This window comes from Dipodomys merriami, unplaced genomic scaffold (assembly GCF_024711535.1).
Source record: "Dipodomys merriami isolate MVZ:Mamm:240054 unplaced genomic scaffold, mDipMer1.0.p SCAF_220, whole genome shotgun sequence".
Classification (NCBI taxonomy): domain Eukaryota; kingdom Metazoa; phylum Chordata; class Mammalia; order Rodentia; family Heteromyidae; genus Dipodomys; species Dipodomys merriami.
In genome coordinates, this window is record NW_027203605.1 from 608,882 (window position 1) to 753,060 (window position 144,179).

General features: G+C 43.5%; 2 pseudogenes; both read left to right on the plus strand.

Moving 5' to 3' along the window:
- Positions 1-16,630: 16,630 nt before the first annotated feature.
- On the plus strand, positions 16,631-62,037 carry LOC138834981 (tubulin beta-2 chain-like; annotated as a pseudogene).
- A 2,771-nt stretch (positions 62,038-64,808) lies between these two features.
- On the plus strand, positions 64,809-79,905 carry LOC138834982 (chromodomain Y-like protein; annotated as a pseudogene).
- Positions 79,906-144,179: the final 64,274 nt, after the last annotated feature.

Below are 144,179 nucleotides of genomic sequence, written 5' to 3' on the forward strand. Positions count from 1 at the left end.
AATACACAATACTTCCATGAATTAGACACAAGTTAAGGAGAAGTACACCGAATGCAAGATGCTGTCCACACATGTATATCAATAGAAATCCCATGTATAAATTATGAATTTATGACTATCCTGGCCCTCCCTGGTGCTTAATGTCAGGTTCTGGGAATGGTCTAGCTCCTCAGTTGCTCACAGGCCAGTGTCTTCACCTTGACCCTTACACCAATTTGCCCTGTTAGGATCTGAGTTCAAATCACAACACTGTCAAAACATCAATCCTGATGTGAGCAGTACATCAGTCCACCTGTTTTCCTGTCCTGTGAAAATCCTGGGTCTCATCTAGGATGGACAAGGCATAGGAAACTCTATAGACATGGGAATAGGTTGTCATCCATGTTAGCAAAGTTAAATCTGTTATCATACTCAATAAAATACAAATGCTTTCTTGACTAAGACAGAATAAAATGAATAACTACACAGAAATCATCATTCATTCCACACATGTATGTAAATAGAGATCCTATGTGTAAAGTAAGTGGGCATATGATTTTTGCCAGTGTTGGGGCTTCAAATTCTGGCACTGGGAGCAGGCCTGACCTTGTAGTCTTCAAGGATGGTGAGCTGCCCCCTCTTTCACAGCGCAACAGAGTTACTCAGACCTGAATTCAAAACCCAGCTCTGGCAGTAAAATGGTGCAAATTCTGAGCGAGGGTGCTTCATTCATAATTTTTTAATTTTTAATTTTTTTCCATACCCAGGGCTTGAACTCAAGTTTTGGCAATTCTGTCTCAGCTCTGATCATCCTAGGATGCAGCCTCTGGACCCACAGCCCATCCTTGGATCCTAGGACCCCAGGGCTTGCAGGAAACAAACAAACAAACAAACAAAATGGACATGAGAAGAAAAAAGTGGCAGGAAGTTCCACCTGATGCTTTTTTGTTTATTTTCCTTTGCATGGTGACCTTGCTGGGTCTGAACCTGGTGGCCTGCAGATTGAAGGTGACTTGGCATGGCTGAAGGCCTGCTGGATATCAGAGGAGCCCCAGGCTGACCAGGCAACAGACACCCCAATTTCAAATCCTGGACAGCCCCCCTACATTGAGGGAATGGCGGGAGATCCTGAAATACTTGTTTCCGGACCTAGAAAGAGTCATGGAATGTGGTTGAATGAGTAGTTCCTGCAGGATGCGAATAGGAAATGGTAGGCAAGACTCATGGGGTATCGATTATTGTTCATGAAGAGTTGATGAAGCATGAACATAATCATCACAGTCATGAAATAGAGGCATAGTGGAAGATCCAACCATTGGTAGTCACAGGGTAGATTGGATTTCATCACAGTTCGCCATCTTTCCTACTCTGTACAAATATGTACTTATTTGCATAATATCTTGAGCTTATAAATGGATGACTATTGTGCTCCCCAGGACCTCCGCCCTGGGGCTGGCCTAGCTCCTTAGTGGCTCACAGGCTGGTGTGCTTACGTGGACCCAAACACCTATTGGGCCTACTAGGCCCTAATTTCTGATCCTAGCAGTGCCAAAAGATTCATCCTAATGTGACAAGCCAGTGTTTACACCTATTTTCTTTTCTTGTGGGAGTCCTTGGTCTCAGCTAGGATGGAGAATGCATGGGCCACCCTGTAGCCATAGGAATAGGTTGTCATCGATGTCAGCCCAGTTATACCTGTCATCATATACTCAAGAACATACTAAATACATCCATGCATAGCACACAAAATAGAGAGAATAACTACACTCATTGCATGAGGCAGTCCACACATGGATATGAATAGACATCCCATGTTTCAATGATGCATTGACGATTATTGTGGCCTCCCTAGGGCTAGATCTCAGTTCCTGGGAAAGGCCCAGCTCCTTAGTTGTTCACAGGCTGGTGTGCTCACATGGACCCATTGGGCACTTGGGCCTCCTAGACCCCAAGTTCGAATCCCAGCACTGCCAAAAATTCACCCTGTTGTGAGAAACCAGTCATTGCACCTGTTCTTATGTGCTGTGCAAGTTCTGGGTCTCAGCTAGGATGGAGAATGCATAGGCAACTCTAGACTCATGGGAATAGGTTGTCATTCAGGTCACCACAGTTGTATCTGTCATCCTATACTCAGTAAAATACAGAATACGTCATGAATAAGACACCATGTAAAGACAATGACTACACCGAACCCAAGATGCTGCCCACCCATGTATGGAAATAGAGATCCTTTGTTTTAATTATGATTTGATGACTATTAAGGCCCCCACTGGGGCTCAATCTCAGGTCCCAGGAAGGGCATATCAACTTAGTGGCTCACAGGCTGGTGTGCTCATCTTGACCCATCCACCACTTGGGCCTGCTAGGCCTTGAGTACAAATCCCAACCCTACCAAAAGATTCATCCTGATGTGAGAAGCCTATTGTTTCCTGTTTTCCTGTGCTGTGAATGTCCTGGGTCTCAGCTAGGATGGAGAATGCTATATAGGCAACTCTCTACTCATGGGAATCGGTTGGCATCCAGGGCAGCACAGATATCCCTGTTACCAAACTCAATAAAATACACAATACATCCATGAATAAGACTCAAAATAAAAAAAAAAATCTACAATGAATGCAAGATGCATACCACCCCAGTATGGAAGTAGAGATATGTTTGAAAGAGTTGGGCTTGTTATTTTGTCCAGTTCTGGGGCTTCAAATCAGGTCTTGGACCAGGTCTGACGTTCTAGTCTTCAAGCATGGTGAGCTTCCCCTTGCCCCACATTGCAATGGGGTTACCCAGATTTGAGTTCAAATCCCAGCACTGACAAAAGTTTCATCCTGTTGTCAGAAGCCAGTCGTTGCATCTGTTTTCCTCTCGTGTGGAAGTCCTGGGTCTCAGCTAGGATGGAGAATGAATGTATAGGCAACTCTATAACCATGAGAACAGGTTGCCATCCATGTCAGTACATTATATCTGTCACCATACTCAGTAAAATACACAATACCTCCATGAATTTGACACAAGTTAAGGAGAAGTGCACCGAATGCAAGATGCTGTCTATACAAATATATCAATACAGATCCTGTTTCAATTATGAATTTATGCCTATCTTGGCCCTCCCTAGGGCTCGATGTCAGGTCCTGGGAACGGCCTAGCTCCTCAGTTGCTCACAGGCCAGTGTCCTTCCCTTAACATTTTCACCAATTGGGCCTGCTAGGCTTTGAGTTCAAATCCCAACTCTGCCAAAACATGAATGCTTCTTTCAGAAGCCCATTGTTGCACCTGTTTTCCTGTGCTGTGAAGTCCTGGGTCTCAGGTAGGACACAGTATGCTATATAGGCAATGTTATACTCATTGGAATACATTGCTATCCATGTCAGCACAGTTATATCTGTCATCATATGCAATAAAATACAAAATGCATCCCTGATTAAGACACAAAATAAAAAGAATAACTACACTGAATGCATGATGCATTCCCCACATGTATATCAATAGAGGTCCTATGTTTAAATTATGAATTTATGCCTATACTGGCTCTCCCTGGTGCTCAATGTCAGGTTCTGGGAATAGTCTAAGCTCCTCAGTTGCTCACAGGCCAGTGTCCTCACCTTGACCCTTTCGCCAATTGGGCCTGCTAGGTTCTGAGTTCAAATTACAACACTGCCAAAACATGAATCCTGATGTGAGCAGTATAACAGTTCACTTGCTTTCCTGTCCTGTGAAAGTCCTGGGTCTCATCTAGGAGGGACAAGGCACAGGCAACTCTATAGACATGGGAATAGGTTGTCATGCATGTCAGCACCTTTATATCTGTCATCATACTCAATAAAATACAAAATGCATCTCTGACTAAGACACACAATAAAATAAATAACTACACTGAAAGCATGACTCATTCCACACATGTATGTAAATAGAGACCCTATGTGTAAAATAGGTGGGCATATGATTTTTGCCAGTGTTGGGGCTTCAATTCAGGCACTGGGAGCAGGCCTGAACTTGTAGTCTTCAAGGATGGTGATCTTCCCCTTCCCCCACAGTGCAACAGAGTTACCCAGACTTGAGTTCAAATCCGAGCTCTGGCAGTAAAATGTGGCGAATTCAGAGCTAGGGTGCTTCCTTCATAATATTTTTTAACAGACTCAGATCTTGAACTCAAGTCGTGGCAACTCTACTTCAGTTCCAATCATCCTAGGCTGCAGCCTCTGGATCTACAACCCATCATCAGATTCTAGGACCCCAGGGCTTGCAGGAAAAAGAAAAAGCCGTTAGGGGGAAAAAAAAGTGGCAGGAAGTTCCACCTGGCCCTTTTATGTTCATTTTCCTTTGCATGGTGACCATGCTGGGTCCGAACTCAGCGGCCTGCAGAGTGAAGTTGACCTGGAGTGACTGAAGGTCTGCTGGCTCTCGGGGAAGCCTAAGGGCAACGGGGTATCGGAGACCTCAAGGTCGAATCCAGGTCAGTCCCCCTCCATTGAGGGAATGGCAGAAGATCCTGATATACTCGTTTCCGGCACTTGGAAGGGTCGTTGAATTCTCATCTTTGAATGAGTACTTTCTGCAGGATGCACTTAGGAAATTGCCACGGACCAGCTCTGTCGGGACAACTGAGGACACCAAGTGGAGATAACTGGAATAGGTGGGGAGATGGCAAACAGACAACTCACACACAAGAGGAGTGAGTGCTGAGTGGGATTTATTGCAGAGGATAACAAGCTTTTATAGCAAAAGTCTCCATGAGAAAGGGCAAAAGGTTACACAATCTTGTTGTAAGGCTTCATTCTTGGGTGATTGGTCACCAGCTGGTCACCTGATCTTGTTTTTTGGATGACGAACTATGACGATAGGCACTTGTTTTTGGCTTTACCTCTATTTTTAAGAAATACAATTGGTTTCAATGTTTATCACCTATTAACCATTAACCAGAGCATATGGGCAAGGGCTGAAGAGAAAGGCATGAACTCTAGTACTTCATAGTTAGTTTTGTTTAGTTTTGTACTTTATATGTTTCAAATCTTTTTTAAGCAATTTTGCTTCTTTGCCATTCTTTAGAGGGTCCCCAATTTGTGGCCCAAATCATGATATTTAGAATACTTAGTTAAATCTGGCCAGATATCAAATTTAAGCTCACAGTGTCTTTTCTGTAACCCGTTCACATAATCATTTACTCTTCTCCATAGAGGCCTTAACTGGCTCATAAGATCTTTCTTATTCCTTCTTTGATAGTAAGCACCAAAGAGGCCTAGATCTAGCAAGTCTCTCAGTAAATGGAAGAGAGTAATAGGAAGTTCTTTCTCCTAAGTCGTTCTCCCAATGATTGCCATCCTTATCATACACACCTGTAAAAGGCTATGGATCTGGGGGAAGTCTCTGGGGTCCTCTAGATAATGGAGGATCCCATCATTTTCCTTTGATAAGCCATTGCTACCTTCCATCTACCGACTTTTTAGGAATCTTATTTAGCTTTTGGTCTACATATCCCTCTACATCTTTCTTATCCACAGGATATCTATATGAGTCTATTGTATATGCTTCAGGATTAAAGGGAAGTCTCCAACAGCCATACACTCTTTCTGCTCTAGCCGTGCCTACAGCTTCTTGTAAATTTCTTACAATTCCTTCTGCTGAAGTGACATCATGAAAACCCCAATACTTTTATATTTACTTATGACTTGTCTACTAGCCTCCATAAGAGGGGCTTTCAGGGTAGCACTTAACTCTGGTGAGTTAGTCATATTCTCAAGACACTCATCGGATGTTGGAGTCGTCAACAAAAGAGCCTTGAATAAGGGAACGTAGAACATGAGTAAGTAGAACAAGCAGCAGGAACAGTAAAAGATTAATAGGCGCTCCTATACAGCGAGGAAAAGGAAAACAGGAACACATCTTTCCCAGGGGCTTGCCAGCCTTTCCAGGAGGTAGGCCTCTTTAAAGCCCCATTCTCTGATCTAAAAGCAGGTTTCCCATGCTAAGCAGACTCCACCAGAGTAGGCGTGGCAGGAAATGATAGGCAAGATTCATTGTGTATCGATTATTTTCAATGAAGAGTTGATAAAGCTTGACCATAATCATCACAGTCATGAAATGGAGGCATCTGGAAAGATCCAAGAATCGGTAGTCATGGAGTATATTGGATTCCATCACAGGTCACCATCTCTCCTACTGTATACAAATATGCTGACTACCTTCAGCTTATGAATGGATGAGTATTGTGCTTTCCCTCTCCCACTCCTGGGGCTCGATCTCAGGTCCTGGGAAGAGCTTAGTTCCTTATTAGCTCTCAGCATGGTGTCCTCACCTTGACCCTTTCTCCTATTGGGTTTGCTAAGCTCTAAGTTCCAACCCCAACACTGCCAAAAGAGGAATGCAGATGTGAGAATCCAATATGTCCACTTGTTTTCCTGCCCTGTGAAAATTCTGGGTCTCAGCTAGGATGGAGAAGGCTTAAGCAATGCTATAGACATGGGAATTAGTTCTCATCCCTGCCAGCACAGTTATAACTGTCATAATAATCAATAAAATACAAAATGCATCCCTTACTAAGACATAAATAAAAAGAATAACTACATTGAATGCATGATGCATTCCACACATGTATGTAAATAGAGATCCTATGTTTGAATTAGGTGGGCATATGATTTTTGCCAGTGTGGGAGTTTCAATTCAGGCCCTGGAAGCAGACCTGACCTTGTAGTCTTCAAGGAGGGTGAGCTTCCCCTTCACCCATCGTGCTATAGTGTTATCCAGGTCTGAGTTGGAATCCCAGCTGTGGCAGAGAAAATGATGTGAATTCTGAGCTCGGATGGTTTATTATTTTTTTTATTTTATTTTTTTGCCACCCAAGCGATTTGAACTCAGTTCATGGCAACTCTGCCTCAGCTTCGATCACTTTAGGCTGGTGGGCTGCCATGGGCACATAGCCAACCCTGTGATCCTAGGCCCTGAAGCCTTGCAGGAGAAAATAAAAACACTCACTGAAAAATAGCCGCAGAATGGATTTTTTACATTTTATTCCTTTGCATGGTGACCAATCTGGGCCTGAATGACAAGGCTACAAGTTTACTTCACTTTGCATTGGCCAAGACTAGCGGGCTATTACGGAAGCCACAGGCCCATATGTTAGCGAAGGCCCTGATATTGAATCCTGGTCCTGACACCTACCAGTGGGGAGACTTCCCAAGAGACTTGTTCCTATGCACAGGAATAACGATGGAATATTTGGAAACTCATGATTGAATAAGTTTCTGCGGGCATCATCTAATCTAAAATGGGATTCAATGATCCTAGGATGCTGATTGATCTTAATGAATGGGTTATTAAGCTTGAAAACAATACTATTCCTTCAATGGCAGCATAATAAATACCTAAGAGTTGGTAGGAATGTAGTTGATGTCATTGAATCTTAAGTAGATGTCTCTGGAATTCTATACAAATATATATTTATTGGTATACTGCCACCTGCCTATCCATGTATGGCTATTTTGTCCACCCCTGTGGTTCAATCTCAGGGTCTGGGAACTGCCTGGAAGCTTCCTTGGCTAGAGTATGCTGTGTTGAATTGGGTCTGCTAGGTCTTGAGTTCAGATCCCAGCACTGCAAACAACTGGATTGTGGAATAATAAGCCAAGTGTGACACCTGTTTTCCTTTTCTCTGAAAGTCCTGGGTGTCAGACATGATGGAGAACACATCTACAAATTGACATACTATGTGATGGGATGTCATCAGTATAATAAATGGAATGCATATCTTCACAATCAATAAACGGTAAATAGTTGAATAAAACAAAAATACAATCAATAACCACAACAAAAAGTATATGGACTGAACATCTATAGGTAAATACAAATTCTATCTTTATTTTTTTTAATATTATTTTATTTTATTTGAGAACATACTGTACAGAGGGGCTACAATTACATGGGCAGGATAATGCATACATTTCTTACCAAGCATTGCAGCCTCCTCCTTTGTTTACCCTTCACCTCCCTTCCCAGCCTCCCCCCTCCCCCCACCCAATTATACCCCCCCCACCGACATTGTAAAGCTGGATTTGACATGACATTTTGTACTTCTCATTGTTGCAACAGGTCCACCTGAATCCTTAAACGACTTGTTTGCCCCCATCTCCTCCACATGTTATACTGACATCAAATATAGTGAAAGCGGGGGTTACACTGTGGGGGAGGGACATACAAAGCAACAAAAAAATAATCTTATAAATGCGTTAGAAACATATGCATGAAAGAAACGAAAACATTAAAATACATATTTAAGGGTTCATTTTCCTAACATCACATTATCTGACCTTTTCTGCTTGACTCATACCTATACTAGATATTGCAAATAAGGGAAACCATGGGACCTATGCTTCTTTGGGCCTGGCTTACTTCACTTAATATAATTTTTTCCAAGCCTTTCCATTTCCTAACAAATGGGGAAATGTCATTCTGTCTGATGGAGGCATAGAATTCCATTGTGTATATATACCACATTTTCTTGATCCATTCATCTACTGAGGGGCATCTGGGTTGGTTCCATATCTTAGCTATGGTAAATAATGCTGCAATAAACATAGTTGTGCTGGTAGCTTTAGTGTGGTCTTGTTTGTAAACATTTGGGTAAATGCCCAAAAGTGGGATTGCTGGATCATAGGGGAGATCTATGTGAAGTCTTTTGAGGAATCTCCATACTGCTTTCCAAAGTGGTTGAACAAGTTTACATTCCCACCAACAATGAAGTAAGGTTCCTTTCTGTCCACATCCCCTCCAGCATCTGTTGTTGTTAGAGTTCTTGATTTTTGCTGTTCTAACTGGAGTGAGGTGATATCTCAATGTTGTTTTGATTTGCATTTCTTTTATGGCTAGGGATGTTGAACATTTCTTCATGTGTCTATTGGCCATCCTTCTTTCTTCTTCAGAGAAGCTTCTCTTTAAGTCTTTCGCCCACTTATTTATTGGGCAGTTGTTTCTTTGAGGATTTGTTGTTGGGTGGTTTAATTTTTTGAGTTCCAAGTATATTTTAGATATGAGACCATTGTTCGTTGTATGGCTAGTAAAGATCTTCTCCCAATCGGTGGGCTTTCTATTGATCTTTCTATGTCATTTGCCCTGCAGAAGCTCTGCAACCTTATGCAATCCCATTTGTCCAACCTTTCTTTGATTTGTTGTGCTTCCGGGTCTCTATTCAGAAAATTTCGGCCTGAGACCTAAGGTTTATCCTATTCCATCCTGTAATGTTTTCAGAGTGTCTGCTTTGAGTTCAAGGTCTTTGATCCATTTGGAGTTGATTCTGGTGCAGGGTGATATATAAGGATCTAGCTTTAGTTTTCTACATGTAGTTAATCAATTTTGCCAGCACCATTTACTGAAGAGGCTGTCTTTCTTCCATTCTATTGTTTTAGCTTCCTTATCGAAGATTAGATGGCTATAGGTCTGTAGGTTCATTTCTGGGTTTTCAATTCTATTCCATTGGTCCTGAGGTCACAAATTCTATCTTTATAATGAATATAAATAGTATGTTTTCCAGGGCTGGGGCTTGAATTCAGGCCTAGGGACCAGGCCCGACTTTCTTGTCTTCAAGCATGGTGAACTTCCACAGTGCTACAGAGTTACTCAGACCCTGAGTTCAAATCCAAATCCTGGTAGAAAAAAACAGCGTGAATTGCAAGCCAGGGAGCTATTTTTTTTATTTATTTATTTTGAGAAACAAGGTCTTAAACTCAGGTCATGGCAACTCTGCCTCAGCTTCCATCATCCTACGCTGGCGTGCAGCAACTGGAGCCAGAGCAGATACTAGGATCCTAGATCTCCAAACCTTGCAAGTGGGAAAAATATGTACAGAGTAAAAGTGACATAGGCGGGCGCCGGTGGCTCACAACTGTAATCCAAGCTACACAAGAGGCTGAGATCTGAGGATCGCAGTTCAAAGCCAGCCCTGGCGGGAAAGTCCATGAGAATCTTATCTCCAGTAAACCACTAGAAACCCGGAAGTAGCGCTGTGACTCAAGCGGTAGAGTGCTCGCCTTGAGCTGAAGAGCACAGGGACAATACCCATGCCCAGAATTCAAACCCTATGACCGACCAAAAAAAAAAAAATGTTGCATGAATGCATTTTTACATTTTCTTCCTTTGCACCATGAACATCTGGGTCTGAATGACAGAGATCCAAAGGGTACTTCATCTTGCATTGCTGAAGGCTGGCGTGCTATTGGGGAAGCCATAGTCCCACAAAGGAACATAGGTCTAGAGTTCGAATCCCAGTCATGCCACTTTCAGATAGTGGAAGATCCTAAGAGACTCTTTCCCATCCATCGGAATAACGATGGAATGTTATGAATGTACAGTTGAATGAGCTAATCGTGAATGCTACTCGTATAAAATTAGACATCATAATTTCAGTAGACTGATTTTATTTAATATGAAACATTAAAAGAATACTATTTCTTACAGGGATACAATAATTTCAGGACCTTGATTTACTTAATAGTTTATTAAGGATTAAAACAATAACATTAATTACATGGAGGCATAATAAATACCCAAGAATTGGTAGAAATGTAGTCTATATAACTGAATAATGTATCAACATCTCTGGCACTTTGTAAAGATATATATTTATTAGCATAATACCATCTACATGTCAATCTGTTCTTATTTTGTCAACCCTAGGGGCTCGATCTCAGATGCTGGGAATTGCCTGTAAGCTCAATTTGTCCCGGATGGCGTGCTGACACTCACCCATTCATAAATTTGGCCTTGTAGGCTTTGAGTTCAGACACCAGCACTCCCAAACAATGAATCATGGAGTAAGAAGCTGATGGTGACATGTTTTCTTTTTCTGTGAAAGTCCTGGGTGTCAGGTATGAAGTGGAATACATATGCAGACCTATATCCTATGTAATCAATGTAATCAATGCTCTATGTGCCATAATACTCAATAAAATAAATGGCCAATACATGAATAAAACAAAAAATAAAATGAATAACTACACTGAACGCAATAAAGAGTCAACATATGTATGTAAATATAAATAATGTATATAAAATATACATGAAAAATATGTTTTCTAGTGCTGGGGATCGATTTCAGGCCTAAGGAACAGACTTGAATTTCTTGACTTCTCAGAGGTGAGCTTCTCCTTCCCACACAGTGCAACAGAGTTACCCAGACCATGAGTTCCAATCCCAGTCCTGGCAGAAAAAATGGCACCTTCATTCTATGTGACACCCAATTCTTAGATATTTCATTATGCCTCCATTTAATGTATATGATTGTTTAAATGCTTCATGAAGTGTTACTTAAAATCGATCAGAGTCCTAGGATATAATTGTGTATAATTTTATCCTAGAATCGTTCAAGAACTGCCCATTCATTCATGACATATATCACATTCCATTGGTATTCATATGGATAGGAATGAGTTTCTTAGGATCTCCTGCCATTTGGAGGTGGCAGGAACAGGATTCAAACTGTGGGCTCCAGCTCCCACCATTCAATCTGCAGGATAGGGAACTCACAGGTCTGTCCAAGAACATCAGCAAGACCAATGATTAGGCAGGCACCAATGGCTCTCAGCAGTCCTCCTTAATACTTACAAGTCTGTGATAGGAGGATGATGGTCAAAGTCACCCTAGGCAGGAAAGTCCTTGAGACCCCTGTCCAACATCAGTGCCAACAAAGCCAGAAGTAGAGCCATGTGGCTCCAGAGGTTGAGGGCTAGGCTTGAGCAAAAGAAGCTCACAGACTGTGCCCAGATCCTGAGTTTAAGGTCCAGGACTGGCAACAAGCAGACATACAGAACAATCTGTGCAGCCATCCAGCTAAAGCAGGTCACCTTCTTGTCCCCAATTGGATTAGACAGACTTTCCTGGGAAAGCGGCTGCTCTCATCTTGACTCCGCCCATTTTGCCTGCATCACAGTATTCTGGTCACACCCCCATTCTTTTTTTTTATTTTTTATCTTATTTTATTTTATTTTTTTGTGAACACACTGTACAGAGGGGTTACAATTACATGGGCAGGATAATGCATACATTTCTTATCAAGCATTGCAGCCTCCTCCTTTGTTTACCCTTCACATCCCTTCCCAGCCTCCCCCACAACCCCTCCACCCAATCACCCCGCCTTCCCCCCCACCCCACCCCACCCCCCGCACCAACATTGTAAAGCTCGTTTTCGACATGACAACTTGTACTTCTCATTGTTGCAACAGGTCCGCCTGTATCCTTAAACGACTTGCTTTTCCCCATCTCCTCTACAAGTTATACTGACATCAAATATAGTGAAAGCAGGGGTTATACTGTGGGGGAGGGACATACAAAGCAACAAAGAGATAATCTTATAAATGAGTTAGAAACAAATGCATGAAAGAAAAAAATTAAAATACATATCTAAGGGTTCATTTTCCTAACTTCACTTTATCTGACCTTTTCCGCTTGACTCATACATATACTAGATATTGCAAATATAAGGGAAACCATGGGACCTACGTTTCTTTGGGCCTGGCTTACTTCACTTAATATAATTTTTTCCAAGTCTTTCCATTTCCGAACAAATGGGGCAATGTCATTCTTTCTGATGGAGACATAGAATTCCATTGTGTATATATACCACATTTTCTTGATCCATTCATCTACTGAGGGGCATCTGGGCTGGTTCCATATCTTAGCTATGGTAAATAATGCTGCAATAAACATAGTTGTGTTGGTAGCTTTAGTGTGGTCTTGTTTGTAAACATTTGACACCCCCATTCTTTCATGGTTCTTTCTGACCAATGGGATACAAGAGTGGCGGCCACACCCACATTCCATGCTGCCTGGAAGCACCAGGATTCCCTCTGTTGGTTCACACCATTACCAGCAGTTGAAGAAGGTAGAGGTGGCTAAGTGGTGAGCAAGAGACTCCAGGCGACCTTGGAGTAGAGTACGAAATTGACATCCTAATCAGTGAGTGGGAGAATAGAGGATTTCCCAGAGCCTGGGAACATGTCCAGCCCATCTTTCCCATCCCAGCGCTCAGATGTCTGAAGCAGTAAAACTCCATGAGAAAGCTGTGGGCATGAAACTGCCGCCAGAACACCGGTAGAAGAATCCTCCTGACAGACCTGCCACATTCAAGAAAACAAAGAACATGAAAAAGGGAAGGATCAACAAGACAAACACCACTAGGGAGAGTGATTCAATGGAGGGTCTGGCCAAAGGTGATGCCCACCACGGGCCTCCCGTGCCTTTGGACACAGTCACAACCACGAGGTTCCAGAGTGTCAATGGTCCTGATACCACCAAGGATCTGTAGAGGTGCTACCGACACGTGGTGCCCACCCTGGACCCCAGCAAAAGAAGAAACCAGGCACTGTATGCCAAGATCCAACCACTGAAGCAGGAAAAGACTGACCTGCAGGATCAACGGGAGAAAGAGAGGGAGAAGATAGCCTAGGTGCAGGTAGCACCTAAAATGGAGCTAGAGACCCACAAGGCACCCATACAGAGGTTGGTTTCCGTCGCTACCGCCTCGACCAGCAAGGAAGACGCGACACTGGACTCTTCTCTCTGCAGTTTATTCAGGACCCTTTTGTAATCTTCTGACCCCAACCCCGGGGAGAATTCCCCACAGCCTTAAGTACCCGCTGGGTAGCCAACCCTGATACGCCACGTGGGAACCGCCAATAGGTTCAGGTGCGCAGAAGCAAGCCAGATTCTTTGCCTTAGCCATATAAGGAATTGTTTACCACAGAGAGCACTCGCCATCGGGAAGGCGGAGGGCGGAAGCCGGCACCATCTTCCAGGTGCGGCCTCTTGCAGCTCTCTACAGTTCCCCCTTTTTTGTTTAAAGAACACAGATGAGAACAGAGGTCTGATCCCTGTTGTGCAACGCAAGGACTGCATACAAGCCTTCTCCCAGAGGGTACCTTCTCTAGGGATGACTCAGCCTGTCCATTGATTCGTTTTTCACAAGGACGGGAAAAGGCGAATCGAACCCGTGTGCAATCAAACATGCTCTCCTCGAGGGCAAAACTCATGCCTCTCGACTGCAGTACTTTGGCTTTGCAATCTGTGTTCATTGTTTTAGGGTGGCAAGCCACGCTTGGGGGGACTGACCTGCTCCAATGACTGTAAAGGCTTGGATAATCATGGCTGCACTACGACGCTGAGAACCTCTAATTTGGCAGGCAAATGCACCACAGACATACCAAGGAGGCTAACACCAGGAGGCCTGTCAGGGCTCCCAATCCCGCCCCCTCCGTAAGATGATTCATAGCAGCGGAGATCCATGAAGATAACCCCTCCGCCAATCCGGCATCCACTCAGGTCGAGTTCACCATGACGATGGCAACCGTGAGCTGTTCCATCAGGCTGTCGAACTCCCCAGTTCAATTACCTAAAAGATAACTAGACAACTGTTTAGACAAATTTGCAGCATTTTTTGAATAGGTTTTTTTCCTGGGCCTGAACTCTGGGCCTGGGCACTGTCCCTCAGCTCTTCAGCTCAAGGCCAGCACTCTACTACTTGAGTCACAGCGTCACTTCCGGCTTTTTTCATTTTGCTTATATGGTGCTGAGGAATTGAACCCAGGGCCTCATGCATGCAAGGCAAATGCTCTACCACTGAGCCACCTTCCCAGCCCCTTTCTTCTGGGTTATTTGCACCACAGCAGCAGCTACTCCAGCATTAGTTAGTGGTCCGCCCAGCTCTCTGCAAACTTTCATCCATGTTTCTAGTCCCCTATTCTTATATGGGGTTATGGCGGCTCTGCATTCCTTAGTGCACTGCTCGTAAACAAGCTGTTTAATTAATGGCATGGCTGTGTCTGGGTCACCAAAAATTCTGCCAGCAGCCTCGACCATATGAGCAACAAAGTCCGAAAACGGCTCCATAGAGCCCTGCAGGATTTTGGTGAGATTGCCACTCACCTCGCCTTTATTTGGTAAGGCCTTCCATGCCTTTATGCCAGTTTTATTGATTTGTTCATAAACTTGAACCGGGTAGCCTATCTGCTGATTGGCGAATCTCCCCTGTCCAAGCAGCATATCTCTGTCCCAAGCTGGGTTCCCCGCAGCCTGATTGGCTGCAGCCTCTTCACTAGCAAATTCAATCAAAAAGGCCTTCCAATCTAAATACTGACCTGGGCTCAAACAAGCTCGTGCGAGCCCACTCCAATCACCGGGTGTCATGCAGTGTCTGTTTAGGGCCTCCACCTGGGCTACAGTAAAGGAGGCTGTGATTCCGTATGTCCGCACAGACTCAGCTAAAGGTTTTATAGCCTTAAAATCTAAGGGTTCATGATACCGCTGTCCCTGTGGATCCTGAAATATTGGACAGGCTAGATGTAACTCGGTTCTGACCGCTTTCCTCACGCCTGGGCTGAAAGAACAGCCGGGGCTGCCACTTCCGGGGTCCTCCGCATAAAGCAGAGGGGCCAAGGGTGTGGCGCGGCACATGGAAGGCATGCATTCGTCTTTATCTGGGTCCTCTCTCTCCTTTCCTTTCCTCTGCTTTCTTATCTTTGTTTTTTCTATTTGTTCTATGAGTGATTGTAGTTCCTCTGAGTCTGTAGACACAGAGGTCTCTAGTTCGGCAAAATCAGGGTATAACCCCCCCCCTGCTCTCCTCCTTTTCGCTGTCTGCCCTTTCCGATCTTTCTTCCTGCAGCATTTCTAAGGCGGCCTGACCATTCTCTACCACCTCACTGCAACGCTGGTCCTCGAGACAGCCACTTATCAGTTTCCATATTGGTCTCACTCCGCTCTTAAGCGTTCCTTGTTCAGAGGCAAAATCTAGGCCCCTCCCTAGTTTCTCCCAAGAGCCCACTGTGAGGCTTCCGGAGACAGCGAACCATGGGGCAACGATGTCACATTCATTCAAAAATCTCTCTAAAGTACTCTTTTTTATTTTTAACTTTTTTGAGTGCAGTAGCTCATTGAGAGCCAAAAAAATTGGGTGCGAAGAAGAAGCGCCCATGTTTTAAACATTTAAAGCTGGTAAACAAACTTTTTACTTTCACTTTTGGCTACTCTATTGACTAGCCCTGGGTTCTCACTCTCTCTTTATCTACCGAGAAGAGCAAAAATCCCCCCCGCTCTTGTGGCGGATTCCCCTTTTACCTGGGAACTTACTCCCTGCTCTTGTGGCGGATTCCCCTTTTACCTGGGAACTTACTCCCCGCTCTTGTGGCGGATTCCCCTTTTACCTGGGGACTTACCCCCGCTTTTGTCGCGGATTCCCCTTTTACCTGGGGACTTACCGGTGCACCACCCTGACCGCAGAGAGTTCTGAGTCCTCATTGGGGTTATGGCTGAGTCCCCGTACGGGCCACCACGTGTCGCCTCGACCAGCAAGGAAGACGCGACACCGGACTCTTCTCTCTGCAGTTTATTCAGGACCCTTTTGTAATCTTCTGACCCCAACCCCGGGGAGAATTCCCCACAGACTTAGGTACCTGCTGGGTAGCCAACCCTGATACGCCACGTGGGAACCGCCAATAGGTTCAGGTGCGCGGAAGCAAGCCAGATTCTTTGCCTTAGCCATATAAGGAGTTGTTTACCACAGAGAGCACTCGCCATCGGGAAGGCGGACGGCGGAAGCCGGCACCATCTTCCAGGTGCGGCCTCTCGCAGCTCTCTACAGGTTTCGGCAGAGAGCAATTTACAATGTGCACTCGCTTGCATGCAGCAGGCGGCTGATGACACAGAAAGGGAGCATGAAGCTCTCACCAGCTGCCTGCAGGCCACAGATCAGTGCATGGCAGAGCTGGAGATGTCGGCTTCTGTGGTCACTGATCACAGAATGAGACTGAAATGTTCTTTGAACAGCTGCATGATGTGACCCTTCTGCTCAAGTAAAATGCCAGAAGCTTCGATGACCTGGAGCAAGTGAACTCAAAGTTACAGGAGAAGCTGGAAGTGCTCTGGACAACAGGAAGAAAGCAATCTGCAAGGTCCAACAAGCACTGGTAGGGCATGAGTTACTGAAGAGACTACTGGACAACGTGAGCTGACTGGTGAGCACAGCCAATCTCGAGAAAGACACCTTCACAGAAGACCTGAGCATTGAGAGGTCTACGTGGAAGGAGGAGGCCCAGCAGCTGACCCAGCGGGTGAACCAACTGACTGAGGAGAGGGAGCGAGGGGCGAGGCAGGTGTTTGGCCTAGAGAACAGGCTAGAGGAACCATGGCCCAGCTCAGGCCGAGTGGCAGTTGCAGGCCCAGGCCTACTGCACGCAGATGGAGTTGAAAAACCTGGAGGAATAACTTCACATCCCGGACCAGGAAAACCAGAGTCTCCATCTCCAGAATGTGGAGCAGCAGGAGCAATTGTGGAGACTGGAGGAGAAGGCCAAGGATTGGCAGGAGATCCCTGAGACACCATGATGTGCATATGTGTGTGATGGACAGCTGGAGGAACAGCTGGTCCTGCTGAGGGACGCTCTCCAGAGGGTGAGCGGTGAGAAGGAGGAGCTCACCAGCATCCTGGACACAGAGCAGCAGGTGAAGAAACACTAGCGGGAACATCTGGTCCACACAGAGGAGAAGATAGAGGAATGGAAAGAAGTGGCTGAGAAAGAAAGAAAGCCAAGAATCTCAGGACCAGCAGGTGCAGTCCCTGGCCCAGCTGCAGGAGCTCAGAGCCACCTGTGAGTGTCACATCACCTCCAATTAGCGGCTGAGCACCAAGAAGGAGGCCCTGCAGCAGCACCTAGAGAGGCAGACCCAACTCTTGGAGCAGCTGAAGCAAGTGCATGGCCTGACCAACTGGGGAGACCAGGTGGTGTCCCCAAAGTGGCAGGACACTCTCAAGTGCCTGAAAGCAATCAGACCACAGGAGGAGCGGCTGCAGGTCCAGCTGAGTTTCCTGGCTTTCCTTGGGGAAGGTGAAGTTGAAAACCCTGGAGAAGCACAAGGTGAGGAGTCAACTCCCCCCCACCCCACATGACCATTGCAGAGGATGGAGACATTCCCCAAACTGAGAGGGATGTGGATTTGTGAGCACTCTTAGTGGCTGAAATCCACAGGGGGAAACTCCTGCAGCAGGAGTGGCAGGCCCACTGTGGGTAACTGGTGCATCTGGCAGCTCAGTGCCAGAGAAAGCTCGAGCCACAGGCCCTCCATCCCATGAGCTGGCACCACAGCCTGTGTGAGGATGGGAAGCGGGACACGTGGGTGTCCGAGAAGAAAATCTACTTTGTCTATGACCTGCCTGATAAGATGGACTTCCATAGTCCAGCGGGTGATCTTCAACATAGATGCAGCCAGCTGTTGGCACACATCACACTGTTGAGGAGTCCCTCATGGCATGTAAAGAGCAGATGTTCATTCTGGCTGAGCTGTGACAGAAGAAACGTGAGCGTGTGTACCAGCTGTCCTAGGAAAAGATGGAGAAGAGGAGAGAGCTGCGGGAGCCACTGTCACTCCTCACAGGGGAAGACATGGACAACGGGCTCCAGATGCCAGCACAGGCTGCGCCTTCTGTCACTGCCACCTCTTTGAATGCCTCCAGGCTCCAGGGCAGGTGAAATGAGGGAGGAGCAGAAAGGTTTTGAAGAATTGCCACTTCAACACAGTGTGGAAACTGCCAGAGGAGAGATCGAGGTTCACAACCCCATAGAGGACTCCCCTACAAAGCACATCCTGCTGCAGCTACCCCACATCCAGATCCACCCACAGCTCATGGGCTCAGGTGAGGAGTGCTCCCTCCCTTTCTTCTTTAGACTGATGCAGATGATGACTATGTGACCTAATGACTCTCCAAAGCCTCAGCAGCAACCATAAGTAGGTGGCCAGTGGCCTTTCTCTCAGGCCTCCATCTTCTGGGTCTTGGGAAGGGTTAACTGTGGGTTGGGTAGGGCAAAGTCTGCTGGGAGGTGGTCCATATTCAAGGGGCATCTAATGGCCTATTGGTGGCCAGGGAAGAGGCCCATGTTATGCTTATCACAAAGAAAAAATCGTTTTCAAAGGGAAAACAAGCCTCCAATAAAGATTTGTTCTTCCAGTTCTGGGGCTTCAACTCTTTTCCTGGTCACTGTCCCGGAGCTCTTTCTCTCACGGCTAGCACTCTACTACTTGAGCCACAGGGCCCCTTCTTGTTTTCTGATGGTTCATCGATGATAAGAGTCTAACACACTTTCCTGCCCAGGCTGGCTTTGAACCGTGATCCTCCAGATCTCAGCTTCCAGAGTAGCTAGGATGACAGGCATGAGCCACCAGTGCCCAGCATTTGATACCTTTTGAAGGCATCTTGGCGAGTCTGTAAAAGGAGATCCAAAGGGCCTGGATAGACCTTGACCCAATCAAGGAGCTGAGATGGGGGAAGGCTGACCTTCTAGCCATTCTGTTCCCCAAAATTAAAGATGCCAGGTGGTGTTGGATGCATCAAACACCTAGGCCAATAGCCACCAGACTCAGTGGGGAAAAAGTAGAGAATACCCAAAGATTGCAGTGTAGAAATCTTTGATTTTGCATGCATGTGGAGTGTGTGTGTGTGTGTGTGTGTGTGTGTGTGTGTGTGTGTGTGTGTGTGTGTGTGTGTGTGTGTGTGTGTGTGTGTGTGTGTGAACTCAGGGCCTAGGCTCTATCCCTGAGTTTTCTTGCTCAAAGCTAGTGCTCTGCCACTTGAGCCACAGCCCCACTTGCTTTTCGATGGTTAATTGTAGGTAAGTCTCAAGGACTTTCCTGTCCAGGGTGGCTTCAAAGCATGATGCGGTCCCCAGGGAAACAAGAGAAAACACAACTCGATAAAATCCCTATGGTGGACAACTCCTGCCTCCTGGTGGCCAGACGTGGAACATATGTCCCTGTGCCATCGTGGGGGACTATTGTCCTCTAGAGTTCAATTTGGGGAAGAGACAGGGGCCAACCTGACTTTTGCTCACCCTGAGTGCTGATTCCAGAGCCGATCTGTTCCACCCTAGGCCAAGAGAGCTCCAGGAGGCCTTGCTTCCACGGGCACAAGAAGTGAGAAGTCAGCTCCAGGCCCAGCTAAGAGCCTTTGCCCATGGACACACCAACTTGGCCTTCCTGATCACCATAAGGCCTGTCAAAGAACAACCCAAAAAAACAAACCAAAATTGGAGCTGTGAATCAAAGTGGTAGAGCTCTAGCATTGAACCAAAGAGCTCAGAGACAGGGGCCCAAGCTTTGAATTCAAGACCCCCAGCTCACCTTCCCCCATAAAACACACATTAGCTAAATGTGAACTAGTAGGATTTGTGAAGTGTTTCTGAAGAATGATGATACTGAAGAAAGCACTCTAACTCTAATGACAGCTGAACTTGTGACATACAGGTATGTGCTGAGTGTTTCACAGGATGCTGTTTTCTGGTTTCTTCCCACATAGGGTGTTTTTTCTGAGTCTTCATAAACCATGCTGTTGTGCTGAGTCATCCCAAAGGGTGCTATGTTCTGAGTCCTTGAGAAGAGTGGGCTGTGCTGGGTTTTTCAAAGGGTGCTGTGTGCTGAGTCCATTACACAATGTACTTTATGCTGAGTCCTTCAAAAGTGCGGTGTGCTAATTCATCCCAAATGGTGCTATGTGATGACCCCTTGAGAAGGGAGGGACAGATGAGTTTTTCAATGGGTGCTGTGGGCCCAGTCCTTTACACAGGTACTTTTCCTGAGTGCTTCAAAGATGGCTATGTACTGAGTTATCCCAATGGGTGCAATGTGCTGCATCCTTGAGAAGAGAGGGATGAGGTGAGTGCTGTGTGCCGATTCCTGTAGACAGTGTGCTCTGTACTGTCTTTCAAATGGTGCTGTGCTGAGTTCTTCCACAAGGTGGTATGTGCTGAGTCCTTCAAAACTGTGCTATGTGCTGAGATTTTCAAAGGGTGCTGTGCACTGAGTGTTTTACCAAGGGTGGTATATACTCAGCCCTTCAAAGGATAGTGTGTATGGAGTCTTATCAGAGGGTGCTATGTGCTGAGTCCTGGGAAAGTGTGCTACGTGCTGAGTTTTTCAAAGTGTGCCATGCACTGAGTCCTATTCACTGCGTACTATGGACTCACTCCTTCAAAGGGTGCTGTGTGCTGAGTCATCCCAAAGGCTACTATATGCTAAGTCCTTCAAAGGGCACATTGTGCTGAGTCTTTTACTCAGGGTGCTTTGTGCTGGTTTTTGAAGTATGCTGTGTGCTGAGTCAGCCCAAAGGGTGCTATATTCTGAGTCCTTGAGAGGTAGTTTTCCCCAACAATCTTTCTAAATCTCTGTCTCTCAGTCTCTCAGTCTCTCAGTCTCTCTCTCTCTCTCTCAGTCTCTCAGTCTCTCTCTCTCTCTCTCTCTCTCTCTCTCTCTCTCTCTCTCTCTCTCTCTCTCTCTCTCTCTCTCTCTCTCTCTCACTGGGTCACTGTGCACATCCTTGATATGTAGAGTGGAGAGGCTTGGAGGAGAGTCTCCTCTAGTGGTGGGGCTGAGGGGAGATTCGATCCCCTGAGCAAGTGCTAGGATTGGCGGGGAGTGCTGAGCTGAGGTGAGGCTGTAATTCCCATGGCCTGGAAGCCTTAGGGCTCAGTTAGGGCTGCTCTTGTGGGCAAGGGTAGGGGTCGGAACCAAGGGGAAAAGGGGACTGGGCTGAGGGGAGGAGGAGGCAGGGCCCAGGGGCCTCACTGTGGAGGCAGCAGTGGCCAGGGTCTCGCAGGGGCAGGTGTGCATGCGCAGAGGGTGTGAGGCGGCCTGCGAGAGGAGTGGAGGTAGAGAGAGCAGAGAGGAGCGAGTTCAGGCACAAGGGGAAGTGGCTTCACATGCTCTGTTCGTGGATCAATAGAAAAATAGCCAAAACAAGAATAAAGGCAACAAATGTACAGCCAAGAAGAATATAGTTAGAATAAAGGTAGAGGCAATAAAGGTGCAGCCAAGTGTATAGGAAGTCTTGAACCAACACCCGCTTCCTGCAGGCATGCTTCCATGAGGCTTATGCTTTGTCTGGCATGATCTCTCACGCAGATTCAGCAGGAGGTATCATGGCATTTCTTCCTATTTTTTTTTAATTGAAGCTCATGAATGTCTTGGTGCACAGAAGAGACAAATCCAAAGATCATCCTGAAAATGACTCAAAATATAAGAATAAGAATTGAGAGAATTGATCTGACAATGGCAATTATAATTATTACATGAATCCAATCCAGAGGATTGAGGGCCTCCAAGTTATGCTTAAATAACTTTGCCAAAGATTGTAAATTTTTTACATCTAAATGAGCTTTACTAATTGATGTAATTTTGTCTTGTAAAGCCTCCATAACATGAGAGATATCTTTATCTCTCCAAATTCCTAACAAATGATTTTTGGTAGCATTCCAATTAAAAGAAAAGTTATATTTTAGAGCAGTAACACCGATATATTTAAAATTAGCATGACATTTAACAGAGTTGTGTTTTTAAATTTTGAACTTCCTGACCTATAGCCAGAACCACTTCCTCCAGAGCATTTATTTTCATTTCTAACTTTTTATCTATAATTTGTTGTTCTGCTAGGTCTAATGAAACATTTTTGCTTAAATCAGTAACAAAATGAGCATTGTTTACTTCATTTACTAAGGCTGCTGTAGAAATCGCTAAAGAGCTAATTATTGTTATTAAAGAACTTATTCCTAAAATCAAGGCCGTAACAAAGCGTTTTGGCTGCAACATAATATCCACAGTTTTCAGCATTCGTAAAGCAGAATTTTTAAACCAAGGGTCATTTTAAAGATCTACATGTAACATTACATATGAAGGTCTTTTTAAAATAAAAATTACAGAATATGTTTTATCCAGAGAAGAAGTAAGACAATTAGTAAAAATACAACCCTTACAGCTAATATAATAAGATTTTCCTTGATTAATAATGATTAAATTATCTAATTTTCCAGCTAAAATTTCCATAGGATAACTCACACATGCTCTTACCCCAATTGCAGTACTCTTAGTTTCTTTGGGCTTTTTCAGTAAAATCATGTTTGTTGCTGCAAAAAGTCTGAACAAATCCAGCTGAATGCTAGTTTTATTGTGAAAGGGAGAGTGACTCACCAAAATGGAAGCCACCCACCCTGGATGAGCCATCTTTTCAGGGGTTCCCCAGGCGTATCAGGAGCATAGCCATTAAACTTTCATGAATTATGTTTTAAGTAGGTGGCATAATCATAATCGGGGTTAGCAATGGAAAAATCAAAAATACTATCTGGTGCCCCATCAGGTTGTAAAAAAGAGGCCTTTTGAAATCCATGGCAGCTTTCAGAAAAATTGAGGTAGCAATAAATAAGTCCTCCTATTCCATTTTGTTACATTAATGACTCATGAGCTATGGGACCCTTACATTAGCAACCCCTTGCCATCTGTGTAGGTGTATTTAGTATCAGGAAAGACTGTGATTTTTAGAAAGCAAAAGAGATCAAGTATGGAAAAACAGCATAAGAGGAGATACATTTATCACACAGAGATTAAGAACTAGCCTAAGAGATTTAGAATGCTAAAGGCAATGAACAATAAGCCTGGTTGATAACTAGTTCTTCAATAACCAAAAATGGTTCCCTAAAATGATTTCTGGTATGAATTAGTTACTATCATTTGTTCCTTCCATCTAGAGTTATTCCTTCTCTTGTCCCAACTGATAATTTGCCTCTGCCTTTTTGGTGCCATGACTGACCAAAAAGATTTCCAAATCTCACTTAGACTATCCTCATTGTGATTAGCAGTGACCACTCAAAAGCCTGGAATCTTTGAATTTCCAGAAATAATCTTCACCTGACATCTAAGCACATTCCTAGCATTAATTGTTGTGACCTAATGAACAAAACTTTTTTTTTAACACAGTATCCTAATATAGGTAAAGTACATGAATTAGGGAGTATTGTCAGGTATTAGTATGGAAGGAGCAACATATATTCCAAGTATGGATTATTTATTTTGCATTTACTAACTAAATGTTTTTTTATGTTTTTTGGGTTTTTTTTTTGCCAGTCCTATAGTCCTGGGGATTAAACTCAGGGCTAGGGAATTATTCCTGGGCTTTTTCTTTCTCTCATGGCTAGCACTCTACCACTTGAGGCACAGCACCACTTCCAGTGTTTCTTTTTCTGTTTATGTGGTACTGAGGAATTGAACTCAGGTTTTCATGCATGGTAGGCAATCACCGTACCATGAAGCCACATTCCCAGAGTTCTAAATGACTTTCTTGAGATGGTATTATATTTTCATTCCATAACTATGTATCATAATTTTGGCCAGTTGCTAGAAAAGGACATAGAAAACAATACTAAGTCCAATAAGGCTGGATGGACAATAAGGCTGGATGGTCTAGCCAGGGCACAGAGGGGTTTACCTCATGGGGCTGGTTCAACAGGCTGAGTGAGACAGTTCCTGACCCACAGCCCACTTCCAGAATGAGAGGGCCACCTTAGGTTCCAGCCACATGGGGACACTGGGCCACCTCTTCAGCACCCATTCAACCAGTTCCTGTGAGAGAAAGAGAGAGAGAGAAAGAAAGCCAGAATTACAATTAAGCCGGGTGCCGGTGGTTCAGGACTATAATCCTAACTAAGAGGCTGAGATATGATGAACATGGTTCATAGCCAGCCCAGGCGGGAACGTCCATAAGACTCTTATATCCAAAGAACCACCAGAAAACTGGAAGTGGCACTGTGGCTCAAGTGGTAGAGTGCTAGTCTTGAGCTGAGGAGCTCAAAGACAGCACCCAGGCCCAGAGTTCAAGCCCCACGACTGACAAGAAGTGGACTTCCCACCACAAGAAGTGTACTGAATACCACTCATTCTCCTAGGGACCATGGCAGAGAAGTCAGGCTGAGCTTTCTGTCAACTGGAGGTCATGAGTTGGTCACCTATCTTCTCCGTGCCTCATTTTCCCCAGCTACAAAACTGAACACAGTGAAGGATCTCCTTCCTCATGGGAATAGGATAAGGATGAAAGAGAACCATGTTTTGTTTCATAATCCCGTACATGTCACACGACTAATAACAGGCCCCATCTGAGCCCTTTCCCAGTTATCTTCCTGTCATATGCTCCCAGAATTGCCAAGAACCATATCTGACAGCCGCTCCCTCTGTGCCAGGCCCTGCTCCAGAGATCCCCCTATATTGATCCCTTGTTTCCTCACAACTGTCCCAGGAGGAGACTGAGGTACAATGGTGGAGGCCCAACCCAGAGCTTTACGGCTGCTGTAAACTAAGTTTAGGACAATCATCTAAATGGATGACTGAGCATGGCGCTATATGTCTACCATCCCAACTAAGGAGGACTAGGCCTCGTGGCTCATGCCTGTCACAGATTGGAGGACCACGATCCAGCCCAGCCTGAGCACATATTGAGTGAGTCTCTATCTCGGAAATGCCCAAGACAGAAAGGCTTGGCTACCGTGGTAGAAGACCTGACTGGCAAGCCTAAGGCCTTGAGTTCAACCCTAATACACCAAAAAGAACGAGAGTCCTGGTGCCAGAGGATCATGCATATAATCCTAGCTACTCAGGAGGCTGAGATATGAAGATCACAGCAAAAGATTTAAAATAGGTTTGGCCTCACCCATCAGAAGTCAAGATGAGAAAACCCGGAATCTGATATATGCTGGTGCACTCCATACCAGCAGGGCTCACCTCCTTACTAAGTGCTGGCCATGCTCTCTGTCCCCCTTGGAAGCCAACCCCTGTGGGCCCCATACCCAGGTCCTCCCAAGCTCCAGCTGCCACCAACCAGGCCCAAAGGAGTAGAGAGCACGAAGGCACACAGTTCCCTTGGTCTTATAATTTAATGTTGCTGAGTCCCCTTCAAGCGTCTCACACTTCCAGGCCCCCAGACCTCAGCCACAAAGCCCATGCATCCCCAAAATGTATCAGGCACAAGTTACCAAAGGACCCAGCCACCTTATTACAACCCACTTCTACACACACACACACAAATCCAGACCAGTGACAGAAGACTCGTCCATGCAGCACCTGCAATTTTCCAAATGATCACTCACCTGAGCACAGTCAGGTTATACAAGGAGGAAGATGATATCTCTCTCTCCCTCTCTCTCTCATGCACACACACAGACACAGACACACACACACACACACACACACACACACATACACACGCACAAACAGACTCAGAGTAGTGCCTCTCCAGAGTTTGTTGGTTCCTCATCTGGGACAATGTACAAGCTAGTGCACGGAGCTTCCCTTGGAGGAATCAGGAGCTCCAACCCAAGGGGAGCACCACTCTAATGATGCAGCACCACCCTACCTATCCCTTTCTCCAGGGCCAGACCCTTGACTCCCCATTCACCAAAACCCTAGTCCAGGACGCTGGGTGAGGGAGTCCCGAGACAAGCGGCTCCTCAGAGCCAGGAGAGGAAACAAGCAGGGGGTCATGGTGACCCCAGAGGGGTGTCTGACCCCAGGTGGGGGTGGTGTTGGGGAAATGGATGGGGTCCTAAAGGCTACATACATGGACTTACTCCCTACTTCCAGCCTACATGCTTCTGGGCCACATGGCAGATTCTTGGGAAGGACAAGGAGACCAGATAGACTGGGAGCACCAGCAGAAGCTGGCAGAGCTGGGAAATGTGATCACTCTGTGAGAACTGTTGACAGTTGGGGGGAAGGGACAGGCTGGGTGTATGTGTATGTGAGTTTGGGGGGGTGTTCCTCCCAGATATTCACATTCTGCTCTGACCCCCAGCACTGTCACTTCCCTACTGGGCTCTTCTGGGACCCTCTCTTCAGGTGAAAGGGTGACTGAGCACAGAGGACAAGGGCTCACACAGCAAGAGAGACCTATTTTCTGCATCCAACACCCCCAGCCCTCAGAAAAAAGGAAAAGACCCAAGAAGGCAGGTGTGGAGGTGCTGCTCCCCACCTCTGACTAAAGCCACGAGGTTCCCACCAGGAAGAGGAAGGGTGTAGATACGTGGCTGTGTGGTTCCCACTGCTCCAAGCCAGGGTCTCTGTGGTGCCCCCTCCTCACCCATCCCTGCATTTCCCTGTTTCCTGGGACACTGGCAGCTAGGGATGGGCGTGGGATCCCCTGGTCAACACCCACTCCCACCCCCACCCCTGGGGCACATTTGTTGCAGCGCCCTGGTCAGACTGTAGGGCATAAGGGAGCCGGAGGTCCAGTCGGGAAGGGGGGGGGGAAATCGTATGGTGTGGGGGTCATAGGGTATGGGCCCAGGAGGAGGCCACTCACATGTGCTGCTGGGAGAAGCTGTTGGAGGCAGCTCCTGGTGGGTTCAAGCAGCGAAGGCAGTAGCATGGCAAATACTCAGGCCTGGAGCAGAGACAGGGGGGCCTTGACCAGGTCAGGGCCACAAGCCTGCCTGTGGTGTGTCATCACCTGAGGACTCCAAGAGGTACCATGGGTCCAAGCAAGCAGTGCTAGGTTTGAAATGCAGTGCCGCGGAATGCTGAAGGGGACCGGGGCATGGGCAGGTGTGTGGCAGGGCTGAGCAAGGCCTCTCCTCTTACAGCTTGAGTCTTGATGACCACTCAGCCACCTCTACCTTCCTCAACTGTTGGTAGTGGTGTCAACCAACAGAGTAATCCCAGTGCTATCAGGCAGCATGGAATGGGGTGTGACCACCATTCTTATATCCCATTGGTCAGAAAGAACCATGAAAGAATGGGAGTATGGCCGGAATCCAGTGATGTAGGCAGAATGGGCAGAGTGAAGATGACAGTGGCTCCCCAGCCCCTTTCCCAGGGAACTGTGTCTAATTCAGTTGGGGACAAGAGGGTGACCGGCTTTAGATCGTTGTGTATGTCTGTTTGTTGCCAGTCCTGGACCTTAAACTCAGGATCTGGGCATAGTCTGTAAGCTGCTTTTGCTCGAGACTAGCCCTCAACCTCTGGAGACACACAGCTCTACTTCTGACTTTGTTGGCATTGAAATTGGACAGGGGTCTCAAGGACTTTCCTGCCTACGGTGACTTTGACCATTGTCCTCCTATCACAGCCTTGTAAGTATCAAGGAGGACTGCTGAGAGCCACTGGTGCCTGCCTAATCATTGGTCTTGCTGATGTTCTGGCACAGACCTGTGAGTTCCCTCTCCTGGGGTTGAAGTGGTGGGAGCTGGAGCTCACAGTTGGAATCCTGGTCCTGCCACCTCCAAATGGCAGGGGAACCTAAGAAACTCATTCTTTTTTTTTTCTTTTTTTATTTATTTATTTTATTTTATTTTATTTGAGAACATACTGTACAGAGGGACTACAATTACATGGGCAGGATAATGCATACATTTCTTACCAAGCATTGCAGCCTCCTCCTTTGTTTACCCTTCACCTCCCTTCCCAGCCTCCCCCCTCCCCCTCCCAATTATACCCCCCTCCCCACCCCACACCAACATTGTAAAGTTGGTTTTGACATGACATTTTGTACTTCTCATTGTTGCAACAGGTCCACCTGAATCCTTAAATGACTTGTTTGCCCCCATCTCCTCCACATGTTATACTGACATCAAATATAGTGAAAGCGGGGGTTACACTGTGGGGGAGGGACATACAAAGCAACAAAGAAATAATCTTATAAATGCATTAGAAACACATGCATGAAAGAAACGAAAACATTAAAATACATATTTAAGGGTTCATTTTCCTAACATCACATTATCTGACCTTTTCCGTTTGACTCATACCTATACTAGATATTGCAAATAAGGGAAACCATGGGACCTATGCTTCTTTGGGCCTGGCTTACTTCACTTAATATAATTTTTTCCAAACCTTTCCATTTCCTAACAAATGGGGAAATGTCATTCTTTCTGATGGAGGCATAGAATTCCATTGTGTATATATACCACATTTTCTTGATCCATTCATCTACTGAGGGGCATCTGGGTTGGTTCCATATCTTAGCTATGGTAAATAATGCTGCAATAAACATAGTTGTGCTGGTAGCTTTAGTGTGGTCTTGTTTGTAAACATTTGGGTAAATGCCCAAAAGTGGGATTGCTGGATCATAAGGGAGATCTATGTGAAGTCTTTTGAGGAACCTCCATACTGCTTTCCAAAGTGGTTGAACAAGTTTACATTCCCACCAACAATGAAGTAAGGTTCCTTTCTGTCCACATCCCCTCCAGCATCTGTAAGAAACTCATTCTTATCCATAAGATTACCAATGGAATGTGATCAATGTCAAGACTGAATGAGTAGTTCTTGAATGATTCTAGGATCAAATTATACACAATTATAACCTAGGACACCGATCAATTTTAGTTAATACTTCATTAAACATTTAAATAATCACATTCATTAAATGGAGGCAGAACGAAATACCTAAGAATTGGACCTCACATAGGTGTATTTTTTTCTGCCAGGATTGGGATTTGAACTCATTGTCTGGATAACTCTGTTGCACTGTGTGGAAGGGGAAGCTTGCCTCCTTGAAGTCAGGAAATTCAAGTCTGTTCCTTAGGCCTGAAATTGATCCCCAGCACTAAAAAACATCCTATTAATGTACATTTTAAATATATGATTTATATTCATATACAAATGTTCACTCCATATTACACTCAGTATAGTTATTCATTTTTGTTTTTCTTGTATTGACCATTTATTTTATTGACTATTATGACACATAGAACATTGATTACATAGGATTATAGGTCTGCATATGTATTTCACTTTATACCTGACACCCAGGACTTTCACAGAAAAGGAAAAAAAAATGTGTCACCATCAGCTTCTTACTCCACAATTAATTGTTTGGGAGTGCTGACATCTGAACTCATGGCCTACAAGACCAAATTCATGAATGAGTGAGTGTCAACAAGCCATCCTGGAGAAAATTGAGCTGACAGGCAGTTTCCAGGACCTGAGATCGAGCCCCAGGGGTTGACAAAATATGAACAGATTGACATGCGGATGACAGTACACTAATAAATATATATGTTTATAGAGTGCCAGAGATGTCTATACATTATTCAGTTATATAGACTCATTCCTACAAATTCTGGGGTATTTATTATGCCTCCATGTAATTAATGTTATTGTTTTCATCCTTAATAAACTATTAATTAAATCAGTGTCCTGAAATAATTGCATTCCTGTAAATAATAGTATTCTTTTAATGTTTCATAAATATTAAATAAAATCAATCAGCTTCCTGAAATCATCTTGTCTAATTTTATAGAAGAATCATTCACGATCAACTCATTCAACCGTGACATTGATAACATTCCTATGGATGGGAACGAGACTCTTAGTATCTCCTGCCATTGGTAGGTGTCAGGACGGGGATTTGAAATCAGGGCCTATGTTGCCACGTAGTCCTATGGCTTCCCCGATAGTCCACCAGCCTTCAGCAATGGAAGGTAAAATACCCTGTGCAACAGTGTCATTCGGACCCAGGAGGGTCACCTCACAAAGGAAGAAAACATAAAAAGGCCATCTTGCCACATTTTTCCTGTGATTTTTTTTTCTCCTTCAAGGCCTAGGGATCTAGGATCCCAGGATCAGCTGTGGGTCCAGTGGCTGCACTTCAGCCTAGGGTGATCGAAGCTGAAGCAGAGTTGCCACGACCCGAGTTCAAGCCCCACTCTGGGAAAAAATAAAATAAAATAAATTTAGCTCCCTGGCTTGCAATTCCCACCATTTATTCTGCCAGGTTTTGGATTTGAACTCAGGGTCTGGGTAAATCTGCAGTGGATTTGAAGATAAGAACTTCAGGCTTGTTGACTAGGCCTGAATTCAAGCCCCAGCCTTTGAAAACATACTATTTATATAAAGATAGGCTTTGTACTTACCTATAGATGTTCAGTCCATACAAGTTTGGTGTGGTTTTTCCTTGTATTTATTGTTGTATTCATTTATTTACCATTGATTTTACTGTCTATGATGACACCCATTCCGTTTATTACATTAATTCTATCACATAGCATCTAGATTTGTAGACGTGTTCTCCATCATACCTGACACCCAGGACTCTCAGAGAAAAGGAAAACAAGTTTTACACTCAGCTTCTTACTCCATGATCCAATTGTTGGTAGTGCTGGAATCTGAACTCAGGCCCTAGCACGACTAATTGGCAAATAGGTCAATGTGAACACACCATCCTGTGAGCAACTAAGGAGGAAAGCCATTCCCAGGATATGACATTGATCCCCAGGGTGGGCCACAATAGTTATAAATTCATTGTTTAAACATAGGATCTATATTTACATATATGTGTGGACAGCATCTCGTGTTCGGTCTACTCCTTATCCATGGAGGTATTGTGTATTTTACTGCGTATGGTTACAGATATAACAGTGTTTACATGGATGACAACATATTGCCATGTCTATAGGGTTTCTTATGCATTCTCCATCCTAGTTGAGACCCAGGACATTCGCAAGACAGGAAAATATGTGAATTGATTGGCTTCTCACATCAGGATTCATATTTTGGCTGTGTTGGGGTTTGAACTCAGAGCCTAGCAGGCCCAATTGAGGAAAGGGTCAATGTGAGGACACAGGTCTGTGAGCAATGAAGGAGATAGGCCATTCCCAGGACCTGACATCGAGTGCCAGAGAGGGCCAGATAGTCATAAATTCATAATTTAAACATAGGATCTATATTTACATACATGTGTAGGCAGCATCTTGCATTCAGTGCACTTCTCCTTATTTTGTTCCTAATTCATGGAGGTACTGTGTATTTTATTGCTTATAGGTATAACTGTGCTGACATGGATGACAAGCTGTTCCCATGGTTATAGGGTTGCCTATGAATTCATTCTCCATCCTAGTTGAGACCCAGGACTTTCACAGGAGAGGAAAATATTTGCAATGACTGGATTCTGACATCAGGATGAAACTTTTGTCAGTACTGGGATGTGAATTCAGGTCTGGGTAGCTCTGTTGAATTGTGGTGGAAAGGGAAGCTCACCATCCTTCAAGACTAGAATGTCAGGCCAGGTCCCAGGCCTGATTTGAAGCCCCAGCAATGGACAAAATAATAAGCCCACCTTTTTTAAACATAAGATCTCTCTTTACCTACAGGTGTGTTATGCAACTTGCATTCGGTGTAGTTATTCTTTTTATTTTGTGTCTTATTCATGATTATTGAGTATGATGACAGATATAACTGTGATGACATGGATGACAACCTATCCCCATGTCTATAGAGCTGACTATATAGTATTCTCCATCTGTGCTGAGACCCATGACTTTCACAGGACAGGAAAACAGATGGATCAATTGGCTTCTCACATCAGGGTGAAGCTTTTGGCAGTACTGGGATTTGAACTCAAGGCTTAGCAGGCCCAATTGGTGAATGGGACATGGTGAGCACACCAGCCTGTGAGCTACTAAGGAGCTTTGCCGTTCCCAGGACCTGAGATCAAGCCCCCCAGGGTAGGGGCCAATATAGTCATAAATTCCCAATTTAAACAGAGGACCTCTATTTCCATACATGGGTGGGCAGTACCTTGCGTTCTGTATAGTCATTCTCATTATTTTACCTTATTCATTGATGTGGTGTGTATTTTCTTGAGTATAGAATGACAAATATAACTGTGTTGACCTGGATGACAACCTATTCACATAAGTAGAGAGTTGCCTACGCATTCTCCATCCTAGCTGAGACCTAGAACATGCACAGCACAGAAAAAAAAGGTGCAAAGACTGGCTTCTCACATCAGGGTGAATTTTTGGCAGTGCTGGGATTTGAACTTGGGGCCTAGGAGGCCCAACTGTCCAATGGGTCCACATGTGCACTCCAGCCTGTGATCCATGAAGGAACTAGGCAGTTCCCAGGAACTGAAATCGAGCCCCAGGGATGCCACAATAGACATCAATGCATCATTGAAACATGGGATGTACATTCACATCTGTGTGTGGACTGCATCGTTCATTTAGTGTAGTTATTCTCTCTATTTTGTATGCTATTCATGGATGTAGTGTGTATTTTCTTGTGTATATGATGACAGGTATAACTGTGCTGACATGGATGACAACCAATTTCCATGGCCACAGGGTGACTCATGCATTCTCCATTCTAGCTGAGACCCAGAACTTGCACAGGAAAGGAAAACAGGTGCAACGATTGGCTTCTGACATCAGGATGAGTCTTTTGGCAGTGCTGGGGTCTGAACTCAGGGCCTAGCAGGCCCAAGAGGTGAATGGTCCACGTGAGCACACCAGACTGTGAGCCACTAAGGAGCTAGGCCGTTCTCAGGACCTGAGATTGAGCCCCGAGGTGGAGGGTAGGGGGAGGGTGCACAGCAGTCATCCATTTATAAGCTGAAGATAGTATGCAAATAAGTACATATTTGTATAGAGTAGGAGAGATGGCCACCTATGATGGAATCGAATCTGCTGTGTGACTACCGATTCTTGGATCTTTCCTGACGCCTCCATTTCACAACTGATGATTATTGTCATGCTTCATCAAATCTTCATTGCAAATAAGCAATACCCCATGATTCTTGCCTGTCATTTCCTACTCCCATCACGCATGAACTACTGGTTCAAAGATGACATCAATCGCATTCCATGACTCTTCCTAGGTCCATAAACTAATATCTAGGGATCTCCCTCCATACCATTTTAATATGGTGGCTGAATTCAAGCCTCAGGCCTGGAAAACATACTCCTTATATGCATTTTAAAGATAGCACTTATACTTCCATACAGATGTTCAGTCCATATCGTGTTTGGTGTGGTAGGATTTATACTTCCATATAGATGTTCAGTCCATACTGTGTTTTGTGTGATTATTCATTTTATTTTTTGTTTTATTCATTTATTTACCATTTATTTTATTGACTCTGATGACACTTATACCATTTATTATATTGTTTATATTCTATCACAGAGTATCTAGATTTTTATATGTGTTCTCCATCATGCCTGAAACGCAGGGCTCTCCCAGAAAAGGAAAACATGTGTCACACTCAGCTTCTTAATTCAAGATTAAATTTTCACAGTGCTAGGATATGAACTCAGTGCCTAGCAGGCTCAATTCATGAATGGGTGAGTGTGAGCCTGGCAGCCTCTAGCCAATGAAGCTGTCAGGTGGTTCCCAGGTGTTCATAATGAGCCCCAGGTTTGGCCAAAACAGTGATACATGGATAGGCAGATGGTGATATACAAATAAATATATATTGGTAAAAAGTGCCAGAGCCGACTATGTATTATTGAATGACATCTACTACTTTCCTACGAACTCTTAGGTATTTATTGTATGTCCATTGAAGGAATATTATTCTTTTCATGCTTATTAAACTATTAATTAAGATCAATCAGAATCCTAGGATTCTTGCATCCAATTTTAGACTAAACCAATGCATGAACTACTTTTTCAATCAGTATTCCTATGCATAGGAACGAGTCTCTTGGGATCTCCGCCACTGGTAGGTAGGTGTCAGGACAGGGATTTGAACCTGGGGCCTATGTTGACAGGTGGGCCTATGGCTTACCTGATAGCCCGCCAGCCTTCAGCAATGGCAAGTCAGGTTCACTTTGCAGCTGTGTCATTCAGAACCAGTAGGGTCACCCTGCAAAGAAAAAAATTATAACCCCCCCCAACCCTCTGCAGCTCACTACTTTTGGTGCTGTTCCACTTTTTTTTTCTTCCTGCAAGCCCTCTTGGCTTGGGATCCCAGGATTGGCTTTGGGTCAAGACGCTGCAGCCCAGCCTAGGGATATCAAAGCTCAGGCAGTGTTGCCATGATCTGAGTTCAAAACCCGTGGTTGGCAAAAAAAGAACAAACAAACAAATAAATTATTTATTTATTTATTTAACTAAATTTAAAAAATAAAGCTTCCTGATTTGGAATTTCTGCTAGTTTTATTTTCTATCCTGGGATTTGAACTCAGGGTCTTGGTAAATCCATACCAATGTGAGGCAAGGTGCAGTCACCACTACTTTAGTTCAAACCCTGTGCCAAGCCAAAATTTAAAATTAAGTCACTGATCTTGGCAGGGGGAGGTAGTTGTGGAAATGGGAGGGAAGGGATAGTAGGGGGAAAACAAAGGAAGAGGCAACAATGCTCAATAGGAAATGTACTCATTACTTTGCTCATATAACTGTAACCCCCTGTACATCATTTTTACAATAAACTTCATACAAAAAATAAACAATTTAGTGCTCAGAGAAGGACTTTGGGGGTAAGGGAAAGATGTCTGAATAGCTGTACAAAATTCTACACTGCTTTTTTTTGAAATGTTCAGTATGGAACTGAATAAACATAAGTGCTTTCATCAAAAAAAATTGTCACTGTCTTGGAAATGGGGCCAGTATTTCTGCCATTGCTGGGATTTGATCTTACATTCCAGGTAACTCTTTTGCACCATGGGTAAAGGCAAAGCTTACAGTCCTTGAGGAAAACAAATTCAGGCTATAGTTCCCAAGGCCTGCAGTAAGGCCCTGCAATGGAAAAATATTTATGATATATACTTACATATGTATGTTTATTACATATTATTATTATTGTCATTGTTTTTTATTTTTATTTTATTCATTTATTCGTTGTTTAATGTATTTAGTATTATTACATACATACATAATATTTATTACATTTTGTACATCTATTATAAAATTATACACAATAATTTAGGACATTGAGTCATTTTTCATTAATACTTTTTTAAGTGTTGAAATATGATACATAATGAAATGGAGTCATTTGTCACAGTCATCACATGTTTACAATGTGTCCCCAGTATGAGCTTTGTCTTATTCATTTTTGGACAACTTCCTATAGGGATTTCTTTAGATGATTTATACTCAGAGGCTTTTTCTTGAGGATAGGCAAGTTGAGGGATAAAATAGTAAGAGTGAAGCTGGGAATGTGGCTTATAGGTAGAGAGCTTGCTCAGCATGCATGAATACCAAGGTTTAAATCCTCAGTGCCACATACTCAGAAAAAGCCAGAGTCTGTGGAATGGCTCAAGTGGTAGAGTGTTATCCTTGAGAAAAAGAAGCTCAGAGACAGTACCCCGGGACCTATGTTCAAGCCTCAGCACTGGCAAAAACAATAGGCCAGATGCCGGTGGCTCACACCTACAACCTTAGCTAATCAGGAGGCTGAGACCTCAAGACCACAGTTGAAAGACAGCCTAGCCAAGGAAAGCCTGTTAGACACTTACCTCCAATGAACCACCAAAAGACCCCACATGGAGCTGTGACTCAAGTGGTAGAGTGTTCACCTTGAGCTGAAGGGCTTAGGGATAGTGCCCAGGCTTGAGTTCGAGACACATATCTGGGAAAAAAAGTGAGGGTTAATCAAAATACTTTTCCTATTTGTTAATTATGAGAACATTTTCTGGAAAATGAATGCTGGTGTACATCATCAGAATTGGAGTCAGAGCTCAATGTTCAAGTATAGCAGATTCATATGCTCAGGCTCTCTGTCTTTAGCATTATAACCTTGCTTTCTACAGGGTTCTGAAAGATCCAATGTTGAAAAGGTTAATATGCTCCCCAAGCCCTTTATGATGAGCAGTTGACTTGTATTTTCAATGTCATTACAGTTCTGAACTTAGCAGAGCAACAGAAGCTCATGCTTGTCAACCTCGCTTAGCAGTCTGAGGTCTGAGGATCACAGGGTGAAGACAGCCAGGGCAGGAATGTCTATGAGGCTCTGACTTCCACTTCACCACAGACAAAGCAGAAAGGGACTCATGTGGCAGAGCGCTAGCCTTAAGCCAAAGGAGCCCAGGGACAGAGCCTAGATCCACAATTCAAGCCCAAAGACCTGCAAGACATTTAAAGCAAAGGACAGAAAAAGAAGGAAAAAGCCAGTAACTCCCTTTGGGTTTGATCAATCTATTTCTGTCTTGGAAGCTCCTGAGGAGCTAGCAGGACAAGGACCAAAGAAGGACATGGACTAGGAGAGCAGGCCGAGTTCAAGGTTCAAGTGTAGCAGATCCATCTGCCCAGCCACTCACGTGAAGATTGTAATCATCTTGTGTCCTCCAGTGGGCTTCCGAAAGATCACATGTTCAAGAATTCCTGGGTTTCCCTTGGTGATGAGAAGTTACTTGCATTCTAAATGTTCTTAGAGTTCTCAAGCTATAAAAGCAGGAAAGAAACATCATTGACCCATCCTGCTAGCAGGAAGAACTCCAATGTAACACTTTATTTGAAGGACAGGAAACAGTTTCAAAAAAACAGGCTAGGTGCAGAGACCTAGGCCTGCAGGATTAGAAGGCAGAATGTATACACTCAACAGGGAAGTGAGCTGCAAAACCACTTCATTCATTCCAGGCACAGCCAGCAATGGGGGGAAACCTGAAATATTTGTTAGAGTCACACCAGGGTCAGGCTTTTCTCAGCCTCTTCAAACAATGACTAATTATCCTTCCTCCTTCAGGTGAAGGGAGCCTCAGGCTATCTTTAGGTTACCAATAGAGAGCCAGTTTAGTAGGGGAGAGGGGAGGAACAGAGAAGAAAAATACTGCTTTTTGGTCTTAGGGAGTAAGGTTCTTGACTCTCTATCTGTCAGATTTAAAGGCCCTTCTACCTCTGCCAGTCCATTCTCCTTCCTTCATTCTCCACATCATTAATGTACATCCCCAGTCCAAAGAGAGGCAGGGCCCTTTCTCTTCTGCCTCCAAGCATGTGAGCTAAAACTTGGCTCTGCCCTCTTGACTCTCGGGCCCTCCACTGCCTGAGAAGTGGGAGAGAGACAGTCTTCCTGCTCTGTGGTTATGTGAAGGCGATGCTGGTTTCCTGGCATACTGCAGAAGGCCTCATGGTGGGGAAGTGTTCCCTTCTTTCCTACTGACATCCAAGACCAGATTCACCTATCATCTGTCTATCTATCTATCTGTCTCTCTTTCTCTCTCTCTCTCTCTCTCTCTCTCTCTCTCTCTCTCTCTCTCTCTCTCTGTCTCTGTCTCTGTCTATCTATCATCTATCTATCTATCTATCTATCTATCTATCTATCTATCTATCTATCTATCTATCTATCTATCTATCTATCTATCTATCTATCTATCTGTCTGTCTGTCTGTCTGTCTGTCTGTCTGTCTGTCTGTCTGTCTGTCTGTCTGTCTGTCTGTCTGTCTGTCTGTCTGTCTGTCTGTCTATGTATCTGTCTGTCTGTCTACCTACCTACCTACCTGGTATCTCTTTGGCAGTTCTTGGGCCGAACTCAAGGCCTGGGCACTGTCTCTAGCACTCTGCTACTTGAGTCACAGCACCAATTCTGGCTTTTTCTGTGTATATGCTACTGAGGAATCAAATCCAGGGCTTCTTGCATGCTGGGCAAACACTCTCTCACTAATCCACATTCCCAGCCCCCTCATCTTTTTCTTAATGGTAGTTTTTACATAAGTATGCTACCATTTTTCGTCCCCAAGTTAATTTTTCTGAATGGCTGTAATAACTATGAACCCTGATCTTCTCTTCCCCTGCCTGATTTGTGACTGTTCCTGTGTTGGCCTCATAATAAAATGTAAATAAAGGCTGCTGAGAGCTTAAGTGTGCATCATATAAGGATGCAGGCGGGGAGCCCCGGAAGAGAAAAGTGATGTGGGCCTGAAATGAAGAGAATGCTGCAGTATGCGCAATGAGCATATCTGAAAAATAAATCAGTAAGTAAAAGCAGAAGCATTGCATAGGGTCTGTTTGCACTCAGGGAAGTAATATACACACATAAGTTGGTAGGAGGACACTGATACATAACTTGGCCTTCTCTTGTGGGCATCCCAGGGCTTAAACACAGGGCCCAATGCATTCCTGAGCTGTTTTGCTCAAGGCTGAGGCTCTACCACCGCCACAGCTCCACTTCCAGCCATCAGGTTGATAATTGAACATAAGCGCATCCCAGGCTTTACTGCCTGCTCTGGACAGTATCTCCTGCTTGGCTTTATCTCTCAAAGCTGGAGCTCTACCCTCTGGGCCACTGCTCCACTTCGGTTTTTCTGGTGGTTTATTGGAGATAAGAGGCTCACAGACTTTCCTGCTCAGGCTGGCTTTGAATGGTGATCTCCTGAGGAGGATTAAGCGGCTTTCCTTAGGGATTCACTGAGAAGCCGCTCCACACAAACCTTTAGTCTAAATCTCAAGAGGTTCTAGAGAAAAACAGAAACAGGAAGATGCTTCTAGTGTGTTCTAGATACTTAAGGGTGTAGACAAAAAAAATTCATAATTTTATAGACAAAAGGAGCAATGCAGACAGTATGAAAATCGCTCAAGTTTTCAGTCCTCTCGTCCTGAGACAGTAAGTTCACTGCAGCTCAATGCTAAGTGACTGAACTGGCATGGCCTGTGGACATTTGCTCCAAAATCCTGGGACACTCATTTCTCATTTTTGGCTTCAAACCTGTAGCCAGAGGGGAAGATAAGGAGAGAAAATCCTTCTCAGAGAAGGCAGCTATAAAGAACATTGGGTAGTTTACTTATAAATTCAAACCATTGGAATGACCCTGTTAAGAAGTCAGATGTCCAGAGTAAAAAATGAAGAAGAAAAGAAAGGCAGGTGCCAGTGGCTGCTGACTGTAATTCCAACTCCTCAGGAGGCTAAGATGTAGAGAACCTTAGTTTGAATCCAGCCAGTGTAGGAAATTTGACACTATTATATCTATGAGATCAGAGAAAAACCCAGAAATGGGGCTGTGAATTTTAATGCACTACCTCTGAGCAAAAGGAGTTCAGGGACAATGGCTAGGGTTAATGTCCAACCCCAGGACCTGCCCCCCACCAAAAAAGAAAAAGACGGTGTAGCTCTATGTATTTGTATATGGATGGATGTATCCCTATAGGTGAATCTCCAGAGTAGCTATGATGAATGGCACTGAACTAGGAAATTTGTTTTCAGTACAATGATTTCATAGCACAGACAGGGCTTTCAAGACATTGCATATTCTGAGGCTCCCCTCACTGTTCCCAGTGTAGCCTGAGGGTTTCTCTGCATCCCAGGCCTGTTGGAATAAGTCTCTCATTGTCTGGACAGGCAGACAAAAAGCCTCACTCCTGTACAGCTGTGTAACAAACAACTCCATCTGGGCCAATTAGTGAGGATGAGTGTGGGTAGGCTCTGAAAGTCAGGGAAAAAAAGGCCTCTTTGTACCACAAGCTATCTCGCTCACCAGTGCTCTGTTTTGACAGGAAGCCTTCATTTATGCCACCACCCTTGGCAGGCCAAATTTCCTGCACTTATCTTGCCTTTGTGAGACTAAATTCCGGTGTTCAGATACATTGTTCAATATAATTCAGGAGTCCTTCTGGCGGACAACTAGGGCACTGAACCTATTGAAATGTTTAATTGCAGGCAATGATGGGCCTATGATGCCTCTCCAAAGTTTCTGGAACCTTGGGAAATCAAGCACATGTCGGATATCACAACGCTTCTTATCATCTAGGGCTGGTGAAACTCATCAGGTTTTGAAATATTTGACCTGTCCTAGTTGGGCTCTGGGTGGCTAGGTTTTGGGGTTGAACACAGGGACTGAGTGCTGAACATGAGCTCAGTGCAGAAGCCCAGTGCTCTACCATTTGGTGTCACAGCTTCACTTCTGGTCTGTGTGTGTGTGTGTGTGTGTGTGTGTGTGTGTGTGTGTGTGTGTGTGTGTGTGTGTGTCCATGTGCATTCGTGCATACACCAGTCCTGGAGATTGAACTTAGGACCTAAGCAGTGTACCTAGTTTCTCTTGTACAAGGATATCTCTCTCCCACTTGAGCCACAGAGACACTTCAGGCTTTTTTCTAGTGATGTGGTCCTGAGAAATCATGCCCAGGGTTTCATATATGCAAAGCACTCTACCCCTAAGGCCCATTCCCAGCCCTCTGCTTCAGGTTTGTTAGTTTGTTTCTGTGTTTTTCTTGTTGTTGTTGTTGTCTGTTGTAGCAGTTAAAGTCTGGACCTGGGTGCTGTCCCTGAGTTCTTCAGCTCAAGTCTTGTGCTCTACCACTTGAGCCACAGCACCACTTCAGGTTTCCTTGTGGTTCGTTGGAGTTAAGTGTCTCAAGGACTTTCCTGCCCAGCTTAGCTTTGAACCATGATCCTCAGATCTCATCCTCCTGAGTAGCTAGGATGACAGGCATGAGCCACAAACACCAAACTTCACTTCAGGTTTCGTAATGGTCAATGGAGATAATAGTCTCCTGGGACCTTTTGTGTCTGAGATAGTTTGGAACCCAGATCCTCAGATCTCAGCTACCTGAGATGGCAGGATGACAGACCTCAGCTATAGACCCCTAGGCAGTGGCACTCTGCTGCAAGCGGTTCCTTGGCTCCATGTGGTAGAGGGCTATCCTGAGCCCAGAGGTAAGGGTCAGTGCCTAGGCCCCAAGTTCAAGGTTCATGACTGAGTAAAAATAGAACAAAACAATTGTCTACATGAGACAACTCACTAGCCATCAGTAATACATAATTTTGTCCATAACATGGGGACACATCTGAGCCACAATATTCTTTTTTTAATCAAACTCCTGTTTTTCTTTATTGTGAAAATACCGTACAGAGGGGTCACAATTACATTGGCAAAGTATTGAACACAATTTTTAGTAAGCATTGTTGCCTCCTCCTTTGTTTCCCCTTCCTATCCCTTCCCCCTCACTCCCCACCCCCCAAGTTGTAAAGTTCGTTTTTAGACATAATGAATTGTACATCTCATTGTGGCAATGGGTCCACCTGTATCCCTATTTAAACAATTTGCTTTTTCCCTTCCCCTCCATTAATTATACCAACATCAAATACAGTGAAAACGGGGGTTATACTTTTGGGGAGAGACCTACAAAGCAACAAATAAATCATCTTATTAATATGTTAGAAACAACCACATGAAAGAAAAAACATTTGAATCCTTATGGTGTGGTTCATTTCGCCTAAGAGCAACATATCTGACATTTTCTGCTTTTCTCAGGCATATACTAGTTATTGCAAATAAGGAAAACCATGGGACATATGTTTCTTTGGGCCTGTCTTACTTCACTTAATATAATTTTTTCCAAGTCTTTCCATTTCCTAACAAATGTGGCAATGTCATTTTTTCTTATGGAGGCATAGAATGTGATATATATATATATATATATATATATATATATATATATATATATATATATATATATATATCACATTTTTTGTCTGCAAAATCATCTCAGTTGTGGAGATCTTACAAGGACCGGATGAATGAATGTGCCCTATGAAGGACACAGCACGTGACAATCTTTGCATGACTCAACACACAGCACCCAATGCAGGACTCAGCACACTGCAACCTGTAAAGGACTCAGCACATAGCACCCTGTGCAAGACTCAGCACAGAGCACCCTATGAAGGGCTGAGCACATAGCTCTATTCCACAAATTGTCATTAGAATTAGGGTGGTTTCATCAGTATTACCCCTCTTTGAGGAACATTTCACAAACCACACAAGATCACATCTAATGGTTTAGAGGGGTGTTTTTTTTGTGGGGGGTTAACCATGGGGCTTGAACTCAAAGCATGTGGATACTGTTCTAATAACATTTGCTCAGGGCTAGAGCTCTGCCACTAGGAGACACATTTTAAAGAGTCTAACAGACTTCCTACCAGGGCTGGGTTTTAAAGCTCCCAAACAGTTAGGATGATGGGGTTAAGCCAGCCTTCAGCATCTGGTTCCGTGCAGCTGGGTTGCAGCGGTTTACATATAGCTAAGTCAGGTTAGGTGGCAGCTGTCAGCACCAGACTCCTAGCTTGCTCTGTGCTGATGTATTTGAAGTCCTGTCCTTATATCATTGCAGGTAGAACATTCTACCTTTTTTTGGCGGCAGTCCTGGGGCTTGAGTAAGGGCTTAGAAAATGTCCCTAAGTGTTGGTGCTCCAGGCTAGCATTTAATTGATTGAAAAACAGCAGAACTTCTGGATTTTCTGTTTATGTGGCACTGAGAAATCCAACCCAGGGCTTCTTGCTTACTAGGCGAGCACTCAACCACCGAGCCCCAGGAGTGAATGAGGTATAAATGGGTAGAGCTTCCTGTATATAAGTATTATATACACAAAAAGATAGATGTCTGTATATTATTGAATTATAGATAATATTACTACCAATTATTAGGTTTTAAATTATGTCTCCATTTAATGATGTGTCCCAGTTGAACAATTAATAAAGCATTAATAATTACTCAATATCCTGTTATTATTTATCATATATGTACATACATCCATACATATAATCACATATTTTATAAATGAGACAAATTAAATTATGCATCGTGTGTTACTACCCATTATTAGGTATTTAATTATGTCTGCATGTAATTTTTATTCTCTTAATGCTCAATAAAATATTAATTAAACTTAATCCAAGTCCTATAATTATTGCGTTGAATTTTATCCCAGAATGATTCACTACTAATTCAATCTGTTTTTCTTCCACCTATGTCATTTCTTACCTTTATGACATCCTATTGCATAGCATATAGATTTGCATACAATTTATACATCCTACCTGTCACCGAGCACTTTCAAAGAAGAGGAAAACGTGTCACACTCGGCTTCTCACTACAAGATTACATTTTTGGCAGAGCTGGTATCTAAACTCAGGGCCTAGAAGGTTCAGTTCATGAATGGGTGACTGCCAGCACAGCAGCCTCTAGCCAATTCAGCTGCCAGGCAGTTTCCAGGCCCTGAGATCGAGCCCTGTATATTGACTCCATATTGCACTTAGTGTAGTTATTCATTTCATTTTTTGTTTTATTTTATTTATTTACCATTTATTTTTATTGACTGTTATTACACATGAAACATTTACTACATTTATTACATAAGATATAGATTTTCCTATGTATGAAACTTCACACCTGACACCCAGGACTTTCACAGAAAAGGAAAACATGTGTCACCATAGGCTTCTTACTCCACCATTCAATTTTTCTGAGGGCTGGCATCTGCACTCATAGCCTACATGGCCCAATTCATGAATGGGTGAGTGTCAGCACACCAGCCTGGGGCATATAGAGCTTACAAGAAGTTCCCAGCACCTGAGATCAAGCCCCAGGGGTTGACAAAATAAGAAGAGATTGACATGCAGATGGTACTACACAAATAAATATAGATCTTTAAAGAGTGCCAGAGATGTCTATACATTCTTCAGTTATATAAACTACAATCCTAGCAATTCTTGGGTATTTATTATGCCTCCATGTAATTAATATTTTCATTTCCATCCTTAATGAAATATTGATTAAATCAACTACTGTCCTGAATCTATTGTGTCCATGTAATTAATAGTATTCTTTTAATGTGTCAAAAAATATCCATTAAAATCCATTGGCCTCTTAAAATCACTCTGTTTAATTTTATAGTATTATCATTAAGGAACAACTAATTCAACCTTGACATTCATAACCTTCTATCGGTATTCCTATGTATAGGAACCAGACTCTTAGGATCTCCCTGCATTGGTAGGGGTCAGGACCAGGCTTCGAACACAGGGCCTATGTGGCCGTGTTGGCCTATGGCTTCCTTGGTAGCCTGCCAGACTTCAGCAATGCCAGGTTAGAAACACTTTTCAGCCATGTCATTCAGACCCAGTATGGTCACCTTGCAAAGAAAACAAATGTAAAACCGGCAGCCATCTGCAAGTTGCTGATTTGTTTTTTGTTTTTTGTTCTTGTTTTGGTTTTTCTTTTGTAAAAATACTGTACAAAGGGTTACAATTACATGGGCAAGATAATGAGTACATTTCTTATCCAACATTGTTGCCTCCTCCTATGTTTTCCTTCCCATCTCTTCCCATACCTTCCCTTACCCCTTAACAGAACCTCCCCCCCCCCAGCAATGTTGCAAAGTTCGTTTTTTGACATAATGACTTGTACATCTCATTGTTGCAATGGGTCCACCTGCATCCCTATTTAAACAAGACCCTCAGGTTATATTTTATTTTTCCATTTGGAGTGTGAATGCAGGCCCTGAGATCATAAGCAGCATCTTGAAGTGTATGGACAGCTGTATTGAGCTACAAGACTCACCTCAGAAAACAAGCAGAGGAATTGGGATGCAAAATACACAATCTGAACCAATAGATCTATAGGTGACTGAGAGTCAATTTCCACATTAAAGGCATGAATACAAGGGTGAGTCCATTTGAAGAGAGGTTTCCAACAATTTCATGGGACCCCATGGACAAGCCTGGCAGGAAGACACGTGTGTGTGTGTGTGTGTGTGTGTGTGTGTGTGTGTGTGTGTGTGTGTGTGTGTGTGTGTGTGTGTGTGTGCCTGAAGGCTGGTCAGGGGCTCAGGCTTCTCTACCACTTCATCCACAGCTCCACTTCTGGCTTTTTTGGTAGTTGATTGGAGATGAGATTCTGATGGACTCTCCTACCAAGGCAGGCTTCGACTGTGATATTCAAATCCCAGCCTCATGAGTAGCTGGTATTAAAGAAGTGAGGCACTGGAACCTGTCAGGAATCCTCTTAAATACCAGAGCTATTCTTAGGGAGACAGGAAACACCTCAGTCCAAAAGATGGTGTTGTTTTCATGTTTTAAAAGAAAAAATGCACTCAATACTAAAGTATGAAGGAAAGAAAACAGCAAACTTTCATAAATCTGGCGTTGTGAAAGCCCATCAGACATGAGTCTTTCATATAGGAATCTATGTGGCAACATTGAGACTCATCCATGTGGTCATGTGAACTGGTTGAAGACCTATTCTCACACTGACATACCTTCAAAAGTCTGGGATTCTGCTCTGTGGAAGATGTTTCCCAGTCACACTTGTAAGTCTCTTAGTTTTTCACACTTCTCATCCCTCATTCTTAGTATTCACCAAGTATCTTTTCCATTGCTGCTCCAGAAGGTGTTTTCAATGTCACTGTAAGGATTAATCTAATAAGAGAAACATGTTTGAAGAACTTTAATACTTATATTAATAATATCATTACTAATAAAGAGTATTATTCAAGAACTACTTTAAGATAAATAAAACATGATTTGGAGCAGTTATGTAGTTTGAATATTAAATATGATAACACACATATATTCCTAGGCCATTACAAATCTGTAGTTACTGCAATCTTACAATACATATATTCTTAAGAAAGAAAAAGTGTTGATAAGATAAGCAACCCAGTAGTTGTTGAATGAGATAAATATAGTGAGGACTTCTGTTGAGCTAGTACACACTGGTTCTTGCTCTGAAAGCATCACCTATCTGTTCTGAGAGCCAGTCAGGCTTAAGTAGGACACATGCTTCCGGATGACAGACCTGCCTGGCATTCACTGCCTAAGTCCATTCAGGCCCACAGCCCATAGGAAATATAGAACAACCTTCAGAACAGTCATCCTGACTTTAAAGCTCAAGCCTAGCTCATCAGCAGACTGATGTCTGAGGATTGTGGTTCAAAGTCACCCTGGGCAGCAAAGTCTGGAAGACCCTTATCTCCAGTTAACCACAAAAAAGCCACAGTGGGAGGGATAAACTGAGAGCAAGGGAAGGGGTGTAATTATCCCCCAAAAATGTATTCATTACCTGACAACTGTTTAATTTAACTGACTTAACTGTTACCCCTCTGAACATCATATTCCTAATAATATTTTTTAAGAAAATGAAAGATGAGGCTGGGAAGGTGGCTCAATGGTAGAGTGCTTGCCTTGCATTCATGAGGCCCTGAATTCAATTCCTCAGTACCATATAAGCAGAAAGAAAGCTGGAAGGGACGCTGTGGCTCAAGTGGTAGAGCACTAGCCTTGATCTGAAGAGATGAGGGACAGTGCCCAAGCCCAGAATTCATGCCCATAACTGACAAAAAATAAAGAAAAGGCAATAAAAAAGGAAGAGTATTGCTGCCAGGCTCAGTGGCCAAGCCTGTAATCCTAGCTATTCATGAGGCTAATGATCAGTGATTGAAGCCAACTTGGGTAGGAAAGCCTATACGAATTTTATCTCAAATTATGTACAAAAAAAATCTAGAAGTAGAGTTGTGGCTCCAGTGGTAAAGCAGTAGACTTGAGGGGAAAAACAAACTACAGGTATAGTATCCATTTCCTGATTGCAAGCCCCAGAAAGGCACAGAATAAAAGAAAGAAAGACACTATGAACTTGGTTTATCTGTACCTGAGATGTCTTTGTTAGAGACAATTATGGACTGAAACTCTGAACAGGGCATACTAGGTCTGGCATTTTTTCTGCACAAACTGTGTGCACAACCATCTTAAGTCCTTCGCTATTCTATAGTTGCAGGTTGCATTATCTTCTCACCATGGAATAGGTCCAGTATTTACTTTCCCTAGGGTACCTGCTTCCTTGTCTTCTGCTCTTTACTCATGGACAGCAGTATTTTAACTGAGAATGCAAGGAGGAGGATTGGCAATGCCTTGAAAAAGGGAATTTTCTAGAAGTGGGTGAGACGGTGGTGATAATGCCCAGGACCAGGTGAACATTTTGGTGATGATTGGGCATGGTGTGTCATTCTTTATCAATATGCTGAGGGGCCATGGACATGAAGAGGAGGCCTCAATGCCTCCTGGGGTCATTCAGACTACATAGATATAAGCCAGCTAATCTTCCTCTCACTTTCCCAGCATGGAGTTATGGGTCCTGCCGGTCAGGGGACTCATGCCCAAGTATGGACAGCTATCCACACAACATCCAGTTGTGTCCTCTACATTGTTACTACATTGAGAGCAGTGCAGCACAAATCACATGGAGCATGTCTAAATCATTAAAGGGATGGGAAAGTGGTTCTATGTTATATGGACCAAGACAGACAGAGAACACCATATAAATTCCCTTTCAGAGACCCCCCTTCTGTTCAATGGCCAAGAAAACATACAGGAAAACCTGCAGAAGGAGGAGCTATGTTCCTAACCTGGACCCTTCACTGCATGATTTCCCAAAGATTATGGATACAATGAAACTAAATCTCTCCAAGATGATGCACGAAGTCTCTCAGAGACCATTGCCCACATCTGTGAGGAGAGCATAGGAGGTAAAATGGACTGTCAGGGGAGGGGAATAGCCACAGAGTGTCTCCATGACATCTCTGGCATCCAGTATTCAGATAATTAGGGAACGGTTATGAAAGCCTATTTGGTGTGCATAGTGAATCATTGCAGCAGGTGGCACAGAGGATGGGAAAGCGAGTTGAGGAGTACATGGGTCACATCAAGTCCCAAGATGTGCAGATCTACCATCAAGAGAGCTGGACATTATGTTGGATATGTTACATGATAGCCTTTGCTAATGCCATCTTAGACACGTGTTATACTACAGCGACTCTGCTGTCTACTACCACAAATGCATGGAAGAGAGATAGAAACTTGATACAGTTGCTGACATCACCAAGATCATCCTAAGGAAGAACTTCATAGACATTATCATCTGATTGTGTGTGGGGTCTGGGGTGGGGAGGGTGTATGTGTGGACACTAGGGATTCAACTCTGGGCCTGGACAGTGCCCCTGAGCCTCTTTTGCTCAAGGCTTGTACTATAGCTCTTAAGCCACAGCTCCACTTTCAGGTTTTTTGATATTTTATTGGAGTCTCATAAGTATTTACTTACAAGGTAAACTTTAATTATGAGGTGATATGATTTTAAGGATGATATACTACTATGCAAATGCAATAAATAAAAATGGGAGGTAAAAAGACACTCTAAGGAGTATATAGGAAGTTTTATGAAATCCATGAAAGTATATCTTAAAAAAGTGTTATTAGTGACTTAAACAGCAGTGCTAAATTTTTTGTCCTGGATAAATGAATGCAGTCAGTTATTTCTGTTTAAATGTATAATGTTATTTTTCTCTTTTTACTGTTTGTAATCTATACTATTAATATTAATAGGTGTAGGAGACTCGAGCTGAGCTGTTGAACCTGGAAAAGGTTTGAGAGGTTGGAACACCACCTCAATAGTACTCAGAAAGCTGAGAGCTGACCATGCAAAGGTTAAAACACAGCTCTGTGAAGTAAGCCAGGCCCAAAGTTATTTGAAATAACTAGTATATGTCTGAGACAAACAGAAACTGTCAGACAAGTTGATGTTAGGTGAAATGAACCCCAAGATAAGGATTCAAATTTTTTTTCTTTCTTGAGATTGTTTCCAACATATTTATAAAATGATTTCTTTGTTGCTTTATATGTACCTCCCCCATGGTATTAGCCCTGCTTTTACTGTATTTGATGTTGGTATAATTTGTGGAAAGGAAGGGAAGAAAAACAAATTGTTTAAATAGGGATACTGGTGGACCCATTGCAACAATGAGATATACAACACATTATGTCGAAAAGCAAACTTTACAACTTTGGGGGGGGTAGGAAGAGCGGGAGGGAGGGGTGGGGGGAGGAATGGGGGGAGGGATGGGAGATGGAAAGGGATAGGAAGGGAAAACAAAGGAGGAGGCAACAATGCTTGATAAGAAATGTACTCATTATCTTGCCCATGCAATTGTAACTCCTCTGTATGGTATTTTCACAATAAAAACCAATCAATAAATAAATATATAAATAGGGTTACAGGTAACCCCATTACAACAATGAAATGTATAAGATGTTATGTTGAAAAACAAACTTTACAACTTCAGTGGGGGGTGGAGGGAGAGAAGGGGGGTTGAGAGGGGAAAGGATGGTAAGGGGAAACAAAGGAGGAGGTAATAATGCTTGATAAGAAATGTACTTACTATCTTGCCAATGTAATTGTAACTCCTCTGTATGGTATTTTCACAATTTTACAAAAAAGCACAGCTCTGGAGAGGGTTAAGCTATTGCCCCCTTCCATAGTGCTTTAAAGGCCTTGAAGCCTGGGAGGTAAAAGAATTGACAACTTAACCTAGGAAGCTAGATAAAATAGACCAAATGTCTGGATTTTCTCTGGGTTGCATTCTCCTTTCTCAAAACAAAAAGGGAACCAGTGTTTCTCAGTCACTGTGGTGGCTCTGATTGAAATATAGAAGCTTCATTTTTGCATGTATCCATGGTAACCTTCCCAGTGTGAATTCAAATAAATATGATTGCTTGTGTGACCTGGGGCCCAGGTGCCAGTAAGCCTTGGGACCCAAGGTCCTCATTGATTTTTTTTTCTTTTTCTCTATACCTGTCTGGTATTTTCTAATTTTCTTCAGCTTGGTATCCTATTGCACTGCCTTGGGTTGCAATTAGCAACAAATATGAATATTCTTGAGTTGTAAAACATAAAAGACTTACAAACTTTCTTATCCCAGATGGCTTCAAACCACAATCCTCAGATCTAAGCCTTCTGAGTAGGATTACAGGCATAAGCCACTGGCAACCAGCAGGCATCTGAAGACTTGATGTCAGTGAGATCTTTCTTGGGGAATGTCTGCACATCTCAGTCCTCCTCAGCTCTGTTGCCCAAACAGAGTCAAACACTTTCACTCCTTTATGTTCAAAATCCTTGAAGTTAGTGAACTGACTTGCCTGCCATGTACCTCCTTTCTATAAATACAATAGTGGGTTTTACTTCTTACCATCGATTAACTAAATTAAACTGGGATCCACACAGAGGTGACATTTCCTTTTCTGGATTGCACACCGTACACCTATGTTTTACTTTATCTAATAAAGTTAACATAACTTACCTTGTTTGAGGTTTCTTAGTTCCCATATTTCTTCCTTCTCATCCCTCTTTCCCTTGCACAGAGGGAAGAACCATTTGGAATTGTGAAGAGTGAGTTTTTAGTCATTTTCTGAAAAGCTTTGCCAATGGATCCTGATTTCCAAGTCCTGAGTAACTGGCCTGTAAAGCCTTGTTCTTTAATCTCTCCTCAGCTGACACAAATGACCATATATATCTTAAAAAGGCTTTGGGAAATGAGTTCAGGTTATCAGTTAGGAATCCTTATTACCTGGTCACTGCGCATAAGTTGTTTTTGTTTTTTGTTTTGTTTTGTTTTGTTTGAATAGTGTACAATTAGTACCAGAATTAGACTTCCAAGTATTGTTTTTAAATTCAAAGCTAGCAGGCTCTCTTATTTGAACCACAGATCAACTTCTGCCCCACTCTCTTTATCTTTTGGTGGTAAATAGGACAGAAGTGTCCCACAGGAATTCAAGGGCACTACACAGTATCCTCAAATCTGAGGACTGTGGTTCACAGCCAGCCTGGGCAGGAAAGTCAATGAGCCTCCTATTCCCAACTAATCAGCAAAAAGTGGAACTGTGGCTGAAGTGGCAGAGCAGCAACCTTGAGCATAAAAAAAGCTAAGATAAAGCTAAGAAAAAAAAGTTTTAAAAAAGGTAAGTGAAAAACAGTTCTAGCACTAAGACAACCACAAAATAAATTTTTAAAAAAGTACAAGAGAGCACAAAGAGTCTTAAAAATGATAAAAATTAACAAGAAACTGGTGGCTCACACTTGAAATTCTAGCTACTCAAAACACTGAAATTGAGCATTACTATTCCAAGCCAGCCAGGACAGGAAAGCCCATTGTGTGTGTGTGTTTGTGTTTGTGTGTGTGTATGTGTGTGTGTGTGTGTGTGTGTGTGTGTGTAAAAAGCCCATTGTGTGTGTGTGTGTCTGTGTGTGTGTGTGTGTGTGTGTGTGTGTGTGTGTGTGTGTGTGTGTATGAGTGTGTGTGTTCCTTTCTGGGATATGATCTAGAAGTTTTTGCTTGACCATTTCCAATCTTTTGGAGGTTAATTTGAGATAAGAATCTCATGAACTTTCCCTGTCCTCTGACAATGAACCGCAATCAGTATAATTCAGGACCTTGTGGGAGTGTCTATACTTACCTCCTACTAACCACCAAAACCAAAAAATGAACCAAATTGCAACTGTTACTAAACTTTTAGAGCATTCTATCCTTCAGCAAGATTGGTGAGGCCCTAAAAACAAGACAGAGAACCAACAAATAAATAAATGTATGTGAAGAAGAAAAGAGCCAATTAGTTTTTTATAATATAGACTCATATCTTTAATCCAAGCTGAAATGTAAAGATTACAGTTCGAATCCAGCCTGGGCAGAAAAGTCCAACTAACTTCTTTTTGAGTGTGCTAGACATGGGCTTGAACTTGAGGGTTTTTACTCAAGTTTTAAAATACTACTTCCTGTCTCATGTGGTTAATTGGAGATGAGTCTGATGGACTTTCTAGCCCAGGCTGGCTTTAAACTGTAATCCTTAGATTTTAGGATACTGTGTAGTGCCTTGGTTCCCATGGGACTCTTATCTACTATTAACCACTAAAAGAAAAATAGAGGCGGAAGTTGAGCTGAGGCTCAAGTAGTAGAGCCTGCTAGCTTTGAAATGAAAAACAAAATACCCAAAATAAAACAAAACAACCCTCATAGAGAGTCACTAGGCCATGAATTCAAGCCTCCCCTCCCCCCCCAAAAAAACCCTCAGGAGTTGAGTTTTTGTTCCTGCTAGCTTTGAGCAAAAAACAAAAGGCCAAAAATCTCATGGACAGTGAAGTAGTGTGGCCTAAATGTAGAGCCTGCTAGTTTTGATCTAAAAAAAACAAGCCAGGTGCCTCTGGCTCATGCCTGTAATCCTTGCTACTCAGGAAGCTTAGATCTGAGAATCACATTTGGAAGCCAGCCTCGGCTAAAATGTCCCCTGGTGACTGTTTTTTTTTTCCAACTAAATAGAAGTGGCACTGTGTCTGAAAATAGTAGTGTACCTGCTGTGTCCCTGACAGACAGTTCCTAGGCATTGAGTTCAAGCCCCCAACTGACAATATCAATAAATTAATTAATTAAATACTGAGCATAAATGAGTAGGCCCTAATAATAAAGGACATGAACTTTGAAAAAGGGGGAAGGGACAATCAAATAAGTGAAAAGGTGGAAAAGGAGCTATTAAGGCTTTCTAAATCAAAACTGTAAGTCTACCTGCTCAGATTACTGAAAACTGAGGACTTTGGTTCAAAGCCAGCCCAGGCAGGAAAGTACAGGAGACATATTTTACTGTGTTCAGTATGGGGGCTTGAACTTGCTATGTTTTGCTCATGGCTACAGGTCTACTTCTTCCAACCTCTTGGTGGTTATTAGAGATAATTGTCTCATTGACTTTCTTGCCCAAGACTGGCATTGAACCATGATTCTCAGATTTCAGTCCTTTCTGTAATGCTCTTGACTTTCTATTGATATTCTAATCTCCTATTAATCACAAAAAATGCAAAAGTTGAGCTGTGGCTCAAGTAGTGAAACCAGCTACTATTAAGGTAAAAATAAATAAACCTCAAGGAAAGTCATCTTGACTTAATTTCAAGACCTAAGAACCACCACTCAATTAAAAAAAATACAACCTCAGTCACTGTGACCTGAGTTTAAGCCCTAGAAAAAGAGCTGCAAAAAAGAAAAACAGCCTGTAGTTTACCTGTGGTCAAAGTTGTAGGGCATGGTAGTTTCAAGGGAAACAAAAAAACAGCATAAGAGCTAGTGCCTAATAACAAATTTCAAAAGGAAAGAAAGAAAGAATAAATAACTGAAAAGGTGAAAGAAGAGGTAATTAAAGATTTGTAAATGTTGACTCACACTTATAATTCTGAATGCTAAGGAAACGGAAATCTGTAGGTCATGGTTCAAAGCCATACTGGACAGGAAAGTCCATGAAACTTGCTTCAGTGTGTTCAGTTGAGGGACTTAAAATTGAAGTGTTTTGCTCAAGGCTACAGCTCTACTATCTTCCACCTATTAGGTTGACTGGAGATAAGAGTCTCATTGACTTTTCTGCCCAGGCTGACTTTGAACTCTGATCATCAGATTTCAAGCCTTTCTGTACTGCCCTGGACTACCCATGGAATTCTTGCCTCATATTAATCACTTAAAGAAGGCAGAAGTTTAGCTGTGGCTCAAGTAGTAGAGCCACCTACCCTTCAGTTAACTAAGTAAATCAATAAAACCTCAGAAAGAGAGGAGAAGAATGAGAGTGAAAGACAGAACGTCTTACAATAAGCAAAAGGAAAGAAATGTATATATCACCTGGAAGAAATAATTGTATTGTCAAAGCTTATAGAATTGTATTGTCAAAGCTTATAGAATTCACAAACTTTATCGACCATAATAATGACAATTTGCATTGTGAAGGTTAAAATATGTTTGTGACTTCAACTAAATATCACTATTCCACAATATTCTGAAATAAGAAAAATTTAGGTAATCACCTAATCTCAATAATAGTAAAAATCTCAAAAAGAGTCACCAGGCCTTAATTTTAAGCCCTAACACCAACGTGCCTAACTCCGGCCAAACACACACACACACACACACACACACACACACACACACACACACACACACAAACACATACACACACACACACACACACACACACACACACACACACAGAGCAGGAGCTGAGTTCTCATGCTCGGAGCAGAAGCCAAATGAAACAAAAAGTAGACTGTAGTAGACCTATGGCTTAAGTAATAAAGCAAGCTGCTTTTAAGAGAAAAGAAAAGAAAACCTGAGTATGAAGGCAAGGCCCTAAGCCCCTGACTCTTCCCAGAATGGAAATCAGTCATGGAATCCAACAGTTTGTGCTTGTTCTTGGGATCACAGCTGAACGTGCCCCTTCAGTTCTAGGCCCTCCTATCAAAAATAGAAGGTAGGCTTGTTCTTGGCTTCTGGCACAAGTACCTTGTGTAAAGGAAGCCCCTCCTCTTGCTTCCTGGATCCCAGGGTTCAGCCTCTCTTGTGAGTCAGGGTGGGACGTGGATGGCAGTGTGACAAGAGGTTCCAAATAGAGTGGCAGCTGTGCTAATTGACTTGAGGCTGACAGCTGGATGCCAGGGCTAAGTGATAACAGGTAGCTATCTCTGATTACCCAGCAGTAGGGAGAATGAGCTGGAGCACCTACTGGCTCTGCCTATCAAGTCCACCCCATCTCTTCTGCCCCTGTAACAAGAGGTTTAAATGGGGATCTGAGTTGGCTGTGTCAGATTCCTGCTCCCCAGCCCTACCTGTTTGCCTCTGTGTACACCACTGCTGAGGACACGCATCCAACTGCTCTGCAGCCCTACACTGTGAGGGAGATCATGTACATACAGGCAAGCCACTGTGGCAACCAGATTGGCGCAAAGGGGAGCATGACACTGGCCTAGGATCCTAGTCTCAAATTTAGGGGGATGAGGAGGAAGAGGATGGGGTTGGAGGGTGCAGGTGGTGGTGGTCATGTCTAGGCTGAGGTAGGTGGGGCTCCATAGTAGTCCCTAACCTCCTGGAAATCAAGTCCCCCAGATAGTTTCCCCAATTTCCCTAATTTGTGTGGCCCAGGTGGGTGTGGTTTTTTAAGCAAGGCTTGCATGTCTTTGTCTTACCTGAGACTCAAGTCATTGTACTTAGTTTCCTGGGAATAGACTAATGCATTTTTGGTCTGATTTGAATGAAAGGAGTGCAGTGTCTTTGAGCTGACAGATACAGAGGATTCCCTTTTTGTCAACTGATGAGTATCAGATAATTGAGAACAGTTCGTCCACCTTAATGCAAATTTCTCTGAGTTTTCATGCCCTAACTCAGTTCCCTTAAGTTGGGTGTTTTCTAAATCAGTGGTTGTCTAAATCAGTGTATGCTCTGAGGACCCTTGGGGTTCTGGAGACCCTTCTAGCTGAGTCTTCAAGTTACTGCTTTGGCAACTTAATGTCCATATAAGACCAGGTTCTGGTCATAGAATCCAAACAGAATATGGTATCCCATAAGATAGAATACTCATAGGAGAACCCAGATGTCTTCTATTCAGCAAGATAGCAAAGAGATTAACAAAACTAAAATGCTATCAATTTTTGTGCTTTTTTAATTTAAAAAATCTAATTTTTTTACAAAAATAGTTGTGTCAACAGGACTTGGGTTTCTTATAGTTATTTTAAAATCCATTGTTTGGACAGTTAACATTCTAGGCCATAATACACTTCTATTTCCATCTCAGTTTTGGGAAATGCTAAGCAATGAGCACAACATTGACTGCACTGGAAACTACTATGTAGACAGCAGCTTACAGCTGCAGAGAATCGAGGTGTATTACAATGAGGCAGCTAGTGAGTGTCTCCCAACTGGCTTCCAATACCGTGGCAGAATAGGTCCCTAGGAATACTAATGACAAGGAAGGAGTTCCTGCCTTTCTTAGGGTGGTATTGTAGTTCGAATTTGGGGCCTCCATCTTGTAAGTCAAGTGCTGTATCCATCTGAGCCACTCCACCATATATTTTGTTTTAATTTTTGAGTATACACTTGTGAATTCCTCAGGAAAGCCTTTTACTGAGTTCCCCCTACCTGTACTTGCTGACTAGCCACACCTGGATTTTTTTTTCTTGTCATGGGGTTTCAACTCTGGGCATAGGCATTGTCCTTCATCTCTTCAATCTTTCTTTTCCTTTTATTATCAGGGGTTCCTTTTTTTAGAACTCTCTGGGCTTCTGGGATAACTCCTTCTAGCTTAGTTTAATTCATTAATTCTGCTTGTTGTAACATATTTGGAAATTTTAAGTTTTTATGTTTACTATGCGTGAGCTGCAAAACCGCTTGTGAAGTTGTAGGAGTTTTTGGAGGCAGCGTCACATCAGATGATAGATTGATTGGGGCATCGCCCACATTTAATCTTTGGTCCTAGTCTTTATTATTTAGAGAAGTCATCTCCATTGGACTGGAAAGAAACAACATGCTCTGTTCACGGATCAATAGAAAAATAGCCAAAACGAGAATAAAAGCAACGAATGTACAGGCAAGAAGAATATAGTAAGAATAAAGGTAGTAGAGGCTATAAAGGTGCAGCCAAGTGTATGGGATGCCTTGAACCAACACCCTCTTCCTGCAGGCATGCTTCCTTAAAGCTCTTTGTCTAACACGATCTCATGCAGACTCCATAGGAGGTGGCATGGCACCAACTATTTCAGGTAGTTTCTTGGAGATAAGAGTCTCCCAGAATTTCCTGTCCCAGCTGGCTTCAATCTGCGATCCTAAGATCTCAGACTTTTGAGTAGCTAGAATTTCACCCTTCAGCAACCAGAGCCCAGTTACATTGCCCTCTTTAAAATACAGATTAAATTTCTAAAAAAAATTTTTTTGAAATTGAAAATTTTAAAATTTTAAAGAGGGATGTTCAGTCACTAATATATATGTGAATAGTCCAAATCACAAAGCATAAAGTGTCTCACCCTGAAATCTATAACACTTCTGGACTTCAGCATTTTGAATATGAATACTTAGCCAACAATAAATTCTTTTTAAGGTTTTTAAAGTAAAAAACATTGTTGTGATGTAGAAAAACCCAATAATAATGTGTAAACACTGCTTTTAAATGATTCATATTGTCTTTCCTAATACAAACAACCTTACTGAAGTCTACAGAGTAGATTTTCAGTTTTTGTAACTGTCAATGTGAAATTCATTTAATTTTATATAAAGAGTTTCCGTTCTACATTATTGTATACAAACAGAATCGTAGATAATTGGTTTTCCTGTGTAATAAACCAATGAAAAAGTGCAAACAAAAGGACAGAGCTATTTAATGTATTTGAGTTTTATGGATCTACATTTGGGGATGTCCTCACCTTGGTATTTTGTGTTGATATTGCTTAAGTAAGATATAAGACTTTAATCTTGTGGTTCCTTGGTTGAGAGTTGTTGTGTGGGATTGTGTCACTCCTATGAACAGTATTTTATGTTGTGTCTTTATTAGATCCTGCATTTCAGGCTGGTTTGTTGGAAGAGGCAGAAAAATGCTCTGCTTTACCCAAGATTTTGAGATCCCCCTCCCAGGTTAGTTTTGTGGGAGGGTGATCTGCTTTGAGAATCACAAAAGAGGGGGATGTGTTGATGAGGCTAGGTTCTGAGTAGAGTTGAGGCCTTTCAACAAACAGTAGCTTTTCCCTGGGGCTATTTTGTGATAAAGCTCACAGAGCCCAGCCTGGAGCCATTCTCAGGGTTTCTGTTTTTCAATTGATTGTGGTGGCTGCTAGAGGGAGGGGCAGCCTCTGGCTCTGGTTACCCAGTGTGGCGAGCCACTCCAATGGCTGGCGCCTGAGCTGGGTGACTTTTCCCTGGATGGAGCTGAGTCTGGCAGGTCACTTCGCCGTTAAGTTCTTGTGACCTGCTAAATGACTCGTTTTATTCCAAGGCCTGAGCTGGAGCTAGCAGCTCCTCCGAGCTTTGTCGGTATCCAAGATGGAGATCACCGGTGCTGGGGGGGAGGGGTGGCCTTCCCTCCTCTGCTCCCTGAGAAGGGGTGAGGACGTCGGGCTTGTAGTCACGCCGAGTCTTGGATCCTGGGTGGTCTCTGGTCTGCAAACAGCAGGATGAAGATGTCCGCTCCTTGTCGGTTCTTGTTGGTGTTGAGTAGAATCCGCTCATCGGCTGCGTCTGGCTCCTTCGTCCCGGACTCTCTGTGTCTCAGGTATGGCCCCACGGCGGTGGTCGCCGTCGCGACCCTGCCGCCAAAGCGGCAGCTGCTGGCTGGCTGAGATGTGTCTCCTTGGTTTCCCCTCTCTTGTCTAACTCTCTGTCCTGTGATGGCACACTTGGTGTGATTCTCTGGCTTAGGACTGTTCACTGGAACTCTAAAACTGCTTTCTATTCGATAGCTTGTTCAGATTCCAGCTTCTCCGCCATCTTCCCGGAACCCCTGCATATCAGGCTGGATGGCCAGTTTTCTTCATGTGATTGTTTAGGAAGGGGGCAATCTCAAACTCATGTTTATATCATTTTACCTGATATCCCTTTTGAAAAATCAGGTTAAATGGCAAATTGCAAGTAATCGCCCAAGGTTGCTCTGAGTATTTGAATACAGGGAAATGTGCTATTTGATAACAATTATTGAAACATTATAACACAAGAAATATGTATTTTATGTATTTTCCCTAGGAAAGCATTATACTTGAATTCCTCTACATTTACTTGCTGAAGAGCCACACCTGGCTCTTTTGTTTTGTTTGTTTTTTTTTCGGCAGTGGCGCTTAAACTCTGGGCCTATGCACTGTGCCCCAACTCTTCTGTTCAAGACAAGCAGCCATACCACTTAAGCCACAGTGCCATTTCTGGTTTTCTATTAGTTTATTGGAGATAAGAGTCTCACAGACTTTCCTGCCGAGGCTGGCTTTGAACAGCGATCCTCTGATCTCCAAATCCACAGTTGCTATGATTATAGGCATGAACCAATGGTGCTGTGCACCTAGCTACTTTTAATTGGGGAAGGAAAGGGAGAACAACAAAGGAGTGGGTAACAATGTTCAACAATAAATGTTCTCATTTCCTTACTCATGTAACTATAACACCTCTATACAGCACCTTTACAATAAAAATAAAATTAACAAAAAAAGAGAAAGGTTCTTGCTGTTAGGCAATGATGACTCACACCAGTAATCCTAGCTACTCAGGAGGCTGAGAAATGAGAATCATGGTTCAAATTCAGCCTGGGCAGGAAAGCCCCTGAGACCCTTATCTACAATAAACAACTCAGAAAACTGAAAGTGGGACTGTGGCTCAAGTGATAGAGTGCTAGCCTTGAGCTGAAGAGCTGAGGGACAGTGCCCAGGCTCAGAGTTCAAGCCCCACCATGAACAACAACAACAAGAAAAGGTGTTGTCATCTTTCTTTTGCCCCATTAGACTCAAAGCCTGATGCTCATCTTTGCCTCCTGAGTAGCTGAGATTTCAGCCACCATGCCCAAAGCAAAGGAATGAAATGCATGGAAATAGACAACTGCAAACGTCCTTAAAGTTGCTGAAGCCTCTTGCATGGTGATTCATTCTCAAGATATCTTTTCTGTTTCCATGTCTGAAATGCTGTAATTTCTGTAATGAATGCTGAGAGCCACTTAGAATCATAAGCTCTGCCCCTAAGTTCCTTGTCAAGTATAGGCCTAAGTCAACTCTTGTTCCCACAGGCAACAAATATGTTCCTCGGGCCATCATGGTGGACATAGAGCCTGGCACCTTAGACTCAGTAAGATTGGAACCATAGAGTTTCAGACCAGACACTTCATATTTAGTAGGTCAGCATGGTCCATGGAAGATGGCTAACAGGCACTCCTCCTTCCTAACATCCAGGCACTCCAGTTCCCAGAGCTGAGCTGAGCCTTTATCCATCTAGATATCATCCTCACCTAACCTACCTATTTCAGTCCATGGGAGTCATGTCCCTGGCCACTCAATCAGCACAGATAAATGCCAGTCTGCAAACAGCCTCTGAAGGGAATGAACAGCGAGCAGGGAATGCCTCCAACAAGGTTTCAGCGCTGCTGGCCATTTCAAATACCTGGCAATAACAGGGAACCACTTCAGGACACCAGAAATCAAAGCACAGCTATGTATGAGCAAGGTGCAGACAAGTGCCTGCAGCTTAGCTTCCCTCTTACCATTCTGTTCTCCTGTTCCTCCTGTGAAAGTAAGTACTTTTCCAGTATTGAGGCAGGCTCTGTTCATTTTTTTTTTGGTCGGTCGTGGGGCTTGAACTCTGGGCCTGAGCACTGTAACTCAGCTCTTCAGCTCAAAGCCAGCACTCTACCGCTTGAACCACAGCATCTCTTCTGGCTTTTTCTGTTTATGTGGTGTTGAGGAATCGATCCCACGGCATTGTGCATGTGAGGCAAGCACTGTACCACTGAGACCCCTTCCCATCCCCAGGCTCTGCTCATTTTTAGAAGTACGCACGTGGTTTGGGTTAAAATGTATCTTCCTCCACATTGTCTTTACTTTCTTTAGAACCTGGGTGATTTGTAGGGTCCCAGACACATTGAAAACATTTCCTGAGGGCTAGGAAGGTGGCTCAGCAGTACAGTGCTTGCCTTGCATGCATGAGGCCCTGGGTTCGATTCCTCAGCACCATATAAGCAGGAAAAAAAAAGCCAGAAGTGGTGCCGTGGCTTAAGTGGTAGAGCACTAGCCTTGAGCTGAAGAGCTGAGGGACAGCGCCCAGGCCCAGAGTTCAGGCCCATGACTGGACCCAAAAAAAGAAAACATTTCCTTTATTTCATCAAAGTGTATCTAAAATAATAGCCAAAGTTGCTCAGAGGAGCCTATAGTCTGCACAATGTATATAGCACTGTCATTATTCCTGGAGTATGTGTCTTTGTGTCTGATAGGCAAGAACAGGGCAGGCAATAACTGGGCCAAGGGCCACTACACAGAGGGAGCCGAGCTGGTGGAGTCAGTGTTGGAAGTGGTGAGCAGAAAGGTGTGGCTCTCTCCAGGGTTTCTAGCTGCCCTACTCCCTGGGAGGTGGCACCAGGTCAGGCATGGGCACCCTGATTCTCAATAAGATCCGAGAGGAGTTCCCAGACAGCATCATGAACACCTTCAGTGTCATGCCCTTGCCCAAGATGTTGGACACTGGCACCTTAGACTCAGTTAGATCGGAACCATTTGGCCAGAGTTTCAGACCAGACAACTTCATATTTGATATGTCATCATAGTCCATAGGAGATGGCTAACAGGCACCCCTCCTCCCTAACATCCAGACACTAGTTCCCAGTGCTGGGCTGAGCCTTTATCCACCTAACCCTATCATCCTCACCTAACCCTACAACACCATCTTGTCTGTCCACCAGTTGGTGGAAAATGCAGATGAAACATTCTGCATTGACAACGAGGCCCTGTATGACATCTGCTTTTGCACCCTGAAGCTGCTCATGCCCACCTATGGAGACCTGAACCACCTGGTGTTGGCTACCATGAGCAAGGTCACCACCTGCCTGCACTTCCCTGCACAGCTGAATGCAGACCTGCGCAAGCTGGCCGTGAACACGGTGTCCTTCCCCTGCCTCCACTTCTTCATGCCTGGCCTTGCACCCCTGACTAGCCGTGCCAGCCAGCAGTACAATGCTCTTTCACTGCCCAAGCTCACCCAGCAGACGTTTGACACCAAGAACACGATGATCACCTGTGATCCCCACCATGGCTGCTACCTGATAGTGGCTGCCATCTTCCGAGGCCGCATGTCCATGAAGGAGGTGGATGAGCAGATGCTCAATTTGCAGAACAAATAGAGCAGCTACTTTGCAGAATGGATCCCCAACAACGTGAAGACACTTGTGTGTGACATCCCCCCACATAGCCTCACGATGTTGGCCACATTCATTGGCAACAACACGGCCATCCAGGAACCCTTCAAGCACACTTCAGAACAGTTCAATGCACAAGGCATTCTTGCACTGGTATACAGGCAAGGACATGGATGAGATGGAGTTCACTGAGGCTGAGAGCAACATCAACGACCCGGTGTCCAAGTACCAGCAATGCAAAGATGCCACTGCTGATGAACAGGGGGAATTTGAAGAAGTCTTGTGGAAGAAGAGGTTTAAGACTTCCCATTGCTAGCAGTGCAACAGGAATGCTAGAGCATGCCTACTGCTTCTCAAATAAATGGTGCTTTCCTGAGCTACTGTTGTCCTGCAGTGGGACCTTGCTATGTATCATCATGCTCAGCCTTCTCTGTCAGGAACTCACTGACGGTGAATGTAAAAATGCAGATTTCTTTTAAATGATTGTTTTAAAACCCTATTTGTATAAATAAAGAAGTATACATTTTATACCCTGAGCCCTTTTTCTTCTTTAGAATCCTTTTTATTCTTTCAGTGTATTTGAAATATAAATTTGGCCAGAAGGATTTAATCTTAGCAATATAGGACTGGTACTGAAGAGGAGTATTAAATTCATGGTTTTTCTGCTATTTTGAAGAAGAGGATGACAAGTGCCAATGTTGTTGTTTTTCCCCCTGGCCCAGTTTTATAGTTTTCAATATCTCGAAAGCATGCAAGTAGCAAAAAAGCAGTTTGAAGAAAAAGAAAACTAGATCCAGATGCTACTTCTCCTTCAGACAACCACAGGTTCTTGTCTCATATCCCATCAGAGGGATTTCAGTCACATTCCCCAGAAACAGTATCAGGAACACTGATCCCTGTGTTTAGAGTTCAATTGGCAATGAAGCAGTGCTCACAGGATGAGTGCAAGTTCCTGGTTGCCAGGGAAGTTTCTCAAGGTGTCTGGCAGCTTTAAGTACAGAAGTGACTCTAGCTGTTTGAGGAAGTGAGAGGCTGAGAAGCTGACCAGTCCCATAGTGTATAAAGAACTGCTTGACACAGTACTTCCAAGTCAAGGAGAGGAGGGGAAACATGGCCTGTCCCAATTACCCATTCTCATGTTCATTTTTCCAGCAGTCAAAGCTGTCTGAGGCCCACAGGGTGTTGTAAGGATATAAGGGATGGATGGATCTAGCCTGTTGGGTATGTTTACTTTACATGAGTGAAACAGAAATCTCAATTGCTTAGAACCTACAATAGCCAGGAAGAGGGTAAACACTTCTGTTTTCACTGGAGGCCAAATCAGTCACTGGTTATTTTTGCCAGAATCTTTCACTCTTCTTTAAGTGAGGCTCCAGGCAGGTTGTCTGTGCCAAGCATTCCTCCATGGCCACCAATAACCTGTAAGAGTACCTTTTTCTTCAGAAACAGGGCTATGGGAATACTGCAACTTATAGAAAGCTCTAAGGAAAAGGTACTTCTGGGTGAGGTGCAAGTCCCTTGTTGCTAGTAAAGTTGGGAGATGGTTTCCTCTACCAGGCCTGAGGTTGGGGTAGGGTGGGGAGGGGTGGGATAGAGATCTTTAAGCCAAGCTGATCTCACTCATTAGAAAGTAAACTGTCCCAGAGAGTGATCTGTGACTAGAAGCAGGTTGTTTTGTGTCCTTGCCCCAGGGAGATCAAAGTGCAAATAGCTTCCATTGTGGGAGTCCTAGGGAGGAAGTGTTGACACCCCTGGGTCTCTAGTCCTAGAACTGACCAGGTTGGATGACCTCAAATCTTCTAAGGCTGCTGGGTCAGAACTGAAGGCAGGCCTGGCCAAGGCACTCTCATTCCTCAGTGGGTTAAGGATTGAGGCCAAGCTGTGATGGAGGCACCACCCATCCTATCTACCAGTGTTTGACTAAGAACATTTTTGTTTTCTCTTAAGTACTCATTTATGAGTCTTTTCATGAGTCTTTTCTGGTGGCTTTGGCTTATTTCTTTACACTTTTGAAGAAGTAGTTCTTGGTTCATAATTAATGACTCATGCCTCACTCCTTAGAAAACTCCTGTTGATAATTTTACCAGTAGACCACCATGTATTTCTCAGGCATGACTTTTGTTTTCTCCTAGCCAGAGCTCTGCATTCATTGCCACACAAGCTAATGTGGAGGTGATTCCTATAGATAGGTGATTTTTTTGTCCAATTGCTAAGTGCAGCATCTCCCTTATTCTCATGTACCTTAGTAATTGTATCAAATACTTAATAGAGTTCTTGACAAGTATGATAAACAAAGTTCAGAGGTGAAGATGCAGCTCAGTGGTAGAGTACATCCCTGGCATGCACATGACTCTCAGTTCAGTCCCCAGCACCAAAAGGAGGAAAGGCAACAAATGTTAGGCTCAGGAGAGGATACATTAGAACTCATAGAAAAGCAGCACCCAGATTGGCAATGAGGAATTGTGAAATGAGGGGACATTGGTAGAATATTTGTAGGGGGAAAGAAGAGAGCCCCTTGATATGTGTACCCTTTTAGAAAGCAGAGGTAGAAACAGGGAATGAACCTCTGGTAGTCAGCCTAGGCCATAGAAGGAAGAAGCCATGACATGTATGTTACTTTAATGGGACCAGAGTGTAAAGTGGCACTACCATACCAGGCCATGGCCCAACAAGAACAGGTTTGTCAGAAAGACATTCTTGCATTGGAGAGATGTCTTTTGACCACTTTGGCCATGTTAATGATATTTCCTTATGCTGTTTCCCTTTTCCTTCCAATTTGTCGTACCTATTGCAGATCCTGTCCAGGAGACCCGTTCTCTCTAATCTTATTCTCTAAAAGTCTCCCAGTTTATAGCTTCACATATCCTAGACCAAAAAAGTATGGGGTAGATACTCTGTCAGACATAGATTGAAACTGAAAGGTATCTTTGAAGTAGACTTTGACAAGGTTCTGATATTGACAGTCTTGTGTTGATATGTGCGGTGATTGCAACCAGCTTCTGGTCTAATTCTGAGATGACAGTGGGAGAGAAATGGTGATAGGACATCATGGACCACTATGGTTTCAAACCCTTTGCAGGTACATCTCCATTCATGGATGTGCTATCAGCCAACATACAGATGTCTGTTAAAGGGGTGATGGCCGGGAAAAGGAAATTTATTGGCCACAGATGAGACCAGCCTTTGGACAAGTGGTTGCCTTTCAGTGTGAGGCAAAGAGTACCTACCTATACAGAGATATTTTTCAGGAAGCAAGATAATTCACTCACATCTTCTTATCCACAAAATAATCTGAGAATAACTCTGGAATCCCAGAGGTGGGAGTTATGTGCTTTGCATTTCTACACGACTGCTTTGCTTCATGGCTCTTTATGCTCTTCTGAAACCTCCTTCTGAGCTGGCCCACAATGTGCCCAGGAGGCAGGAATCAAAGGGGACTTGGAAGCTTGGCTGCTAATCACTCTGGCCACACTGACTTGGGGCTGTAGGCATGTGCTGGGGATCTGCTCTATTCTAATGGTATGGGCTCCAGTGGGAGCTTTGGTTCTTACCAGGAGAAGTTAACAGTGCCTCTGTTTTTGAGCCATCTCCCAGGTCAGGATGTCTTTATCTGCAAAGGCTTGAGCTTTGCCATATCTCTCATCATGACAGGTTCTTTCTTTCTTTCTTTCTTTCTTTCTTTCTTTCTTTCTTTCTTTCTTTCTTTCTTTCTTTCTTTCTTTCTTTCTTTCTTTCTTTCTTTCTGTCTTTCTTCCTTCCTTCCTTCCTTCCTTCCTTCCTTCCTTCCTTTCTTTCTTTCTTTCTTTCTTTCTTTCTTTCTTTCTTTCTTTCTTTCTTTCTTTCTTTCTTTCTTTCTTTCTTTCTTTTTCTTTATTTTGTTGGTCATGGGACTTGAACTCTAGGCCTAGGGGCTGTCTCTCTGTTCTTCAGCTCAAGTCTAGCTTTCTATCACTTGAGCCACAGTGCCACTTCCAGTTTTCTGGTGGTTTCTTGGAGATAAGTGTCTCAAGGCCTTTCCTGCCCAAGCTGGTTTTTTACTGGCATACTCAGATCTCTGCCTCCTGAGTAGCTAGGTTTATAGTCAAGGGCCACTGGTGCCCAGTTTGACAGGTTAATTATTTGCTAAACATAACAATGGCTGCATTCTGTCCTGGGAGAAGTTTCCCTATCATCCTACAACACTGATGGTCTTAGTGTTGTGGCAGAGCACACAGCAAGGGGGCTTTCTATGCATGCATATTGACTAATACCTGAAAAGGCAGCTTGCAAAGGCCAAGGAGATTGTTGTTGAAGAGATTGTTGTTCAAAAGCCCCTAGTGCTAGGAAGGCTCTGGAAATGCATACATCTCAACTTGCACTGGGCATTTCCAAATTTTAAGTTCTAGTGTTGTTTCTTTTCCTTTGTACACAGCTTGAGTAGGTTGTTCCAGACAAGGAAAGCTACCTACAGAAGGTCTGTGTGCTAGCTACACTCATACAGAACAAGCAGTTCAGGGCTTGATTTTTGGTACATTTTTAGACTGCAATCTCTTCACTGGTGAGGTTTTTTAATGTTTCCAAGATCATTTTAAATGATTTTTTGCCCTCTCACCATATCACTTAGGTTTCTATCCTAAGCTAAATCAGCAACAACAATAACAAAAACAACAGACTGGACTCACTTGTAAAGTAGTTAAAAGTGCCACCTGCTGTTCAAACTGCAGAAATACCCATTTCTTGTAACCTTCAGAGAAACAAAGGCTTTCTTTTTATTATTATGATTATTATTGTGAAAATACCATGCAGAGGGGTCTTTAAAATGCTTATAGTAGTCTGTACCCAAAGTGGTCCTTATCATTGGAACTTATGGTGACTTCACGGTGATAAAAGAAGTCCTGAGTGCCCTGAAAACAGCCACTGCCGATGACAGCAGGTCTATCTCAGTGCACCCGGCAGCATCTTCTATTGTGGCCTGGACTTAATTTACTTCATAGACCATCTCACAGATGATAGAAAGAGAAAAGGCACCAAGATGGCAGATGCAATCAGGTTTGCAGAGCCAATGTGTTTGCATCGGGGTTGGGGTTAGTTTTCCAAGTACTAGAACTGAAGATCACAGCCCTGCATAGGCTTCAATGTCAGTCATTTAAGTCAGTTGACTCAATTAACTCATCTGCTCTTTCTATGAGTCTGACATTAATGACTGCTTATCAGAGGCCAACAACTGAAACCCAGCAAGTGCTCGGCATGTTGGCTAAGAGTGCTGTATAGATAATGTACAGCTGCATGGTACTTGTGCTGTACACTTCTTCTATGCTTCCCCAAATTCTAAATATTTCTAGTAGAGAGGAAAAAAGCTGAATCAGCTAATGAACACATCTTACATCTGTTGGGTTGTTTTAATAGTACTATGATTTGATTGGACTCAAAGCCTCATACATGCTAGGCATGCATTCTACCACACCTCCTGCCCCCTTTTTGCTTTAAGTATTTTAAGTAATTTTTGGGCTTTGCTCTTCCCTCACATACACCTCCCACAGAGCTGGGATTTCAGGAATGAACCACCTAGCCAGAATAATTTGTTGAGATAAGGTCTGCTTGCTAAAACTTTGCCTAGACTAGCCTTGGATCTCAGTCTCCCCCATCTCTGTTATTCCCCAAAATAACATACCTATGGTTTGAAATATTATAATCCCATTATTATTCTGAGTTCTCAGATGTGGTGCTAGAAGGCATTGCCTTCTTACTTGACTTGAAATTATAAACCTTCATCAGTGGACATAATTCTGCTCTAGACTATCAGAACCTCATATCAAAGTGTAGACACTGCTCATTGTTAAATCATAGTTCAGGATATGTTGCATGTCTTTAAGCCTCACTTTTTACACACACACACACACACACACACATGCACACACATACACACAAACACACACACATACCATTGTCTTCAGTGGTGACTTTGTACATCTTCTGTGAGACCACCTGAGTTCTCTCTTATGCATCTTAGAGCTTTTCTTACCAATCTTGCTGCTCTCCAGTCTTCTCCCTCCTCAGGTGTCCAGTCTCTGCCCTTGACAGTGGCTGAGGCTTGTAGTACTGGGATTAGAGAAAGAGAAAAGATAGATACAGATATTTAAGTAGAAACCTCATCTCTTGCACTTTTGGGTGATTTTAGATGCTTGTTTTCATCAGATCCTCACTCCTATTACTTCTCCCAGCCTCCCAATGCCATGTCCTTCTCCTGGATTCCACAGAAGGCTCAGCTGATATTATAGGAAACTGAAACATTGTGCTTCTGTGAAACCTGCATTGCTGCTGCTTTGAGTAAATGTATTTTTATCAGCAATAATTTTGCTTAATGGAATATGGGAGAATCAGAAAAAACTACTTATTTAAAGCAGTTTCACTTAACCTTTCTCTTACTCAGTTTATTTAAATTAACTTTATATGCCTATGAGGGACATTACACAAAACAATCTTTCTATGTATTGTATTTTTGCTTGTTTCTGTGGTATCATGACTCAAATTCCTTAAACTTTTTGAGGCAAAGATCTTCATTGTGGCAAATATTCAGAATGGAAGGAAAGGGAAGTCAGAATGGAGATCAATTAACATCTTACATCATCCCATCATCCACTGTCCAGGGCTGCTATTTCCACTATTGGAATTGATGATACCCAGTTTGCAGATTCATTGTCATGAAATGGCCCTTACATCATTGATAAAACTGAGTATCTTGGGTTCCCTTTATAGCATTGGACTTTTGATGTCTGCATACTATGTGTCTGAAGGACCCAAGAGCAAGCTTATCTCCACAGAAGTGAGGTCTCCTCTCATGATAGAGTGAGATAATGTGCAGACTTTCCAAAGGAAGAGGCTATTACTCAGCACTCCTATATTACAGGATTTGGAGAGAGAACAAAACAAACCCGTAAACTGGCCCTAGAACTTGACCTCTTCCTACTCATTCCTTTCTTCTTCAGATAATAAAGTTGAGTAAGCTGAGGAAGGAAGCACACTACCTCCTAATTCAAATTTTGTTGCCTGGTTTCTCCAGACAATTCCTACACCCTTCCATGAGGGTTTGACCTAACATCTGATCTTGTCAAGTGTCTTCTCAGAAGGAATTCTATTGAATAATAATGTCTTCAAAAACTAACTTTGTGGAAAATCTTTCCTTCCCTTCCATATCTAAGACAGCCTTTAACTCAGTTCACAGATAATCCAGTGGGAACAAATACAAATTGAGTATGCTGCATTGTACACCTATTAATGTTTATGGGCTTTAATATTAAGTTTTAAAAGATAAGTATAAAAACCAGGAGCCTGCTGGTTCATGCCTGTAATCCTAGCTACTCAGGGTGCTGAAATCTGAGGATTGTAGTTTGAAGCCAGCTGAGACAAGAAAGTCCATGAGACTCTTATCTCCAATAAACTACTAAGAAAAAGCTGGAAGTGGTGTTGGGATTTAGTTGGTAGAACACTAGCCTTGAGCACAAAGAGGCTCAGAGACAGTGCACAGGCCCTATGTTCAAGCCCCATGGCTAGCAAACACAACCGCATGTATACTTAACAAAACTGTACACATTTCCTCTTTAGGTCCATCATGATCTCCTACCACTAGCCACACTGCCGCTGGATTTTTGTAGTTCATGATCGTACAGCTTTGTGGACTGGAGAGGTCTCTCCTGACAGGTTATTTCTACAAAGATTTGGTGGGTGGCTGTGTTTTAACAAACTGAGTTTCTGTTCAACTCATGTTTACAAATGAGTTTACACATCATCATTGCACCCTTCCTCTGAGCAGGGCTGCTGATGAATTTAGCATGGACCTCTGAAATAGAGACATAATTTCATTTGACATTATTATCATTCCAGGCAAAAATTGAAATTCCAGTTATAAAACAATGTATCAATCCTATTGAAATCCTGGTATTGATTATCCTCAAAGACTTTGAAACCAGAATTTTTTTTAATCTTGAAAATGTAGTACAGAGGGGTTACAATTACACGAGCAAGGTAATGAGTACATTTCTTTTTTGGGGGGTGGGGAGTCCGGTCGTGGGCCTGAACTCTGGGCCTGGTCGCTGTCCCTCAGCATTTCACCTCAAGGCTAGCGCTCAACCACTTGAGCCACAGCACCACTTCCAGCTTTTTATTTCTGCTTCTGTGGTGCTGAGGAATCAAACCCAGGGCCTCATGCATGCAAGGCAAGCTCTGTACCACTGAGCCACCTTCCCAGCCCAAATGAGTACATTTCTTATCAAGCATTGTTCCCTCCTCCTTTGTTTCCCTTACCATCCCTTCCCATCTCCCTCCCCATACCACGCCAGAGTTGTAAAATTCATTTTTCGACATAACATCTTGTACATCTCATTGTTGCAATGGGTTCACCTGTATCCCTGTTTAAACAATTTGTTTTTTTCCCTTCCCCTCCACAAATTATAGCAACATCAAATACAGTGAAAACAGGGATTATACTGAGGAGGAGGGACATAAAAAACACAAAACAATCATCTTATAAATATGTTTAAAACAATAGCAAGAAAGAAAAAATATGAGTCCTTATCTTGGGATTCATTTCACCTAACATCAACTCCTCTGAACATTTCTGCTTGTCTCAGACATATACTAGTCATTGCAAATAAGGGAAACCATGGGACCTGTGTTTCTTTGGGCTTGAGATGAGAATTTTTTATGTATGTACAAATATATCATGGGAGAAGCATGGAATCATGGACAGTTTTTTTATTCTTATGTTTTCATGTACCACAGCTTTATCGTTAAACTCCATTGTGAGCTTTCAAATAATGCCTTGGGCCATCTCATTTAGAAACCTTAGATATTAGTGTGGCTTATTCTTTTAAAGGATCAATTCTTGCATAATGCAAAACATTACTTACCTTGGGGGCAATTGGCAAGGCTGAGATGAGGTTGGCCTCACCTAATGGACTACACCTCACACCAATTGCTGGAATCTGCATCTGCAAGCCCTGTTCTCCTGTGTTCCTTACAAACCTCCCAACCTCCCTCCTTACAATATAATCTAGCTGGAAGCAGTGACTCACATCTGTAATTCTAGCTACTCAAAAGTCTGAGATACATCCAGAGGATTTGTGTTAAGACCAGATCAATTAGAAAAGTCTGTTAAAATTGAGCCTCCAATGATTAGTACAAACAGGACTGAAAGTGTGATTCAAGTATTCAAGTGCCAGCCAACTAAGCAGAAGACCCTGAATTCAACTGCAGGACTTGCACAGGGGTGGGGGGGGAAGGGAGGGGGAGGGGAGATGCAGCACTATATTCAATCTTGATCGTATTCAGAGGATGAGGAACTAGTAGGAAGTGCCTCAATAGCTGTTGTCAGTCAAGCTCTGGCTTAGAACTCTGTATATGAAAAGTTTTAGTTATTCTTCAATGGTCAGGCTCAAACTACCTATAAAAAAATCACTTTATATGTATGCAGGTATAAGTTTATGCTTTGATCTACTCTGTGAAATCAGAACAAGAGACTACCTGAAAACAGAATCAGCTGTATGGTGGGGAGGAAGAAGCAGATTCCCTATATAGTATAGCATCAACCTCCCTGGAACTACAAAGCCTATAAAACAAACTCCAGCACAGCATTGGTTGTGTTTTATGGCAAGTTCTTGTCCCCTGCAAAGGCCTCCCTCTCCCATGTCTGCTTTGCTCTCCAATTTCCTGTGGCAGTAGCATCCAACAACACATAATGGGATACAGGCATTGAGATGCTTGCTGATCTTTATTTCCAACCTTATGTCTTAAATTAGCTTATCTCCATGTCCATAAGTTAATTTAGTCCAGTTTATAAGACCTAAGAAAATACGTGTTTCCAATTCAATGTGTAAAGTCTTCTTGCAGGGGCAGGTTATATCCCTTAGTCAATAACCCTTCAGTCAGTACCAGACAATCTTAGTGCCAAGTTCACTCTGAATTTTCCCTTTTCTTGGATACAAGAACTCCCTAAAGTCAGTATGATCCTTGGGTCTTCAAAGAGAGAAAGTTGGAAATGCTATATGCAATAGTCAGAGTGGCCAAGAGCCACTGTAAATATGAAAGCCCTTCTGGCTATGTCACCTACAACTGGTGGTAGCAGCGACACCTGTGTAATATCCAGGCTGTAGGTAAGCCTTTACAACCTGCAGCAGGTAGATCCACAGTCTACCTTTTCTGGGAGGAGGCTTTTTAAGAAATCTTAATTTTTATGATTTGCATAGTTTCTGCTTGGCAACTTCCAATCTAGAATAGATTTTTGTCATCTGCTCACATATGCAATGTTTTTACTTTTCCCTGTGTACTTTTTTTAACTTTAGAAACTTAGTAAATACTTTCATGCAGTTTAAGAAGCCTAATTTTGTAGCAGTAAAAGGCCCAGCCATTGGACTAGGAGCAGCCACATGGCCTCTTTGTGATGTGGTTTGGACCAAGGAAAAGTCTTGGTTCCAAACACCTTGTACCCCCATAGGACAGAATCCAGATGGCTGCTCTACTGATATCTTTCCCAAGGATATGGGAGGCACATCTGTGAGCACCTTGGTTAAAAACTTATTTTAGACAATGTCCTAAGAACCTGTGCTTTGGGTGTTGTTTCACTCAGGGTATCTTGTGTGTTCTCTGGGGACATTTCATCAAACCCACTTGGTTCATGTAGTGCTGTAATACTTCCCAGGAGAAGGCCTTTCCTCCCATGAGGAGCCTCCAGATTTACCTAAATCACACTGATACCCAGTTTTCAATCAAGAATTTTCTTTTACTTCACTTTAAAATCTGCCCTTTTAAAGTGGCAGTGGGAGGCCATGCACTAGTGGCTCACACACTAGCCTTTTGGGAGGCTGATACCAGAATTGCAGTTTGAAGCCATTGTAGGCAGAGAAACCCAAGAGATTCTTATTGCAATTAGCCTGGAAAAAGCCACTAGGGATCAGTGGCTGGAATGGTAGAGTGCCAGCTTTGAACAAAAAAGAGCTAGGTAAAGAGCCAAAGGCCCTGAGTTCAAGTCCTATTATACACAATATCCCCTGCACCCGTACCCACACACCTTCCCCAACAAACACACAAAGCAATTAGGGAGCAAACTTGCACAAATAAAAGAAGCAGGGAGAGGGGTTCAATATAATTTTGTGGCTCATTTTTTTCACTATTTAAATTGGTCCATTCATGATGAGAGATTGTGTTTGTGTTTTCTCAATTACATATACCTTGTTCCTTAGTTCTAGAGACAGACTGAGAGTGTTGGCAGAGAGGAGAATCCACAAAGATTGAATTCTGTTGAAGAGAGGGACTGGATGTCAGATTGGATAGGGGACAAGTGCAACTCCTCCAGCTCCACCACTGAGTGTCCCATAGTTTGACCTGGCCAATTGGCATGATGCTGTCTTTGTACCCATCAGTGTGGGGAGTTCAGGAAGACCATTGTGTCATGGAAAATGACTGTAGCTGAGGGAGTTGCGGAAGGAACTGACAGCCCACAGCTGAAGTAACAGGATCTCCGTTTGGGGTTCACAGCTAAGTTTACTTCCTCATGTAGAAATATCCAGTATCCAAGGGTATCACTTGCTTGGGGAGCCTACAATGAGGGGAGATAGTACAATTTCAGGCAATCTTGGGAGCAATTAGAGTACAATGAAGAAGAAAATGTGTGTCTCCTCTCTGAAATTCCAGAGGGTAAGAGCAACTGAGGAGAGGAAGCTGTCAGTCACTGCTGAGTTGGTAGGGTTGAGAAGGAAGGCACATTGGAGCTGGGAGTCACATGTGTAATCCTAACTATTTAAGATGCTGAGATTTGGATGATCATTATTCAGGGCCAGCCCAAGCCAAAAACTGGGTGACATCTCCTCTTAAGCTATCAATTAATATCAACTTCACTACAACAGGAAGCTTAAAATAGGTGAGTCCAGGCCCAGGCATGTACCTGGATAGGAAGCAAGACCATAACTAAAAAATGAGCAGCACAAAATAGGCATATAGCTCACCTACCTAGCAAGTACAATACTCTGAGTTCTAACACGAGTACCATGAACAAGGTTAAGCATGGTGACCTCGGTGCCCCAGTGTGATTCACTGAGATTGCTGCAGCATCTGTTGCTCTGTAGGCTCCTGCCAAAGAGGAACAGTCCATCGACATCCCTCAATCTATGCCTACCAAGACAGCAAATGCTGAGCAGAACCCCTCACGATGGCCAAGGATGGAGGTTTAGTTGGAACTTTGGCCCCTCAAAGGGGAGGAGAGCAACGATCTGCAGGACCAGATGGACTCCTGAGTGAGAGAAGGGCAGAAGGAGGCAATGTTGAGGTTGGTACGGGGTTTGTGTTTAATGACTAATATGGATTCAGTGGAAATGTTCTGACTTTGATTAACATGTTTTATGACATGTGAATCAAGGGAGAGCTAGGGCAGTGAGGGAAACACACTTGTGTAAATTTTCCATAGGTTGAAACTTACTCTAAAGTCTAAGTTGTTTTTGAAAACTGAAATGTAGAGAAGTTGATAAAAGAGCACAGCTGCCCAGTACTGGCACTGTTCTCTGTAGATTTACCTGCCCTATCCATCCCTCTACTGGTGGGTACTTGTCCCCAGGGTGCCTCATACCCCATCCCAGTGTGCTGCTCAATCCAGAACAGCTGCTGTTGGGCAGGGAGGATCAGGAAACCCTGATGCACTCATGTGCCAACAGTGCCTCCTTCCCTTGGAGGCACAACACAATCCAGAGCTCTGCAGCACCCTATCATTGCTATGAATTGGAGTCTCCAACACTTGGGCTTTGCCTGCATTATTCCCCCACACCTCTAGACCAGCCTTTTGGGGACTTCTGAGACCTGGAAGATAAGAAAGGGAGGCCTGGAGGCAGCATCTCTTCCCATTGGAGCACTGAGTTTGCCACAAGGACCTAACAGGCTGAGAATCTTGGGAATGAACAATGCAGGGTGGCTAAACTTTGATACTCTCTGCTAACATGTCAGGCATTTACTGACATTTATATTCTAGCCCTCTGTGTCCACCAAACCATGGCCATTTGGGGTGTGTGTGTATGTCTGATAAGTCAGAAAGTGATTGCTAGCAAACAAGAATGACCAGTGCTAATGGGTTCATATGGTTGACTGTACTGGCCCTTTATGAGAGATCTCTGGTAGATCTGAATGTGATGTTGCAGTTGACAATTCTTTCCATCAACCCATCCCTCTATTTATCATTCAATTCACATCCTACTCCCTACTTTTCCAGCTCTCTGACCAGCAGTCCAGGTTAACACTCAGTACTGTTCAGCCCCAATACTTTGACATCAAGTAGATGACCAGTGCAGTCCCATTTGGGGTTATTTTCCTCTTCTTGTCACTATAGGATGATACTGTAAGAAAGTGGCCAGTCCCCTCCTTGGCTTGCATACCCACACTGTCTGACCACAACAAATCAATTTCTATAAGCTCATAAGTTCTTAGTAAGTATGAAGGTGTCTTCTCAGAAATTGCATGCCATGTTTTAGGCTCCTGTCTTTCTTCACCTGTAGCCTAGCATACCTTCCTTGGGCAGATTACTGAGTTTTTCTGAAACTTTGCCAGCAATTTGAGAAGAGTAAGGGTTGGACTCAGGTCTCAGCCTCCTACTTTCCTGATATCCAGGAGTCCCACACGTACAAGAGAGTATTCTGCCCTCACCTGGGATGTCCATGTTTAGCACATGATGGTATCGCATCAGGTCCCATAGTGGTCCACCTGGCATTGAAATGCTTTTTTGTCCATTTTACTATGCTGTGTCCACCTATCCCTACCTGATTAAGGGTAGATCTTTAAGCTCATTGTGAGTTATTATTGAAGAAGGTGACTTGCTAGCAATTAAATGCTAATTCTACCACTAAAGAATCCTTATTTCCAGGAAAATGTTAAGATCATTGTAAACAATAATCTGGGGGAATGTGTGGAGGTGCAATGGTATGGGAGGATGAGGGTCAACTAGAGGAAAGACTAAGTAAATATGGATAGGTAAACACCATCAAACCAAATGGCATTTTGGAAGTGGAATCTTTGTAATGAATGTTGACAGTGGTAGAATTCTTGATGGTTCATTGTGTTTGGAAAGATAAAAATTGGTTTGAAGTCTCTGCAACATAAGCATGTGCAACTTAATATTATCAGTGTACACAACAAGTGCACGAGTACGTGAAGTTGTACACATACACACACATACACAAAGTTGGAATTGAAGAGATGTTATTAGTACAGACCTAGGACTAAAGGACCTGTGCTACAAGCAGCACAAGGTGACCTATACTATGACAGCTCTTGCTCATATTGTATGCTCACCGTAAGCCATACTTCCAGCCCTTCTTTTGCGATTATTTTGAAGGTGGGATCTCAAGACTTTTCTGCTTAGGCTGGTCTCAGAGCCACCATCCTCCAGATTTAAGCCTACCTATTAGCTAAGATCACAGCTATGAGCCACCAATCCTGGCCCACTGCTTGTGTGTTTAAGTGGAAAATGGTTAACAGGGGGCTGGGAAGGTGGTTCAGTGGTAGAGTGCTTGCCTTGCATGCATGAGGCCCTGGGTTCGATTCCCCAGCACCACATAAGCAAAAAGAAAAAAAGCCAGAAGTGGCGCTGTGGCTCAAATGGTAGAGCACTAGCCTTGAGCTGAAGAGCTGAGGGACAGCGCCCAGGCCCAGAGTTCAGGCCCTACAACCGGACCAAAAAAAAAAGAGAGAAAGAAAAGAAAAGAAAAGAAAATGGTTAACAGCCTTGAATCAGTCATGTCATTCACACTCTTGGCAAAATTCAGGAACTCCTTTTATTGTCTTGCACATCCAGTCATTTGGAAAAGTGAAAAGCACAAGTCAGGAAAGACTCCCTAGTAACAAACAGATGTGTATGGAGCTAGCTGGGAAGATGGACCACCATGACAGTGTGCTGGCTAGAGACAGATGGCTCCAGTTAGACCAGATGGAGAGAACCAGATAAGGGCATGAATAGAATGTAATGGAAGAGAACGATGTTAGAGCTATTGGCTGACTTTCAAAGGGCAGAAAACAAAAAGAAATAATGAGACTAGGCATGGTGGTACATGCCTATGATCTGCATACAAAGGTAGCTTAGCCCAAAGTCCTACTTAGATTAGACCCTATCTCAAAAAAGAGAAGTTACTGAGAGAACAGAGTGGAACCACTATCACTGAGTTATCTGGGAAAATTCAGTGGTCCTAGGGCCCTTCTCCTTTATCCACTCTCACTTGTCTGCCTTAAAAAACTGACTTAATATAAAGAACAAGGTTTAGTGAGATTTCTGATAAATGTTTACTTATAGTAGATCCTTTTCCCCCAAGGAGAGGCTGCTTAGTCAACCTGTGGATTAGCAGAACATTCCACACTCTTCAGATGCTTATGACCTGTCCAAGACTGTGCTCAAATGCCAGCCTCACTTAGGGTGATGTTCAGAACCTTGCAAGGCTTTCTGCTGAGGAACAGGTCCCCTGCCACTGTGTTCATCCTTCTTGCCTCTCTTGAAGGGTGGTGAGTCAGCCATACCCGTGCCCTCCAGCATTAGCTCTTGTGCTATGTGCACTGCGTGGAAGTAAAAAAGCAGTGGAAACTGTAGTGTCCTGTGGGCAATTTTCATGAAGATTTCATCTCTTGAAAAGGGAGACTCTACCCACTGCTTGTTTACCTGAAGCCCAGAAGCTCTGGGTCTGGTTTTCAGCACTGCCAGGGAAACACAGAAGGAAGTCATCATTTCGACCCATTCTCCCCTCCTCACCCTGCATGAGCATCTGGGAGCCTGTTGTTGGAATGGTAAATCCAGACACTTTCCTCTGAAACCAAAATGAAAACCTGGGACAAAATTAAAGTCAGTGTAAAGTGAATAAGCATGTATCGATTTATACACTATTACATGTTGTAAAAACAAAAGAATGTTCACTTCCTTCATGCAGTCATTCGAAGTCATGTGTCAGACTCACTCAGCATGGCAATAATTTTGGGAACATCAAAGTCCTGGCTGCTTTGTCTCTTATAGTTATATCCACATGGTGAAATGTGATATCCAGAAGTAATAGCTCAGCCATTAGAACATGGGCTCTGTCTCAGGAACAAGTCACTTTTTGTAACTCAGAGAGGAAAAGAAACCCCAGACAGCCATTCTATGCCTGGCTCACTTCCATAAGATTAACAATTACTTGGCCTTATTTATGGCTCATTTTCTTGCATATGAAGAGTTCACACATGGGAGCTGGCTTTAGAGGATAGAGTGCAGATAAAGGAAGTTAAAACAATAACCTCAAACACAAAGTAGACCTTTTCTAGTTCACATTTTTGGAGTCCATATGATTCTGAATGAGGTTATGTCTTTCTCATAATAGCTCAACCCATCTGCCCATTGGATCATGACTCTACACAATTCATAATTAGTGTCTACTAGCACATGTGCCACAGGATCTGGGGTTTGTGAGTAACCATCCTCATTGTTGACATTGGGGGATGAGGCTCCCTCTGTCTGCTTGCATCATGTTTCACATCTCAACACTCTCCTTCCTTTCAGGCCAATGAAATGATGCTCAGTGGTTGGAAGCTGACCTCACAGGAGACTTATGGCAAAGGCCTGGTCTCCCAGGTTTCTGGCCAGGGAAGTCATGGTTCTAGTCATGGAGCTTGCTTCCTGTAATACAGTTGTTCATGTAGTTGTTTCTTTTACATGTTAGTTTTTAAAAAAATAAAACCTTGGGTTGGGAAGGTGGCCTAGTGGTAGAGTGCTTGCCTAGCATGCATGAAGCCCTGAGTTTGATTCTTCAGTAACCACATATCCAGAAAAAGCTGGAAGTGTTGCAGTGGCTCAAGTGTTAGTATGCTAGCTTTAAGCAAAAAATGCTTAGGGACAGTGCACAGGCACTGAGTTCAGGCCCCAGGAATTGCAAAAGTGAACAAATTGTCGATCAGCTTTTACCACTTCAGGCCATAAAAAAGGGTAACAAGGCTCAGGACTGTTGCTACAAGAGTTCATGTCTTCCCACAAACAGAGGGATAAGGCTCCTGTCTCTCACTTTCCAGTACCCAGAAAACCCTAAAATGGTGAATGGATCAATAAAATGTGGTATACATGTATGAGGTTACACATATATATATATATGTATGTATGTATGTATGTATGAGGTTACATACATATATATATGTATGTATGTATGAGGTTACATACATGTATACCACATTTTATATACATATATGTATATATAGATATAAATATATATACATATATATGTGTGTATATGTACATATATACATATATACATATATATAAATGTATGTATGAACACACACACACACACACACACACACACACACACACACACAAACAGAGAGAAATCCCACTCATCCATCAGAGAGCATGATAGACTACCATTTGTAATAATGTGGAAAGACTGGGAAAGAATTATATTATGGGAAGTAATCCAGACCCAGAGAACACAAGCTGCATGGTTTCCCTTATTTGTGGCTGCTAGAATGTTCCAATAAACTCAAAAGCAAATACATTCAGTTGTATGCTAATAGTTACAGATGAATTAACTGAAGTATAGTAGACTCAATGAAGAGCAGAAATAGTGTGGTATTTTTTCCTCTAAAGAAATGTTTAATGGTCTGCCAAGAAAACAAAAACTCTCAAAGTTTGTCTGGCAATCCATTCACTTGTTAATAACTTAGTAATTAAGGATGCTCTCACCAGAGTGGGCAAGAGTAAACGTAGTAGTCACACACATTTTTTGACTAAAATTCCAAAGCTTACTGACATCACAAATAAATGTATCATGTTTAAAATTTTAATCTATTTCTATTTCCTGACTTGCCACACCAAGAATTATTGTCTTACAAGGGAATATGAAATAAAAACATCCATTTGTGGAAATGAACATGAGATTAGTTGTTCTTTCTTAGAAGTTTGTCTCAATGAAAACAAAGAATTAAACTTAAATGCTGAGGAAAATAAATGTTATTACTTCATTATACCATAAAAGAATGTAAACTGTGAGCAAGGTAAATATGACAGGCAAAAATAAGGCAAATAATAGAGTTTCAGTGAAGTAAATTTCTTTTTTCTCATTGCTATCTAAAACTCTCCATCTCTGTGTTCTTCTAGTACACAGCTGAGAATCTTGCAGACCTCTTAAGGACCAGAGCAGAATGGACAATCTCCACACAGGCCAGATGAACACAGTGAGTTGACAAGTACCCAAGGAGTGGGTGTTTCAATATGGAAAACTGTTGGAATAATTATTGTTTCCTCATAATCCAGACAAATGTTCACGCCAAGGTCCAAAAATGTCGAAGTCAGGCTTATAAAGGCCACAGGTGAAAAAGAAATAATCTAACATGGAAGTTAAATGTTTCAAACAGGAATGTGGTAATGCATGACTGTAATCCTAGAACTCTGGAATGTGAGGCAGGAGGATCTTCACTTTTAGTCCAGCTAGGCAATAAAGTCAGGTCCTGCCTTAGGAAGCTCAGGTTTCCTACTATCACTTGCCAAAGAATAACTACTTGCACTAGAAGCACCATCTGAAATTTCCATGGCACCCTCTTCATCTTCACATTCACTGCTTTTACTGGTTTCTTCTCTGTCACTGTCCATTTTCTAGTCAATCAACTGCAGTTCATCTCCCTTGGCCCTATCTTCTTTCTGTACACAAATTGTTCCTGCCAATAGTTCCAATCCCATTGTTTCTCTGTATTTTAAACAGTGTCCTATCTTCATCTGATTGATCATTTTCACTGGATCTCCATGGTATACTTGTGAGCTCAATTACTAGATGTGGTTGTTTCTTTGGTCTTGGAGATAATTCAATATTTCAATAATTCAATATTTCAGATGTCTTGAAATTCCTCTCCAAACTTGAGCCATGCTTCAGAGAGGGAAGCATCAGCTGTGCCCACTTTCCTAAGACTTGTTCTTCTGACCTGTGGTGGACTCTTTTGAAAAGGATGGGTACTCTATGTCCCACTTCCTTTTCCACTTGGATCTGCTGGTGCCATCACCAGAGACATAGTATCAGCCTATGAGAGAATAAGACAAAAACCAATAAAGGAATCACAAGGAAAGTATATGGTGTTCAGTGTGAAAATAGAAAATTCATAGTGAAGCAAAACTTATGCAGGTCAAACCTCCATTTTCAGAGGCCATGAAGGTCAAGCCATCATACTAGTTCTTCATGTCTGTGTGTAACATATATCCTCATGCTCTTCTGTGGTCATGTAGATCATACAGACCACCAGGAGTCACTGGAAGTACAGGACACATTGGTGCAGGGGTGGAGGGGTTCTCCTGGAGGCCTTTTTTGGCACTGACAGGCCAGCGATGAGGGCAAGAAGGAGGCAGCAGTAGTTACAGGGATTACTGCCAATTATTAGATATTAAATTATGTCTCCATTTAATGATGTGTCCCAGTTGAACAATTAATAAAGCATTAATTAATAATTACTCAATATCCCATTATTGTTTATCATATATGTACATATACACATATATATTTACATATTTTATAGAATGAGACAGATGTCTTATATAATTAAATTATGCATCATGTGTCACTACCTATTATTCGATATTTAATTATGTCTCCATGTAATTTTTTATTCTGGTAATGCTTAATAAAATATTAATAAAACTTAATACACTTCCTATAATTGTTGCATCTAATTTAATATAGAATGATTCACTAATTCAACCCTTTATCATTTATTGTATTGACAATTATTCCACCTATGACATTTATTACATTTATGACATCCTATTACATAGCATATAGATTTGCATCCAAATTATACATCCTACCTGACACTCAGCACTTTCAAAGAAAAAGAAAACATGTCATGCTTAGCTTCTCACTCCAAGATTATACTTTTGGCAGTGCTGGGATCTAAATTCAGGGCCTAGAAGTTCATGAATGGGTGATAGTAAGCACAGCAGCCAATTCAGCTCCTAGCCAGTTGCCAGGCCCTGAAATAGAGCCCCATCTGTTGACTTAATATTGTGCTTAGTGTAGCTATTCATTAAATTTTTTGTTTCATTCATCTATTTGCCATTTATTTTATTGACTGTTATTACACATGGAATATTTATTACATTTATTACAGAGGATATAGATTTGCCTGTGTATGAAACTTCACATCTGACATCCAGGACTTTCACAGAAAAGGAAAACATGTGTCACCATGGGCTTCTTACTCCACAATTCAATTTTTGTGAGTGCTGGCATCTGAACTCACAGCCTACAAGGCCCAATTCATGAATGGGTGAGTGTCAGCATGCCAGCCTGGTGCATATTGAGCCCACAAGTAGTTTCCATCACCTGAGATCGAGCCCCAGGGTTTGAAAAATAAGAACAGATTAACATGCAGATGGTAGTGCACAAATAAATATAGATCTTTATAGAGTGCCAGAGATGTCTATACAATATTCAGTTATATATGCTACATTCCTACCAATTCTTGGGTACTTATTATGCCTCCATGTAATTAATATTGTTTTCATCCTTAATGAATTATTAATTAAATCAACCACTGTCCCAAAATAATTGCATCCATGTAATTAATAGTATTCTTTTAGTGTGCCAAAAATATTCATTAAACTCCATTGGCCTCCTAAAATCACTCTAACCTTGACATTCATAACCTTCCATCAGTATTCCTATGAATAGGAACGAGACTTTTAGGATCTCCCACCATTGGTAAGGGTCAGGACCGGGCTTCCCACCCAGGGCCTATGTTGCCATGTTTGCCTATGGCTTCCCTGATAGCCCGCCAGCCTTCAGCAATGCTAGGTTACTAACACTTTTCAACTGTGTCATTCAGACCCAGGAAGGTCACCTTGCAAAGAAAACAAATGTAAAACTTGCAGCCATATGCAAGTTGCCGAGTTTTTTTTTTCTAGTGTTTTTTTTTTTTTTTTTTCCTGTCAGCCTTTGGGGCCCAGGAACCCAGGTTTGGCTGTGGGTCCAGTGGCTGCACCCTAGCCTAGAGTGATTGAAGCTGAGGCAGAGTTGCTGCGACCTGAGTCCAAGCCCTGTGCTTGACAAAATAAAAATGCATACATATATACATACATACATACATACATACATACATATATGCATACATACATACATTAAAATATCTAAAATATTTTTTGAGGCTCCTTGGCTTGGAATTCATGCCCTTTTTTTCTGCCAGGCCTGGGATTTGAACTCAGGGTCTGGGTAAATCTGCAGCATTGTGGGGGAAGGGGGAGATCATCATGCTGGAAGACAAGAAAGTCAGGCCTGTCTCCAGAGCCTGAATTCAAGTCCTAGCACTCGTATACATTTTAAATACATGATTTATATTTACATACACATGTTTACTGCATATTGCAGTTAGTGTAGTTATTCATTTTATTTTGTTTTATTTATTATATATTTTAGTGAGTATGATTACACATATAATATTTTTTACATCCTATTACATAGGACATAGATTTGCCTGTGTATTAGACATCATTCCTGAGACCCCGGATTTTCACCAATTAGGAAAACAAGTGGGACAATTGGCTTCTTCCATCAGGATTAAGTTTTTGGCAGTTCTGTGATTTGAACTCTGGGCCTAGAAGTCCCACTTTATGAATGGGTCAATATTAGCACACCAGTCTGATGCAAGTGAAGTTATCGGGCAACTTTGAGGACCTGAGATCAAGCCCTAGGAGTGGCCACTATATAAACACATAGATGTGTAGATTTCAGTGTATGTGTGTATTTACGTATGTATATGCATCCATAAATGTATGCAGAGACAGATAGACATTTATGTAGATTCTAGTGTATAACTCTATATAAAGTGATGTCTATATCTTACTTTTATATATTCTACTACTACCAATTATTTGGTCTAAAATTATGCCTCCATTAATTAATCACAGTACAAAACTTAATAAATATTAAATTAATCAATGACCTGTATTTATTACATACAAACTTATAGAATGACTAGCTAATCAGTAATTCAATTAGTACATTTCAAACATCCTATTAGTGTTCCTATACATGGAACAATTTTCCTAGGATCTTCAGCAGTGTGTAGGTGCCAGTCCCAGAATCCAACTCAGGGCCTAGGTGTGTGAGTTGAGCTTCACTAACAGCCCACCAGCCTTCAGTCATGCCTGGTCACGTTCAATTTTCAAGCCAAGTCATTGAGACCCAGGATGGTCACAGTGCAAAGGAAACAAGGTAAAACAGTTATGTAAAACCTCCTGGTTTTTTCCTCCTAAATTTGTGTTGGTTTGATTTTTTTTTACCAGTGCTGGGAGTTGAACTTGGGTCCTAGGATCCCTGGATCATCTGTGGGTGTAAAAGCTGCACCCCAGCCTAGAGTAATCATGGTTTAAGGCACAATAAAATGCTTCCTTGAGCAAAAAGAGCTCAGGGAAAATGTCTAGGTTCACAGTTCAAGCCTCAGGACCTGCAACACAAAAAAAGAGCCAGTAACTCCATGTTTCTGTGTATGAATGCACGTATTTCTATAGGTGAACATCCAGATTCTCTATGAAGAAAAGCACCCAGCTAGGAAATTTGCTTTGAATAGAATGATTTCATAGCACAGAGAGGGCTTTCAAAACAGTGCATGTGCCGGGGCTCCCCTCACTGTTCCCAGTGTAGCCTGAATGTTTCTGTGCACCCCAGGCTGCTGGAGGAAGTCTGCCTCATTGCTGGAACAGGCAGACAAAAAGCCTCACTCCTGTACAGCTTTGTAACAATTCATCTGGGGGCAATTGGTGAGGATGAATATGGGTGGGCTCTGAAGTCCAGGAGAAAAAGGTCTCTTTGTACCCCAAGGTCTTTCTCTCCCCAGTGCTGTGTTTTGACAGGAAGCTTTCATTTGTGCCACCTCCCATGGCAGGCCTGGGTGATGTCTCTGAGCTCTTCAGCTCAAGCTCTACCACTTGAGCTACAGCACTCCTTCAGGCTTTCTGGTGGTTCACTGGAGATAACCATCTCAAGGAATTTCCTGCCCAGGCTAGTTTGGAATGTGATCCTCAGCTCTCTGCCTCCTGAGTAGCTAGGATGACAGGCACGAGTCAGCAGTGCTGGCTTCCACTTCAAGTTGCTAAGTTGTGAGTAGGAGATAATAGTCTCATGGGACCTTTTGTGTCCGGGATAGTTTTGAACCCAGATCCTCAGATCTCAGCTTCCTGAGTAGGCAGGATGACAGACCTCAGCTACAGATACCTAGGGTCCTTGGCTCTACATGATAGGGCACTAGCCATGAGCCCAATAGGGAAGGGTCAGTGCCTAGACCCTGAGTTCAACATTCACAACCGAGAAAAATAATCCAGGAGAAAACTCATTAGAGTTCAATACATACATAATTTTGGCCCTGACATGGGGACATATTTGAGCCTCAACTTTCTCATGTGCACAATCATCTTACTTGTGGAGCTCTTACAAGGACCAGATGAAAGAATGCACCCCGTGAAGGACTCAGCACAAAATACATCATGAAGTTCTCATCACATAGCTGTATCCCACAAGCTGTCATTAGAATTAGGGTGTTTTCATCAGTATCACCATTCTTTCAGAAACATGTCACAAACTGCACAAAGTTCACATCTAATGGTTTAAAGTGGTGGGGATTTTTGTGTGTGGGGGGGAGTTAGCCATGGGGATTGCACTCAAAGTTGGGGCTACTGTCCTAAGATCTTTAGCTCAAGGCTAGAGCTCTAACACTTTGAGCCACAGCTCAGAGTTTCTCAGACTTCCTGCCAGGGCTGGGTTTTAAACCCACCAAAGTCAGATCTCAGACCCCGGGTATCTTAGATGACAGGAGTGAATGAGCCAGTAGCATCTGGTTCCATGGAGCTGGGTTGCAGTGGTTTATCTCTGGCTAAGTCAGGTTAGATGGAAGCTCTCAACACCAGACTGCCAGCTTGCTCTGTGGTGAGGTATTTGCAGTCCTATCCTTATATCATTGTGCTCAGAACATTCTTTTCTTTGGTGCCAGTCTTGGGTCTTGAGTAAGTGTCTAGACACAGTCCCTAAGCTTTTATGCTCAAAGCTAGTGCTCAACTGCTTGAGCGACAGCACGACTTCTGAATTTTTCTGTGCATGTGGTAGTGAGGAATAGAAACCAGGGCTTTGTATGTACTAGGGAGCACTCTACCACTGAGCCCCAGGAGTGACAAGTGTATAAACAAATAAATGTGTAGATTGGTAGATAGATAGATAGATAGATAGATAGATAGATAGATAGATAGATAGATAGATGTATATGTATAAAACAAAAGTGATGCCTGTATATTATGAAATTGCATATATGATATTACTACTAACTATTGGCAACTAAATTATTCCTTCCTTTTTTAAGTATCATGATTGAATACATAATAAAGTAGTAATTGAAAATTAGTTAATGTAGTATAATTGTGTATAATCTTATAATATGAAAATCATACACTAACTTCTAATTTAATTGTTGCTTTCATAACATTCCATTTGTACGGATGTATCATCGGAATGTATTTCTTTGAACCTCCCACCATTCATTAGTGGCAGTCCTGGGATTTGACCTCCAGGCCTAGGTTGCCAGTTTTGGCTATGGCTTCCCTAATAGCCCGCCAAACATCAGCAATGCAAGGTCATTTGCACTTTCTGGGCCTTGTCATTTAGACCCAGGATGGTCACAACACAAAGGAAAAAAATTAGTAAGACCACCTCCTTGAACTTCTCAGTTTTATCCTTCTCCTTATTTTTTTTTTTTGCCAGCCCCAGATTTGAACTCGGGTCCTAGGATCCCAGGGTCAGCTGTGGCAGAGGTGCCAAGACCTAAGTGCTTGGCCAAAAAAATAAAATAAAATAAAATAAAATAAAATAAAATAAAATAAAATAAAAATAAATAAATAATAAGGCCCTGGCTTGGAATTTACACCATTTTTCTGGCAGGCCTGGGATTTTAACTCAGGGCCTGGGTAACTCTGTGGCATTGTCCTTGAAGATAAGAAATTCAAATCAGGTCCCAGGGCCTGAATTCAAGCCTCAGCACTGGAAAAAATAATATTCATATGTGAGATCTATTTACATACATGGGTTTACTGCGTATGACGTTTACTACCCTTATTTATTTAGTATTGTTACACATATAACACTTCATTTATTACATCATATCACCTAGATTATATTTGCATATGGATTATACATTATACTGAGACCCAGGACTTTCACACAAAAGGAAAAAAAAATGTGTCAAAGTTGGCTTCTTACTCCACGAATAAATATTTGGCCATGCTGGGATTTCAACTCATGGCCTACACTGCCCAATCCATAAATGGGGTCACAGTCTTAGCACACCAGCCTCCAGAAAACAGAGCTGCCAGGAAGTTCTGAAGACCTTTGATCAAGCCACAGTAGTGCCCAATATATACATTAATAGATATGTATATGTATATATGTGTGTGTGTGTGTATATATATGTATATAGATATAGATATATACTGAGAGAGAGGGAATGTGATGATATTAAATTATATATATATATATAATTATCGATTATTAGTTATTACATTATGCCACCATTTAATGAAGTATCATGGTTGAATACTTATATACACATTACTTAAAAATTAGTCAAAATCCTTCAATTAGGGGAATCATACCATGGTGCTAGAATGGAAGATATAAATCCAATAATATTTGTGTGGCATTCTAAAATAGAATCACGAATTAACTGCAAATTTAATTATTACTTTTATAATATTTCATTAGCATTCACACGAATAGGAATGAGTTTGTCAGGATCTCCCTTCATTTGTGGGTGGCAATCCTAGCAATCGAACTCCAGGGTAGTTTACATCGTATGCAAACCATTGGAATGACACGGTGAAGATTTCAGATTGTCATGGTTAAAAAAGAACAAGAAAAGAAAGCTAGGTGTCAGCGGCTTCTGCCTGTAATCCTAGCTCCTCAGGAGGCTGAGATATAGAGAATGCCAACTTGAATTCAGCCAGGGCAGGAAAGTAGGCGACACTTATTTCTAAGAGATCACAGGGAAAAAAAAAACATGAGTGGGATCATGACTCAAGTTGCAGAGTACTGCCCTTGAGCAAAAGGAACTCAGGGACAGGGCCTAGGTTCATAGTTCAACCCCAGACCTGCCCCCTGTCCAAAAAAAGGCAGCAGTAATTCCATGTCTCTGTGTATGGATGGATGATGGGCATTCAGCAGGTTGTCCATGCTCAGCCCACCCAACTTGGGCAAGCTGGGACAAGCCCTCAGAGTTCCTAGGCTGTAGGAATGGTCGAAGGTTCTGGATCTATATTATCTATCCCTCTGTAGTATGTGAGCCTAGAACTGTGGGGCCTGGTGGCTCTCATTCATTCATCATTCCTCATTGCCGAGTCACAGACTGGTCCCAAATCTCAGCAAAGATATGAAATAGTCAGCGATTTCTATGCCAAATGGGGTAAGCCAATAAATCCCACCCTCATAACTCCTGTTACAATTCAGCCTTGGGCTGCGAATGTGGCTTAGCGGTAGAGTGCTTACCTAGCACGCACAAAGCTCTGGGTTCGATTTCTCAGTACCACAGAAACAGAGAAAGCCAAAAGTGGCACTGTGGCTAGCCTTGAGCAAAAGAAGCTCAGGAGCATGCCCAGACCCTGAGTTCAAGCCTGATGACCGGCAAAAAAAAAAAAAAAAAAGTGAGCCTGGTGAGACATATTCTTATGGGACTCAAGTGGTAGAGTGCTAGCCTTGAATGAAAAAAACTGAGGGACAGAGCCCAGGACCTGAGTTCAAGCCCTAGTACCAAGATGCACCCACACACACAGGAAGGTGGTAATGATGAGCTGAGTCAGAACTGGGGGAAGTCCTGAGGCATAGTCATAGTAAACTCTCAAGCCAGATCATGTGGTTTCTCCCTAAGTCCTTCTTGGGCTGAGGGGTCTGGGCCAAGGCAGTAAGTTCCAGGGAACCCGCCCCTCCATCCATGCATGGGGCCACAGGACCAAGGAAAAGAACACTACAAATGCTCCTTTGTAGTTGGCCCATGATTGCAGACCTTCATTTGCCCCCAAACACTGGTGAGGAAAGAAGGGCTCTGAGTCCTGGGACTCCAGGTTGCTGCTAGAAGTAGCAGCTAGCTGGCTGTGGATTTGTAAGCACACAAATCTTTCATGAGCCCAACTCAATATCTCCTCCCCCGAGGTGTGCCTGACAGATTTGCACTCTTGTGATCCCTGCATGAGCGGGCATTACCTGCCGTGCCATCTTGCAGCTTTTGCCCCTCCTGGCCCAGATCTCAGCCTCCTGAATAGCTAGGAAAATGAGAGCTTGAGCTATCACTATCCTTCTTGGCAAAAGACAGAGTACCTCTCTACCAGCCTAGCACCCATCTACAGTTACCACTCCTACTCCACCCCTACTCCTCCAGGCTGCAGAGGAGTCATATCCTTCCCTGAGGTCGAAGAAATATGATCAGGTTTGAGCTTTATGCTCTCCACATAGTCAGGGGCTTCTGGGAGCTGAAGTGTACTGTAGTTCAAGTGGTAGAGCACCAATCTTATGTAAACAAGCTAAAGGATACCACCTAGGCTCTGAGTTCAAGCCCCGGTAAATTCACAAACACACACACACACACACACACACACACACACACAAAGCACACACAAAGCACACACAAAAACATCCTTAGTAGGTCCCAATGTCTTATACCAGCAATCCTAGCTACGTAAGAAGCTGAGCTCTTAGGATGGCAGCTTGAAGCCAGCCCAGGCAGGAAAGTCTGTGAGACTCTTCTCTCCACTAAACTACTAAAAAAGATGAAAGGTGAGCTGTGGTTCAAGTGGTAGAGTGTTAGCTTTGAGCAAGGGAAGCTCAAGGACAGTGCCTAGGCCCTGAGTTCCAGCTATAAGATTTTTTTAAGACACCCTTTGCCCCCACTCCACCCCCAATCAGGCCATAAATCCAGATTTTGGGCACCCTGGATCTCACTTCCACTCCTGCCACTTTCACAGCACTGCCACAAGTGGTCGGTGTGGGGACAGCACTGGATTAAGAAGTGAACGTAGCATTACAAAGAATTCTAAGAGGGGGGACACAACCTGAAGAAAGCAACCAGGAACTGGGGCCTGCCCCAAACAGGCGTTACTCAAAGTCTAACTGAGCAAGCACAGAAGGAAAGGAAAGAAGAAAAACTTAGGAAAACGGAATGGCAGGGACAACAATGCATCTCTCTATACTTTCTCTTAATATAAGTGGCTGAATTTGCCAATTAAAAGAAAATGAACTGAGGACTGGATCAGAAAACAAGACCCATCCATCTGTTGCCTTCAGGAGACCCACCTCTCAGCCAAACATACAAACAAACTCAGAGTGAAGGGGTGGAAAAGGATCTACCAATCAAACGCCCCCAGTAAGAAAGCAGGTGTAGCTATCCTGATATCTGACAAAATAAGCTTTTCATTAAAATCAGTGCAGAAAGACAAGGACGGACACTACATATCAATAAAGGGAACAATCCAAGAGGAGGATATAACCATCATCAACTTATATGCCCCAAATATTGGTGCACCCAGATATGTCAAACAAATGCTCTCAAACTTACAGAATAAAATAGATCCCAATACGATAATACTAGGAGACTTTAACACACCACTCTCACCAAAGGACAGGTCTACCAACCAGAGTATTGGCAAAGAAGCCACCGAATTAAGAGAGGCCATACTCCAAGCGGAAATAACTGACATCTACCGAGTATTTCACCCTAAAACAACACAGTACACATTCTTCTCAGCAGCTCACGGAACTTTCTCCAAAATAGACCATATCATAGTTCATGCAAGGAACTTAAGCAAATACAAAGGGATCGACATAATCCCCTGTATCCTATCTGACCACAGTGGAATCAAGCTAGCTCTCAATAACAAAGCATACCGCAGAAATTTCTCTAATACATGGAAATTGAACAGCACACTCCTTTACAATGCCTGGATAACAGAAGAGATCAGAGAAGAAATAAAGCATTTCCTACAACTCAATGAAAATGAAAACACCTCACAAAGAAACTTGTGGGACACAGCAAAAGCAGTCCTGAGGGGCAAATTTATTGCCCTCAGTGCCCACATCAAGAGAATGGAGACCAACCAAGTAAATAATCTCATGTTGCAATTAAAACAGCTAGAAAAACAAGAAAAAATGGGACCTAAAGCTACTAGATGAAGCCAGATAACCAAATTAAAAGCAGAGATTAACCAATTAGAAAATCAGAAAACCATAACCAAAATAAACCAAACAAAAAGCTGGTTCTTTGAAAAAATAAACAAAATTGATGGCCCATTGGCTAGATTAATTAAAAAAAGAAGAGAGGAAATGCATATTAATAGGATTAGGGATGCCACGGGAAACATCACAACACGTACCCAAGATATCCAAACAATTCTAACAGACTACTTTCAAAAGCTATACTCTCTAAAGGAAGAAAATTGGGCAGAAATGGATGCATTTTTAGAGAAATACAAGTTGCCCAAACTGAGCAAAGAAGAAGTTAACCAATTAAATAAGCCAATATCCTATAATGAGATACAGGAAGCTATCAAAAGTCTTCCAACAAAAAAAAGCCCAGGACCAGATGGATTCACAGCAGAATTCTATAAGACCTTTAAACAAGAACTAATACCCATACTCCTCAAGCTCTTCAGAGAAATAGAGAAGGAGGGAGCTATCCCAAACTCATTCTACAAAGCCAATATCACACTCATCCCCAAACCAGGCAAAGACCCAACCAAAAAGGAGAATTACAGGCCAATCTCCTTGATGAACACAGATGCAAAGATCCTTAAAAGATTCTAGCTAACAGAATCCAGAAACACATAAAAAAAATAATTCACTATGACCAGGTAGGCTTCATCCCAGAGACACAGGGATGGTTTAACATACGTAAGTCAATAAATGTAATTCAACATATCAACAGAGCCAAGGTCAAGAATCACATGATTATCGCCACAGATGCAGAAAAGGTCTTTGACAAAATTCAACATTCATTCATGCTAAAAGCTCTGGAGAAAATAGGAATAGAAGGAACATTTCTAAAAACAATAAAAGCCATTTATGACAGACCAATAGCCAATATTATACTTAATGGGGAAAAGCTACAACCAATTCTCCTAAAATCAGGAACAAGGCAAGGATGCCCACTTTCTCCACTCCTCTTCAATATAGTCCTAGAACCCTTAGCCAGGGCAATAAGGCAAGAAAAAGACATTAAAGGGATCCGCATAGGGAAAGAAGAAGTCAAACTATCCCTTTTTGCAGACCACATGATACTATACCTCCACGATCCCAAAAACTCCATCCCCAAACTCTTAGAAATCATAAATCACTTCGGCAAAATAGCAGGATACAAAATAAACCCACAAAAATCAGTTGCCTTCCTATACACTGATAATGTACAGGAAGAGAGGGAAATAAAGGGAGCAACCCCATTCACAATAACCTCCCAAAAAATAAAATATTTAGGAATTAACCTGACCAAAGATGTAAAAGAACTATTTAATGAGAACTATAAAAAGTTAAAGAAAGAAATTGCAGAAGACACTAGGAAATGGAAAGACCTCCCATGCTCCTGGATAGGCCGACTTAATATAGTAAAGATGGTAGTACTTCCAAAACTAATATACAAATTCAACGCAATTCCTATTAAAATCCCAATGACGTACATCACTGAAATACAGAAAACAGTCCAAAAATTCATATGGAACAACAAAAGACCTAGAATAGCCAAAACAATTCTAGGGCATAAAGACAATATGGGAGGGCTATCCATGCCGAACTTCAAACTCTACTACAGAGCTAAAATAACAAAGATAGCATGGTACTGGCACAAAAACAGACCCGAAGACCAATGGAACAGAATAGAAGATCCAGAAATAAATCCACAGGCCTACAGCCAGCTGATATTCGACAAAGGAGCCAAAGACATACAATGGAAGAAACACAGCCTCTTCAACCGCTGGTGCTGGGAAAACTGGGCAGCCACATGCAGAAAACTAAAAGTGGACCCCAGCCTATCAACATGCACCAACATCAACTCAAAATGGATTAAAGACCTTAACATTAAACCTGAATCTCTGAAACTACTGCAGGACAGAGTAGGAGAGACACTTGAACTAATAGGCACAGGAAGGAACTTCCTGAACAGAGTCCCAGGGTCACAACAAGTTGGAGAGAGACTCGACAAATGGGACTACCTTAAAATAAAAAGCTTCTGCACAGATAAAGCTTTTGCAACCAAGCTAGAAAGACAACCAACTAATTGGGAAAAAATATTTACCAGCAATATATCAGACAAGGGGTTAACATCCTGTATATACAGGGAACTCAAGAAACTAATCCCTCCCAAACCTAACAAACCAATTTCTAAATGGGCAAGGGAACTAAAGAGGGACTTCTCAAATGAAGAAATAAAAATGGCAAAGAAACACATGAGGAAATGTTCATCATCCCTGGTGGTGAAGGAAATGCAAATAAAGACAACCCTGAGATACCACCTTACCCCAGTCAGAATGTCCCACATCCACAAATCAGCCAATGACAAATGCTGGAGGGGATGTGGAGAACGAGGAACTCTATTACACTGCTGGTGGGAATGTACACTTATACAACCACTTTGGAAAGCAGTCTGGAGTGTCCTTAGAAAGCTAAAGATTGACCTCCCTTACGACCCAGTCATACCACTTCTAGGCATCTACCCTGAACAACAGGAACCAATATACAAGGACACGTGCACCTCCATGTTTATTGCAGCACTGTTCGCAATAGCTAGGATATGGAAACAACCTAGATGCCCCACCACAGATGAATGGATCCAAAAATTGTGGTATCTATACACAATGGAATATTATGCAGCCATTAGAAATGACAAAATAATGGCATTTGCAGGGAAATGGATGGAGCTAGAAGGAATCATGTTGAGCGAGGTAAGCCAAGAACGAAGAGACAAACAGTACATGGTCTCCCTGATAAGTGGATGCTAAATCCAAAATGTTAGGTGATATGACAAAACTTACAGGACTTAAGAAACAAAGAACTCCCACTCATCTGGTTGAACCACTACCAAATATCCCCATGCTGCTGATCACATATATGGTATATAACATGTGAGCACCGTTATATATTACAGACTGTGATAGACAATTTGTTCCAGGAAAGTTAGAATGAACTTGTGACTTTAAATGAGCATCATTATTCCACAATACTGTGAATTTCCGGAAATTATGTAATCACTTAATCACAATCAAAAAAAAAAAAGAACCTCGGGGAAGGGAGGGAGGGAGGGGATGGTAGGGGGAAAATAATGGGGGGGTAACAATGTTCAAGAGGAAGTGTACTCATTACCTCACTCATGTAACTGTAACCCTCTGTATAGTATCTTTACAATAAAAAAATTTAAAAAAAAAAGAAGTGAACGGACAACAAGGGGGGCATAGCCAGGTCAAGGCTAATGACCCAGAACATTGAGGTATTGGCCATACTAGTCTCTCATGCCCCAGTTCCCTGGACCTAGAATCTAAATGTGTGCATCTGTATTCTGGGCATCCAGAATTCTCTAGAAGGACCTGAGCAGCCAAGCTGTGGGGAGGGGGTGGGGAATAGACTTTCCTGTGACAAAGTATGTTGACATTTCCTAGACACTGACGGATACTTCCAAGCCACCTTGGCCTCACCTCACATGTAGCCCCGGATCCTCCTTGCTTGGATGGCCTTCAATCAGCTATCAAGCTCGAGTTGGCCAGAGCCACCGGAAAACTTCCATCCCCCACACTACTGCCAGCGTGCAGGGAGGGACGTGCAGCCAGAGACCCAGCTGAGGAAAAGGCAAGACATCGCATGACTGAGGCCTCCCAGAGGCAGGAGAGACCCTATGCTAGCTGGCCATGCTGATCCAGAATCCAGAATCCCCTGGAGGTGCCCAAAGATTTGGACAGGCCGGACTTGGGCCCCAAAGAAAAACTGGAATGCAGGCCTCTGGCAATTTAGGACTCATTGTAGACCCTGATAGGGGGCTAAAGGGCAAGGTCAGTGTGGAGGAGGGGCACCATCCAAGGTCAGAAAGAGGCAGACAGGCACCCAGGAAGGAGACAGAGAGAGATGAAGGAAAAATACACACACACACACACACACACACACACACACACACACACACACACACACACACACACACACACACATACACACACAGCCCAAGGCCTCAGCAGTCCCTGAGCACCCTGAACATCCCACACCCAAGAAGATGGCACTACCATCCTCAGACCAAGTGTAGACAAAACTCAGGACATCTCACACATCTGGAATGTCTCATAACACATCTTGGTATTTCCTAAATGTACATACCACTATGCAGAAAACTCAGCTACTTCATTTTTGGTTGTCAGTCATGGGGTTTGAACTCTGGGACTGCACGCAGTCCCTTAGCTCTTGAGCTGAAGGTGGGCGCTCTACCACTGAAGCCACAGTACCACTTCTGGCTTTCTAGTGGTTCACTGGAGATAAAGTCTCACATATTTTTCCTGCCCAAGCTGGCTTTGAACCATGATCCTCAGATCTCAGCCTCCTGAGTAGCTAGGATGACAGTTGTGAGCCACGGGCAACGACCGGCTTCAGCCACCTTCTAATACCAAGGGAAAATCCAACTCATCAAGACATAAACCACATGTAACCCTACACTTCAGACTTTGTCACCAGCATCCAAAACCATGAATGGAGAGCATATAATTGACACTGCCATCCCACGCCTGCTCCCATTCACCCACTCCATGCCTGCCACAGGCCACAACCTCTGGAGTTCTTGGTAAGGCACCACCCACCCTGTTACAGCTTCATACTGGAGCAAACCCAGGGAGGCCAGCATCTGGTCTCCCAACCATAGCAACCCCACTGCTTCAACATCTCTTGCAAGCAAGGAAGGGATGCCTTTCTTTCTTTCCTGTTTTTTTTTTTCTGTTTTATTTTTCTTCTTTCTTGTTTGAGGGGCTTGAACTCAGGGCTTGGATACTATCCCTGAGGTCGATTTTTCTTTAAGGCCAGTACTCTACCACTTGAGCCACAGTGCCACTTCCAGTTGGATTGGAGATGAGCCTCTCATGGTACTTTCTTGCCTGGGTTGGGAAATGAGATCCTCTGGATCTCAGCCTCCCGAGTGTCCAGGATGACAGGTGTGGGAGGAGAGGGGTGAGCGACTGGCTTAAGGTGTCTAGTCCTTCAGAATTTCCACCTACTCCTCCTAGAAGCTACCACCTAGACACCCCTCTACCTCCCTCAGGGACAGCAAAGGAAGGCTCAGAATCTGGGTGGGGCCATGGGGATTAAAGGGCCCCCTCGCATCACTAGCCCTCTCTAAGCTCCCATCTGCCTCCTCCTGATTGCCTGGTCTTCCAGGGCAGATCAGACCCACAAGGAGTTCTGGGGCCTGCCCTATATCCTCCTGCCCCACCCAACCGATACCTGAGGATTTCTAGGGCCAGCTGCTCCATGTGCCAGTGGAAGACCTTGGGAGGTTTGCTGATAACCGGGCACAGGGGTGCCCAGGGCAAAAAGGAGTATCCATCTCCCCTCTGTCAAAGGAGACACAAAGCACAGATGGATCTACTGAGAGCTTCAGGGCATAGCCATCCACCTGTCACCAAGGTCCCTTAGAGAACTGTTTTATGGTGACAGCCCTGGGGCCTGACATTGGGGCCCAGCGATGTCCCCGACTTTCTTTGTCTCAAGGGGAGTGCTCTTTCACCTGAGCTGTGGTGCCACTTCCAGCTTTTTCTGTGTATGCAGGACCTTGGAATCCAACCTGTGCTTTCCTGCGTGCTAGGTGAGCCCTCTACTTTTAAGATACAATCCCAGCCCTGGATAACTGTTCTTCTATGACCCCTCAGACCTATCTCGGGACAGTCTCAGACATCTATCCCAAGTCACACATCTATACCGAGTCTCTCACCAGCAGCCCTGGCTGGAAATGAGCATGCTCTGCTGTGTTGTCCATCATATTCAGCACTTTTGCTCTCTGTGCTTCCGGGCAGATCCTCCTTGTTAAGCGAGACCCCCTTTTCAAGTGCTGCCTCCAAGAAGACCATTCTGATCACCTTGGCAGAGCTGCCAGCCTTGTCAGGCTCTGCCTTCCAGCCAGTGTGGGTTGATAGTGCACGAAGGGAAAGGCGTGGATTCCATCACCCGATTTCTGAAGGCCCTGATACACGACCCAGGGACAGGTGTTGTATCACACTCCATGAGTGGGGGCTCGTGGCCAGGGCAATCTGTGGGTCATAAGATGGGGCCATTTCTCCATGTGGGCTTGAGCTGAGGATCTGGGAGCTCTCTCTCTGAGTTTTATTGTTCAAGGCTGGTGCTCTACCACTTGAGCCACAGCTCCACTTCTAGCTTTTTGGTGGTTCCATGGAAAGTAGAGTCCCACGGGCTTTCCAGCTTATGGCTGGCTTCAAGCTGTGATCCTCAGATCTCAGCCTCCCGAGTAGCCAGGATGACAGGCATGAGCCTGAGCCTCAGGTGATGGGCACCAAAGGCTTTTTGTTTTGCTCCTGTTTATCTCCTGTCAACTAGCAAGCCCAATTTAAAATAATCAGTTACAGGGGATCAAAACTCTCTCCTAGGTCAGTTAATCCAAGGAGATAAAGTGTCTTTGAAAAAGGCTAGTCTGAGTTGGCTTAGGGGTGTTTGTGTGTTCATATGTGTTTGTGTGTGTGTGTGTGTGTGTGTGTGTGTGTGTGTGTGTGTGTGTAAAAGTGTCCAGGATACCTACCCTCATCTCTGCGGTGCCTCATCCTCCTAGTAGGGAGTGCATCCAGGATCCTGACCCCAAGGAAGGGGGGGCAGGGCACCTAAGGTCACATCCAGGGGGATGATCGGAATTCTGTCCTGCAGCCTAAGCCTAGACAGATAAAGGAGAGAAGGAGAGGTTTAGGGGAACAACAAGGGGAGCCCCTTACCTTTGGCTACAAGTACCAGCAGAAGACTGTATCCATCTTTCTTCGTAGTCAGATAAAAGGTGTACACTGTTCATTTATTTTATGATTGTGTTAGTCCTAGAACTTGGATTCAAGGCCTGCGTGTTATCCCTGAGCTTCTTTTGTTCAAGGCTGAGGCTCTACCACTTGAGACACAGCACATCTGGATTATGTGTGGGTTTGGAGAGGGAGGTGGTTTATGGGAGATAAGAATCTCATGGACTTTCTTGCCCGGGCTGCTCTGAGTCACAACCATCAGACCTCAGCCTCCCAAAGAGCCAGGATGATGGGTGGGAGCCATGAACTCCTGACTGCCACCATCCATTTATAATCCCTTAGGCCCAGGGCTGGGCCACCCACACTACACCTCCTTTGTGGGAGTAGGAAGCAGACATGAGTGGGTTTGATACTTCAACAGCCTACCTATCTTTGAGCATTGTTCTGGGTCAGTCTGATGGAGGCTTTATCCTTATCCACAGCAATGACTTGGCTCTGTCACAAGAACAAATGTCCCCTGGAAGGTGTCAGGTCTGGGGTATTTCCTCTGAACCCCTCCCCCCTAATCAAAATGACACTCTCCAGCAAAGGGTAGTACACACAGAGTGTTTTTATTGTCTTATAGCCAGGGTCTTGTCAGATAAGTGGGGGTATAGGTCAGAGGCCCGGGATTGTGCTGGGCAGGGGGACAAGTTGACACCTTCTCATGCACTTTACTTCAATGGTGTACCAGAGGGATGTGGGGAATGACTCATGAGATGGACAATGAATAACTGTCATGGTCTAGCCGGGGCATGGAGGGGCTTACCTCATGAAGCTGGTTCAACAGGCTGAGCAAAACAACTCCTGAATCACAGCCCACCCCCAGAATGAGAGGGTCACTGTGGGTTCCAGCCACATGGGGATGCTAGGCTACCTCCTCCAGCACCCATTCAACCAGTTCCTGAGAGAGAGAAAGAGAGAGGGAGAGAGAGAAAGAGAAGGAGAGGGAGAGAGAGGGGGGAGGGGAAGAGAGAGCGAGAGGGAGAGGGAGAGAGAGAGAGAGAGAGAGAGAGAGAGAGAGAGAGAGAGAGAGAGAGAGAGAGAGGGAGAGAGAGGACCAGATTTACACTTAACCCAGGTGCCAGTGGCTCAGGCCTATAATCCTACCTACACAGGAGGCTGAGATATGAAGATCATGGCTCATAGCTGGCCCTGGCAGGAAGATCTGTGAGACACTTATCCTCAAAGAACCAACAGAAAACCGGAAGTGATGCGGTGGCTCATGTGGTAGAGCGCTAGCCTTGATCTGAGGAGCTCAGGGAAAGCATCCAGATCCAGAATTCAAACCCCACAAATGACAAGAAGTGGACTTTGCACGACAAGAAGTGGACTGAATAACACCCAGTGTCCTAGGAAGCATGGCAGGTAAATCAGGTCAAGCTTCCTGTCAGCTGGGGGTCATGAGTAGTTCACCTGGCTTCACTATGACTCATTTTCCCCAGCTGCAAGACTGAATACAGTGAAGGATCCCGTTCCTCATGGGAATAGGGTAATGATGAAAGACAGACATGTTTTGTTTCTTTAATTGTGCAACAGGTGTGGGAATATGATTTCATAGACCGAGTCCAACAGAGTGTTCACCGCAAGCTGCCAGCAGGGAAACTCCGAGATCAGTTTGTAAAGCTGCTGGTCTGGGAAGGGATGAATGCAGACCACCTCATAGCCTGCTCTGGATTGAGAGAGAGTTCCCTGAGCAGATGGGTGGTGGCCTCGCAGGATGTGGGAACGCAACAGCACCAGTCCCAATCACTAGCTTTAGCTTTACAGGCTCAGGCATTTGCAATGACTGAGGCTATTACTCAGGCGCTGGCAGCCCAGGGCCAAGGAACCCCAAGACTATCGGGAAGAGGGACTTGTTTTAAATGCAGGCAGGAGGGGCACTTTAAGAGGGACTGTTTACAACAATCCCCCGCCAACCGGCCTGAGAAAAAACCGCCCCCTACACCCTGCCCCAGGGGCATGGAGGGATACAAGTTTGATTTAGAGGGGAAGTCTTTAAACTTGGGGAGGGGCATCTTCTAGCCCCTTTAACTCAAGGAGGAACCCCCTCTGCTGTGAGGCCCAGGCAGCCTCATGGCGGGGTGACCCAGGCCCATTGGACTATCCCCCTGGAGGACGGACTCCGCCCTAAAATGAGTATTCTCATAGGCGGAAAGAGGTTTCACTGCTTAATTGACACTGGGGCAGACCGAACCATACTCAGGGAGGAGGTAGTGCCCTTGGACTGGAAGCTTGCACCTGGGGCTCCGATATTGGGGGTAGGGGGCAACTCCGAGACCAAAGAAACGGTTGCCCTTATGACATGGACTAGCCCAGATGGAGAACAGGGAAAGATACGCCCTTTAGTGGCAAAGAACCTCACTGTCAATTTACTAGGGCAAGACATACTAAGACAAATGGATGCCGTGGTCACTACAGACCATCGAGCATCATATGATGATATCCTGGATGGAGAAAAAGCACAAAGGCTTAAACAGGAAGAACATAGGGGACCCTCTTGGGTGCACCCCCAATCCTAAAGACCACTGCCCCCCAAGTACCTCCCATTAGGTGGAAGCCAGGAAGCCCAATCTGGGTGGCGCAGTGGCCATTGACCAAACCTAAACTTGAAGCCCTCCACCTTCTGGTGGAGGAACAGATAAGCCTCGGGCATATCCGCCCTTCTATAAGTCCTTGGAACACACCCGTATTTGTTATTCAAAAAGCCTCTGGGGCTTGGAGGATGCTCCTAGATCTACGAAAGATAAATGAAAGGATGGAGCTAGTAGGAAAGCCCCTAAGAGGCATGACCTGGACTCCTGCTATACCTTCAGAATATACCTTGATTGTGATTGATATTAAAGATTGTTTTTTCTCTATCCCTCTGCATCCAGATGACTGCGAGAAGTTTGCTTTCTCTATGCCTTCTCTTAATTTTTCCCAGCCTGATCGGAGGTTTGAATGGACAGTGCTGCCACAGGGTGTGGCCAATAGCCCGGCCTTCTGCCAACAATACTTGGCCACACTTTTAGAGCCTGTGCTGGGTTCAGATAACTCCTTTGTCTATGCCTACATGGATGATATAATTCTGGGACACCAAGACCCAAGCTGCCTGGAAGGCCTTCTGGCCCAGGTTCTGGACATATTAAAAAAAGGGGGGGTTTACCATAGCCCTTAATAAAATTCAAAAGGTAGCTCCTTTTATGGTGCTCGGGACCCACCTTACCTTGACTCAGGCCAGCCCCCTTAAGCCTTTGCTGGATATTCCGGCCACTCTAACCTTAACCCAACTTCAGAGTCTTTTAGGGGAAATAAATTGGCTGTTGCCATGGGTTTCTGTCCCTAAAGATGGTCTTGTGCCCTTATTTGCCCTGCTAAAAGACAGGACGCCATAAGAAGTTATTACAATTACAGACAGACATAGGGCAATATTTTTGCAGTTCCAAAAAGCCCTGGATAAAGTTTCTCTAAAGAGGTGTTCTATTAGTGAGCCCATTTCCCTTTGGTTGTTTGCAGGGGTCACATTAATATCTGCAGTTTTAACTCAAAGTGGGGAGCCATTAGAGTGGGTTCACACTCCCCTGGGGGCACGCCTCGGGTGTATTCTCAAGCAGACCAACTTGCAGATGCTATTGTGAAGGGAAGGACGCAAGCCCAAAGGCATTATGGCCTCGACCCTCACTCCATTGTTTTTCCTTTTCGGATGGCAGACGTTGAGTGGCTCACTCGAGCCAATGCTCATCTCCTTGGACAGGTTTCTAGGCCAAATTGACTGCCATTATGAGCCATCCAAATGGACTGTCATGTTATGGCGACTTCCCCTCAAAATACCATCTCTATTTTCTCCTACTCCTATTCCTGGCACCCTTCATGTTTTTACTGACGGAGGTAAAGCAGGCTCTGCATATGCAGCCTTTGAGGAACAACAAAAGACCCCGAGCCAACAAAGATTTCAACCTTGTCAAGGGTCAGCACAATATAAAGAAATGCTGGCCGTAATTATGGCTCTTCAGGACATTCAAAAACCCTTTAATTTGTATTCTGATAGCCTATATATGATTAACTTGCTCCCTCATATTCCCCAGGCACATATTAAGCTGGATGAAAACCCTATTTCCCCCCTTATGGTTACCCTTAAGGGGCTATTAGAAGGGCAGGGAGCCCCTATTCATATTCAACATTTGAGAGGGCATTCAAAACTTACTGGGTTTTTTCCCCTAGGCAATAAGTGGGCAGACCAGTTAGCTACTGGCCCACAAGCATTAACATTACAAGAGGCTACCTGTTTGCATGATTTAACCCATATTAATTGGAGAGGTCTTCAGCATAGATTTCCTCAGATTCCTGTAAAGGACCTTAAAAGGATAGTACATACCTGTAAAACATGCCAGCCTTTCTTAAAAGTACCCCGTTACAACCCCCGGAGTAAATCCCAGAGGCCTTAAACATAACGTCCTCTGGCAAATGGATGTCACTCATTTCCTGGCCTTTGGTAAGTTTAAATATATCTTTGTCTCTATAGATACCTACTCAGGAGCATGCTGGGCCACAGTACATACAGGAGAAAGAACTAAACATTCACAAGCACATTTTCTTCAATGCTTTGCCACCTTGGGTCTACCAGCACAAGTTAAAACCGATAATGGACCCTCTTTTGTTAGCAAAGCAATGTCAGAGTTTTTTGACAAATGGCATATTAATCATACTACAGGAATTACCTATAATCCCCAAGGCCAAGCAATTATAAAAAGAAATCATCAATGTCTTAAAGAGCAATTATTAAAACAAAAAAGGGGGAGTGAGCCCCCATATACAGTTACAGATAGCTTTGTTTTTAAATTTGTCAAAAGGGGCAACTGAATCCAGATTTCAAAAGCACTGGGGACAACTAAACCCTAAGCCCCAAGTGAAAGTCAGGTGGAAGGACCCCCTGACACAACAATGGAGAGGACCTGACCCCCTAGTTACTATGATCAGGGGATTTGGATGTGTTTTTCCCATAGGGGAGTCCGCTCCCATTTGGATCCCTGCCAGGAACCCAAGTTTTTACCCATTTCCTCTATACAGGAGGATGCCCAAGAATAAGCTAACCAACAAGGAAAAAAAAAACAAAAACGGCCATGGCCGAGGCTTGTGTTTTAAAGACAAAAGCCAAAAAGACAATTATTAACCATCCCCAAGGTCAACCAGCAGATGGCGATACTCCAGCTGTTGGCTGTCCTGACTCTCCCGATCCTGTGAATGGCCCTATGGAATCTGCATCAACCTCGACAAGTGACCTGGGCAGTGGTCAACGCTGGCAATGCAGAAATCATCAGGAGCACCACAAGAGAAGCTGTCCCTTCGACCTGGTGGCCTGACCTTCATTTTGATCACCACCCTATGGACTGCTTAATATTTTTGTAGGAGTTAATTATTTTAATGATACCTGCTTTAATTGTTCTTTTACTAATTGCTTGTATAGCAGCATTGAATCCATACTTAATTGTTAAACAACCACCTTTTGTTATGCTTCCAGCTTAGATTTTGTCCAACCCCACAGGCAAATAGCTGGATTAGAACAATCCCCACCTCTGGACTCTGAAGTGGCAAAGACTGCTATCCCATCCTTCACTAAGGTTAAAGGACTAGTAGTGACATTTCTTGGCCTGGGAATGCTTTTGCTGATGGTTTTTCTATGCCTTCCTTGCATTATACGTGCACTGCAAAACTCTTATGAGCTTAGCCAGCCAGTTAACAAGCTCCAAATGAATGAATTTCCCCCCCCCCCAGAGGAATTGCAGCCAGAGACGGGTAAGAGGGGGTGTCAATCTGACCAACCTAAGACAGGGCCTTCAGCTTCGCTCTGAAGAAGTTGCCAATGATGGGCAAGGCAGACAAGGCGATCCACCCAACCTAAGACAGGCGGGTTCACTTCTTTAAGCAAAGACAGGGGGAGATGATGTTGGGAGCAATTGGGAGCTGACAGTAAAGCTCAAAGGTGATCTTGACTCCTGTGCTAGCTAAAAGACACGTACAAGGAACTGGCTTACTTAAACGACACCAGGTGCCCAGGAATTAATTGAACTGCTTCGGACATTCTAACTGTGGTGGGACTGATGTTTATTACTGTGCTAGGTGGGTCAGCCATTTAAAAAAAAAGGGGGAATCTGTGGAGCACATGGGCAGCAAAGATGGTGCTGGGAGGGGTTGAGTGGGCAGAGCCTAATTTACTGTAGAGCACATGGCCAGCCAAGATGGCTCTGGGAGAGAGTAGAGTGGGTAGACCCCAATTGACCTGCCGATCAGTGCCTAACCAGCCAGGTGAATGATAGGGTATGACCTTGACAGTGATTGGTTCCTCTTCCTCCCTTACCATTCTACCCACCCTTTTTGTCTTTAAAAGGGGCTGCTCTCTGTTAATAAACGAGTTTTTCTACCTGCTGGATTTGGCTCCCTGCTGTGTCTGATTGTCTCCTGGGCTGAGGGAGGCTAGGGAACGGGCGAGCGCCACACTTACCTTTCCTCGGACTCCGTCCGTCTTTTGTGGGATGGACGAAGACCCAACAGGTAAGCACACCAGCATGTGAGCCACTAAGAAGCTAGGCCATTCCCAGGACCTGAGATTGAGCCCCGCAGTGATGGCGACCAGTGATGGAATCCAATCTACCTTGGGACTAACGATTCTTGGATCTTCCCCCATGCCTCCATTTCATGATTGTGATGATTATGGTCATGTTTCATCAACTCTTCATTAAAAATAATCGATACCCCATGAGTCTTGCCTATGATTTCCTACTCACATCAAGCAAGAACTACTCATTGAAGGATGAGATTGATTGCATTCCACGACTCTTCCAAGGTCTGGAAACAAGTGTCCTAGGATCTCCAGCCATTCCCTCATCGTCACAGGGCTGACTGGGATTCGTCCTCAGGGCCTTCACTGTCTGGTTAGCCTGTGGCTCCCCCAAAAATCAGCAGGTCTTCAGCCATGCCAGGTCAACTTCACTCTGCAGGCAGCCATGTTTGGACCCAGAATGGTCACCATGCAAAGGAAAATAAACATAAAAGAGCCAGGTAGAATTTCCTCTGCTTTTTTTCCCCTCGAAGGGGTTTTTTTTTTTTTTTTCCCAGCAAACCTCAGAGTCCGAGGGTTCGAGGACTTGATGTGGGTCCAGAAGCTGCAGCCTAGGATGATCAGAGCTAAGGCAGAGTTGCCACGACTTGAGTTCAAGCCCCAGATCTGGTAAAAGAAAACAGAAAAAACTATGAAGGAAGAAACCTAGCTCAGAATTTGTGCCATTTTACAGTGAGAGCTGGGATTTGAACTCAGGTTTGGGTAACTCTGTTGCACTGAGGGGGAAGGTGAAGCTCACCGTCCTTGAAGACTAAAAGGTTAGTCCTGGTACTGGGCCTGATTTGAAGCCCCAGAACTGGACAAGCCTACCTCTTTTAAACCTAGGATCTCTACATACGGGTGTGGTATGCACCTTGTTTTCAGTGTAGTTAATCTTTTTATTTTGTGTCTAATTCATCTATGTATTGTGTATTTTACTGAGTATAGGATGACATATATAACTGTACTCACATGGATGACAACCTTTTCCCATGGGTATAGAGCTGCCTATGCTTTCTAGATCCTAGCTATGACCCAGGACTTGCACAGGATATGAAAACATCTACAAGGTTTGGCATCTCACATCAGGATGAACCTTTTGGCAGTGCTGGAACTTGAACTCAGGGCCTAGCAGAACCAACTGCCAAATGGGTCCACATGAGCACACCAGCTTGTGAGCCACTAAGGAGCTAGACCATACCCAGGACCTGAGATCTAGCCCTGTGGTGGGGGTGGAGAACCATATTCACCCATTCATAAGCTGAAATTAATATGCTAATAAAGGCCTGTTTGTATAGAGTTGGAGATGTGGCGAGCTGTGTTGGAATCCTATCTTCCATGTGACTACCGATTCTTGGATCTTTCCCAATGCCTCGATTTCCTAAATGTAATTATTATTGTCACACTTCATGCAGTCTTAATTAAGATCATTTCCTATGCGAATCATGCTTGAACTTCTCAACTCTTCCCTAGGCCTGAATTCAAGCACCAGTACTGAAAAAAATAACATTCATAGACATTTTAAATATTTGAGTTATATCTCTATATTCATTTCCAATAGTGTTTGTTGGAGTGATTCATTATATTTTATTATTATTGATTCATTGATTGATTGAGCATTTATTTTATGGACTGTGAGTACACCTATAACATTTATTACATTTGTTCCAAGCTATTCCATAGCATATAGCTTTGCAGAGATAATATGTACATCATACCTGACACTCAACACTTGCACAGAAAAGGAAAACAGTTGTCACACATGGAATCTTACTCCAGGAAGAATATTTGGAAATGATTGTACCTTGACTGAGGGACTAGTAGACCCAATTCATGAAGGCATGAGTGTCAGCACGGCAGCATCTAGCCCATGCAGGTGCCAAGTGGATCCCAAGACCTGGGAACAAGTTTCAGATTTGGCCAAATTAGCAAAAATGTTCTATGCAGATGATGGTATACTAATAAATATAAATTTAGACATTTACATACTGCCAGAAATGTCTATTTAGTGTTCAATGATGCATACTACGCTCCTACAGATTCTCAGGTCTTTAGTGAGGACTCCATTTAATCAATACTATTCTTTTAGTGCATAATAAACCATGAATAAAATCAGTCTGTGTCCTGTGATTATTGGGTCTAATTTTCTGCTAGACTGATTGATGAACTACTCATCCAACCATGACACTGTTCACATTCTTCTGGTGCTCCTATGGACAGGCAATAGTTTCTTAGGCTCCCCAGCCCTTTGTAAGTGGCATGACCGGGATTCAAACTAAGGACCTAGGTGTTCAGGTTGGCCTATGGCTTCACTGACAACCTGAAAGCATTCAGCAGTGCCAAGTGACCTACAGGTTGCAGCCGTGTCATTTGGACCCGGATTGGTCACCATGCAAGGAAGGAAAACCAAGAAACCGCCGACCATCCACAGATGGCGTTTTTTTCAGTGCTGTTTTCAATTTGTTTTCTTGTCAGTCCCTGAGGCGTACCATCCCCTGATTGGCTGTGGGTCCAGAGGCTGCACCATCCCAGCCTAGGGTGATGGAATCTCAGGCAGTGTTGCCACAACCTCAGTTCAAGTACAGTGATTGGCAATCAATCAATCAAAAAAATATTAAAATATTAAAAATAGCCTGGCGCTGGTGGCTCACAACTGTAATCCTAGCTACTCAAGAGGCTGAGGATTGTGGTTCAATCCAACCAAGGCTGTAAAGCCCATGAGACTCTTATCTCCAATAAAGCATTAGAAAACCAGAAGTGGTGCTGTGGCTCAAGCGGTAGTGCACTCGCCTTCAGCTGAAGAGCGCAAGGACAGAGCCCAAGGCCAGAGCTCAAGCCCCACGGAAAAAAAATTGTAAAAATACTAATGAAGCTCACCAGCCTGACATTCGTGCCCTTTTTTTTTCCTGTCAGTCCTGGGATTTGAACTCAGAGTCTGGGTAACTAATGCACTATGGAGGATGGGGAAACTCACCGTCTTTGAAGACAAGCAATTCAGGCCTGTTCCCTAGGCCTGAATTCAATCCCCAGCCCTGTTAAAGTAATATTCATCCACATTTGAAATAATGAGTAATATCTACATACTTATGTTTACTGCATATTATTTTACTGTGTATTTATTTTATTTTTTGCACTATTCATTCATTCATTATTTATATTGACTATTATTACACTTATAACTTGTATTAAATGGATTACATCTTAGGATAACTATACAGATTAGCATATGTATTATATATCTTACTTCAGACCCAGGACATTCACAGAAATTCTATAGTAGATGATCCCATGCTTAGAAAAACAGAAAGAATACACCAACCAAAGTCGAATTCATCCCTAAGCACCCCACTGGCTCACATCTGTAATCCCAGCTACTCAAGAGGTGAGAACTGGAAGATGAAGTTTCAAAGCCAATCCAGGCAGAAAAGCCTGAGAGACGACATCTCCAATTAACTGGCAAAAAGCCAGGCTACAGGTATGGCTGAAGTGGTAGAAAATCAGCTATGAACAATCAAGCCAAGAAAGAGCAAGCTGCATTCAAGTGCGGAGAGAGGGGAGTAGGGGAAGAAAGCAGAGAGAAATCCTCCAAAAACAGAGAATAAAACAACAGTACACACATCCCACCTAATTTATGGCACCAACAAACTGAAAATAAAAAAATCAAGCAGTTTTATAACTTTACATGAGCACACATGCTTTTAGGTACACTTCAAAGCTATGTTTTAATAATATACATGTAGATATATTAAATATATATATATATATATATCTTTAAATAAACTAAGAAACTAGCCAATGAATAAATACTTCTGAATTAGTGCCTTAAGGATGGCATTATAAATTATTTATATTAAAAGTGTATTCCAAGTTTCATTCCTCAGAATCAATCTTTGATAAATTTGTTCAAGTTTCATTCCTCAGAATCAATCTTTGATAAATTTGTTCATGCGCTGGGCGTTGGTTGCTCATTCCTACAATCCTAGCTACTCAGGAGGCTGAGATATGAGGATGGCGGTTCAAAGCCAGCCTGGAAAGGAAAGTCCATGAGACTCTTACCTCCAATAAACCGGAAACGGCACTGTGGCTTATCTCCAACAAACTGGAAATGGCACTGTGGCTCAAGCTGTAGAGCACTTGCCATGAGTTGAAGAGCTGAAGGTGGGCAGCCAAGCCCAGCGTTCAAGCCCCACCATCAAAAAAGAAAGAAAGAAAGAAAGAAAGAAATTTGTTCATACAGATCATAAAATTCTAACCTTCTGAGCTTTAGGAAACTTGTCTTCCTTTTCTTCCAGGGTCTTATGCTCTTTAAGCAAGTACTCCACTACTGAGCTACACCCCAGTCCCAATGTTTCAGTTTCTCATTTTAAAATTCACTTTATTCCCATAATGCTTACAAGTACCTCCTGTCCTCACAGAAGTGAGTTTTTATTCAGAAACCCAACCTTTTGTGGTATGAGGACTCCTCTAGTGTATTTTGTGGTAGGCACTGAGGAAAACTCACAGGATACAATTGCAGAGAGTTTATAGTTACAGAAATAACTCTAAATAGAATTAACATGAACTGTCCCTCTAGGGAGGAAGGATGTACTGATTTTAATTCTCACTTTTCATGGCAGATGGACAAAATGGAAACACCAATGTGCTATGCTGAAATGTAAAAGTTTAAACCCCTTTTTGAAAAACTCTCTTGTTATAAAATCAAAATATATCAAATAAAGGCCAAGTGAACTTTAAAAAATATGAGTAATGCTAATGAAGCTCCCTGGCTTGGAATGTATGCTATTTTTTGTCTGCAAGGCCTGCGATTTGAACTCAGGGTCTGGGTAACTCTGGTGCACTCTGGGGGAAGGGGAAGGTCTCTATGCTTGAAGATCAGAAAGTCAGGCCTCTTCCCTAGGCCTGAATTCAGGCCCCAACCCTGGAAAACGTAGTCCTTACATGTATTTTAAAGATAAGATTGAACTTCGAGACAGGTGTTCAGTCTATATTATGTTTGGTGTGGTCATTCATTTTACTTTTTGGTTTATTCAATTATTTACCATTTATTTTATTGACTATGATGACACCTAACTTTGTATTACATTGTTTACACCCTATCACATAGCATTTAGATTTGTAGACTTGTTCTCCATCATGCCTGACATCCCGCACTCTCACAGAAAAGGAAAACAGGTGTCACACTTGGCTTCTTACTCCAGTATGACATTTTTGGCAGGCTCTGAGATTGAACTTCAGGGGTGGCCAAAATAGCTATACATGGATAGTCAGGTGTTAGTACACCAATAAATACATATTAGTACAGAGTGCTGGAGCTGTGTATCTAGTATTCAATGACATCTGCTACGTTCCTACCAAGTCTTAGGTAGTTATTATGCCTCCATTGAAGGAATATTATTCTTTTCATGCCTAATTAACCATTAATTGAGTTCAATCAGCGTGCTAGGATTATTTCGTCTAATTTGAGTCCAGACCGCTGCATGAACTATTCAATCATGAGTTGGATACCATTCCATTGGAATTTCTATGCACAGGCAGGAGTCTCTTATGATCTCCTGCCATTGGTAGGTGACAGGACCAGGATTTGAACTCAGGGACTATGTTGTGGGGTTGGCCTATAGCTTTCCTGACAGTCCGCCAGCCTTCAGCAATGACAGGTCACCTGTGCGTGGTATCCATGTCATTCAGACCTAGGATGGTCACCATGCAAGGAACCAAAGCCAAGAAACCGCCTACCATGTTCGGCTTGAGGCTTGTTTTAATGTCATTTTCATTTTATTTTCCTGTCAGACATCAGGTCTTAGGATTCCAGGATCGGCTTTGGTTCTGGAGGCTGCACCCCAGGCTAGTGTGATGGAAGCTGAGACAGAGCTGTCATGATCTGAGTGGTATATAATTAATACATATTGGTAGAGTGCCAGAGCCATCTATCTGACTGATGCCTTCTACATTCCTACCAACTCTTAGGTATTTATTATACTGCCTTTGAAGTAATATTATTCTTTTCCTGCTTAATAAACTATCAATTAAAATCAATCAGCATCCTAGAATTATTACATCCACTTTTAGATTCGACTGATGCACGAACTACTCTTTCAATCAGTATTTCTATGCATAGGAATGAGTCTCTTGTGATGTCCTGTCATTGGTAGGTGTCAGGACTTAGATTTTTAACCCAGTGCCTATGTTGGCAGGTTTCGCCTATGGCTTCCCTGATGGCCCACCAGCCTTCAGGAATATCAGTTCAGCTCCACTTTGCAGCCGTGTCATTCAGACTCAGTATGATCACCCTGCAAAGAAAAAAATAATGTAAAACAGCCAGTCCTCTGCAGCTGGACACTTTTTGTGCTGTCTCACTTTTTTTTTTCTTCCTGCAAGCTCTCAGGGGCTTGGATCCCAAGATTGACTATGGGTGAGAGGCTGCAGCCTAGTCTAAGGCAATCGAAGCTGAGGTAGACTTGCCATGGCCTGATTTCAAGCTCCATGGTTGGCAAAAAGAAAAAGAATAAATAAAAAAATTAATTAATTGTTGAACTAAATTGAAAAAAATCCCCCTGGTTTGGAATTTCTGCCAGTTTTCTTTCCTAGCCTGGGATTTGAACTCAGGATCTTGGTATATCTGTAGCAATGTGACTGAAGGTGCAGAGTTTCTACTACTTGAGTTCAAATCCTGTGCCAAGACAAAAACAAAAAATTAAGTCACTGACCTCAGCTGGGGGGAGGGGGATAGCTGTGGAGGTGGGAGGGAAGGGAAGGCAAGGGGAAAACAAAGGAGGAGGCAACAATGCTCAATAGTAAATGTACTCATTACTTTGCTCATGTAACTGTAACCCCTCTATACCACATTTTTACAACAAAAAATGTACAAAAAAGGAAACAATTTAGAGCTCAGTGAAGCACTTTGCAGGTAAGGGAAGGATGTCTGAATAGATATACAAAATTATACACTGCAGTTTTTAAAATGTTCAGTATGGAATTGAATAAAAATAACTCCTTCCATTAAAAATAATTAAGTGACTGTCTTGGAACTGGGGCTAGTATTTCTGCCACTGCTGGGATTTGATCTCACCATCCGGGTAACTCTTTTGCATCGTAGGTGAAGGGGAACCTCACTGTCCTTGAGGAAAAGAAATTCAGGGTAGAGTTCCCAGGGCCTGAATGAAGTCCCTATAATGGAAAATAATATTTATGTACATGTGTAATATATGTGATGTATTATATGTGTATGTTTATTACAAATTATGATTTTTTTATTATTGTATTAGTATCATTATACACATAATATTTATTACATTTTGCACATCTATTATAAAATTATACACATCAATTTAGGACATTGACTCATTTTTCATTAATACTTTATTAAGGGTTGAAACGTGATACATGATTAAATGGAGGCATTTGTCACAGCCTTAACATGTTTGGAGTCACTCCCAAATATGAGCTGTGTCTTGTTTATCTTTAACAACTTCCTACACGGATTTTTTAGATGATTTATACTCAGAAGACTTTCCTTGAGGATAGGCAAGTTGAGGGATAATATTGTAAAGGTGGGACTGGGAATGTGGCTTAGTGGTAGAGAGCTCACTCAGCATGCATGAATGCCAGGGTTTGAATCCTCAGTGCCACATACTCAGAAAAAGCCAGAACAGAAGCTGTGGAGTGCTCAAGTGGTAGAGCACTAGCCTTGAGAAAAAGAAGCACGGAGACAGTACCCAGGCCCTAAGTTCAAGCCCCAGCACTGGCAAAAACAATAGGCCCGATTCCAATGGCTCACACCTGGGACCGTTCTTCTCAGGAGGCTGAGATCCGAAGACCACAGTTCAAAGACAGCCTAGGCAAGGAAAGCCTGTTAGATTCTTATCACCAATGAGCCACCAAAAGACCCCATGTGGCACTGTGGCTCAAGTGGTAGCTTGTTCGCCTTCAGAGGAAGAGCTCAGGGACAGTGAGTGCCCAAGCTTGAGTTCGAGACACACAATGGGAAAAAGTGAAGGTTAATCAAAGTACTTTTCCTATTTGCTAATTAGGAGAACATTCACTGGAAAAATGAAAGCTGATATACACCAGAATTGGAGTTAGAGCTCAAGGTTCAAGTTTAGCAGATCCATATGCCCAGCCTCTCAGACTCTAGAATTATAACCTTGTGTCCTACAGGGTTCTGAAAGGTCCATTGTTGAAAGGCTTAATATGTTCCCCAAGCCCTTTGTGATAAGCAGCTGACTTGTATTGTCAATGTCATTACACTTCTGACCTAGCAGAGCACCAGTAGCTAAGGCCCATCCCCTAGCTCAGGAGCCTGAGGTCTGAGGATTACATGGTGAAGCCAGCCAGGGCAGGAATGTCTATGACACTCTGACTTCCACTTCTGAAAGGGCAGATGTTCAAGAGCTTCCTGGGTTTCCTTTGGTGATGAGAAGTTACTTGTACTTGAGTTGAACTCAACGCCTGGGCACTGTCTCTAGCACTCTACTACTTGAGCCACAGCACCAATTCTGGCTTTTTCTGTGCATGTGCTACTGAGGGATCAAACTCAGGGCTTCTTGCATGCTAGGCAAGCACTCTCTCACTAATCCACATTCCCAGCCCTATCATCTTTTTCTTAATGGTAGTTTCTACCTAAGTATGCTACCATTTTACATCCCCCAAGTTTAATTTTCTGAATACCAGTTATTTCAAAAACCCTGATCTTCCCTTCTCCTGCCTGATTTGTGACTGCTCCTGCCTTGGCCTCATAATAAAATGTAAAAATGGCTGCTGAGATCTTAAGTGAGCACCATATAAGGAAACAGGCCTGGAACTCTGGAAGAGAAAAGCCACGGGCCTGAAAAAAAGAGAATGATGCAGTATGTGCAACAAGCCTATCTGAAAAATAAATCTGTACATAAAAGGAGAAGCATTGCATACAATCTGTTTGCACTCAGGGAGGTAATATACACACATAAGTAGGTAGGACAATCATACATAAACTTGGCCTTCTCTTTTTGAATTTTTTTGGTGGCCATCCCGTGCTTAAACTCAGGGCCCTATATGTTCCTCAGCCGTTTTGCTCAAGGTTGAGACTCTACCACTGCCACAGCTCCACTTCCAACCATCTGGTTGTTAATTGGACAGAAGCACCTGCCAGACTTTCCTGCCTGGTCTGGCTTGTATCTCCTGTTCAGCTTTCTTTCTCAAAGCTGGAGCTCTACCCTCTGGGCCTCTGATTCACTTCTGGTATTCTGGTGGTTTATTGAAATAAGAGTCTCGCAGACTTTCCTGCTCGGGCTGGCTTTGAACAGAGATCTCCTGAGGAGACTTCAAGTGGCTTTCCACAGGGATTCGCCGAGGATCTGCTCCACACAAACCCTTAGTCTAAATCTTGAGAGATACTAGAGCAAAATTGAAACATGAAGATGCTTCTAGTGTGTTCTAGATACTTAAGTTGGAGACACAAAACACTCATAATTATAGATAATTTTATAAGCCTAAGGAACAATGCAGACAGTATGAGGATCGCTCCAGCTTTTGGTCCTCTCATCCTGAGACAGTAAATTCACTGCAGCTCAATGCTAAGTGACTGAACTGGCATGTCCTGTGGACATTTGCTGCCAAAATCATGTGACACTCATTTCTCACTTTTGGCTTCAAACCTGTGACCAGAGGATAAGATGAGGAGAGAAATTCCTTCTCAGAGAAAGCACCTATAAAGAACATTGGGTAGTTTACTTATAAATTCAAAGCACTGGAATGATGCTGTTAAGTAGTCAGATTGTCCAGATTAAAAAATGAAGAAGAAAAGAAAGGCAGGTGCCAGTGCCTGCTGACTGAAATCCCAGCTCCTCAGAGGATGAGATGTGGAGAATCTGAGTTTGAATCCAGCCAGCATAGGAAAGTCCATGACACTGTTATTTCTAAGAAATCACAGAAAACCCAAAAGTGGGGCTGTGGCTCCAGGTTAATGCACTACTTTTGAGCAAAAGTAAGTCAGGGAGGTCTATGCTCATAGTTCAACCCCAGGATCTGCTTCCATGTCTTTGTGTATGTGTGGATGTATTCCTATAGCTGAAGCTCCAGAGTAGCTATGATGAAATGCACCAAGCTAGAAAATTGGTTTTCAATACAATGATTTCATAACACAGAGACTGCTTTCATGACAGTGCATGTTCCTGGGCTCCCCTCACAGTTTCCAGTGCAGCCTGAGTGTTTCTCTGCCTCCCAGGCCTGTTGGAAGAAGTCTCTCTCATTGTCTGGACAGGCAGACAAAAGGCCTCAGTCCTGTACAGCTGTGTAACAAACAACTCCATATGGGACAATTAGTAAGGAGGAGTGTGGATGGGCTCTGAATGTCAGGACAAAAAGGCCTCTTTGTACCCCAAGATATCTCTCTCCCCAGTGCTCCATTTTAACAGGAAGCCTTCATTTGTGTCACCTCCTTTGGCAGGCCAAGTTCTCAGCACTAATCCTGCCTTTGTAAGACTGTATTCTGGTGATCAGATACAGTGCTCAATATAATTCAGGAGTCCTTCTGGCACACAACTAGGGCACTTAACCTCAAGAAATGTTTCATTGAGGGAGATGATAGGACTATGATGCCTCTGCTAGGTTTCCGGAAGCTTTAGAAATCCAATCACATGTCTGATCTCACCATGCTTCCTGTCATCTAGGACTGCTGAAGCACATTAGGTTTTGAAACCTTTGACCTCTCCTAGTTGAGCCCTGGGTGGCAAAGTTTTGGAGTTGAACACAGTGCCTGGGTGCTGACCATGAGGTCAGTGCAGGAGCCCAATGCTTTACCATTTTGTGTCACAGCTTTTACTTCTGGTCTGTGTGTGGGTTTGTGTGTGTGCGAGCTTGCACAAATACACCAGTCCTGGAGCTTGAACTCAGGACCTGAACACTGTACCTTATTTCTCTTGTACAAGAATAGTCCTATCCCACTTGAGCCACAGAGCCACTTGAGGATTTTTTCTAGTGATGTGTTCCAAAGAAATCAAGTCCAGAGTTTCATAGATGCAAAGCACACTACCCCTAAGGCACATACCCAGCCCTCTACTTCAGGTTTGTTATTTGGTTTCTTTTTTGTTGTTGCTTGTAGGAGTTGAAGTCTGGGCCTGGGTGCTGTCCCTCAAGTCTGGTGCTCTACCACTTGAAGCAAAGCACTATTTCAGGTTGTCTCATGGTTCATTGGAGCTAAATGTCTCGAGGACTTTCTTGCCTAGGCTAGCTTTGAACCATGATTCTCAGATCTCATCCTCCTGAGGAGCTAGGATGACAAGCATGAGTGACAAGCATCCAGCTTCTACTTCAGGTTTCTTAGTGGTGAATTGGAGATAATAGTCTCATGGGACCTTTTGTGTCTGCCATAGTTTGGAAACCAGATCCTCAGATCTCAGCTTCCTGAGAAGGCAGGCTGACAGACCTCATCTATAAACCCCTAGACTGTGGCACTCTACTGCAAGGGGGTCCTTGGCTCTACATGGTGGAATGCTAGCCATGTGCCCAAGAGGTAAGTGTCAGTGGCTATGCAGCGAGTTCAAGGTTCATGACTGAGAAAAAACAAAACAAAACAATTATCTGCAGTAGACAACTCACCCACTCTTCAGTAATACATAATTTTGTCCCTGCCATGGGGACATATCTGCATCTCAATATTCTTGTCTGCATAATCATCTCAGTTGTGTAGCTCTTACAAGGACCATATGAAAGAATACGCTCTGTGAAGGACACAGCAGATGGCACTCTTTGAAGGACTCAGCACACAACATCCTGTGAAGAATTAGCACCCAGCACCCAATGCAGGACTCAGCACACTGCACCCTGTGCCAGACTCAGCACAGAGCATCCTATGAAGGACTCAGCACATAGCTCTATTCCACAAGCTGTCATTAGAATTAGGTTGCTTTCATCAGTATCACCATTGTTTGAGGAACATTTCACAAATCACACAAGTTCACATGTAATGGTTTAGTGGGGTGTTTTTTGGGGGGGCAGTCTACCCATAGGGCTTGAACTCAATGCATGGGGATACGGTTCTAATAACATTTGCTCAAGGCTAAGGCTCTACTACTTAGAGCCACATCTCCAAGAGTCTCACATACTTCCTACCAGGGCTTGGTTTTAAAGCTCCCAAGCAGCCAGGATGATGGGGTTAAGCCAGCAGCATCTGCTTCTGTGGAGCTGGGTTGCAGCTGTTTACATATGCCTAAGTCAGGTTAGGTGGCAACTGTCAGTGCCAGACTCCTAGCTTGTTCTGTGATGTGGTATTTGAAGTCCTGTCCTTCTATAATTGCAGTTAGAACATTCTGCCTTTTTTTGGTGGCAGTGGTGGGGCTTGAGTAAGGGCTTAGACACTCTCCCTAAGCATTTGTGCTCAAGGCTAGCACTCACTTGATTGAAAGACAGAAGAACTTCCAAGTTTTCTGCTTAGTGGCACTGAGGAGTCGAACCCAGGGCTCATGCTTACTAGGGGAGCACTCAATCACTGAGCCCCAGGAGTAAAGGAGGTATAAATAGTTAGATTGTTGTATATAAATATTATATAGACAAAAGAGAGATGTCTATATTATTACATTATAGATAATGTTGTTATCAATTATTAGATATTAAGTTATATCTCCATTTAATGATGTGTCCCAGCTAACAATTAATAAAGCATTAATTAATACTCAATATCCTGTTATTGTTTATCATATAAGTACATACATCCATACATATAATTAAATATTTTAGAGAATGAGACAGGTGTCTATATATTCTTAAATTATGCATCATGTGATACTACCAATAATTAGGTATTTATGTCTCTATGCAATTTTTATTCTGTTAATACTTAATAAAATATTAATTAAACTTAATCCACATCCTATAATTACCACATCTAATTTTATCCTAGAATGATTCATTATTAATTCAATCTGTTTATCATTTATTGTAGTGACAATTCTTCCACCTATGACTTTTTTTAACTTTGTGACATTCTACTTACATAGCATATTGATTTGCATCCAAATTATACATCCTACCTGACACTGAACACTTTCAAAGAAAAGAAAATCATGTGTCATGCTCGGTTTCCCACTCCATGATTACATTTTTGGCAGTGCTGGAATCTAAACTCAGGGCCTAGAAGGCTCAATTCACTTATGTGTGGCTGCCAGCACAGCAGCCTCTAGCCAATTCAGCTTCCAGGTTGTTCCCAGGCCCTGAGATCGAGCCACACATATTGACTCCATATTGTGCTTAGTGTAGCTACTCATTTTTTTTTGTTTTATTCATTTATTTACCATTTATTTTATTGACTGTTCTTACACATGGACTATTTATTACATTTATTATATAGGATAGATTTGCCTATGTATGAACTTCACACCTGACATCCAGGACTTTCACAGCAAAGGAAAACCTGTGTCACCAAGGGTTTCTTACTCTATGAATCAATTTTTGTGAGTGCTGGCATCTGAATTCACAACCTACAAGCCCCAATTCATGAATGGGTGAGTGTCAGTATGCCAGCCTGGGGATTATTGAGCTGACAGGTAGTTTCCATCACCTGAGTTCGAGCCCCAGGGGTTGAGAAAATAAGAACAGATTGACATGCAGATGGTAGTACACAAATAAATATAGATCTTTATAGACTGCCAGAGATGTCTATACATTATTCATTTAAATAGGCTACATTCCTACCAATATTTGGGTATTTTTAATGCCTCCATGTAATTTATATTATTGTTTTCATCCTTAATGAATTGTTAATTAAATCAACCACTGTCCTGAAACCATTGTGTCCATGTAATTAATAGTATTCTTTTAATGTGTCAAAAATATTCATGAAAATCCATCGGCCTCCTAAAATCACTCTAATTTTATAGTAGCATCATTCAGGAACAACTAATTCAACCTTGACATTCATAACCTTCCATCAGTATTCCTATGAATAGGAAGGAGACTATTAGGATCTCCTGCCATTTGTAGGGGTCAGGACCAGGCTTTGAACACAGGGCCTATATTGTCGTGTTGGCCTATGGCTTTCCTGGTAGCCTTCCAGCCTTCAGCAATTCCAGGTTTCCAACACTTTTCAGCCATGTCATTCAGACCCAGGAAGATCACCTTGCAACGAAAACAAATGTAAAACCGGCAGCCATCTGAAAGTTGCAGGTTTTTATTCTTTGTTTCTGTGTTGTTTTATGTATTTATTTTTCCTGTCAGCATTTGTGCCCTGGTAACTCAGGTTTGGCTGTGGTTCCAGTGGCTGCACGCTAGCCTGGAGTGATTGAAGCTGAGGCAGAGTTGCCATGCCCTGAGTTCAAGCTCTATGCTTGACAATAAATAAATAAATAAATAAATAAATAAATAAATAAATAAATAAATAAATAAATAAATAAACAAATAAATAAACACATTAAAATATTTTAAAAATTATGAGACTGCGTGGCTTGGAATTCATGCCATTTTTTTCTGCCATTCCTGAGATTTGAACTCAGGGCCTAGGTACATCTACAGCACTGTGGGAGAAGGGGAAGCTCACCGTGCTGGTAGACAAGAAAGTCAGGCCTGTTCCCTGGGACTAAATTCAAGTCCTAGCTCTTGCAAAAATAATATTTGTATTCATTTTAAATACAGGATTCATATTTACATACACATGTTTACTGCATACTGCAGTTAGTGTGGTTATTCATTTTATTTTGTGTTTTATTTATTTCCTATGTATTTTAGTGAGTATGATTACACACATAGCCATTTTTACATCTTATTACATACAACATAGATTTGCCAATGTACTATACATCATTCCTGAGACCCAGGACTTTCACCAATAAGGAAGACAAATGGGACATTTGTCTTCTTCCACCAGGATTACTTAAGTTTTGGCAGTTATGTGATTTAAACTCAAGGCCTAGAAAACCCACTTCATGAATGGGGCATGGGTCAATGTTAGCACACCAGTCTGATGCAAATGGAGTTTTCAGTCAAATTTGGCCCTAGGACTGGATAAGATTTAAACGCATAGATGTGTAAAATGCAGTGTGTGTTTAATTACATATGTATATGCATCTATAAACATATACAGAGGGAGACAGATAGACATTTATGTAGATTCTAGTGTATAACTCTATATAAAGAGTGATGTCTATATCTTACTTTTATATATTCTGTTGCTACTAATTATTTGGTCTAAAATTATTCCTCCATTAATTAATCTCGGTAGAAGATTTAATAAAATATTAATTAAACTAACCAATGACCTATATTTAATGCATACAATTTTATATTAGAAAGACTAGTTAACTTGTAATTCAATTAGCACATTTCAAACATTCTATTAGTGTTCCTAGAGATAGGAACCAGTTTCCTAGGATCTTCAGCCATGTGTAATGTGGGAGTCCCAGGATCGAACTCAGGGCGCAGGTGTCAGGGTTAACCTCAGGCTTCACTGACAGCCCACCAGCCTCAGCCATGCAAAGTCATGTACAATTTTTAAGCCAAGTCAGTGAGACCCAGGATGTTGACTGTGCAAAAGAAACAAAGGTAAAACTGTTGTGTAAAACTTTCTGGTTTTTCCTCTTCCATTTTGATTTGTTTGTTTGTTTGTTGGCCAGTGCTGGGAGTTGAAATTGGGTCTTAGGATCCTAGGATCATCTGTGGGTGTAAAACCTGCAACCCAACCTAGGGTAATCAAGGCTGAGACAGAGTTGTGAAGACCTGAGTTCAAGCCCCGTGCCTGCTCCTCCCCCCAAAAGTTAAGGTCCTGGCTTGGAATTTGGGACATTTTATCTGCCATACCTGGGATTTGAAATCAGGGCCTGGGTAACTCTATGTTGCTGTGGGTAAAGTGGAAGCTCACCCTCCTTGAATAAAAGAAAGTCAAGAGCATTTCCCAGGGCATGAATTCTAGCCCCAGGACTGGCAAAATAATATTTATATACATTTATAATATACATCATATATATGTATTTGCACAGGAAACAATATTTTCACAGACAGCAGAGCAGGTCAACATTGGTTTCTTACCCCACCTATTGTCTTTGGCACTGCTGGGATTTGAACTCAGGGCCTTGAATGCCCAACTCATCAAGGGATCAATGTAAGCACAGCAGCCTCAAACAAATTCACTGCCAGGGAGTTCCCAGGACCTAAGTTTAACCTCCAGGAGTGGCCAATATATAAATAGATGTATAAATTGCTGCAAATACATATATATGCAGGGAGAGTGTGAGAGAGAGATGTATATGTATATCACAGTGTATATTTAAATATATAAATATATTTATAGAATGTGAGATGTCTATATATCATTAAATTAAATGTAATATATTACTAATAATTATTAGGTATTAAATTATGCCTTCATTTAATGATGTATCATAGTTTAAGGCATAATAAAGTGCTTCCTTGTGCAAAAGGAGCTCAGGGACAATGTCTAAGCTCACAGTTCAAGCCTCAGGACCTGCACCAAAAAAAAAAAAAATAGAGCCAGTAACTCCATGTGTCTGTGTATGTGTGAATGTATTTCTATTGGTGAACATCCAGAGTCGCTATGAAGAAAGGCACCCAGCTAGGAAATTTGCTTTGAATAGAATGATTTCATAGCCCAGAGGGTGGTTTCAAGACAGTGCATGTTCCAGGGCTCCCCTCCCTGTTCCCAGTGTAGCCTGAAGGTTTCTTCACACCCCATGCTGCTGGAGGAAGTCTGCCTCTTTGTTAGAACAGGCAGTCAAAAGGCCTCACTCCCTTACAGCTCTCTAACAAACAACTCTATCCGGGCCAACTAGTTATGATGAGTATGGGCAGGCTCTGAAGACCAGGAGAAAAAGGCCTCTTTGTACCCCAAGATATCTCTCTCCCCAGTGCTCTGTTTTGACAGGAAGCCTTCATTTGTGCCACCTCCAGGGACAGGCCATGTTCCCTGCACTTATCCTGTCTTTGTTAGAATATGTTCCAGTGTTGAAACAAACTGCTACAATTAATTCAAGATTTCTTCTGGCAGACAACAACTAGGGAGCTGAACCTAATGCAATGATTCATTATTGGCAATGGTGCCTCCCCAGGTTTTCTGAAGCTTGCTACATCTAAGCACATTTCCAAAATCACAATGTTCCCTGTTATGTAGGGCTGGTGGAGCTCATCAGGTTTGGAAACCTTTGACCTCTCCTAGTTGGGCCTTGGGTGGCTAGGTATCTAGGTTGAACACAGGGCCTGAGTACTGACCATGAGCTCAAAACAGAAGTTGACTGTGTAGTAGGAAGATTCCTACTCAGGCAGGCAAACCCACCTATTTGTCTGGAGTGACAGAGCAAAGTTAGTAACAAAGAAGCAACTTTATTGAGAAGGTTCCTACACTGACCGGCCAGGGCCACAGCACAGGCTAAGGAGCTGATACTGCCACCCTGAGCAGCTCCCATTCTTTGGTTTTTAAAGGTAAAAATCCATGAGGTCGAGCCTGGTCAAGCACAGGTGATCAATGAAATCATACCATACAAAAGGATTGCATGGTCATACCAGACCACACACAGGTGGCCAATAGGCAGAGTTTACTGTAAGCATGTGTGAAAGGCAGGTAGTTGGAGCCAGATTACAATCTATCTGTTTTATGGGTCAGTCTTTAACTCAACTATCAAAGTAAGTTAGGTTGTTAAGGAGAGGGGGAACTAGAGGCATTCTTTCCATTCTAGATACATTCTTTCCATTCCAGGAGCAGGGCTGGTTGGAGCCAAGGTCTAGTTAACCTTGTTTAAAGTTTTTTTTTTTTTTTTTCTGAAAATCCTTAAAACAAAGGCAAAGCCTGGGAAGAAGCTGTACCAGTTCAAGTCTTCTCTCAGGCCCTACTTCCCAGTGCTTTACCCTTTGATGTCACAGTTTCACTTCTGGTATCTGTGTGTGTGTGTGGGGGGGGGGTAATTTGTGTGCATATACCAGTCCTGGAGCTTGAACTCAGGACCTCAGAACTGTACCTGAGTTTCTCCTGTACAAGCATAGCACTCTACCAATTGAGCCACAGAGCCACTACAGGCTTTTTCTAGTGATGTGCCACTGAGGATTCAAAGCCAGGGTTTCAAACATGCAAAGCACTCTACCCCTAAGACCCATTCCCAGCCCTGCACTTCAGGTTTCTTTCTTTCTTTTCTTGTAAGTTGCAGGAGTTGAAGTCTGGGCCTGGGTGCTGTCACTCAGCTCTTCAGCTTAAGTGGAGAGCTCTACCACTTGAGCTACAGAACCCATTCAGGCTTTCTGGTGGTTCATTGGAGATAACCATCTCAAGGAATCTGCTGCTCAGGCTAGCTTTGGAACGTGATCCTGAGCTCTCAGCCTGCTGAGTAAGTAGCTAGGATAACAGGCATGAGTCACCAGCACCCAGCTTCCACTTCAAGTTTCTAAGTGGTGAATAGGAGATGATAGTGCCATGGGACCTTTTGTGTGTGGGATAGTTTTGAACCCAGATCCTCAGCTTCCTGAGCAGGCAGGATGATAGACCTCAGTTAAAGATACCTAACCCGTAACACTTTGCTGCAAGGCGGTCCTTGGCTCGGCACAGTAGAGTGTTAGCCATGCGCATAAGAGGAAAATCAGTGTCTAGGCTCTGAGTTCAAGGTTCGTAATGGAGAAAACTAAACAAAAACCATTGTCTGCAGGAGACAACTCAATAGAGTTCAGTACATGCATTAAGTTGGCCCTGCCTTGGGAAATATCTGTGCCTCAAGTTTCTCACCTGCACAATCATCTTGCTAGTGGAGCTCTAACAAGGATCAGATGAAACAATACACCCCATGAAGGACTCAGCACCCAGCACCCCAGGAAGGACTCTTCATATAGCTGTATTCCACAAGCTGTCATTAGAATTAGGATGTTTTCATCAGTATCACCATTCCTTCAGAAAAATGTCACGAACCAGGCAAGTTCACATCTAACAGTTTAGAAGGGTGGTTAGTCGGGGTGGGGGAGGAGGGTCATCAGACTCAGGGGTGGTACTCATAGGGTTGTGGGTACTGTCCTAAGATCTTTTCCTCAAGGCTAGAGCTCTACCACTTTGAGCCAAAGCTCAGAGTCTCACAGACTTCCTGCCAAGGCTGAGTTTTCAACCCACCAATGTCAGATCTCATCCCCTGAGCAGCTAGGGTGAGCAAGCAGCATCTGGTTCGATGGAGTTGGTTTGCAGCTGTTAACCTCTGGCTGTCAGGATAGATGGCAGCCGTCATCTTCAGATTCCCAGCTTGCTCTGTCATGATGTATTTAAAGTCCTGTTCTTGTATAGTTGCAGTTAGAACATTCTAACTTTTCTTTGGTGCTTGAGTGACAGCACCACTTCCGGCTTTTTCTGTGCATGTGATAGTGTGGAAACTAATCCAGGGCTTTATACATACTAGGCAAGAACTCTACCACTGAGCCCCAGGAGTGACAAGTGTAGAAATATATATGTACAGATATATATGTATAAAATAAGAAAGATATCTGTATATTATTAAATTACACATACTATATTACTATCAATTATCCATAATTAAATTATTCCTTCATTTCTCATTGTTGAAAATACAATAATATATTTACTGAAAATTAGTCAATGTACTATGATTATTGTTTTTAAGTTTAAAATATAATCATATACTAACTACTAATGTAATTGTTATTTTAAACATTCCATTCATATGGATGTATGTCAGAATGCATTTCTTAGGATCTCCCGCCATTCGTAGGTGGCGGTTCCAGAATTTGAACCCTGGGCCTAGGTTGCTGGTTTTGGCTATGGCTTGCCTGATAACCCACCAAACTTCAGCAGTGTAAGGTCACATACTCTTTCCGGGCCCTTTCATTTAGACCCAGGATGGTCACAATGCAAAGGAAAAAACAAAGTAAAACCACCTTCTGGAACTTCCCAGGTTTATCCTTATTCTTCCTCCCCTTTCTCTTTTTTTTCTTTTTTGTTGGTTGTGGGGCCAGAAATCTGGGTCTGGACACTGTTCCTCAACTATTCAGCTCAAGACTAGTGTTCTACCACTTGAGTCATAGCACCACTTCCAGCTTTTTGTTTATGTGGTGCTGAGGAATCGAGCCCAGGGCCTTATGCATGCAAGGAAAGCACTCTACTACTGGGCCATCTTCCCTGCCCTTCTCCTTTTTTTTTTTATCAGTCCTGAGATTTGAACTTGGGTCCTAGGATCTCAGAATGGGCTGTGGGTCCATTGGATACACCCCAGGCTAGGGTGATCGAATCTGAGGCAGAAATGCCACAATCTGAGTTCAAGCCCTGGGCCTGGACAAAATAAATTAAGGCTGTGACTGGGAATTTGCTCCATTTTTCTGACAGGCCTGGTATTTGAACTCAGGGTCTGGGTAACTCTGTGACACTGTGGAGGAAGGGAAGTTCACTGTTGTTGAAGACAAGAATTTCAGACCAGTTTCCAGGCTGAATTTAAGCACCAACACTGGGAAAATTAATATTCATATATGTGATCTTTTTACATACATGGGCTTACTCCATGACATTTATTACACTTATTTATTCATTATTTATTTATTTAGTATTATTGCATATATAACATTTATTTCATTTATTACATCTTATCACATGGATATATTTGCATATGGATTATACTTCATACTGAGACTCAGGATTTTTACAGAGAAGGAAAAAAAATGTGTCAAAGTAGGCAGGATGACAGATATCAGCCACAGATGCCTAGACTGTAACACTTTTGTATGGGTGTCCTTGGGTCCCCTTGGTAGGGTGCTAGCCATGAGCCCAACAGTGAAGAGTCAGTAGCTAGGCCCTGAGTTTAAGGTTCATGACCGAGAAAAAATAAACCAAAACAATTTTCTGCAGGAGAAAACTCACTAGAGTTCAGTACATACATCATTTTGGCCCTGACATGGGGACATATCTGAGCCTCAAGGTTCTCATCTGCACAATAATCTGTGGAGCTCTTACAAGGACCAGATGCAAGAATGCACTCAGTACACCATTCCTCATATAAGACTCATGACATAGCTGTATCCCACACACTGTCATTAGAATTAGGATGCTTTCATCAGTGTCACCAAACTACACAAAGTTCTAATGATTTAGAGGGGTGGGTTTTTTGTAGGGCGGGCAGTGAGTCAGCCACGGGGATTCCACTGAAAGTTTGGGGGTACTGTCCTAAGATCTTTTGCTCAAGGCTAGAGCTCTACCACTTTGAGCCACAGCTCAGAGTTTTGCAGACTTCCTGTCAGGGCTGGATTTTAAAACCACCAGTGTCTGATCTCAGCCCCCCAGTATCTTGGATGACAGGGCTGATTGAGCCAGAAGCATCTGGTTCCGTGTAGCTGGGTTGCAGCAGTTTACCTCTGGCTAAGTCAGGTTAGATGGCAGCTCTCAGCACCAGACTCCTAGCTTGCTCTACAATGATGTATTTGCAGTCCTATTCTTATATCTTTGCAGTCAGAACATTCAATTGTTTTGTTTTGGTGCCAGTCCTGCATCTTGAGTAAGTGTCTAGACACAGTCCCTAAACTTTTATGCTCAAAGCTAGTACTCAACTGCTTGAGCAACAGCATGACTTCTGGATTTTTCTGTGCAAGTGGTAGTGAGGAATGGAACCCAGGACTTTGTACATACTCAGTGAGCACTCTAACACTGAGCCCCAGGAGTGACAAGTGTATAAACAGATAAATGTGTAGATTGGTAGATAGAGATAGATAGATAGATAGATAGACAGATAGATAGATAGATAGATATAAAACAAGAGATGTCTGTATATTATGAAACTGCATATATGATATTACTACCAATTATTGGCAATTAAATTATTCCTTCCTTTTTTAAGTATCATGATTGAATACATAATAAAGTATTAATTGAAAATTAGTCAATGTAGAGTAATTGTTGTGTTTAATTTTAGAATATAATCATATACTAACTACTAATTTAAATGTTACTTTTATAACATTCTATTTGTACGGATGTATATCAGAATGCGTTTCTTAGAACCTCCCACATTCATTAGTGGCAGTTCCAAGATTGGACCTCCAGGTCTAAGTTGCTTGTTTCAGCTATGGCTTCCCTAATAGCCCACCAAACATTAGCAATGCAATGTCATGTACACATTCTGGGGCTTGTCATTTAGACCCAGGATGGTCACAATATAAAGGAATAAAAAAAGTAAAACTGCCTTCTTGAACTTCTCAGTTTTATCCTTCTCCTTTTTATTTATTTATTTTTTTGCCAGCTCCGAAATTTGAAGTAGGGTGGTAGGATCCAATGATCAGCTGTGGCAGAGATGCGAAGACCTGAGTTCAAGCCCTGTGCTAGGCCAAAAAAAAGTAATAATAACAATAAGACCCTGGTGAGGAAATTGCACTATTTTTTAGCAGGCCTGGGATTTGAACTAAGGGTCTGGGTAACTCTGTGACACTATGTGTGAAGAGGAAAGCTCACCATCATTAAAGACAAGAAATTCATGGGGCTGGGAAGGTGGCTCAGTGGTAGAGTGCTTGCCTTTCATGCATGAGGCCCCTGGTTCAGTAACTCAGCACCACATAAGCCGAAAAAGCTGGAAGTGGCACTGTAGGTCAAGTGGTAGAGCGTTCACTCACCTTGAACTGAAGAGCTGAGGGACAGTGCTCATGCCCAGATTTCAGGCACCACGACTGGCAAAGAAAAGAAAAGAAAAGAAAAAAAGAAAAAAGAAATTCAGACCAGTTCCCAGAGTCTGAATAGATGCCCCGGCACTGGAAAAAATAATATTCATATATATGAGATCTATTTACATACATACGTTCTACTGCATATGACATTTATTACTCTTACTTATTTAGTATTGTTACACATATAACATTTTCTTTTTTATATCATATCTCATAGGATATATTTGCATATGGATTATACATCGTATTGAGACCCAGGACTTTCACAGAGAATGAACAAAAAGTGTAAAATTGGCTTCTTACTCCACAAATAAGTTTTTGGCCATGCTGGAATTTCAACTCAGCCTACATTGCCCAATCCATAAATGGGATACAGTCTTAGCACACCAGCCTCCAGCAAACTGAGCATCCAGAAAATTCTAAGGAACTGTGACCAAGCCACAGTACTGCTCAATTGATAAATGTGTAGAATGATATTATATATATATATATATATATATATATATATATATATACCTGCATCTATATGTATATGTGTATATATATATATATATATATATATATATATATTTACACACACTTACAAAGAGGGAATGTGAAGATGTTATTAAATTATATATATGTTATAACCAATTATTAGTTACTAAATTATGACTCCATTTAATGAAGTATCATAGTTGAATACTTACAACAGCATTAATTAAAAAATAGTCAATATCCTTAATCATACCTTGGTGCTAGAATGAAGATATAAATCCAATAATTTTTGTGTGGCATTCTAAAATACAATCATGAATTAATGGCAAATTTAATTATTACTTTTATAACATTCCATTAGCATTCACATGAACAAGAATGAGTTCATCAGGATCTCCCTCCATTTGTGGGTGATAGTCATAGCATTCGAATTCCAGGCCTGGGTAGATTACTTTGAATGCAAAACATTGGAATGACACTGTGAAGATTTCAGATTGTCACAATTAAAATAAAGAACAACAAGAAGAAAAGAAAGCCAAGTGTCAGTGGCTCCTGCCTATAATCCTAACTCCTCCTGAAGCTGAGATGTAGAGAATGCCAATTTGAATGCATCCAGGGCAAAAAAGTCCAAAACACTCTTCTTTCTAAGAGATCACAGGGGGGAAAAAAGATCATGAGTGGGGCTGTGGCTCAAGGGCAGAGTGCTATCCTTGAGTAAATGGAGCTCAGGGACAGGGCCTAGGCTCATATGACAACCCTGGAACTTCCTCACCCCCACCCCAAATAAAGGAGGCAATAATTCCATGTCTCTGTGTATGGATGGATGATGGGCATTCAGCAGGTTCTCATGTCCATCCCCCCAACCTGGGCAAGTCCTCAGAGGGTCCTAAGTCTGAGCCAGCACCTTGAACAAAGCATCCTTCTCTGCCATTTAATAACTGAAGCCACGCCGGCTTTGCCAGGGCAGTGCAACAAGTGCCTTATGTTCTGGTTGAGATGTCCCATCGGGACACCTAGCAGCCAGCCACTGCCTCCAGGGAGACCACAGGTCCTAGGCTGTAGGAGTTGTCAAAGGTTCTGGCTCCATATTCTCTATCCCTCTGTAGAATATGTGAGCCTACTCCTCTAGGGCCTGGTGGCTATCCCTCATTCACCATTCCTCATTGCCGAGTCACATCCTGGTCCCAAATCTTGGCAAAGATATGAAATAGCCAGCGATTTCTGCACCAAAAGGGGTAAGCCAATAAAGCCCACCCTCATAGTTCCTGTCAGAAGTGAGCCTTGGGCTGCGAATGTGGCTTAGTGGTAAAGTGCTTACTTAGCACGCATGAAGCCCTGGGTTTGATTCCTCAGTATCACAGAAATAGAAAAAGCCAAAAGTGGCACTGTGGCTTAAGTGATAAGAGTGTTAGCCTTGACAAAAAGAAACTCAGGAACATGCCCAGACTCTGATTTCAAGCCCCAAGACTGGCAAAAAAGTGAGCCTGGTGAGACATATTCTTCTGGTACTTATAGGAGAGCCAAGGTTAGAGGTAAGAGGTAGGGTAGAGGACAGTTACTGGTGGCTCACACCTGTAATCTTAGCTACTCAGGAGGCTGAGATCTGAGGATCACAATAGCAAGCAGGAAAGTCTATATGAGACACTTATCTCCAATTAATCACCCAAAAGTCAGAAGTAGAGCTGTGGTTCAAGTAATAGAGTGCTAGTCTTGAGCACAAAACCTCAGGGATAGTATCCAGGCTATGAATTCAAACCCTAGGACTGGCAAACACACACACACACACACACACACACACCAAGCTAGAGAATTTGCCAGTCAGCCTGCACAAGTTCCATCTCTAGCAACTCACACACACACACACACACACACACACACACACACACACACACACACACACACACACACACACACACACACAGACACACACACACACCAAGCTAGAGCATTTGCCAGTCAGCCTGCAAAAGTTCCATCCCTAGCAACTCAATATTAAAAAAAGAGGGAGAAGGGAAGGAAAGACTGGCTCCTGGGGGTGATATAACCAGTGCCAAAATTCCACAGGAGTTCTAAGATGTGGAACAAGATAGAGAGCCTCAGGCAGAAGGTACAACATGCACAAAGTTTCCTGAGGTGTGGTGTAGAATAGGTGGTGTGGGTGGAATGAAGGTTCTGTGGCTTCACACAAGTCCTGCAGGGCATTCAAGGCTGGGTCAAGGTTTGTACTTGAGCCACAGAGAGGGCAGAGGGTGGAGGTCCCAGAATGGGGCTAAGGGGGGAAGATGAGCTTGGCTTTTCACCATGGACCCCAGCAATTTCCTGTGGCTGGAAGACTATTTTTCACAGCTCCTTACCCTCAGGCCTCCTTTACATGGAGGAGTCAGGGCAAATGCAGGGAAGAACACTTGCTTAAGAAAAGCTTCTAGCCCAATGCTACTGGTGGCTCAACCCCTGTAAATCCTAGCTACTGAAAAGACTGAGATCAAAGTCATGGGTCAAAGCCAGCTCAGGGGAGGAAAGTTAGTGAGACTCTTCTTGCCGATGGACTACCAAAAGCCAGAAATGGAGCTGTGGCTCAAGTGATAGAGTGCCAGCCTTGAAGCAAAAATTAAAGAGACCAGAGCCCAGACCCTAAGTTCAAGCCCCAGTACTGGCATAGAAAAAATAAAGAAAAGCTTTCAGGAGTTCCTAGAACACTGTGGTGAAAGTCCAAATAAGTTGGGTGCTGCTGGCTCATGTTTATCCTTCTAGCTCCTCAGGAGGCTGAGATCTGAGGATAATGGTTCAAAGCCAGCCTGGGCAGGAAAGTCCGGGAGACTCTGATCTCCAATGAATCACAGGAAAACTGGAAGTGGTACTGTGGCTCAAGTGGTAAGCTGAAAAGCTGAAGGGACAGTGCCCAGACCCAGAGTTCTAGCCCCATGAGCAACACCTGTCCTGCTTGAACCTCACTCTGTGGCTCTAGGCAGAGTAATTTCCAGTGGGCCCCTAAGGGTCTCCCAATATCTACATTTCTTACAAGTCTTGAAAGCACCACTCTTTGGGAACCTTTGCCTACAGAGCGGGCCAAAGTATCAGAGAAGGTTTTAGCCTTGGGGCACGGAGGACATGGGCCAGAATGGCATCAGAATGGCAACTGTCATGGGTGCAGTGTGGATCTGAGCAGTAAGTCAATATTTCAGACCAGGTTTCTGGGCCAGGAGGGGCAAGATCTGCAAGATGGCACAGCAGGTAATGCCTACTCATGGGGGCAAATTTGTCAAGCACACCTTGGGTGGGTGTTGAGTTGGGCTCATGAAAGACTCATAGGCTCAGGAATCCACAGGTGGCTGGCTGCTGCTTGTAGCAGTGGCTATCCCAAGAGTCCCAGGGCTCAGAGCCCTGCTTTCCTCAAGAATGTTCAGAGGCAGATGAAGGTCTGCAATCATGCACCGAGTAAAAACGAGTAAAAATGTGTTCTTCCCTTGGTCCTGTACCCTATGCATGGATGGAGGTGCCGGTTCCATGGAATTTACTGCCATGGCCCAGACCCCTCAGCCCAAGAAGGAGTTGAGGAGAAATAATTTATGTGTCCAGAATTTACTATGACTGTGCCTCTCGACTGCCCCCAGTTCTAGCACAACTCATCATTACAACCTACCTCTGTGTGTGTGTGTGTGTGTGTGTATGTGTGTGTGAGTGTGAGTGTGTGTGTGTGTGTGTGTGTGTGCATGGGCACATCTTGGTACTAGGTCTTGAACTCAGGACCTGGGCTCTGTCCCTCACTTTTTCATTCAAGGCTAGCAACTCTACCACTTGAGGCAGAGCTTTTCTTCCAGCTTTCAGGTGGTTATTGGGAAAGGAGAGTCTCACACACTTTAGAAAAGTGAGCTGGTGATAAGAAATGTACTCATTATCTTGCCCATGTAATTGTAACCCCTCTGTACAGTATTTTCACACACACTAAAAAAAGATCCTACTGATACCAGAAAAAATAAAAAGAAAAGAAAAGTGAGCTGGGCTGCCTCTGAATGCCAATCCTTAGATCTCAGCCTCCTGAGGAGCTAGGAATATGAAAGCATGAGCTATTAACATCTGGCCACATTTTCCTTCTTGGCTAAGACAGTGTACCTCTCTCCCAGCCTAGCACACAGCTACAGCTAACCTTCTTCCTCCTCCCCCTACTCCTCCAGGCTTCAGAGGAAACAAACCCTCCGGTGAGAACATAGTAATAGGATACTTGGCAGGTTTGAGCTTTATGTTCTCCATACAGTCAAGGGCTGCTGGGAGCTGATGTGGAGATCAGAGATCTAGGCCAGGGCAAGTAGACAGCTGTTAGAACAGAAGACAGTATGAAGAGACATCCTTGCAGCTGGATGCCAGTGGCTCATGCCTATAATCCTAGCTACTTAAGGCTGACACATGAGGATCAAGCAAGATTCAAAGCTAGCTTGGGTGGGCAGACTCTTATCTCCAATGAATCACCAAAAAGCTGAGAAGCAGAGCTACTGTAGTACAACTGGTAGAGCATGAGCCTTGTGCAAACAAGCTAAAGGATACCACCTAGGCTCTGAGCTCAAGCCCTGGTAAACACACACACACACACACACACACACACACACACACACACACACACACACACACTAACATCCTTAGCAGGTGCCAGTGTCTCATACCAGCAATCCTAGCTACTCAAGAGGCTGAGCTCTTAAGATGGCAGCTTGAAGCCAGCCCAGGCAAAAAAGTTCGTGAGACGCTTATCTCCACTAAACTACTAAAAAAGATGAAATGTGAGCTGTGGTTCAAGTGGTAGAGTGTTAGATTTGAGCAAAGGAAACTCAGTGCCTAGGCCCTGAGTTCCAGCTCTTAGAGATTTTTTTTTTTAAAGACACCTTCACCTCCCCCCCGCCCCCGCCGTCAGGCCCTAAATCCAGATATTGGTCATCCTAGATCTCACTTCCACTCTTGCCACTTCTACAGCACCACCACAAGTGGCCTGTTTCTGGCCAGCTCTGGGTTAAGACGTGAACGTACACAATGGGGGCATTCCTAGGTCAAGGCTAATGCCCAGAACGTTGAGGTATTGGCCATACCAGTCTCTCCTACACCAATTCCCTGGCCCTGGAATCTAAAGTCTGTGCCTCAGTGTTCTGGGCATCCAGAATTCTCTAGAAGGATTTGAGAGGCCCAGCTAAGGCTGGAAGATTGACTTGCCTGCGATAATGTATGTTGACATTTCCTAGACACCAACAGACACTTCCAAGCCATCTTGGCCTCACCTTCAATGTAGCACGGAATCCTTCTTGCTTGGGCGGCCTTCAGTCCGCAATGAAGCTGGAGTTGGCCAGAGCCACTGGCAACCCCCTTCCCCCACTCACTGCCAGCCTCCTGAGAGGGACATGCAGCCAGAGGTCTAGAAGAGGAAAAGGGCAGGACATCCCATGTCTAAGTTCCACACCCACAGACAGGCAAGACTTTATTGCACCTGGCTTGGCTGACCCAGAATCCCCTGCAGGCGGCCAAAGATTTGGACAGCTGGACTTGGGCCCCAAAGAAAAGTTTCAACTCAGGTCTCTGGCAATTTAGGACTCATTGTAGACCCAGATAGGAGGCTAAAGGCAAGGGCGGTATGGAGAAGGAGCACCATCTGAGGTCAGAAAGAGGCAGACAGGCACCCAGGAAGGGGACAGAGAAAGATGAGGAAAACACACACACACACACACACACACACACACACACACACACACAAGCAAATATGGCACTGGTGTCTCACACCTGTCATCCTAGCTAGTCAGGAGTTTGATGTCAAAGCCAGCCAGCCAGCACAGAAATGTCTGTGAGGCTCTTATCTCCAATGAACCAACAAATAGCCAGAAATGAGCTGTACCTCAAGTGTTAGATCAGTAGCTTTGAGCAGAGAAGCATAGAATATCACCTAGGCCCTGAGTTCAAGACCCAGGTCTTCTACATCCAAACACACAGACACAGACACACACACGAACACACAGACATACACACTGGTAGCCCAAACCCTCAGCAGTCCCTGAGCACCCTGAATATTCCACCCCAGAGATGATGGCACTACCATCATAGACCAACTGTAGACAAAACTCAGAGCTTCTCACATGTCTGGAATGGTTCACAACACATCATGGCATTTCTACTGTACATTTACGCAGAAAATTCAGCTACCTTTTGTTTGGTTGTAGATTATGGAGTTTGAGCTTTGGGCCTGCCAGCAGGCCCTCAGCTCTTCAGATGAAGTTGTGTGTTCTACCACAGGAGCCACAGCACCACATCCAATTTTCTGGTGGTTCATTGGAGATAAGGTCTCACAGACTTTCCTGCCCAAGCTGGCTTTGAACCGTGATCCTTAGATATCAGCCTCCTGAGTAGCTCGGATGACAGTTGTGAGCCACTGGCTGTGACCGGCTACAACCAACTTCTTTTTTTTTTTTTTTCAGCTCTTTTCTTTCTTTCTTTTTTTATTGTGAAAATACTGTACAGAGGGGTTACAATTACATGGGCAAGATAAGGAATACATATCTTATCAAGCATTGTAGCCTCCTCCTTTGTTTCCCCTTCCATCCCTTCCCAGGTTTCCCCTATCCCTTAACCAACCCTTCCCCCCCCCACGAAAGTTGTAAAGTTCTTTTTTGATATGACAACTTGTACTTATCATTGATGCAAGGGTCAGCCTGTATCCTTACTTAAATGACTTGTTTTTTCCCCTTCCCCTCCACAAATTATACCACAATTAAATACAGTGAAAGCAGGGGTTGTACTGTGGGCAAGGGACATACAAAGCAACAAAGAAATAATCTTATAAATGCATTAGAAACAAATGCTTGAAAGAAAAAAAACATTTAAATATAAACCTTAGGGTTCATTTTCCTAACATCACCTTATCTAACCTTTTCTGCTTGACTCATATATATACTAAATATTGCAAATAAGGGAAACCATGGGACCTAAGTTTCTTTGGGCTTGGCTTACTTCACTTAATATGATTTTTTCCAAGTCTTTCCATTTCCTAACAAATGAGGCAATGTCATTCTTTCTGATGGAGGCATAGAATTCCATGGTGTATATATACATCATTTTCTTGATCCATTAATCTACTGAGGGGGATCTGGGTTGGTTCCATATCTTAGCTATGGTAAATAATGCTGTAATAAACATAGTTGTGCTGGTAGTTTTAGTGTGGTCTTGTTTGTAAACATTTGGGTAAATGCCCAAAAGTGGGATTCGTGGGTCATAGGGGTGATCTATGTGGAGTCTTTTGAAGAACCTCCATACTACTTTCCAAAGTGGTTGAACAAGTTTACACTCCCACCAACAATGAAGTAAGGTTCCCTTCTGTCCACATCCCCTCCAGCATCTGTTGTTATTAGAGTTCTTGATTTTTGCCATTCTAACGGTTGAGGTAGTATCTTAATGTTGTTTTGATTTGCAACTCTACTACTATCTCTTGCAAGCAAGGAAGGGGTATCTTTTTTTCATGTTTGTTTTTTGTTTTTTATCTTGGTTGAGGGGCTTGAACTCAGGGCTTGGTTACTGTCCCTGATGTCTAATTTTCCTCAAGGCCAGTGCTCTACCATTTGAGCCATAATGCCACTTCCAGTTAGAGATTGGAGATGAGTTTCTGGCGGGACTTTCCTGCCTGGCTGGGAAATGAGATCCTCTGGATCTCAGCCTCCTGAGTGGCCAGGATGACATGTGTGAGATGACAGGTGTGAGCCACCGGCTCATGGTTTAAGGTGTCTGAAGGACTAGACACCTTAAGCCAAAAATGGCAAAAACTCCCATTCTCTTCGATTGGAAAGATTAACATTGTGAAAATGGCAATATTTCCCAAGGCTATCTACAAAGTCAATGTGATACCTATCAAAATTCCAACCTCATTCTTCAAGGAAATAGAAGAGGCAATCCAAAATTTCATATGGAACAATAAAACACCCCGAATAGCAAAAACGCTCCTCAACGGAAAAAACCCTGCTGGAAGAATATCAATACCAAATTTCAAACTCTACTATAAAGCAATAGTAATCAAAAGAGCATGGTACTGGCACAAGAACAGACCTCAGGACCAATGGAATAGAATTGAAAACCCAGAAATGAACCTAAAGAAGTATAGCTATCTAATCTTTGATAAGGGAGCTAAAAAAAAATAGAATGGAAGAAAGACAGCCTCTTCAGTAAATAGTGCTGGCAAAATTGGTTAACTACTTGTAGAAAACTAAAGCTAGATCCTTATATATCACCCTGCACCAGAATCAACTCCAAATGGATCAAAGACCTCGGAGTCAAAGCAGACTCTCGGAAAACATTACAGGATGGAATAGGAGAAACCCTAGGTCTCCTTGGCGCAGGCCAAAATGTTCTTAATAGAGACCCAGAAACACAACAAATCAAAGAAAGGTTGGAGAAATGGGATTGCATGAAGTTGTAGAGCTTTTGCACGGCAAAGGACATAGCTAGCAAGACCAATAGAAAGCCTACGGATTGGGAGAAGATCTTCACTTAGCCATACAATGGACAAGTGTCTCATATCTAAAATATACTTGGAACTCAAAAAATTAGATCCCCCAACAACAAATCCTCAAAGAAACAACTGTCCAATAAATAAGTGGGATAAAGACTTAAAGAGAAACTTTTCTGAAGCAGAAAGTAGTATGGCCAATAGACACATGAAGAAATGCTCAACCTCCCTAGCCATAAAAGGAGTACATTTCTTATCAAGCATTGTAGCCTCCTCTGCAGCCAACTTCTTATACCAAGGGAAAAACCCAACTCATCAAGACACAAACCAAATGTAACCCTACACTTCAGACTTTGTCACCAGCATCCGAAACCATTCTTCCAAGGGTGGAGAGCATATAATTGACACTACCATTCCACCCCAGATCCCATTCACCCACTCCCTGCCTGCCATAGCCATAACCTCTGGAGTTCTTGGTAAGGCACCACCCACCCTGCTTTGGCTTCACACTGGGGTAAATCTGGGGACTTATTAGAAATGTTTGTACTGTGAGGTCAACATCTGGTTCTCACAACCAGAGAAACCCTACTACTTCACCCTCTCTTGCAAGCAAGGAAGGGGTGTCTTTCTTTCTTGTTCGGTTTCTGAATTTTTTGTTTTTTGGTTGAGGGGCTTGAACTCAGGGCTTGGGTACTGTCCCTGATGTCTAATTTTCCTCAAGGCCAGTGCTCTAACACTTGAGCCACAGTGCCACTTCGGGTTGGAGATTGGACATGAGGCTCTGTAGGGACTTTCCTGCCTGGCTGAGAAATGAGATCCTCTGGATCTCAGCCTCCCGAGTGGGCAGGATGACAGGTGTGAGATGATAGGTATGAGATGACAAGTGTGAGCCACTGGCTCATGGCTTAAGGTGTCTAGTGCTTCAGAATTTCCACCTAGTCCTTCTCTAGACACTACCACCTAGACACCCCTCTACCTCCTTCAGGGAAAGCAAAGGGAGGCTAGAATCTGGGTGGGGTCATGGGGATTAAAGGGCCCACTCCACATCAGTAACCCCCTCGAAGCTCCCATCGGCCTCCTCTGGATTGCCTGGTCTTCCAGGGTGGATCAGACCCACAAGGAGTTCTGGGGCCTACCCTATGTCCCCCTGCCCCACCCAACCGATACCTGAGGACTTCTTGGGCCAGCTGCTCCATGTCACGGTGGAAGACGTTGGGAGGGTTGCTGATAACCGGGCCCAGGGGTGCGCAGGGCAGAAGGAGTGTCCAGCTCCCCTCTGTCAAAGGAGACACAAAGCACGGATGGATCTACTAAGAGATTCAGTGCATCTACCTGTCACAAAGGTCCCTGGGAGAAGTGTTTTATGGTGACAGCCCTGGGGCCTGACCTCAGGGCCCGGAACTGTCCCTGACTTTCTGTGTCTACAGGGGAGTGCCGTTTCACCTGAGCCATGGTGCCACTTCCAGCTTTTACTGTGTATGCAGGACCTAGGAATCGAACCCATGCTTTCCTGTGTGCTAGGCAGCTCTACCTCTAGGATGCAATCCAAGCCCTGGATAGCTGTTCTTCTGTGATCCCTCGGGCCTGTCTTGGGACAGTCTCGCACATCTATACCAAGTCTCTCACCAGCAGCCCTGGCTGGAAATGAACACGCTCTGCTATGTTGCCCATCATCTGTAGCACCTTTGTTCTCTGTGCTTCCTACAGATCCTCCTTGTTAAGCGAGACCCCTTTTCAAGTGCTGGCTCCAAGAAGCCCTTTCTGATCACATTGGAAAAGCTGGAGCCTCTCCGCTGTGCAGGCTGCCAGCCTTGTCAGACTCTGCCCTCCAGCCAGTGTGTGTTGAGAATGCATGAAGGGGAAGGCCTGGATTCCACCACCGGATTTGTGAAGGCCCTGATACACCACCCAGGGGCAGGTGTTGTATCACACTCCGTGAGAGGGGCCTCGAGGACTGGGCAATCTGTGGGCAACATGACAGGGCCATTTCTTTTTGTGGACTTGAACTGAGGATCTGGGAGCTGTTTCTCTGAGTTTTATTGCTCAGGGCTGGTGCTCTACCACTTGAGCCACAGCTCCACTTCTGGCTTTTTGTTGGTTCCATGGAGAGAAGTGTCTCTCTGGCTTTCCAGCTTATGGCTGGCTTTGATCCTTGATCCTCAGATCTCTGCATCCCACGTCGCCAGGATGTCAGGCTTGACCCTGAGCCAGAGGTGACTGGCACCAAAGGCTTTTTGGTTTTTGTTTGCTTCCGTTAATCTCCAGTGAACTAGCAAAACCAAGTTAAAATATTCAGTTACAGGGGATCAAATTCCTCCCCAAGTCGGTCAATCCACGGAGATAAAATGTCTTTGGAAAAGGCTAGTCTGAGTTGGCTTAGGGATGTTTGTGTGTGTATGTGTATGGGTGTTGGGGATACCTACCCTCATCTATGTGGTGCCTCCTCCTCCCAGCAGGGAGTGCATCCAGGATTCTGACCCCAAGGGACGTGGATGAGGGAAGGTACCTAAGGTCACATCCAGGGGGATGATCCGAATTCTGTCCTGCACTGATAAAGCCTGGACAGATAAAGGAGAGAAGGAGAGGGTTATTGGAACATGAAAGTGAGCCCCTACCTTTGGCTACATGTACCAGCAAGAAAACTGAATACATCTTTCTTGGTAGTCAGAAAAAAGATGTACACTATTCATTTATTTTATGTTTGTGTTAGTCCTAGGGCTTGGATTCAGGGCTTGGGTGTTATCCCTTAGCTTCTTTTGTTCAAGGTTGAGGCTCTACCACTTGAGCCTCAGCACCACATCTGGCTTTTTTGTGTGTGGGTTTGGGGAGGGAGGTGGTTAATAAGAGATAAGAATCTCCTGGACTTTCCTGCCCGGGCTGCTCTGAGTCACACCCATCAGATCTCAGCCTCCCAAAGAGCCAGAATGATGGGTGGGAGCCATGAGCTCCTGACTGCCACCATCCATTTATAATCCCTTAGGCCCAGAGCCAAGCCACCTATACTACACCTCCTTGTTGGGAGTAGGAAGCAGACATGAGTGGGTTTGATACTTCAACAACCTACCTATCTTTGAGCATTGTTCTGGGTCAGTCTGATGGAGGCTTCGTCCTTATCCACAGCAATGACATGGCTCTGTCACAAGAACAAATGTCCCCCCGGGAGGCGTCAGGTCTGTGGTCTTTCCTCTGAACCCCGCCACCCTAACCAAAATGACACTCCCCAGCAAAACTTAGTAAACACAGAGTGTTTTTATTGTCTTATACCCAGGGTCTTGTCAGATACGTGGGGGTATAGGTCAGAGCCCGGAATTGTGCTGGCAGGGGGACAAGGCGACACCTTCTCATCCACTTTCCTTCAACGGTGTAGCAGAGGGATGTGGGGAAGGACTTATGGGATAGACAATGAATAACCATCACGGTCTAGCCAGGGCACAGAGGGGCTTACCTCAAGGGGCTGGTTCAACAGGCTGGGCAAAACAGCTCCTGACCCACAGCCCACCTCCAGAATGAGAGGGCCACCTTGGGTTCCAGCCACATGGGAATGCTGGGCCACCTCCTCCAGCATTCTACCAATTCCTGTGAGAGAGAAAGAGAGAGGGAGAGAAAAGAGACAGAGAGGGAGAGAGAGAGAGACAGAGGTCCAGAACTACACTTAATTCAGGTGCTGGTGGCTCAGACCTATAATCCTACCTACACAAGAGGCTGAGATGTGAAGATGGTGGTTCATAGCTGGCTCCAGAGGAATGTCTGTGAGACTCTTATCCTCAAAGAACCAACAGAAAACCGGAAGTGATGCTGTGGCTCAGGGGGTAGAGTACTAGCCTTGTTCTGAGGAGCTCATGGATAGCATCCAGGCCCAGAATTCAATCCCCACAAATGACAAGAAGTGGACTTCCCACGACAAGAAGGGACTGAATAACACACAGGGTCCTATAAGCATGGCAGAGAAATCAGGCCAAGATTCCTGTCAGCTGGGGTCATGAGTAGGTCACCTGGCTTCTCCATGATTCATTTTCCCCAGCTGGAAAAATGAATAGAGTGAAAAATCCCTTCCGCATGGGGACAGGGTAATGATGAAAGGCAGCCATGTTTTGTTTCATAATCCCACACCTGTTGCTTGATTAATAACAGACCCCATCTGAGCCCTTTCCCGGCAACTTCCTGTCATATGCTCACAGAATTGTTGAGAACTATATCTGACACCTGCTCCCTCTGTGCCTGGCCCTGCTCCAGAGATCCCTCTGCATTAGTCCCTGATTTACTCACAACTGTCCCATGAGGAGACTGGGGTCCGGTGGTCGACATCCAACCCAGAGCTTCACCTGTGAAGTAAGAGTTTGGGACAATCCGTCTAAAATGATGACTGAGCAGGGCACAAAATGTCTACCGCCACCACTACCTCCCCCCCCACACACACATACACACAAACACACCTCCACCATCCTTTGCAGGCAAAGATGTTTTACTTTCTTTCTTTTTGTTGTTTGTGGGGCTTGAACTCTGGGCCTGGGTTCTATCCCTGAGCTCTTCAGCTCAAGTCCAGCACTATACTACTTGAGCCACAGCACCACTTCCAGTTTTCTGGTGCTTTATTGGAGAGAAGAGCCTGAGGGTCTTTCCTGCCCAAGCTGGCTTTTACCCATGATCCTAAGATTCAGCTCCTGAGTACTTAGGATGAGAGCCATGAGCCACTGGCACCCGGCCAAAGAGGCTTTTCGATGGCTATCATCCTATCCCCTCAGAAGACTGAGATCTGAGGACTGCACTTGGATGCAACCCTTGGCAGCAAAGTCATTGAAAACTCTTATCTCCAATTAAACACCCAAAAACGTTGCAAGTGGAGCTGTGGCTCAAATGGTAGAGTGCTAGCTTTGAGCATGAAACCAGGGATGGGACCCAGGCCCTAGTTTTAAGCTTTTTCTAGCATAGACCCACCCAAGAAAAGGAAGCAGGTGAGCACACGGGAGCTCAAAGCTCACACATAATACTCAAGACTCACAGAATAAACCCCATCCTGCTCTGATTCTCTAGATTCTATGTCCTAGATCATGGCAGGCTGAGATGGGACTGACCATGCACCAAGTCAGGACATTCAAGTACAATCTCATACTGAGGATCCCATGACCTCATCAAGGACTCAAGATCTCTCACTGTCCTGCCTTGACATTGGGCAGTCAGGTGAGATCTAGTTATCCAAACAAAGGATATGGGAATGAATGAATTTCTCAGCCAAGGGATGCAGACTGGAGGGCTCTAGGTCCCTCTCTCTCAGGGAGGAGAAAGGGGCTCATCCGTCTCAGGAATGTTCCTGGGTTGTGAGTATCCTCAAAGAAACAACCTTGCTCCCACCCCAGTGCCTCCTGATTTCCCACTAGCCTCAACCTACAGTCGGCCCCTCCCTCATCTGCCATCTAGACTAAAGGGTGAGCCAGCAAAGAGACCCACCTCTACCTCTGAGAATGGCAGTCAGGGGGCCCTAGAATCCCCTAGAGGAATCTGGGGGCAACACGGGTCTGACTCTCGCCCTCATTCCCTGGGTGTCCTGTTCCAGTGGCACGCTTACCTCTGTCTCTGGTCGAGGAATGAACACTAGGGGTGTCATGTTCAGATTGAGCCAGCAAAAGTGCCAGTGCCCATGGATGTACTGCACAGGCATCCTGCAGTAGACGACAGCCAGGTTTTCAATGGTGAACCCAGAGTGCCAGGACTTTTAATAGCCATGTGGCTGGGTCGAAGATTCTATCACTGATGGTCTAGGTTGTCAGTTGAGGTCATGGCTCCAATGGCCTGATCTGGATCTGGGATTGTCCTCCCTCTTCATCTTCCTGCTAATCCTTTGCCACCCCCCTCTGGACACTCCCTCAGCCTATACCTCCCTAGCCCTTGGACAGTTTCTTCTTATCTGACCAGAAAATAAACTCCGTGAGCCAGGGGAAATTGAAACTCTGTGACCCACCCTGAGCCCTAGGGTCTACCCGAGGCTGTTTCCCTCTGCAGTCGGCGACCACTCAGATTTGTATGTCATGAAGTTGCTGATGTCATGAATGGGTCAGTGGCTTGGTCCTACACAATAGCTTTAGGCTCTGGAACTTTCCCCACAGATATTGTAAATGGTTGGCTCCCTTGATCTAGGGACTCCATACCAAGGCTTGCATGCTTCCTTCTTCCTTTCTTTCCTCCTTTTCTCCCTCCATCCTTCCCTCCTCTCTTTCTCTTTCCTTTCTTTGTGTCACTCCTGGGCATGAACTCAGAGCCTGGGTGCTGTCCCTGAGCCTTTTTACTCAAGGCCAACAGTCTACAGCTTGAGCTGCTAATCCACTTCTGGCATTTTCTTTTTGGTAGTCAGTTGGAGATAAAGAGTCTCAAGCCTCCTAAGTAGCTAGGATGACAGGTGTGAGGCACCAGCATCCAGCTCAAACCAAGATTTCTTCATGTGCTGTTGAACCAGCACTGGAACCTTTCATCTTGTATGACTCCAACTCTCTCTCCCCCAGGAAATGGCACACACTGTAACGTTTTGTTAGATAAATAGATGAGCATCTGTCTATGACAATACTACAGAAAAGTCCCATCCAACTCAGGTAAGCATCATGGGTGGGGGCAAAGCCTGATGTAGCTCTCCCACAGTTCTTCCTCCTCCCTCTTCCCACCCTCCTGGTGCCACCGCACTTAACTCTTTTGGTTCCAAGGACGTGAGCCATGTACTCACTGTATTCTGGGGCCTCTAGGATGCCTATCTTCTCAAAGATCTCTGTCCAGCCACTGACCAGCTGTATGGCACTCTATTCCCCACTCAGCTGTGAACAAGGTTGTCCTGAGTTGAAAGCTTGGCTCAAGGGGCCTCCTCTGCACTCCCTAGTGCCAGACTGGATGGTCCACCATATCCGGCCCCCAATTTTCATGGTGCAGAAAAGGATCCCTGAGGCATCCTGGGTCTCTGAGTCTCCCAGAGTCCAGTACAGGTCCTGGGAATTGTCTCTGCTCACAGCAATCAGGCTGCAGATGGCAAGGTCACAATCTCTGCTCCCCACAACATTCTCGAATGTAGTGATCACCCTAGAGAGAGCCGGAGGAGAATCGGCAGCTGCCAGAGAAAGGCAGTCAAGGCACGGCGTTCATATCAGGAGACCATTTGGCTCCGCAACTCTGCTTGTACTGCTTGAATATCATTGTTTGGTGGCTGAAATGGTCCTTCTCATTTGACCCATTATCCCAAGCATTAGTAGAAATTGCCAGCTTCAAGGAAAAAAACCCTGGAAAAGCTTGCATTTCAACTTGTCCCAATCAAACTTAAAGGGTTCCAAAGTCAGTGGTCCTCTTTTCCTTCCAGACAGCATACAGCAGGTTACAGAAAATGGCATTCAGAGAGCCCTAGCTAACTGCCATGTCCTGACACCAAGCAGGCTCCAGCAGGGGCAAACACTTATCTACCATTGCCCAGCTGGAAACAGCCCAGGAGGGACACAGATTGGAGTCTCCAGGACTCCAGGTTGGACTACCCACCAGTGCACTGCCCCTAGAGTGAATCCATGCCACCACTGGGGGCCCGGAGCCCCCTCCCCAGATGCCCACTTACATGGTCAATACCCTGGGTAAGATTCTCCTCTCATCCTCAGTCGTGGTGAACCATCTGCTATGTCACACCTTTTGTCACTTCCCAGACCCTCCTAGGTTCACAGCCCCTGCCCTACTACCTCCCATCTCATTTGCCACGCCGACCCCAGTAGAGTCTGCTTAGCACGGGAAACCATCTATCAGACCATGATAGGGGCCTCGAGACCTATCTCTGAGTTTTGGGACTTCACCGAAGTCTACCTCAGAGAATGGGGCTTTACAGAAACCTATCTCCAAGTTTTGGGACTTCACCGAAGTCTACCTCGGAGAATAGGGCTTCTAAGAGGCCTACTCCTGGGAAAAGGCTGGCAAAACCCCTGGAAAAGATGTGTTTCTGCCTATCTTTTCCTCATAAGAGTGCCTATTAATCTTTTACTGTTTCTACTGCTCATTGTACTTACTCATTGTCAACGTTCCCTTATTCAAAGCTCTTAAGAGTGTTTGACGACTCCAATATCTGATGAGTGTCTTAAAAATATGACCAACTCACCAGAGTTAAGTGCTACCCTGAAACCCCTCTTATGGAGGCTAGTAGACAAGCCATAAGCAAATATAAAAGTATTGGGGGTTTCACAAAGTCACTTCAGCAGAAGGAATTGTAAGAAATTTACAAGAAGCTGTAGGCTCAGCTAGAACAGAAAGAATGTATGGCAATTGCTGAGATAACTACTTAGGAGAAAGAACTTCCTCATTTACTAAGAGACTTGCCAAATCTAA